The sequence below is a fragment of the Cupressus sempervirens genome, chromosome 4, assembly GCF_028749045.1.
Source record: "Cupressus sempervirens isolate cs-2001-9-10 chromosome 4, ASM2874904v1, whole genome shotgun sequence".
Lineage (NCBI taxonomy): Eukaryota > Viridiplantae > Streptophyta > Pinopsida > Cupressales > Cupressaceae > Cupressus > Cupressus sempervirens.
The window spans coordinates 492,334,931-492,479,109 of NC_143121.1; the positions used below are offsets into that span (position 1 = coordinate 492,334,931).

The following is a 144,179-nucleotide window of genomic DNA, read 5'->3' on the forward strand; positions in this document are numbered from 1 at the left end:
AGTTGACTTTGTTCTTTACTCTTTTTTACTATAGGTGTATTTTTAGTTTGTGTCCTTTGGTCAAAAAATTTCCTTTCATCTAGTTTTTCTATCTTCTTATTTTTGTCCTTATTAATTGCCTTAATCTTTTGGTCCCTCGTCTTTATTCTAATACTTCTAAATGATTCCTCTATGGTTGACAAATTATGATCAATTTCTAGATTTGTTTTTATAATGCCTTTAATTTCCCCTTCATATTTCTTAAATTCAATCTCATAAATGGATCTATTTGTTATAATCTTTTTTCTCCTAATCATTTTTTGATTTGGTTCCTCATCTATTATAAATTTAACATTACTAGTTTTGTCATAGTTTGAGTCTATACCTATAAGTTTACCAATTGATTTACCTATTCTGAATAATGTATATAAATGTTTAATTTCTACTGAAAGGTTACTGCATTCATACCAAGTTGGTATCATATGCTATTTTTCATCATTCCAATTAGGTATCCAAGTTTGAAATTTAACTACATGCCCTTTATAATAGCATTTTGATATCGAAAGTATTTTATTTCTAATTTCTTTATTTTTGCAATGAAGATAAATTGACAATTTTGAGGAAGTACTAATAATTACCTGTTGTTTGCATATCTTCTCTAATTTCTTTGTCAATATTTGATAAATGCTTCTATAGTCTAAGTATTCCTTCCACTTTTTTTCTATGTAGCACTAATGATTAATATATTAGAACAATTAATTATAGCAATTAGTTTCCTTTACCTTGTCTGGTGGCAGGGTTGTCATACTGCTTTTATGTGTTGGCAGCTTTGTATAGTCTAGATTACCATTCTCCCTTTTATGTGGTGGTATATAATTTTTTTGATTTTTCTCAGAAACCCTAAGTACTTTTTTTGAGTCTGCTTGCTATTGTTTCTGCCCTAGTAGAATACAATTAGCTTCATAAATTTTGGGAGGTTTATATATTGCTTGCTTACAATTTTTGTTCGCTTTTGCTGAGAAAGTTACCGATTTTTACATTCGCTTTTCTTCCTCTACTGGTTTGATAATTTGGGTGGGCTATTATTGGTGATTTTTATTTTGTTCCATCATTGGCCTCTATTTTTGTTGCAATGTGTTTCTTCTCTAATTCTTGTTTGAAATTACAACTTGCCACCCATTGTTATTTTTGCATGGATCTTTATTTAGCTTTATCATCTCCCTATCCCTGAATTCATGTTGTTTAACTAGGGCACTAAATGTGTTCAACTTTGAATGATCTTTGTTTAAAACTGCAAATCTATAATAGCTAATCAGAATATAGGGGATTTCCTATTTTCCTTTCAGCTTGTCTTCTTGTTACTTATATGTTGAATGGGAAAAAGTCGAACCCTTATTAAGGAAAAATTTATTTGCCACTGCTTGTTGATGTCGGTGGTTTCCAAAAAAGAAATGATTTACAAATCTGGGAAATGCTGATTTATTTGCTTTATTTGCAACTTCTGTAATTCTCACCATTTAAAAAAAAAATTGCCCTCCTTGTCGTGAAGTTCTTTAAGGTCTAGTGGGTGATGGATATCAATGATTTGGACTTGTGATTGATTGGCGACTAGTAGAATCTCTTCTAAGGGCGCCTTCCAAAATTAGTCCAGTTTCCTCATAATATATATCATTAAAAAGTTGTTGCACTAGGAGCTCTTGATTATAATATTCATATCCTTCAATGCATGTACCCATGAAAAGCTCGACAAAAATATGATCAGGTATCACATTGAGAATGCCAGTGCACTTATTTATTGATTATTAGTGAGTAGGGGAGATAATAGAAGTGAAAGGCAGGTGCTTTGAAAGGATCAAATCGATCTCCTCCATGATCTCTGATACAATGGGTTGTTGAAATTGAAGTTTGCTAGCTTCAAGAATTATCTGTACCTTAAGCATCTATGCAACGACATACTGTGAACGCAAATGTAGGAGATTTTCTTAATGGGTAATTTGTTGCCGGACAACTATTCCCTCCGTATTTCGTTAGCTCTTTCTACTATTTTGCATAGTCTCTTCTACATTTTCTGATATTCAAGATTTAAATTTGTGTGTACTCGTGTATGAATTTTTCTAGTTTAAATTACTTTATTATTATTTAGTATTTACTTTTAAAATTTAGATTTTTTTATAATATGTTTTTTTTAAATAGTAATTATAAATTTAATTTTCAAAATATACTTTTTAATTTTTACAATATGTTTTTTTTAAAATAGTAATTATAGATTTAGTTTTCAAATTATACTTTTAAAGTTATTTTAGTATTTAGTTTTTTTACAATATATTTTCTACAACTCTTACAACATGTTTATAGATATCTTTATTTCTAGATTTATAGATATTCACATTTATAATATTACAAAATTATGGAAACTATAAAGAATATCAAATGTTAAATATCTCAATTAAATAGATAATATATTTATTTATGTGTTTTATTTGTTAGTGAAAGGTCACAAATTCAAATTCCACTACTTTTAAAGTTAACTTATTCACATTTTATAGAATGCCTCGCCCAAGACTAAATTTTGAAAATGAAGAGCAACGAAGACAATATCAAAGAGAATATGCTCGTAATTATATGAGGCAACATTGCAAATAAATGACTAATGCTCAAAGAGAGAAAGTTAGAAGTCCTAGAAATGAAGAGCAACAAATATAACACAGAGAAAATGCATGAAATTATATGAGACAATAACGTCAACAAATGACTAATGTAGTAAGAGAAGAAGAAAGAAATCATCAAAACCAACTTGATAGAGAAAGACATGTCAAGCGTACACAAACATGAGACAACATGTAGATGAGATGAGAGATCTCAGGATAATCAAAATATAGTGAGAAGACAAACAAAAAGAGCTATGAACCTAAACAACTTGAATGAAAGAGAAATACAACAAATACAACTATGTAAACATGAATTTGAATCAAGGACAAGCTAAATCTCATGAAAATTGTGGGTTTAGTTCTAATGGGATGAATTCTATAACAATAGATCGTGTTCTACAAACACTAACTAATAGAGTAGAAGATCCCATGAATGTTGATTTAGGCAATTATAATTTACAAGAGGAGTTGACATCTCGAAAAAGAAGACAAAGACAATTGAAAATAACACAAAATAGGATGGATAAGGGGATAATCAATACTATGAAAATAATGGGATTGACTTGAGGACTTTACAAATAATGTTTCAGAATGGACTAGATAAACTTGTTATGCTGAGTATGTGCTACATTTGTCAAGAAAGTTATCTTGCAATGAAAGTTTTCTGAGTCCCTAAAGGTCCTATTTGCCATCGATGTCAACAAGAAAAGAATGAACATCAATTTTTAGCATCAAACAACATGGATCCCGGTCCACAACCATTAGAACTTTCTAATCTGACACAAATAAAAGAAATGTTGATAGCACATACCAACCCCATTCTTCAAGTTATACATGCAACTGGAGGTCAATTTAAATATAAAGGGCATACCATAAGTTTTCTACAAGAAGTAAGAGAAATAGCCCAAACCTTACCACATTGAATAAAAGATTTACCTATTATCATTGTTCGCAAGAAAGATCAACGTGGAACAAGTTATAATTTTACATTAAATAAAGAGAGGGTATACAAAGCACTTCAATTTAAAATAAATGATAAGTTCTATAGGGATGTTCAAATTGATGAAAATGCACTTAGTGAGCTTACATCCAATTCAGATGATAACATCTTTGATTAGCTGAACTCAGTTCATATGGAATTTGATTCGGATGCAAATGAATATGTATTTACGGGTCCAATAATGGAAATGTGTAATGTCCCCTTTCTAGCATTCATAGCATGATGTTGTCGTTAGCCTATTTCCCCACAGTCCCGTAGGCTAACTAGGACATGAAAGGGGCTTAGAGGCCATTTGGCCTAGACAGTTTCAGTTGCAGGTCTTTCTGAGGGGTTCTGAGGCAACTTTGGGCATACTTACTATTTATAGTAAGTCATCTTGGACATGGCCGGACATTCAGTCACAGTGGTATGTCGATGGTAATTGTTTAAAATCGACAGGAAGACTTATTTATCATTGATAAGATTTGTTATGCATTGATAAAGCCATTTTATAAAGTTAAATTTAAATATTTAACTTTATTAATGCATAGACTATAGTTTGTGGGAAATATTTAAAGAGTTCCCTTTGTTTTTATAACACATTGGAGACATAAGGTACATAAAGGGAGTTATGTTTTATCCCACATTGAGAAAATGAAGGATTGAACTCTTGTGAGAACACTATAAAAGAAATGGAAGAGCTCTTTTTTTTGTATGCTTGGATGAAGATTAATGTTATGTTGTTGGATATCTGATTATCGGGCTTGGAGGACGGAATCCCTCTTTGCTAGCATTCTCTTCGCTGTTGGAAGACACAGTTAGGAGGATCAAGGTTGTTTTCACTTCAGGAAACACACTGGGTTTCATTTGGGGCGTTTGCATAAAGAAATTTACAAGGGTTTGAGGTGCAGATCTGAAGTTAGTTGTTGCTATAGTGCCGCATGAACAGTATTTTGCTACAGTCGGCATGAACAGTATTTTGCTACAGTGCGGCGTGAACAGTGTTGGTATCAAGTTTATTTGTTTTTTCGGCTGATTAGAAGTTTGGAGGGCTGGCCGACTACATCTGCAAAATACTACGGCCACTAATTCCAGGTTTCTTCTGTCAAATTTTGATATTTTGCATAATAATTGTTGAATACAAGTCTGAATAGTTGTTGCAGCCTTTAAGACAGTTGTAAGTGCACATCTACATTTAAAAATCACCATTTATTAGCAGATTGCAAGAGTTTCTAGATTTTTCATATACTATTGAACGTGTGCCAAGTGTTTGTGAAAATGTTATGATGTGTATTATGCATTTTAATGTCACTTCATAGTTGTTCGTAAATCTACTCATTGGAAAGCAATTTATTGAGGAAATCGGCTTTATGAGTTTGCATACAAAGTGTTTGACAATATTCCTTAAGTTAAATTTCTGCAAGTCAAAGTTCAAATCAGGGGAGGATATTACAAAATGGATCAAGGAAGTATTACCAATCATACTACATCAATGGCCTCTAAACCACCAAATGCATGAAGAGAGATGGAAATAATTCATGCATGGATAAATAACCCAAATGTAGATCCTAGATCACTAATTGATTGGCCAGGAATTGGAACATCTCCAATGAATGAGTATGTCCTAGAAGGATTACTTGATATGGCTTTTCCAACACTATTTCCAGATAGACGATGCAAGTAGATTGAACCAAGATTGAGGAGAGTCCATCTTCATGAGTTTGTTAAACATTTACTTCGATATAGAGATTATTGCTTTGGACGACACCCACGACTTAGGTATTATATGATGAATATGATCATGTGACATTGTGCACAAAAATCATTTGTAGTATTTGTCAAAAAGAGCTTGCAAGATATACTGATCACAATCAATGAGTTACAATAACATATAGAAAATGCCCCTCACTCATTCTAGTTGATTTCTTAATGCATTTTGGTACAACTTTAAGGGGTGGTCATATTGGGCAAAATGTTGAGTTGAATTAAGTGATCTCTTGCAACAAATTGGAACACTAACAAATTTCTTTACTTTGAGTGCAACATATATGTATTGGCCTGACTTACATGCATTAATGCCAAGAACAAAACCATCTAATCCACGGGAAGCGCAAAAATGGTGACAACAAAATATTATTGATTACCCACATATTGTTGCATATTATATGCATCTAAGATATACAATGTTTCGAAAGGAAATACTACAAAAGAGAATGAAAGTAAAAGCTTTTTGGTCAAGATATGAATGGCAACACAGAGGATCACCAAATGTGCATGGATTCATATGGTTAGAGGGAGCACCTAACATAGACAACCTTAATTGGAGAAATCATGATGAAGTCAAGATTGTTCAAAAATATTCTGATTCTATTATACATGCATGGAATCCAAGGGGAGATCCACATCAACAAAACATATAGGTATGATACCAATTCTCACTTCTATAATTATTCAACATATATTATGTTTATTTTTTAATTTTACTTAATAAAATATGTTATATCTTCAATAATAGGTCCTACAAAATTTTACACAACATCCATGCCTTCGAAATACACAACAACTAAACCAAGTAGACTTCAAACATGATTATGAAGAGTTGCTCAATTGTGTTGAACACCATACAATATGCAAAGTAGGAGATTTGGGACAACTACCTCCTGTTAGTGACAAACCACCTTATGATAGTAATGTTCGTGCAAAGTTATTATGGGAAGAGTTCAAGACTATTGTTACTTTGCATAAAGTGTTCAGACAAGAAGGTAAAAGTGAAGAACAACAAAGGTTTCACCAATTACTCACTAATATAAGAGATGCAACTCAAATTATAGATGCTTGGGGATTGTTAATGACAAGGACAAATGTTTCATTGCCCCATAATGCTAAGGAGAAATTTGAAAATAATATTCATCTATTTGCAACAAATGATAATGTGCATAACCATAATAGAAATAAATTACATTCACTAAAAAACCAATAGCATTGCATCAGAAGAAGGTAGTATTAATCCGAGGGGAGGTCAAAATGATGAACTAGATGTTGAATTATTACTTGCTAAGGATGCAAGGGTCATGTTAACATCTAATTTATGGATTAAAGTGGGACTTGTCAATGGAGCTTTGGGATACATTTGAAATATCATATACAAACCTAGAAATTCCCCACCAGATCCACCAACATATGTTATGATTGAGTTTGACAATTACTCTGGAATGCCATTTAAAGACGAAGCTCCAAAATTAATTCCCATTTCTCCAATACAAAGAGGGTGCACATGTCAATTGCCCTTACATTTGGCTTAGGCATTAACTATCCATAAATCACAGGGATTAACACTTTCCAAGGCAACAATTGACATTGGACCAGGAGAAAGGATATGACTAACATTTGTTTCTATATCATGAGTTAAGTCTTTGGATGGACTTCAAATTTCACCACCATTTTCTTATGATCGTTATGAAAAGATGAAGACAAAGAAACAACTTGTCAAAAGGAAAGCAAGGGAGGAAAGACTCAAATCTTTGGAAATAGATTATTTGTACGTAATGTAATACTATATTTCAATATCTATAAAACATAATGGATATGACAAGCATCATGCTTTAAAAAACATATTTTAGATTAAAAATTTAATAGATTTAAGTTTCACATGTGCTTAGATATCTTTATATATCTATCTAAAACACGTTGAGAGATATCAATCTCAAGGTGCCTATTTCAGTAAATAGTAATTGAGAATAGATAGGTGCCTCAAGATTGATGTCTCTCGGCATATTTTAGATAGATGTACAAAGATATCTAACCTAGTTATAATAACAACAATATAAAGCTTAAGTTCAATATTATATTGATCCGATGCAAAAAATCTTATTTGTTGGAATATAAATGAATTAGAGAGCTTATAAGATTAGAACTTTAAAGTAGTTAGATAATATAATTATATAGATAGAAGTGCAAAATTTAAGAAATAATTCAATTGTTGATCTTCATTATCAATACTAACAACATTAAAGTTACAATTATAACTCAAAATTGTTTACTGAACAATATATTCCACACCTTCTTAAATGATGCAATATATTTTAGTATTCTTAAAGTTACATTGCACCTTCTTTTGGTGCAAATGCTAGTAAGAAAATTGATTTATGTTTTCCCCACTAGATGCAAATGCCTAGATATACAAATATTGCAAACCCATTCTATGTAATTTAAATTAAGAATAAATATGGAAATATAATAGCTATTAGGAGAGAAGAAGACACCTTAAACAATAAAAAATAGAAATATAATAACTCTTTTGGCAGAGGTAGGCCATGTTCTCGGTGGAGGTCTCAACAATTATTCGACTGCTGAGCTATCTAAAAAAAATGGGTAAAATGGATGTGCACCTCTGACCTAGAATGGTGGTTGACGAGGAGCTAGGTTGTCAAAAGAGGACATGGAAGAAACAAAACAACAAATGGTTCAACAAATGAAACATTGACTACCACCAAGAGTGTTCGAAAACCAACTTAGAAATTAAAAAATGGGTGGTAGAAAAAATCAGGTATGTTATGTGGACAATTTAGATAGGTAGAAAAAGGCTTACTATGTCAAAGAATTTAACCCTGCATGCAAACATGGTGACAAAGAATATTTAGGAGCCGAGAACAAAGGAAAGGCAAAAAATTTTTAACAGCCCAATAGAGCTCTGGATCACACCATTTGAGGTGTGAAACTGGCAGATGGAAGGTTCTTAAAGAAGAGTGAAGGTCAAAATTTGTAGGTTTTGCAATGAGAGAGTGGTAGAAATGGAATGACATTATGTGAAAGAGTGCACCAAAGAATATTTAGGAGCCGAGAACAAAGGAAAGGCAAAAAAATTTTAACTGCCCAATAGAGGTCTGGATCACACCATTTGAGGTGTGAAACTGGCAGATGGAAGGTTCTTAAAGAAGAGTGAAGGTCAAAATTTGTAGGTTTTGTAATGAGAGAGTGGTAGAAATGGAATGACATTATGTGAAAGAGTGCACCGCATACTAATATACGCAACCAATACAAGGACAACTTTTTGAAGAGCCAAGACTTCAAAAGGGACCATCTTACTTACGTTGATCCACATTAGAAAGAACATCATTGAAAAATCGTAACAAACTGATAAATGGATATTCTTTTGGTCCCTTAGACCGTAGTTTGGTAGACATTACTAAAAAAAAAATATAATATTTCATTTCATCTCATTTGAGAATAACAAAATATGGGTATGAAAAAGTGTTCGTGGAGGGCGTATTGATGCAGGTGTATGGAAACCTCGGCGCAGGAAAAGTGAAAGTGAACAAAGGGAGTGACGCAGCGCGTGGGAGGAGGAAGGGGAAGGAGAAAAGGGATTATTATTTGTGAGAGTGCAGGGGAGGGATCGGAGGCGAGAGGGAGGTGTTAAAAGTGGCACTCATTAATGGCGGCTTCTTCGTCCGCAGCAGTGGCGGCGTCGTCGTCGGGGCTTACTCGGGAGACCTCCATCTACTCGTGGTCAATCGATGAGCTCCATAACAATCGGGGCGTGGGAAGCATGAACATGGACGAACTCCTTAAAAACATGTGCAGCGCTGATGAGAGTGGTGATGGGGGCGGAGAACAGTTGCTAGGTCGGCAAGGAAGCCTGACGCTGCCTCCGAGCTTTGTGAACAAGACGGTGGAGGAGGTGTGGAAGGAGATTCATACAAGTGCATGTGGCAGCGCTGTTAGTGCTCCTGTGCAGAGGGATCTCACATTGGGGGAGATGACGCTCGAGGATTTCTTGGCCAAAGCCGGAGTTGTCAAAGAAGACTCGTTGCTCTCTAATCCTCACGAGGATTGGCCCAATTTCCAGTTCAAGGGACCGCAACCGCTCACAATTCAGCATTTTCAACGCCAGCAGCAGCAGCTGCCCATGTTCGGGAAAAGTCCACCTGCTGCTTCCATTCCGGCCCTGCAGTCGAGCTCCACGGGAAGCATCCTGGAAGCCTCCATGGAGTCTGGTGCTACGAGCTCCTTTGCGCCCGCCTATGGCGGATTGTCTCCTACAGGTGGCAGCGCCCGTACCATTGCCAGGGGTAAGAAACGTGCTTTGGATGCGCCAGAGGACAAAGTAGTGGAACAAAGACAGAGGAGGATGATCAAGAATAGGGAGTCTGCAGCACGCTCACGGGAGCGCAAACAGGTTCACTCTTTTGCTTCTTGCTTTTTACTTGAGAAGTGTCGGAGCTATCGGAGCTACAGGATTAAAATGAAATCTTTTCCTATATAATAGGCGTGTCACATGTATAACTATAAGGTCTTAAATAGCTGCCTAGGCAGATCCCCATGCTGCCTGGATTAGCTTATTTTGGTGTCGCCGCTCAACTATTTGAGCAACAATTTGTGGAGCAGGTATCCTGTATATGCCAAAATATGTTGCTTATTTCAAAGTAGTGTTTGTAAATAGTATTTACTGATTTTATATAAATTTTTTTAATTTTGGAGTTAAACTTTAAGCATATAAAATTAAAAAATTAAAATGGTAATGTCAAGTGCCATATTTTTTTTATATTGTTATCAGGATTCAACTGTGTAGCTTTTGAGTCAAACTCATTGACCAATATTTCATGAGTAGTGGTTCATACGAACCCATCTCTCATGAGAATGGATGGAACACTCAACACTTATTACCTATCTTTCTTGAGAATCAACACTCATTGGATCTAGGTGATGTTCACAGGGGCGAAGCACCGAGACTTCCTGGGAGGTCACCCATCCTACTACCACTCCAGCTCAACCACGCTTACTACGTAGTTTCCTCCCTGATTAAACCCACTCTGTTTGCAACTCCATTTACAAAAGCGTCACCTAGTGTTGTGCCTTTAGAACTATTTATTAGAAAGCTCCTTAAGCTCATCATTTGATAAGTAGGGAATATTTTCCACAGCAGTTTATTTTTTTCCAATTTTTCCTCAATAAACAGTGCTGCTTATTTTTGGCCCTATTTTTCTTCTATTAGTAATAGTTTATGAATACATCATAGATTTCCCATGCCTTAACCATCAAGATCTGTCAAACAAAAAAGATCTCAATAAAGTGTTTTAGCTGTGTAACCAAGAACTAGACCATCAGTAACATATTACATTACATAGCAAGTATTTGTTCAAAGTTTATGTAAAAAGCAAAACAAAGAGCTCTGGTCATCAGTCCTATGACCCCACTATATTGTTGCTAACTTCAGCCCGGTCTGTCTCAAATGTGTCTAGAGGTAGATCAATAACCAGTGCTGCCACATGATCCCCTTTCGGTGCATTCTGTTGCTTCGGCTCTTTATTCTTTGCCTTGACATCAGCTCTAGTGATCTGGTTATCTTGTAATACCTTCTGAAGGGCTTTAAGTTCCTCTTGGTTCAGCATACCTATATATGCATGAAAGAAGTGGGCAGATCTGACATCTGACTTGTACAGCAGCATTACACCTTGTTGTGCTAGAATCATAAATCTGCTCTTTGGTATCTGGATGACTACAGAGACCTGTGATTTGATAGAAAGATGGGTGAGTTTATCGTTAAACTCAGTAAGCCTTCTACGCTTATGCTGGGAAATCTCGTCATTTGTTTTGGTCCACAAAAACCATAGAATTTCACAAAATAGGACAGACCATAATTCATTAAGCTTGTTATCCAAAATCGCTACAAAAAAAACCAGCTAACACTTCAATCCAAGACATAGTGGGAGAGGTATTCCAAATCACAGGCTGAGCAGAGAAGAGTGACCACACCAAGGAGGCAAAAGAACATTCAAAAGAGATATGACTCACAGTTTCAGTAACATTACACATTGGACAACACACCAGTTCATGCCCCAAGGTAGCAAGAACATCCCCTACAACAACCTTCTTAAAGAGCAGTTGCCATCTAAGACAAGTCTTCTTTGGTTCAGACAGACTTTTTCACATCCTAATAAAGACAAAAGACCACCTAGACTCAGCCCTGTGACACCCCAAGACTCATTAATCCAATCAATGATATGTACTTCATTCTTTAACATCTGATGTATCTGTCTCAATTTTAATCTTGGAAAACGGTGTTCCATTTTTCCATTTCAGCAGATCCATGAACTGGTTAAAGGTAAAAATCTTCCCCTGGAAAAAGGAGCCAACAATCTTGCTGATCAAGGAAAACGTTTTCTTGTGAGATGATGGAATGCCGGATGTACAACTTAACTCCTCCGAAGAACACAGCTGCTTGTTTACCATGATATCCTTAATGGTTTTGATGCCAAAAGAAAACCATACTTTTGCAAAACAACATTGAGTAAGTGCAAGAGGCTTATAATTTATAACATTACCCCACCAAATATGTCTGTCCATCACTGAGTATGTGGTATAGTGTCCAATGGCCCCTTTATGATTCAAAAGGTTCCTTACATTAGCCCTAGCCTTCCATATTGAAGCAAAAATAGTAGACCGAAAGGTCCTGATCTCAATACTATCAAAAAGCGCATCATGAAAGCCAATCTCTTTCCAAAATTTACCTTTTTTTTTTGTTGACAGGTAGACGTTATTTCTAATCAGTATTTTCCATGGTTCACTGCCATTTAGAGCCTTATAGATCCACATACAAGCCAGGACCTTAGTCATAGGATACATCAAATTTCATCCATGATATTATAATTTCAGCGAATTTTCAGTCTTTCTGAACTTCATCCGAATTTTATGATATTTTATATAATACTGTTATTTAATATAATACTGTTTTTTAATATAATATTATTTTATTTTAAAATGATATTAAGTTATTTAGTTAAATTATTTGCAACGTTAAACTATGTTGGCAATTTTGTGGATATATTACTAATATTTAAAAATACAAATATATGCAACTTAAATTTAATGTCGATTTTTTTCTTTCGAATTTTTACTCTTCCCGAATTTCATTTGAATTTTATGACCAAAGAACTCCAACTCGAATTTGAACCTTGTGACTTAGGCCAGGACCATGCTAGGAGCCTTTAAGTCCCTCAAGCCAACCCCAAATGTTTTGGAACACAACTCCACTCCCACGAGACATTGTGTATCATGTGTTTCCCTTGCCTATTTGACCACAAAAAGTCCTTGAGATTCCCTTTTAATTTATTCACAGTGATAGTTACAGAATAGCCAGGTGGAAGTGAAATAAATAGCATGTGAAGAGAGAACATTTTGAACCATTTGAACCCTCCCTACTAATATAAGATAAATTATTGATGTCCAACAAGAGACCACAAATGGGCCTAAGGAGAGTAAATGTGTCTGCCATTTTTGATGTTTTCTCTCAGTTTTATCAGATAACTATTCCCACATATCCTTAGTAGAGGGGCTGAGTACAAAGGGAATCCCCAAATACCTATTTATACAATGAGGCCCAGTCCAACCCAACCTTTAGAAGCCAGTCTTGAAGGAGGAGCTTCAGACCACCCAGTCACCATTGACTTGTGAGGGGCAATTTTTGCATCGGAGGCTTTGCAAAAAAGTAAACGTCAGTCCACAACCACATCAAAATCCATTTCATTAAGTTCTATGAACAATGCAGTGGCATCGACAAATTGCTAATTTAATATTTTATCATTGTTGGGAAGTTTGATACCATTGAATGGAAGATTAAGACTGTGATCTCTCAAATTATAATACAATGCATCTGCTGCAAGGACCAATAATGTAGGGGCAATGGGACAACCTTGACAGATTGATCTCTATAGTATGATTGGTTAAAAAAACACGCCATTGATATCTATGACAGTAGAGGAATCTTTATACAAAATTTCTTAGTTGCCGATTCAGAATTAGAATTTGATTTGGGCACGAGAATCAGATCAGTGGATTTGTGATTTTTTTCCATTATGAATCATAAGGATTTGTGTGTATATATGCACAATATATTTTAAAAAAAAGAGAAATATACATAATTCTAAAACCAAATCATTTCATAGTATGAATCAATGAATCTAATATACTCGATCATTGATTTATTTTCTTGATTATATAGTAAATCAACACATTCACATTGAATTATTGAATTATGAACTGAAATTATGAAAATACAAAATATAGATCATTAGGCTTTAACATTTGTAACACAATTCACTAATAAAAGACTCAAGACTAAAGTTTTCAATATCAATCATCAAATCCAAGCACTCACTTCAAACTTGCAACAATGAGAGAGCAACATAGAGAGCAAATGTGAGGTAAAATGTATTTGGAGGTTGAATAATGTTAAATTCTAAGATCTCTACAAATGTACTAATATTGTCGTTACAATTGATATTTTCCAAATGCTGATCCCAAACTCTTATAAATAGTCTAAGAGTAGGAGACGTGTCTTTATGATTAATCATTATTAGTTATTATATATTAACAATATAAATCAATATAACATATGATTTATATATATGTATAATATACTATATATATGTATATATAATATAATATAATATATATATTTCTAATATTATATATACACGTTGTATAATTTTAATATTATATCTAACAACATTGCATCTTAAGATTAAATCAATTTGATTGTAGCTATAATCTTAACACTCCCTCTTAGCTAGGGAGGATTTGTTATGGAATACAATATGCTCTCAAGCATATGGAGATATATAATCTCAATGTGATATTAACTTATATTACATAAGGAATTTGCTTCAATTTACTATGAGGCTAAATTTCTTAACACTCCCTTTTTAACAAAGAGAGAATTAAAGCAATTTGATTATAGATTTGAATGCCACCTTAAGTGTGATCTATTGATAGATTTAAGTTATGGTGTCCGACAAAAACCGGCCCAAAGAACCATAACAACTTTCATGGTGTTCAGCAAAATCCGGCCCGAAGAACCATGATAACACTTGCTCCAACACATTTTGGTGTTAGGAGATAGGTCTACTATTGATAAGATCGTCACTTTTCAATAGTCACCTTCTATTCGTTATCATAACCTCTGGCACTCCAGGACAACAACTTAATTTAGTTTGTTATGATAACAGGTCCAACTAATGATAAGATCGCCACCTTTTAGTAACTCCCTTCTAAATATATACATCAATGAAAAATCGTCACCTTTCATGACATAATCACAACAACATCATGTAGTAATTCACATGATATCCACCATAAACCAAGTTAGAGGGTAGACCCACCATAGCTGTTACTAGAGGGTGGAACAAGGGTTTTCACCTCAAACTTCTGTCATAGAGGAGAGCACATTACAAAGAATTTCACTTAGAACTTCTCCTAATAGAAGGATATCATCCACAAAGGTTTTCATCTCAAAATTTCTCCCTCTGAACAATGATCCTGGGAAGTCAGGTCTTCTAGTTACTTCGTTTGAGACTCTCTTCACCCAAGGATGCCTCTCAAACTCTCTCTGAATCTGATATTAATCTTTCAACCTTCAATGATAAGTCGTTATTCCTTATGATGTATATAGGGGTAGGCCCATCAAAATCATGCAACCACATATATGTAATTTTAGACTCCCTCTAAGTATCAATTTTCTGAGCTCCTTGTATAAGGCTGTCTTTGATGAAGTATCAAACTCCCTCTAGATATGAAAGGATACTCATAATCTCAATCATTTAGTATATTCGCTTCATGAGCTTCACTTTATCCAAACAAATCATCAGATGACTAATGAATTGTAGATCACAACTTCTTTTGAGCTACTATCACAAGATAGAATCTGCACAATATTTTGGTAGCATGTGTAAAGTACCAACCTTCTTTTCCTACAAGAACATCCTCAAACAAAAAGGAAAAGATCAAGGAAAATAACTCTTTTAGTACATACAATTAGGAGAGAGAATATAGGGAATAAATGTAATACTCAAAACTAGTGAATACTTATCTGTGCATCCTTGATATAAGTTTCTTTGATGAAGGTCCATATCCATCAAGTCAAAAATGCCTCCATATAAGTATTTGTCAAATGGGAATGAAACATTGGTTATTATTCCCTGTTGCAATGTAAAATTCCCACTCTTATATCATTGAACAATTTTGCATCAACCTTCTTTTTGCTTAATAGATCTCAAAATCTTAGTCTATTTGTACTATGAGAGGGAAATGATAAGAGAAAATCTTGTAAATCTTTAGCAATGGCCAAGAGGCTCAATACTATGGCGATCTCCACGCAAGGTTTGACAATTTTGAATCTTCTTTCAACCCTTATCCATTCTCCCTAGGGATAGGTGTTTGTTGTTTTGTATATCGATTTTACACCCATTTCTAAAATAGAATATCATCTATTTTTGTAAAGTCTTTGCTAGGTATAAGATTCGGCGCCAATTTGAATAGAGTTCCTTTGTATAGTTGCAACTCTAAGTGTAGAGACACTTAAATTTCAAGCAGGACCCATCGTCCAAGTGGTGTTTAGAAGCCATCTGCACAAATATTGTCTTCCCATAATTCCAAAACAAAGAACTTTACAATTTTCTTGGAGAGATACCCAAAATTGCTGCAAACTTTCATTAAGATCAAACCACAATCTTTATGCTAAACTTAGGCTTAGACTAAGATCAAACATCACATGTCATAGGATGTCTTGAAAAAATCTTGTAATTATTGTTCTCTTCTAGATTGACTTTATAATTTCCTTAATTAATTAAATTTTCTTCATATAGTGATTTAGTTTACACAACCGCACCAGTACAAAATCATTCACCTCGATGATATTATCATAAGGAATGATGCTTAAGCTTCAAACCCACTAAATATAACCCATCATGTCCTCAAAGGGCGTATGTAGATATTCTCTTGGGTTACATCATGCCACTTTGAATCACGTTGGTCAAATCACTGTCCCTTTTCATATCCTCAAAGAGCTTATCTCCATTTTGTAGATGCACTTTGCTTGACGTCTTTGATAATACCTCATTTTTTTATTTGGTCAAATACCAATCTTATATTTTGTGCACATAGTGGAATTGCATTCCATGGTGTTGGATGTAAGGTGGCACTGATTTTAATTTTTTTTAATGATAATATAAGCATCATCGATGCATCTCCAAATCCTATAATGAATCAAGGTATTTAATGCACAGAGCCACTCATCTACATCCTCACAAAGAAACTATGATCCATCCATCTTGCTCAAGTAACACGCTATAAGTCTATAGTACTTTTGCACTCTTTTGAAGTTCATCTCAAAGTAAAATTGATTGCTAAGATGGGACTCTTGTGATGAGGTAAATTGAAATTTGCTTGTTGGTTAATGACAACTGTTGATTCATACTTCTTTTCCTCGTCATTGTAAAAATGGATTTGTTCCACATTCTTTGCATTAGAATGTCCTGTAGAATCAAATGCTAGCAATGCTATACATCTATCGGTGAAATCTCTTTCTCAAACATTTGCAACTTTCATGAGTTAGAATCACTTAGAAAGTAAATCTCTTAGTTGAATTGCTTCCTTGAAGATTTATTTGGATATCATTGAAACCTTTGGTACTCTTCTATTTTTCTCAATCATCCCCATGGAAACATTAGAGAATGCCCCTTTAATCATGGTTTGGCAATTTAGAGTTATATTATTGAGTTTCTCTCTATTAATCTCCAATTACTTTTACCCTCTCTACTCGCGACCTACATTAATGGGACTCCATTTTTCTTCACATTCCTTGATTTATGTGCCTGTGAGATTCAACAATCGCGACGTAAGAGAGAAAAGAGTCGAACCCCTATGACCGAATACATGATATCATAGACTTTGTAGATGTCGACTTCTATAAGGAAATAGGCTTGTTCCACCTTATTGCATGATGCGGTTGTGACCCCTTTAAATGTGTGGTGGAGTGAATACAAATCAATTAGTCCATCTTCGATTAGAAATGAGAAGCAAGGATCATTCCGTTTATAATGAAAGACGAAGATAGAACATTCGACAAAGGCATTACCGTAAATTCCATGCCATTGACCAAGATTGCTATAAACTGCATGATATAGCCCATGATCACCGTAAATTCCATGATGCTCTAAAGTGTTGATTGCGGTGCTTCTTTTCAATGACTCCCTGTCAAAAAGTTTTTAAAAATATATCGGGAAGGCTCATTTCATAATGTCCGACTAGGTAATGGTGAAGAATGTGAAGTTGTAGCTGAAACGGATGTGGTGTTAAAAATAAACATGTATTACAGCTTAAGAAAGTGGGTCATATTCCCAACTATTTAAAAATCTGATCTCTGTGGGAATGTTGACTGATCAAGGATATAAAATTGATCATCAATTGAGTGTTATTCACAAAACTTAGTAATGCTTTGTAGTTTGCATTCCATGTCATTGTTTTACTTTCTTATCACTCCGTATTGTACAACACATCATCCTGCAGCTTCCTTCCTTTTATTGGAGGCCTTTCCATGTTGTGAACATTAATTTTCTATCGTCAACACATGAGCGTTGATTTGATGCCTAATTTTAATCATAACAGATGCCCAAAGTCATCACCTAAATTTCTCTGCCTTTCATTGTAATATCGCTTGTACTTATCCTTTGTTCATTGTCTACTTTGTCTCCTATGTGTGGCTTTGATACCATGTTAAATTCTAGGATCTCTGCAAATGTAATAATATTGCTGTTACAACTTACAATTGATATTTTCGAAATGTAGATCCCAAACTCTTATAAATAGAAGAGTAGGAGACATGTCTCATGAAGAGACATGTGTTTATGATTAATCATTATTAGTTATTATATATTTACAATATAAATCAATATAACTTATGATTTATATATATATGTACAATATATTATATATATAATATAATATATATATGTATATATAATATAGTATAGTATATATTTATAGTATTATATATACATTTAGAATAATTATAATATTATATGTAACAACATTGCATCGTAAGATTAAATCAATCCGACTGTAGCTATAATCTTAACAAATAAAAGGGTTGTTTCAGGGCTAGGAGGAAAAAAACATTAATTTTTTTTTTTTAATGAAGTTGGACACACTTGAAAACCTTTTGGCTTGTGGATCCTTGTAGATTTGTGCAGATCTGCGCTGGATGCTCAAGGATTCATGCAGATCCTCACAGAATTTGTGCTGATCCGGGCAGGATTGGTGTTTTTACCTTGTGGATCCGGACGGTTTCGCTGGCTGGATCGGCAGTTGGACACACTTGAAAACCTTTTGGCTTGTGGATCCTTGTAGATTTGTGCAGATCTGTGCTGGATGCTCAAGGATTCATGCAGATCCTCACAGGATTTGTGCCGATCCGGGCAGGATCGGTGTTTTTACCTTGTGGATCCGGACGGTTTCGCTGGCTGGATCGGCACGAATCTGAATCCGAATTGGATGCGAATACAGATCCAGCCTCTAGGGTATGAATCTGGCAATTAAGCAAAAATTTTATCCATTGAAAGGAGGGGGAGCCCCTTTAACATGCCCATGACAAAGGGCTATTCTACCCTGTCATATGCCTTTTCAAAGTCCAACAAAACCATAGCAATGTGCTGACCATCTACTTTGGCCCAATGCATAGATTCCCAGCTTTTGATTAGGTTTTCTAGAATGTATCTGCCTTGAATGAAGCCTGTTTGAATGACAAAGGTTCCTAGGAGGCTAGAGATTCTGTTAGCCAATAACTTGGCAATAATCTTATAAGACAGATTAGCAATGGTATAGGTCTCCAGTTTTTAAGTTGTTTCTTGTCTCCTTCTTTGGGCAGTAGTTTGATCACACCCCTGTTAATGTGTTCCCCCAAGAAACCATTTAAAATGGCCTCCTGATAAAGATCAAACAATTCCACAGCCACCCACTCTATATTAGCTTTATAGAGGTCTATATGGAGTCCATCAGGCCTGAATGATTTATCATTTGCCAGAGATTTGATGGTGGATTCAATCTCACTGACCGAAATCTCTTGGGGCAGTTGGATAGCATCAATCTCCTCAATTTTCTTAGGAATTAACGTCAATCTCTTTTGCAGAATTTCATCATTTTCTTGTGCAAAATCTGATGTGAAGAGATTAGAGTAAAAATAAAAGAAGGCTTTGCTTATAACCTCCGGTTCCTTGAATATGTCATTATCTACTGATATTTCTTCAATCTGAATTCTTTTCTGCTTATGTCTGATGATATTAGAGAAGTATTTTGTGCCTTTGTCCTCATCTTTGATCCAATTCATCTTAGCCCTGATGCTCTGCCCCTTGAATATATAATTCTGTATCTTCCTGAGCCCTGCCTCAGTGTTTATCAATTCCCCTTCAGCCTCCTTATTTAGAGTCCCTTTGGAGGATCTCTTCGGCACTGCTCAATTTAGTTTGCAAGGCTTCTTTTAACTTATTTTTGTCTTTGGCTTCCTTTTCACCAATGAATTGGAACATCTTTCTCCAAAGATTAGTAGGGGCTTCCCATTTTTCCACACAAGTCATACTGCTACTGCCAAATTTGACAAGACATGTAGCCATTTTAACAACAGTATTATCCTCAACTTTTAACGGGGAAGCATTAAGTTTGAACACTTTGTTGCCTATCCTCTTAATCTGTGCTTGATTTTCAATGATAATCTTGGTAGAAATCAGGGAGTGGTCTGAGATGGTGGCCGGGTCACGACCACTGGGTTACAATCATTAGTCACACCAAATGAAAACAATGACCTATCCACATACACCCTGTCCAGCTACAATATATTCTCTGTTGTTGGGATTGATTATTACACCAAGTGAACCATATACCCTTGGAAGATTCTTTCAATTTTTCTAAGGGAGCTACACTATTTAAACATCCCTTGCATTTGGCCCAGTAAAACTGCTCATTCCTTTCCATTCTGCTCTATACTCAATCATGTTGAAATCATCGACAAGGATCCAGTGAGCCTTCGGGAGTGAGGAAGTCAGCTATCCCCATAATTTAGCTCTGCCCCTATAGTTGTTGGGGGCATAGATATTGCAAATGCCAAAATTATTGCCATGGTAGTTAATAGTGATCAAACAAGCTTTGTTGCAGGGAGAGGTACAAGAGTCAATCAACATATCAGCCCTCATGAGTAGACACAAAGTGTCTTGCCTCTTTCCTGATAAAGTTAAGAGCATTGTATGCTTGATAACCAGTGGCCTTAATATCTGGCAGACGAATCACATCCTTGTGTTTAAATTTGTTGCACCAGTCCCTTGCAACAATTTCTCTATTTCTCGTCTCCAAGCCCCTTAAATTCCAACTAGCAAGCTGTAGTATCATTGGTTATTATGAGAAGAATTTTTGGGTTTTTTGAATAATTGGTTGAAACATTCTAGGATTTCACCATCCTTTTTTGCTGCTGGCTTACCACCACCTGAGATGGATGGTCTATCAGAGATCTTCCTATTTTTTTCTTTAATACTTCTGTGAAAGGTAGGGATTCATCATTGCGATGGGCACACATCTCAGTTAGAGAGTCAACTATAGCCACCTTGTTTCCAACCACCTATGTAACCATGTCATTAATATTTGTATCTAGGGTTTTCTTATAGACTAAAGCCCTTACTTTAATTGTGGCAAGGGCAAGCTGCTGGGCATTGGGTTTCTTTGGGTACATTAGTCCCATTTAGGGTATCATGTTGATCTGCTGTAAGCACCCCATTCTCAGAGGACTTTGCTGGAATAAGTTCCAGTTCTTCAAACAAAAGGTTACTCAGTGATATTGTAAAATTACCAGGGTCGTCCACCATTTCACAGAGCAACCACTTTTTCTGTAGTAAGATTATTGCTCTCCTTCCCAGTTTCTTGGCCAGTTTTCTTCAAGACAGTTGCTACTATTTTTTTCGCTATTATTCTGAGAATGCTTTTCATTAACCACATTAAAAGATTCATTACTTGGTTTCTTAAGAACAGGGCAATCTCTCTGACTGTGACCATATGCTTGCAGTGGAAGCAAGCATTGGGGTTCCCTAAGAGCTTAATATCCCAACAAAAGGACTCAGCGTCAAACTTCCTGTTATATCAGTTTTGGGCAAAAGGGCAATCAAAACCCGAGTTTTCAAATGTGGCAGGGTAACTCTAGATTCCTCCACTTGCAGCCCACTGCCAAACTTTGAGGAAGGAATGGCCAAAATTTGGCTGAGAGATTCTTGATCTCTAACCAGTCAGGGGCTGACCTGGCTATGGCTTGGCTGAGGGTGTAGACCACGGAAATTACCTGAAAAGGGTTTGCCCTACACTCCAAAATCCTTTCTTCAAAACTCTTTACTGCATTCCATTAGACTTGAACACAACAACAAAAAGATCCTTGTGCATCATTTGACAAAAAATAACATAAATGGGCAATTCCCGTGACTGTGACCATACGCTTGCAGTGGAAGCAAGCATTGGGGTTCCCTAAGAGCTAAAATATACCAACAAATGGAGTCAGTGTCAAACTTTCTGGTATATTAGTTTTGGGCAAAAGGGCAATCAAAACCTGAGTTTTCAAATGTGTCCGGGTAACCCTAGACTCGACCACTTGCAGCACACTGCCGAAATTCGAGGGAGGAATGGCGAAATTTTGGCAGGGAGATTCTTGACCTCTAACCAGTCAGGGGCTGACCTGGCTAGGGCTTGGCTCATGTCCTTGTAGGAGACCACGGAAATGACCTGAAAAGGGTTTGCCCTACATTCCAAAATCCTTTCGTAAAAACTCTTTCCTGCATTCCATGAGACTTGAACACAACAAAAAGACCCTTGTGCATCATTTGACAAAAATTAACATAAATGGCCAATGTTTTACCCCACACATTAGCAAATCCATTCATCAAAGAATCTCCTCAACGACATAGTCAATGAGTCCATACATGCAAAAATAGCCAGATTTTTCAGTCTACTCTGTTCGCTCTTTATGGCTTTCACCATGTCCACATTAGGAGACACAGGATTTTCAGCACTGGAGGTGAAGGCTTACCATTTTCTCTCCCTCTGGAGTCTTCATTACAGACAAGGCTTCCATCTCCACCTCCATATCTGTTGGTTATTAGTAATCGCTCTGATTCCATTCCACTGACGCTTAGGACTCCATTAACAACTGCAGTCAGTAGACACACCATAGCTTCCTATTATGCTAATAAAACGGCTTTGTATGATGACTTTGATGGCTGAACTTCTCCTTCCTCAACAGTTTCTTCACAACCTTTTTGCACACAATTTGCATCCCCATCTTTAATGGGCTCGTTACCATCCTGCATTAATGCCGGCATGCTTCGATTAATGGTGCCTGAAGGCAAAGTGAAACTAAGGGCTATGGTTGGGAGATACAAACAAACTTATACAGGGGTATACAACAAACACAAACCAAAAAGACACTAAACCAAACAACAGGCAGCCAAAAGTGTATACGGAGGCAAACGACATAGGCAACCAAGCATGTGACCAAGAAACACAAAAGCTGAGGGTGATGGCGCAGGTGCAGCCTCAGGGATGACATGATTCCTAAGGCAGCACTTGCAGAGCTCATTAGAAAAAATCTTCTAATCTCAATAACCCTTTTTTTCCCAAAGCTTAATTTTAAGTTATAAGCAGCAGCTGTTTCAAAAAAACAAGGAAAGGTTCCGTTTTATCATTTTTGCCAAATTAAAAATTGACAGGAACACTCTAACTGGTTAATTTAAGCAGAAACTGTATATAAGAAGCTGCATGGAGACATGGGGTTATCTAAGTTTAATGGCACACACTCTTTGAAATTTAGGAGATTTTAAAGGTGTCTATTGCTCTAAATGTTTTTTCCTGCATATATTAAATAATCGTAAAATTGAGATCCTTTTGTAATCACAATATTATGTAGACAAATTTTAAATAGAAAAGTAGAAAGAGGGGGAGATTAAAATGCACAGCACATGGTTTTTTTGTGGTTAACGAGTGGTTTTCTGATTTCAAACTCCTCTCTTTAGCTTGCAACGGAACTTTCAAATCTTATATTATACATATACCATTATTTTAGGAAAAGGTTCCAATTTTCTTATTACAGATTAAAAAATTACATGAGATACATCAATGTTATTAAACAAGTAGCTAAATCTAAGAGCTTTATAGCAGCAATATAACAGCAGTATAATATTGCCAATCCCAGAAACTGTCCCTACTGTCTTACCTGAAAGTTTGAAACACATCCCTGCCATCCCACCAGCCTTGTCTGTGAAACATTGTGGAAAATAGTAATTATTTTGGTTTGAAAACCCCTAAAGGAAAATGGTTCCATGCCCTCCAATCTTCTTCATGAAATATAATGTTGGAACAACAATATATAATATTGAGGAATAAGATCTCCCCTTGAACTGTCTTGTAATGAACTAATAGCTAGATTATCATCCAATGAATCCTAGTGCACAGCCCCAGCTCTAAGAATTTGGTATCATAATGAACACTCCATTAGAACATCATGTGAAACCAAACTGCATGTGTAATCATTGTTCATTGTTTCCAAATGTACAACTCACAGGAACTGACACCATGCATGGGAATATTCACAACCCGTCTTTATTTTGCCACTATACTTGAGTGCACCTTGCATCTTGTCCTAATTCTTCCACTACTCTCAAGCACATCCTGTCCTGATTCCATCACTCATTGCCAGTGATCTCTGCTTGCATATCAGTGAACATGGATAACCAATATGGAATATTTGTGCTAATACTTCTACATCCACTCTGCTCTCATTTAAAACCAATTTAACTCAACTTTATCACAGGGTCATCCTTAGCCATTCCTCAATTAGCATAGGTCTCAATCAGCGGCTACAACTAAATCGCTAGGTACCATAATTTTGTACAGATTAGTTTAAAATTTCGGCCCATCAACTTCTTGCTGTGAGCCTAAAACTTGATTTTTATCGTTTGTTCTGTTAGGAAAGCTGCAATGCCTTAGCTTTATTTCTCTGCTTCATGGATTCTGAATATCCTTACGAACTGAATCTAGTATGTTGAACTTAAATTGCTGCAATTAGGAATTTGTAAGCATCCCTTCTTCCACCTGTCATACTAAATAACAATCTCAAGCTTTTTGGAGGATGGTGGTACTAGCTGCTTGCTAATACCATCTACTGACAAAAGTCTTTTTGCAGGCTGGCAGCCATATAAAAATTGTTGTCATTTATGTGTGCTTGCAGTCATCGTTGCACAGCTGTCTTAAGTCCTCTTCAGTAGATATGTGTCTTTGAAGTCAGCTCCACAGTCATCTTGTTCAATATCTATCAAAAAATAAAATTTATAATGTATAGCTGAAAATTACCTACATTACAGATTTCAGTCTGCATTTGTGTACTAAATTTAGTGGTCAATTCCTTAGGTTATTTTCTAGGATTAATTGCCTTTTTTTCTAGTCTTTTCCCGAGTATTGGACTAATTTCTAGTTACTCCCAAACTTCTTTTTCCATCCAAAATCTACTTGGGAAGTATCAAGATAAAATAAAATTCTTGGATATATGGACATCAAAACATGGTGTCTACATGGCTAATCTGTGTTCAAATGATCGAATTAACAGACTCGAGATTAAACTACCAGGCAATTATTTCAAATATAGCACATCTTATCATACTATGTTTTTCATTCTCTCCATTCACAGGCATATTAATTTTTCTCTCAATGCATTCACACACATTAAATTTGGTTCAATTTATGGTTGCTACAAGGTTTTGGGATTGAACACTGAAGATTTGTTGCAGATGCTCATCTCTTGTGGCATTCTCCATTCCCTCCATCGCAAACTCTCCTTTACATTTACCCATTTTTCTTTCCCAATTTCTTTGTATTCTCTCCCATAATTCCCTAATCCTTCTCCTTTCCATTTCCCATTGTTCTAGATAATTTATCCTTCCCTAATTAGTCATTCTCGCTCATTTTCTTTCAACTTTTTATTCACCATACTCACAGCTCTCTCGATAGGAGTTTGAAATCTGCATGCAGCACACCACCTTTTTCTGTAGAGTTACACACACTTTAAATATTTCCTAAACTTTGTTGAGTTTGAAATAGATCAACAAAATCTTTTAGACCTTTATGTCAAGAGAGTATTTTCTTCACCCTTTAATTTCTTCTGTTATGGACCTAAGTGAAACTTAATCATAATTTAATAGGAAAATTTTGAAAATGAAATGATTTAAATTTGGAATTGGAACTTTAAGTGGGGGATGGGTGTGTGCTGTTGATCTATTAAGTGCTCCTTGACTGTAATTAGAGGAAGGCACCCTCTACAACTTTTGAACTGAACATTTTGTTTTTCTAGAAAATGAAAATATTGCTAGAAAATATTAAGATGATACATAAATAGAGAACTCTATTACTAACCTCTTTTCGGTTTAACTCTTAAATCCCTTTGCATGTGGAATATGTAGTATTCTTACAAAAAATGCATCTAATAGAAAATCCCAACAGGACTTCAACACTAGGTCACATGTTTCGACAAAAAGATGAAACCACTTTAAGGAAATAAATCAACCCTATGGTTAATTAAGAGGCTCTAAATGTATGATAAGCAATAATAGAGGTCCACAGCCTATATTAATTTAGATAGTTCAGAGACCGAAAAAAAACGTGTGCTGAAATATTTTAATGGGTTATTGCTATAGTAAATGTTCCAGTAGTTGTAATAAACAAAGGAGATGGAAGCTCCTTATATAGATTTACAAAGACGATGTTTCTAAAAGAAACAATTGAGAACTAAAGATGAAAATAGAAACTACCAAATAAACTTAGACTAACTAAGATGACCGTTAAAGAAACATTATAATATTCTAATACCCTCCTTTCATGGTCATTGTCTAATTTCTGTCTTTTGGTCTCAGATTCTTCAAAACATATTGCTGTGACCGAGACCCTCCTTGGATCTACTAAATGTTAATGACCAAGAAGCCAAATTTTGTCCATAAAAGAATGTTCTTGCAACAAGAGACAAGAGCCTACCATTGACTCTACCACCGAGATAACTTTTCCTCTAACCCTCTTAGAAGCAAACCATTTGACCATAAATCATCACAAAAGAATCCAACCCGATGTTGGATAACGAAGTTGCTCTTCCTTGGAGACAGAGACAAACATTGAGAACAATTGGCACGATTTTGAGAAAAAATTGTCAAACCCTCTAAACTTAGTAGGCAAGCATGATGCCCGAAAACAAACTGCAACAAGCCACAATTTTTTAGGTGAAAAATTGGAAAAATTAGACATGTTTTTTGAGGTGAAAAATCGATCAAAACCACACATCAAGATTCGAGACACGGATCAGAGAATACAAGACTTTGTTTTTGAGGAAAAACAGTAAAAACCCAACAAATAATTTGTGAGGAAAAAATTATAAACCCTCTATAGACAATTTTTCTAAATTTTGAGGAAAAATTATAAACCCACTAGATAATTTTTTAGGAAAACATTATAAACCCAAAAGAGGATTTTGTAAGGGAAAAAATTGTGAAAAAACCATAAAAAGTTTTTAATGGGAAAACATTATGAAAACCCATCAGAAATATTGGAAGAGAAAAAATTATGAAAATTTATTTGAAAAATCGTCATGCGCCAAAGCACAAGACTTCACATGGTAAAAAAACACATGTAAGGGCATGCAGGTAACAAAATGCATAGATGTACTACTGGCAGAGTACTCTCCAAGTTGCAAAAATTGGCCAAGTTTTTTGGCCTGGCGAGTTTCTATGACTTTTATTGGCACCAAAAACTTACCAATTTTTTTGGCAAAAACTCGCCAAATGCTTAGCGAAAAGGCAAAAAAGGCCCAAAATAATTGCATTTCTCATTCTTCACTTGTACAAATTGAGGGGCAAAATAGTCTTCCAAACACTTGCAAACTGATTTCTATCGATTTGAAGCCGATTTGAGGCACATTTGAAGTAGAGTTTCTGAAGAGGATGACATTAATGATTTGGAAAGGTAGGCTATGGAGGAATGGAGTCGATTTGGTTTCCCACTAGATAACATTGAGTTGAAAGAGTAGTCATTTCTAGTGCCAGGAGAAGCAAGAGTCAGAGCTACATTCAAGATCAGGATGAGCCACAAACTAAGTCATACATATCAAGCAATGAGGTGCAGTCATGCCTAGTGCTAAGAAGAGGAAGATGTAATTTGAATGATGTATTTACTTCTAGTTTTACATAAATTATTTAACATTTTGCTTCCAGCCATCAGCATTCCTCATGAGAATGCAATTTTATACCCACTACATGTTTAAGTATATCTAGATTAAGCTTGTTTCTTTTGTTTTCTCATTTATCGACTCATTGGATGCATCTTCTCATTTAATTTTGCAAATACAAAGCATTTCTAATTAAATTTAAGCAATTTTTTAAGTTCCTGAGTTTTTGCTGAAAACTAGCCAAGTTTTTCCCAAATTTATTTTTCAGGCCTTGGGCGAGTTTTTGGCTTTGGTGAACTTTTCAGCTATGACAAAATGCACATGCAATGCAACCTTCAAAAATCAAACTTTTGCCCAAAGCAACAAATCGCATAATCAAAACCCTCGACCAAGGTTGCAATTTTCAGCAAAAATCTTCAAAGACAAACCACACATTTCATAAAATACCTCTAATGATTTATATTTCAAAATATTAAAAAAGCAATTTCTGGAAAAAAAAATCCGGATCAAAAGAGGCTCAATTTTTTTTTTTTAAAAATCATCAAATTTTATGAAATCCCATTGACCCGCTCTGATACCATGTTATGGTAAATCGATGTTGCAGTAGTTGTATTAAACAAAGGATATGGAAGCTCCTTATATAGGTTTACAAAGACGATGTTTCAAATAGAAACAATCATAAACTAAAGACGAAAATAAAAACTACTTAATAAACTAAAGACTAACTAAGATGACTAATGAAGAAACATTATAATATTCTAATAGTTATGGCATACCTGGAATTTAGTGTATTATGGATGTCATCTTCTGTTATGCTGTGGTAGAGATCTAGAACTTGACATGTAGAATGATAATGATCAGAGCTTGTGGTGATTGGATCTTGAGCTTTGTTACTTAAGTTGCTATGCTTGTATTCATCCTATATTTTTCTGAAGTCATAAATACCAAGTTTATTTAGGATCCAAAACAGTGTAAGGAGAGTTCCTTGGTTGTGCAAATGAGCGGTTTTGACAGGTTATTTCAGACATTTATTCGTGACTTTTTCATTTATTTTTAATTTATTTTTCCATGGAATGCAACCTGAATCTAGTGAACATATGATTTGCATGGCTGTCTATTTTTTTTGCATTCTTTTGTCTAATATGGAGCTTTATGCGTTTTTTTGAGTAGATAATGTGCTTGGCCTGTATCTTATTATTTAGGCTAAAAACAACTTGCATGTTCTTATTGTTGTCATTTTCGTGAAGGCATACACTGTGGAGCTAGAGGCTCAGGTAACTCAATTGAAGGAAGAGAATGCAGAATTAAGCAGACTAGAGGTATGCCTCTTCAAATGCTTATGATTGCAATTCTGTGGCCAAAGATTTCTAGTTACTTGAATTTGAAACTAATCATAGAATTTGATAAGCCCTCATCGAAATCCAAGGAAATGTGTATATTTCTTTAGGACTGAATTCCAAGTAATTCATGGATTCTAGAATATTTGAGAAACAAGAATGATATAAAATTATTATAAGAGATCTAAAGATTTTTATTCAATATGGTTGATGTAGCTATCCTAGATAATACCCAAGAAATTGGACTGTCATGAGAAGCTAGGGGCTCAAAATGAGGATTCAGTGGCAAAAGAGCTGTACAAGTTATACATAGTCAACTCTAGACTCTTAATAGACTGCCGGTACTAAATCCCTCAACCAAAAATCATCTTTGCATCTGATTTCTTTTTAAATTAGTTAGCCCTGTTTCTAATGATTTTAGGATAATTAAAATCACTGCTTTTCCGGCTATATAACACCCTTGTAAAATTTGAGATACCTAAGTGACGATTTTTAAAACAGCCTATTTTAAGAAGAATAAACTTCCTAAAATAGAAAACCTTAAATGTATTAGTAAGATTAGAATGTAATTTGAAAGTAAAGTGGTTCCAAAATGGTTTACCAAAAGAAATTTTATATTTATGCCACATTCTTGAATTGCTTTGACTCTAATGCAGTTGAAATGCCTGGTATTGTAATATATTCTTTGCCTTGTGGCAGCCTATAGGATAGGTATATAATTACATCTGGAAAGTTCAACAAGTGACTCCACTTCCTGCCATTTAGCTAATGCTTGCATAATCACTTAGTTTGTTGGCCACTCCTGGCCGTACAGTGAAAAATTAAATGTGGCTTCTCCTTGCATTTTGTGGATAGAGGGACAGCTGGGGGGTGGCAAATATTTACAACTTATTGATTGTATGATTTAAATATCAGACATCTTTAAACATTCTCAAAAATTGAAATTTAAATAACATTAGCATCAATGGCATTGGACAACAAATATTCATCATTGACCGCAAAAATTGAACTAAAAATTTGAGCAGAATGTTGGAATATGAATATGAAATTGTAATCACGAATATCTTATTGCTATATTATCAACACGATCATGTAAAAAGATGATTGAAAACCCTCCCACTTCTATTTAGTTATTTTTTTTTTGGGCCAAAATAAAACTTTATTCAATAAGACTTGAATGTAGATAGAGTAGAAGGATTCTCAAGATGACTATTGTAATAAAAAAATACAACTGAAGAAGAACCCACCATGGGAATCTACAAAACCACAAGTGAGTATCTAGAGAAAAGTGACAACTTCTTCCGATCCTCTTTGAACTCAAACTGAGTGATGTACCATTACTCTCATTGATCACCATTGGTAAAATTGAGGGTTTGAAGAAATTTTTACTATCTAAATCATCCCAATCAGGGGCATTCTGTGGAATGCCCTGCCAAGAAACCCTCAGAATACAGGGTTAAACATGCACTTATTGTTTTTCTTGAAAACACAGATAGAGGAACATGGATAGAGTAACACAGGGTTAAATGTGGCTTCTCCTTGGGTGTTACTTTAGCATTTTGTGGATAGAGTGATAGCTAAAGTAGTCACATTTAAATGTGGCCAGAAATATAAGAGCTTAAAAGGCACAAAACAACTAAATTGCCTTGAGCAAAATCGAGGGAAATAACCTGGCTTGCAAAACCTGTGTATTTTATCTCAAATGAAGGATTACAATATTCTGAAAAGAGTCGTTTACAGAGATTCAAATCTTACAACAATCTTTAACAAAGATTCAAATCTTAAGATTACAGAGCATACAATGATAACTGCTGCTTACGATCATGCCAAGAAAAAACACTAAGAATAATGTCTCCAGTCGAACATAATACAAAAGCAATCAGTACTGTCTTCAAAGTCTCCTACTTGACCCGAGATGATAATAATAATCTGAAGACATAGCTTCAATCCTAAACAAGTCGGCGGAAACGGTAAACATGACACCTGCCTTCTTCATGCTTATGTCCATGTAAGACAAAGATGATCTGTTTCTTTTAACCTGTACGATTTCTTTTTTGTCGATAGACCGTTTTAAGGAAGCCAAGGGACAAGTCATATGCTGGAGTAGAACGGATGCCACGACAACAGTCTATGCTTGCTTGTCAAGGGTAAAGGAAGAGGCATCATTTCTTCCGCTAAAAATGAATACCATCAAAACCACAAATAATGAAGTCTTCCATCCAAATAGAAAAAGGCATGTAATAATAATTCTTCTGCCAAGTGGAAACAACAGCACCAAGTTTGCAATCACATTCATTTATAAACATAATATGAAGACATTCGCTAGCTTTAAAGAGATATAGCAATTAATTTGCTCAACCTATTAGCTTGGTTGATAATGAGCACAATAATATAAATCCAACATAGCAGAGCCTTAAAAGCTAGATAAGAAGCTAGGATTTAATTTGAAGCTATAAATTTAACACGCCATTTTTTTTTGATTGGTAACATTATTATTTTTATTGAAACGTTGGGATCACATCTGGGGGACCCCATCCCCTTGGTAGAACATTACATTTTTTATAATCCAATGAGCAGACATTAACGCCTCATTACATTGTATATCCCGCACAACACATCACATCTTACCGAGAAATTTCCTGTAGTCAGTCAACGATCCCATATCACTCCAATCCTTATCTCTCAATAGCTTCTCTTTATCACTCGAAAGCAATGAACTGCCACCACCTTATATCTCCCAACGCTAATGACCAATACTCTACCTCAACAAGGCGCGAAAGAGTGCGGAACAATCCAATGAAGCGGCTCAAATGGCAGATAGAGGCAACCTCCACGAATCACATGAGTGGATAGGTAGGCAACAGGTCCACCACACAACGATGAGGCTACCAATGCACGAATAGTGGGTACACCTGGCGAAGCACACCAATTGACATCATTGGTGGAAGGAAACACGGGCATGAACACCCTCAAATAACCCATGAAACAGGCAAACCGCCAGGAATCGAACCAAAGACCTCTTACTACCGAGGCTCGTGACATAACCGTTACGCTGCGGGGTCATCCCCAATTTAACACGCCCTCTTAGAAAATATGAAACTTACTGATTTTATCAATCATGGACTCTCTTAATATGACAATAAAAACAAGTAACTCATATATATCATAGAATCACTCAACACGATAGACTTGCAAGAATCACAACCAACTTACATTACTGACTCTCTTAACGTGATGTTGTCATGGAATCTCTCAACATGACATCCAACTCCCATCATGAACTCTCTCAATGTGACAACGTCATAGACTCACTATATATGATGTTCACTATTATTTGCCTCACAAGTGAATGAGTTATCAAAGTTGTCCTTACAGCTTATTAATTTCACATGAATACAAAACTCATAATCAATAAGAAGAAAAATCACAACTGAGACTCATTCTCAACAAGAGTCTCAAGTTCTACAGCACCTAACTTGTCTTTGAAGTAAGAGAACTTCACCTCGAGTAGAGGTTTGGTACGGATATCATCAGTTTGCTCATTAGTGCTGACATATTGCAGCTCTACTGATTTTCTGAGAACAATGTCTCTTATATAATAATGCTTAATTTCCACATGCTTGGATTTATCATGAAAGACAGGATTGATTGAAAGCTTTACACAACTTTGATTATCATAAAAGATAATGGTAGGCTCAAGAGAATCTCCAAATAATCTAGCAAGAAGTTAAATCCATACGACTTTTCAAGCTGCTGTACAAGCTGCAACTTATTGAGCTTCAGCTGTACTTGGAGCAACACATCCTTTTTTCCTGCTGCACCAGGAAACCATAGCAGTTTTGAGGCTGAAACAGAAACCCGAAGTGCTATTCCTATCTGATACACACCTTGCCCAATCAGAATTAGAGAAACCATGAAGATGAAGATCACTAGAATTAAAAAATCTCAGACCATAGTTTATTGTACCACGAATGTAGCTCAGAATATGTTTGGCAGCTATAAGATGAAACCTTCTAGGCTCGCACATAAACTAACTTAAAGTGTTAACTGCATAGCAAATGTCAGGTCTAGTATTAAGTAGATACATCAGTGAACCAATCAGCTGTCTATATAAAGTGCAATCAATTAAATCTGAAATAGCAACAACTTGTTGAAGTGTCTTCAAATTAGCCTCATGCCAAATCTCTTAAGGATGCATACTGCTTACTTCCCTTGACTAAGTAGAATCTCATTAGGCCTTTGCCATATTTCCAACCAAAGAAAATAGTGCATTAAACCAAAGTCCTTCACTTCAAATTTAGAGCTCAACTCTTCCTTACATTAGCCTAAGGTGCTAGTTTAGATTCTGATATGGATGTGGGCTCGGATTTGTTTTGTGTTTGTCTATACAAAAACATGTGTGTGTGTGTGCAACAACAAATAAAGTCCATACACCACTCTCTCATGGTAAAGCAACATAGCGAAATAAACCACCATATTTATGTTTCAGCTCAATAAGATATTAATGCATCATTTAGCCATACATATTGTTGGTTCCCAAAACCACAGATTGGAAATCCAAGAGCCTGCCACTTCTCTGATAGGATTCCGCAATCAGTTCTGGCCAACGAACGAGAATCGCCTTGATTCCGTTGCACTTTAGGCTCGACTACACCTAGGCGGGTATACCTTCTCCTTGAACCTGATCACTTGGTTCAGAGTTTTTCTAAAGCGAATTTTAGCTTTGGAGTTCTTCGGCTGGCAAAGTCCTCGAACTCAATTAAAATGAAAACTAGATACTGAGTGTTTGAATTGAATGAATTGTATAAGGTTTTAATATTGGATCTGATGCTTGTAGAAGGAATCTATAGATTTTTTGACTTCAATAATAGAAAGACCAGTGCCTTTGCTCATCTGGGCAATAGAGTCAACTTCAGTGAATTTTCACGTACAACTTTATAATGTTTTACACATTTTATTGCCAACAATTAAATAATCAAGATGCGACAGATCAAATATATACGCAATCTTAAATTAGTTCGTATTGAACTTTAACTCCTCTGGTAGGGAGACAAATTGGACACAAATACGGAAACAACTATATATTTCACAATATGTGTGATGATCCAATTTAAAATGCTAAATGACCATGTCCACTTATTTGATATTTAAATTTTATACAGAATTCCAAAAAATAATTACAAAGGACGATTCATCTCTAGTTTAAATCTCCATGCCTTTAATAATAAACGAAAGACATTTTTTTATTATTATAAAAAATAAAATAATAGAATTTATATTACAAAGGAATAATGTTGCTCCTTATCCCTCCATACAAAATAATATAAAATGCTTCTTCTTTGAGAATATGAATTTGAATGTTTTCGAATATTGGATTGCTTACAAATACATCTTCTATTTATATTCCTCATATTCAAATGACGTGACTTTTAGTCAAAACCTGTCTTTCAAAGTTTTGCACTTCTTCAATTATTTAATCGCAGGTTTTCTTGATCAAAACCATCTTTAAGATATTTTAACAAAGTAAGCTGCTTTCAGGAGGCTTCGATTAACTCAGGCACACCATGCTTTATATTTAATGTGTGTTATTTCATAGAACATTCTTCAAACTCCCCGATGCCAGTATTTCCAAACTGTTCTGACATCGTCTGAGGGCTAAGTATTGATTATTGGGCCTTTCAAAATAATATGTTTACTTTAAAATATTTTTCCACTGCTGCTCATGTGTAAGATGAGTCAATCTTTTAATGATTGATGGCAACACTGTTTCATTGAATTTGTCTGTAGCCGTATGTTGACTCCTCTGTATTGGATGAACCTTTCTTTAGACAGGTTCGATTCTCAACCACATTCAACCCTTTTATCATTTTTTATTTCCCCTCAAATCAGGTAAGACAAAACTCATTTGACTCTGCTGTCTGCAATATACGCTATGCTGTCAAATATGGACTGAATCTGTCTTCTTTTATTTATCATTGTCTTCAAACAAATCACATATAAATTTGTTTCTTTGCATGATGTGGCGTTTTTAGCCTCTTATTTATTTCTGTTTATTATCACTTAGCTGTCTATTTACTGATATTAAATCACAGTAGACACAGTTTGTCTTTACCTGATATTTTGTCTTTAATATTCATTCTAATTTGTCTTATGTGATTTTATTTCCGATACAAACTAGTATCTTTATCACTCATGGGACTTTCCTTTATTTTTAAATAGGACAAACTAAATTTGTCTTTTCTAATTTTGTCTTATCCAGGGCTCATATTATTGCTGCAGTCCATTCGATACCTGTATCTTTTGAGTATATGTTTAAGTATTCCTTTGTTTAGTATGCATCGTGCTACTGTCTTTGCTTTCCATTAATACTTTGAAGTTACTGTTTGGAAACTCTTTTATCATTGAGTCTGATTTATATTTTTCTTTTATTGCTTCAAGCTGAATCATTTTACTTGGCATTATGTTCTATGTGGGCCATCAAAGAATTTGACCATCAGGATTGCTGCTATCTGAAACAGTTACTGCTATTATAACACATAGTCAATCTGCTACCACACATTGTTGTCTATTTACTCTTACAGAAAAGAAGTTGCATTTATTATTGGTTTTTCGTAAACTCTCAACATCAACGACAATGTTTTATGAAAACTCCAACATCAAATCTCAAATGGAGGCTCAAGTTTTTGCAAAAAATCAGAGCTCCATCACATACAACATGATGCACTTGCTTGGTCACATGCATAGGGCATATTTGCATATGAAGGGGACAGTTTGAGAATGAAAGAAATCGTCAAAAGTTAAGTGCAGTTATCTGAATTTTTATTTTGTATTGGTTATAGGATTTTTAACTAGGCCAGATCAAAAGTTGAGACGCAAATCTTTAAGCTCTGTATTCAAAGATATCATTGTTTTTTAAAAGAAATTCCTTTATAATTGTCAATTTCTATTTCACCTACTGTCAATTTGGATTTCCTCTATAAGCAAGTTTTCATTATTTTCATTCACAAATGCATAAATATTAAATAACACTTTTTTGACCTTTTTAGTGGTCACTTTTAAGGTTGGAAGGATTGAATAGACCAAATTAGGTAAAAAATTGGCCTAGGTTCGGCTGCTGGGCAGCAAATTCTTCAAAATTTGTTCCAAATTCTGCCCAGATTCCTCTGACAGAATTTGCAGCGAATCTGTGGCTTTATAGGCGAATTTGGGGAGAATTTGATAATGACCAGACTTGGTACAGAATTGAAACAAACTTTGAAGGTTGTTGGAGAGAATTTGGTAACTTAGCATTTAAACAAGATCCAAAAATAAGGCTGATCCAAATCATCACCGATTATAAAGAGATCATCAACATAGACTACTAGAACCAGCATAGGATCATTATATCTTTTGAAATAAAGATTTGGATCAGCTTTATTTTTCATGAAACCCAAAATTAAAAGTTAACCATCAATACGTTCATACCATGCCTGAGGAGCTTGTTTAAGACCATATAAAGCCTATTTCAGCTTGCACACGTGTGATTCTCTGTCATGAATCACGAACCCTTCAGGGTTTTCGGCATAAACTTCGTCTTCAATGACACCATTTAGGAAAGCAGTGTTGACATGCATTTGATGAAGCTTCCATCTTTTAGCAGTTGCAATTGCAACTGCAATGATAGGTCTGATTGAAGTGTATCTGGCTACACGAGCAAAAGTTCCCTCATAATCTATCCCTTCCTTTTGTGAGAAACCTCTTGCAACAAATCTGGGTTTAAATTTTTCCACTATACCATCAGCAACATACTTAATTTTATACAACCATTTAGAAGAGAACTGAATTTTTTTAGGACGAGGAACAAATTTTCAAACATCATTTTTCATAATGGATTCATATTCCTTCAAACATAGCATCTTTTCGTACTTGCTGTCCTATAGCTGCGTCGAAACAACAGGGTTCAGAATCAATAATATTACATATCAATGCAACATAACCAACAAATTTCTGAGGCCTTTTACTTTCCCGAAAAAGTCCCAAGAGGAGCTGAAATTTTTTCAGCCTCTTGCATAGTATGCCTTGCCCAAAGAGGTCTCTTCTTTTCATTCAAACTGGCATTGGGACCAGCAGCATAAACAATCTGATTTTGAGAAAGATTCAGACAAACTGAAATAGGAGATTCCCTCTGTAAGTTACAAGGAGAATTGGAGCAGCAAGAGACAAAGTCTTGAGGATCTTAAGAATCTTCCATTTTTAATTGTAAAGAAGGTTCATTAGATTTAACACCATCAACATTTTCTTCAAAAGATACATCCTTCTTAATTCAATCAACTTTTACCCTGGAACACAGATTCTATAAGCTTTGGAAGATTCTATAACCAACAAAAATTTCCTTCTTCGCAGAGGGTTCTAATTTGGATCTTTTGTCTTTAGGAACATGAATGTAAACTGAATAACCAAAAACTTTTGGATGACTTACATCAGGTCTATAGCCAGTGAAAGCTTCTTTTGGAGTCATGTCATTTAGAATCTCATGAGGGCATCTATTTTGAATATATACAGCTGTCTTGAGAGCCTCAGCCCAAAGAAAAATTTGCAACCCTTGATCATGAATCATGATCTTTTCTGCCTCAACAATAGCCCTATTTTTCTTTTAGCAACACCATTCTGTTGCGGGTTGTAGGGAACACAAAACTCCTGCTTAATCCTTGCTTCAACACAAAAAGATTGAAATGCACTTGAGGTGAATTCACCTCCATTATTAGATCTAATAATCTTGATTTTCTTATCTGAAAGATTTTTGATTAAGGCCTTGAACTCCTTAAACTCAGATAGAACTCATCTGATTCTTTGGATTTAAGAAAGTAGATCCATCTCTTACGAGAGAAATCATCAATAAAAGTTACATAGTACCAAAAATCACTTAAAGAGGTAGATGACATAGGCCCACATAAATCAGAATGAATCAGCTCTAAAATGTGCTTGGCCCTATCATTCACTAGAATGGAAAAGACTTTTAGTATTTTTGGTCAATGCCCAACCTTTGCAAATACCTTCATGTGCGGCACTGACATAGGCCCACATAAATCAGAATGAATCAGCTCTAAAATGTGCTTGGCCCTATCATTCACTAGAATGGAAAAAGACTTTTAGTATTTTTGGTCAATGCCCAACCTTTGCAGATACCTTCATGTGCGGCACTGACATAGGCCCACATAAATCAGAATGAATCAGCTCTAAAATGTGCTTGGCCCTATCATTCACTAGAATGGAAAAGACTTTTAGTATTTTTGGTCAATGCACAACCTTTGCAAATACCTTCATGTGTGACACTGAGTTTAAGGAAGTCCTACAACCAACTTACTCATTGAAGAGAGAGATTTGAAATTAAGGTGACCAAACCTTTTATGCCATAGAAAATTGTTGTTAGAAGCATCATGACTTAAAACTTAAACTTGATTTGTTGAAAGTTTGTATAGGCTTTCATGACATACTCCAATAACTTGAGCTGAATTAAAGTCAGAAACTTTCTTCTAAGCAAACACTTTACCATCAGCAAAAGCAACATTATAACCTTTTTCCTCTAAGGCTGAAATAGAAATTAAATTCCTCTTGATACCTGAAACAAACCAGAATTGCTAAGATGCAAAGGAATACCAGAATTCAGTTTGAATGAAGTGTCACCAGCCCCTTTGATGGAGTAAGAAGCGTTGTCACCAATGATGACATGCAAATGAGAAGAGTAATTGAATTTGAAAGATGTTGCTTGTAGCCTGAAATATGGTGAGAGGCGCCACTATCAATAAGCCATTTATTGCAATTAGCTGGTATATTACTGGACAAAGCTGAAATGAATAAGAACCCTTATGATTATCTAGAGTCTCTAGATGGAGGCAAATCCTTGACATTTGAGATTGCTGGTTGATGTTAAAGTTTCGTTGTGCAATTTGTAGCAAAATGACCATACTTCTCACACCTAAAGCATTTCACTTTTGATAGATATGTAAAGAAGAAGATAAGTTCTTGTCATCGAACTTCTTGAAATTTCTTTTTCTCCCTCTTTTGCTTGAAGTATGAGCAACAAGAACTTGATCTTCTTCATTGTGAGATTTACGAGAGTTCCCTCTAGCTTCCGACCTTCATTCCTCTTGATTGCAATCTACCCTTAGTCTATCAAAATTTGACAATTCATCTCTATCATTGATGTCTTGAATAAATGATTCCCATGAATTTGAATAGAAAGAAAATAGGATTTGTCCTCAACCCTAATTTCCAATAGGAATGATCCAAATTGATTAAGCACAAACTACTTGAAATCTGAAATAAATAGAAGACAAATACTTACCTTAAAGTAGGGTAAATTTGGAAAATGCTGATTTTTGGTGTTTGTGTACAGTTTTGGGGATCTTTGCAACTTGTTTTTTGACTGGAAATGTCGAGACGAAGAAAACCCAAAATTTTTTTGTCTTTTTGAAGGGAGGTCGACCTTGATCTTGATAGCAGGGCACAATCTTACCCTGAGGCACAATTGTACCCCAAAAAGTTGACCTTGACCTGCATTGCTCTGATGAAATTTCTGTTCACAGATCCCGCAAGTTCGACGAAAAAGGTATCCAAATCTGCTCTTCAATTCGCTGTTCCACTACTATATCTGCAAGAAAATTGATTTGTTTGTTTGCATGGGGGGTTTACCTTGGTCAAACCCCAGTGTGGAATCAACCTTGAAATGTAATTGAAATTGCAATATGCATAAACAAAGTAAATGGAACTATTCACCTTTCTTATATTGAAATCCTTGTGGAGGATTCAAATCATTGAATCCACAAGTACAGATGCTCCAAATGAATGTAGGATGTCTCAAATCAATGGCATTAGATCGTCAACACCAATCTTGAATGTATCTTTGCATAGAAGAAGGCCTGAATGAATGCGAATGGAGAAATCTTCAACAAGGGGGCTCCATAGAGATTGAATCCTTCAATGACTAACAATAGATCTCCTTGATGAATTAGATGCTTGAACACTTGAATGCTTGAATGCTAGTATATCTTCACTTCGTAGAATAATGGATGTAGAAAGGTAATAGTTCGTCCGATATTGCCATGCATCTTTGAGAAAAATGAGAGGAGGCTTCCTTATATAGAGATCTAGGGCACTAACTCTTAGAGAAGGCCGACATGGGAGCATTAAATCCCCTTTAACCTTAACCCCTAGAAATGGACCTAGATTAAATGTAATTTAAGAGTCTACCATTCTGAAACCCGAAGCAACCAACCTGGAAGTGGGAAAAAGAAACTTTCTAAAGCTCAATGTCCCGAAAGTTTTGGAAATTGAAAATGGACCTAGGGTTAGGGACGAGGTCAACCCTGCTCTAGGTCAGGGTCGAGATCGTCCTTGACTTAGGTCAGGGTCAAGGTCGACCTTGATCTAAAAGGTCGCCCTTGACCCAGAATGTCAAAGTCCTTCGTTTCACAGAGAAAGTTGTCAGAAATAGGTTAGAAATAGAGAGAGAGAAGCAAAACAGGGGGAAAATTCAAGGCGCTTGACACGACCCTAGACCATTTACTCAGACGGCTAAACACTCTTAACATAGAAGTGCTTCCATTTTAAGACGATACATTTATCCCCTACTTTAGCAAGAGTATGGACTCGATACAAACTCTTGGTAAAGTAGATCGTAATGAAAAGATAATCTTATTAAAATCAAAGGGACAAAGAGATCCTCAAGCCCCTAGAGACTCAAGTCTTCGTCAACTCTAAGAGCACAATAAGAGAGACATCTCTAGAAAAAAGAGAAAAAGAAAAAGAGTGTGATTATCTTGCCCAATGAAGAAAACTATGCAACTGGAAAGATGGAATTGAACCGCCTAGTGAATGTGGCTACTCACTAGTCAACCGATCAAGAATTTATTCTTAAGGATATTTTATTCTATAGATAAGATATGATAAGATAATAATATTAATGTCCAACAAGAGACCAACAAAGGTCTAAGGGACTGAAAGATACAACAATACGTACAAGTAAAGTAACCAGTAGGAGCACCAAACGATGATCGGGAAAAAGAGCGTAGCAAAAGGGAAAAGAGACAAACAGGAGGGAAGAAAGACCATTAGTCCTTTCTCGATACAAAGAAATCTTGTATGGAGGGATAAGGGCCAAGACGAGCAAGGGTCAGTGTCTGGCACCGTCTTTGTTTGTGGTGCTGCGAAATTGTAGGGGTAGGGTGTTGTTGTCTAAGAAACCCAAGTTGAGGTCTAACCAATCTGGTATTGCCGGAGAAAGATTGGCGGGTCGTTTCCTACACTCGAAAGTGGGCGTGGAAGGAAAGAAGTTCGTGATGAGCTGATCCATGGTCTAGTGCTGAGAGAATGTGAGCTGTATGATGTGATCTCTGAGCTAGGAGGCCTCCCAGAGCTAGAGCGACAGGCACCTTTAGTCGGAATAATTGAAAAAGGCCGAGAGGGATTTGCAGTCTTTGGATACGTCCATTTTATCTTCAGATGTCCCATATACTATGAGATCAGAGGTAGATTCTACTGGTTTCCATTTCCATTTCTGATAATGTGAAAAGGCGGCACACCCATTCCTCTCTAGATAGGTGGTGATCGGTCTGGCAAAGAAGTTGGTGGGTTGCGACTTTGAACGATCCTAAAGTGATGCGAAGGGATAAGAGGGGCAAACAATAGTACCATCTCGGATCTCAACAAAGTGCTTTGAGTAGAATGCCATCTGAGGGTGTAACTCGCTAGGGGGGCTGATCCAAGTCTAGGAGATGTATCGCCTGTAAATGTCGAGTCTAACATGACTGTTTAGCTTCTGTTGAGAGGGGAGGAGGTGGGCAGGAGCATCCAACGAGAACTGGTATGGTGGGAGATGGTCAATGTCAATCTCGATTGAGCTCAGTAAGATAGTAGCCTGGGTGTACGAAGAGCGAGCCCTAGTCGTCCTTGACGAGCTGGCTATGTCTTGTGAGGAGCAGTAAGCAAGGTATGAGTATCTATGTCGGCCCTCTGACGAATTTGCGAAGCCTCTAAGGCGGTGAATCAACTAAATCAAGTCGAAAATGGCATTGAGCTTGAATAGATTAGCACCAAACTCGGCCAAAACAATGCTGTGTGGGGTGAAACGGGAGCAGCAAGTGATCCGTTGGAGAATCTTCTGCACCTGCTTGATCGAGGCCCAATCGGAGTCAAGAAGAGACAGAGCCCGTAAAGAACTGTAGGTCTGATCAGAGAGTCCATGAGAGAGAGCTTGGACTTAGTGTCTTGGAAGTGGTGTTGAAAGCACTGTCTCTCAAGGAGGGCAAGGGAGCCCATGCCCTTAGCCACTCTAGGAAGGTGGGCCGATCTCATGCTGAAACGGGGGCCAAAAAACTTGACCCCCAGATAAGTGTATGAAGAGACAATCTCAAGCTACTGACCTTGGAAGTTGAAATGGAGATGAGAAGTCTTCAAACAGTTGAAGACCATGATTTGAGTCTTGCTCAGGTTCACCGTCAGCTGGCGCAGATCACAGAACAAAACAAGTCTATCCATAATCCTCTGGAGCCCCTCTAGAGATGAGGCTAGGAGGACCACATCATTTGCGAACAAGAGAATGGAGATCAGGTTTTGGTGCAAGTAACAACCGTCCTTGGGGAGGAAGGACTCTAGCTCATCAATATAGATGCCGAAAAGTGTAGCGGAAAGTGGACAGCCTTGCTTCACACCAATGGTGCTGTGTATTGGGTCCGAAAATCCCTCTGAAGTCCTGAATGTGCCAATCACCGTCTCATAGAGTCATGTCGCAGTCACAAGAATATCAGGAGTGCCAATTTCTTTGAGTCTCTGAAAGAGAGCCCCTCTAGGTACTAAGTTGAATGCCTTACGGAAGTCTACAAAGCAACAATAAATTTTTGCAGAACAGTGTCGAGCTTCCTCAATGATAGCCCGTAAAGTTAGGATATGATCCATGGTTTGGTAGTCTGTATGGGATCCAACCTGTCCACTAGCACGACATTGATACTTGTCAATCTGTCTAGTAAGGATAATGTTCAACATCGTGGCATAAAGCTTGGCAAAGGAATGCCCAATCATGATGGTCCTGTAGTTATCGGGGTTGGAAGCCATCCTGGATTTATGAATCGAGTAAATCACATGGCTCGACCAAGAAGCAGGGAAACTAGTACAAACCTCCATGTTGAAGAGCACCGGTAGAATGTGGCATAGGATTTGAGTACCAAGCTTGAGAAGCTCCGCTTGAAAACCATCTTCATCGACCGCTCTACTTCATCTCATGAGTCTAATGGCCTCACCATCCAGGGAGGGAGAGGAAAGGTGGTAGCGAGCAGGGGAGGTGGGGTGGGTAGAAGGTTGGCCAGGGATATCATAGAGGACGGAAGCATGTGAAACCAAGGCATGCTAGTCAAGGGTGGAAGGCGGGGGAACAAGGTATGCCAGAAGGACTTAGGATCACTGGCTATAGTATCATAGAGGGATCGACACTGAGAAGCCACATACATACGCTTCTTGTAGCGGATAAGGCGTTGATATGAAGAGTGCAACTGTGTGTAAGAGGGGGAGTGGGCAACGAATGAAGCACGCAAGGAATGGTGGAAAGACTTATACTCAGTGTCAAACTAGAGATTCATCTGACAGGATTTACGACTAGTATGGTTGAGGGGGGAGGAGCTGCGATGGGGGATGGAGAGGAGGGGCAGATTCCCATATACTACCCACAACTAGGTCGAAAAGTGGGGAGACCTAAGAGGGATTAGTGAAGCGAGTCGGGGGGAGCAATCGTCTGAGGTGGAGGGTGAAGAGGTAGTCATCGCCATCAGCGAAGCTGAAGGTGGTACGGGGGCCCTAGGATAAGGGTGGCGGGGGGGGCGGGGGGGGGGGGAGGTGAAGCTAACACAAAGGCTGAGGATAGAGTGACTCGCTAGGGGGGGACAAATAATAGTGAAGCTGGCAATGGAAGGAATGATAGAGGCAGGTGCAAGAATGTAGTCAACCACACTCGCACCACCACAATGGGGCCAACATGTGAAGGACCCTGAGCCCAGAAAGTAAGAGTGTACATTCACGATCAACAGGTCAGAAGATTCACAAAATTGTAGGAGATGGCAGGACCATAGCTTGAGAGAGGTCCCTGACTGTCAGAAGAGTGGCGCTGATAACCCATGTTGGTCTGATCTGACTCTCTCGTACAAATCAAGTCAGTAACATGGTCATGTTGAGGGGTTTGAAGGTCTCTAGTCTAGGCATTAAAGTCCCCTGTAATGATGATGTCTCCCAAGCAAGAGAATTTCAAGATGCGCTCAGAAAGGTCTGAAAAGGGATCACCATTAACAGGGCTATGGATAGTGTAAGGTGAGGTGATTGGTGGGAAGTAACATACTGCAATGAAGATATCTCTAGGACGCCTCACGACATGGCTAACCTGGATCCGGATCCACATGAAATGAGCCGAGGTATCAGAGTGGACAATCGAGGTAACACTGAAGAGGTAGTCTTTGATCAAACAAGCAACACCACTCGAACCACGAACACCCCCCGAAGCACGAACTTCCTCCCTACAAACGGAGAGCCACCTAAATCCGTCAAACCCTGGGAGAGGGTGAACTAGACTCTCATGAGTCCGTGTGACAAACTAGAATATCCGTTGAAACCACAGCATCAACAAACAAACCTGGGTAATGACCAAAGGGTGCCATTACTATTCCAACAATTGACATGGAGGGTGCCGGAGGAGGTAATCCTCCATGTGATTATTGGCGTGAACATCATTTGGCCTGAAGAGCCGATTTCTAGTCCCACTCGATGGGTGGGGAGTCATGAATTATAGCTCTAAGGTTACGGATCACCGCCCATTTACCAACACGCCTTGCCTCTGCAACCAGGGTCCTTGAATGTTGCAATTCAACCATCTATGCTCTCGTGAGGTCCTCGTCCAAGAAGATCTTCTCCAGGAGAGGGAATACCTTCCTCTTCGACTGGAGGGCCCGCAATCTTTCCAAAGGTGAAGAGAATCTCAAAAAGAGTGTACCATCTAGTCCCACCCAACACCTATCCAACGAAATATTAGAGATACCGAGCTGGTCGCTGAGAAAGGTTTGTAGTAATCTTAGGGAGGCCTCGTACTCTGAGGTTAAGTTCACGGGCCCTCCTCCAATGTTCCTGGATAATGTGACCCTGGATGATCTTTTCAACACCCACTAGAGGATCTAGTATGTGATTCGCATAGACAGAGGCCCACGATTTAGCCTTCTCTTCTATTTCTGAAAGAAGAGTAGTATGTTTGTTCATAATATCATACTGCTGTTTTTTGAAGGAGTCCAGGTCTCCTAGCTGATCGATGACCGTGTCAAAGTGTTTCGTGATGTTTGTAGTATCAGAAAGAAGAGTAGCTGAGCAATTGGAGATGGTAGATGAATTGGATTCGACTTGAAGTTTGACTGCTGCCATAGTCTAGGTGAGTTCAAGGACAGTTTCGCGCAAGCTTCAGTTATCTGCCCTAGCCTTCAATAACATGTCATAGAACCTCTAGTATGTAAGCGGTGGTGTTGAGGTATTCACTAGTCTGAAAACTGAGGAAGGCTCTGTAGACCCCATTGGATGTAAGGTATCGAAAGAGAACTGCAGAGGCAACAGGAGCCAAAAACAACGATCGACCAGGGAGCTCTGGGTTGCAGGAAGCTATCGAGCTAGATAAAGAGCCTGGGTGATGGTAGAGTATTTGTGCAGAAGGGAGACCAGGCACAAAGTCTAGAAAATGTAAGAAGGGGAGCCAATGGATGATCAGGGTTGACACATAGAGGTAGAAGCAGGAGCAATGGTAATGGCTGCAGAGAAGTACAATAGCAGTATCGTGGTAGTAGAGGGCTGTCATGGAGGGAGAGAACACGGTTGCACGATGACCGTTGCTTGTAGAGAAACATTGTCGATAGGTGCAAGCAAGGACTGGACACAAGAGGCGTGTAGGGAGAGACAGGCAAGCAGGGAGAGAGCGGTTGAGGAATAAGCCCAAACTAGTGGAAGACGATGGTCTTGGCAAGACAAACACTAGGAGGAAACACCAGCGGAAGGGTGCCACTAATTCCGACCAGTTGCAGATGCATCACACGGAAGCCAAGCCAGAGGTATTGCGGGCCGAGTATAAGCAGTCATCGCGGGAGGCAGTCATCGCAGGTTAAGAGATCATGAAAACTATTCATGCTTTTGACAATATTCTTCGAATGACCAAAAAGCAAAAGAGATCCATTCGTAAGGACACCTTCGACCTTAAGGGATCAAAAATATTTGAAAACTGGAGGGATCAAGAAATCCTAAAATTTAAATCCATGCTTTAAGGATTAGTCACTAATCCAAAAGGGAGAAAAAGTATCTTGAAAAATAATATATATATATATATTGAAAAGTGCTTGTGTGCAGTAAGTGAGCAGAGCGTATGCCCGCACGTCAAAGTTATTGCTAACACTTTAACAAGAGCAATGGCTTTGACAGAAACATAAACAATTCTATTGATTAAGTTTCCACTACGAGATGCTCCAAACAAAGACAAATCAAGGGAAATCTTGCATAAACATACATACAACACAGAAGGGATCTACCTACTGTGGGGCTAGTATGATCATAAGATTATATATATATATATATATATATATATATATATATATATATATATATATATATATATATATATATATATTATTGCAAATGAATTGACATCATTCCCCAAGGAAAGTAGAACTACAGTCACAAAGGAAGAAAGATCACATAAGAGATATAAGGAGAATCTTTTTGGACCATGACCTAGAGACTAAAAAGAATCAGTGCTACCAAGTCGTGAATCCAAGCATATTACACAAGGAAATATGTACGAACAATAACACAGGTACAACATAACATGAAACAACATATGAAAGAATAGAGATACATATAGAGGAATAGTACAACAGGTTCGATTCTTTTATCACCTTGCACCAACATAGCAACAAAGATCGTATAAAAGAATCTAACAACATTTAGCAAACACATCACGAGAGAAGCACAATACAACAGACAATCACACAAAAGAAGCTACCATAAAGGTTGTACAAGCCAATCAAGTGTGCCGCCTACTCTCCTCATCTCGCTGTATATCATTTAGGGAAGGTGGGTAACTCGTAAGAGGGACTATATCTAACATAGTAGGAATGATAGCCAATTCCAAACAAGGATCCTCTTGAGAATCACAATGTTCGATACTAGGTGTAAGTGTCAATTGTGAGGAAAACATATTAGGTAAATCAATGTTAATGAGTAGTTTCATTTTCATCATTAACATCATCAACATCATTAAGAGTATCTTCTTCATCTAAATTAATCGAAATAGGATCTAAGATATGAATAGAATCGTTAGAATCATGCAGCTTAACATCATTATTAGCAACAACTTCTAACACATCATGTATAGTTGTATCCAAAGAAGGTAAAGATTTCTGAAGAATAGAATTATGAGCTTTAGCTTGAGCACGACGCTTTTTATGACGTTCGTCAGTAGATCAATTACATTTTGCCTTACTTGAAATGTGTTGAGAACTATGGGATCCTTCACAAGTTCTATAGGAGGATTAATAGGATTATCAACAAATTGACAAACAACAGGAGCTTGATTAACAGATGTAGAAGCCATAGATAAAGGAGGTATGGAAGGTGTAGGCAAAAGACCACGGTTAAGATCCATAGGAGGTAAACTTAACTCAAGAATCTTATGATGCTTATGGGCTTGATATGAGCGGAAGATGATCAAGTCGACAAGGACATGACTTAGGTAATGAAGGCCAAAAGAAGTCAATGGTAGCAGAAACCTTGGGCCTAGAAGTACGATATAAACCATGATTAACCGTCTTCACTTCGTCATCATAAACAAACTTAAGACATTTATGAATAGTTGAAGCAACAACATGCAACAACATGCATGGCATTTAACCGTGGTAAACCAAGCTTAACTTGAATGTAATTAGAAGTAGGAACAACAACAAAGGTAGTGTTCACAATTTTTCCGCAAAGTTCAACCGGTAAATCAATAGAACCAAATGATGGATAAAGACAACCATTACAAGTTTGAATCTACACATCTGATGTATTATAAAAATCATGTTGCAAACCTTTCATAAAAAGATTTTCTTCTGTAATCACATTAACTAAGGAGGCAGGATCAACAAGACAACCACGAGTGGGTATCTTAGCAATCTTAGCGTAAATATAAAGTTACTATCAGGAGCTTTAATATTCTCAAAATCATCAAAGGTAATCAAAAGTTCCCGAGGTCATTTCTTCTTAGGTTGTTGTCGAGGTTTAGGTTGAGGCTTCAATTTAGGCTTAGGTTTCATTTGAGGTAAAGCTGAAACTTGAGATTGAAGCGGAGGTTGAGACTTAGGTGGAGATACAGAGTGAACCACATGCTCCGCTTGATTAACAACATGGTTAAGATCATCCATCTTTGAATCATAGATAATATCCATAGGAGATGGTTGAGCAATAGTATTAGTATCATGTGCAGGTAAAGGATTCATATAGCTTTGCAGATTTTGAGTAGGAGGAGAAACAAATTTATTCCCACTACCATCAAAATTATCAACAGATAAATCATTAGAATCAATTAAGTCTTGAACTTTATGTTTTAAAGAATAACATTTCTCAATATCATGACTATTCTGGCGATGATATTGACAAAAAGCTTTCAGATCAAAAGATTTAGACGCCATTGTAGCAGGTAAAAGAGGTCGAATAAGAGGTAAAGTAATCATATTAGCAGTTAACAATCTATTCACAATAGAATGTAAAGATTTTTTTGAAAGAGGAGTAAATGTACGATTCAATCGAAAAGCAGTAGCTGCAGAATTTGCATTATGCGATGTAACAACTTGATCAGCAACAACTGCATTTGTTTGTTTATTTATCTCGACATAGTTGTTGAATTTTTGAACTTTATTTGGATTAGGAGCAGCATCACTTTTATCAACAGGAATAGGCGCCATTGGAGTGGTGCTTTCAAATTGACTCACTTGTAATTGATAATAATGAAGCGCTGCACAAAGTTGTTGAAAATAAGTAAAATTCAGTAAGCAAAATCTTATCTCTAATATCCTTTTGCAAATTTGAAATAAACATACGTTGAATATCAATATCAGGAATGTGATAGGAAATCTGAGCATGCAAATGGTTAAATCTACCTATAAATTCAATCAATTTTTTTTTAGGATTCTGTTTACAATGCATCAAATCAGTAAGAGACACTTGTGGGCCAATGTTGTTTTGAAATTGTTGAATAAAAGCATTAGCAAGTTGAGGAAATGAAGTAATAGAATAAGGTGTCAAGGAACAAAACCATTGTAATGCCTTGTCACGAAAAGTTTGAGCAAATAACTTAGCTAAAATCCTATGATCATGAGCATAATCGCTACAAAGAATTTGAAATGTTTTGACAGGATGAACAGGGACCCCCTTACCATTATAATTCTCAAGACGAGGCATAGGCTTGTTGAGGAATAGGAGTACGAATGATATCTTGAGACAAAGGACTTCCCATGTCATAAGTAGGAATACTAAACTTGTTTCGAGTCAAGGATGCAAGTTGTTGTAAAGATGGCATAGTTTGAGCCAAACTGATAATTGTAGAATCATTAGAAGAAATAGGAGAACTAGCAACATTAGAAACAATAGGAAAAGTGTACGAAGCTACATGAATAGAAGACACAACTGGAGGAACACTAGGAACTACAGTTGGCAAAGGAGTAGAATAAGTAAAAGAAATAGTATGATAAGGAGGTTGTGATATAGGAAGGGACACAGGAGGAACACTCATAGGGATAGAGGGAACCATCGCAGTCACCAAAGGAGTATAAATAGGAACACTAGGAAGAGGAACAAAAGGAGGTTCTACACTACTGACAGGAGGAAACAACCCTAAATCTTGAGCCTCTTGAGCTAAAGGTTTAACATTGGAATGCACAAGGTGAGTAATACCATACAAGAGATTAACATCTTTGTCACTATCACAAAGAACTTTCTTAAGAGCCTTGATAGCTTGAATAGAATCTTGATAATGGTTTTCTTGAAGAAGCCAATTACCCATTTTATCAAGTTCATTTGAAAGTTTTTGGACTTGTTCAGGAGGAACTCTTAAAGCATCATCCTCATCATGAGATGAGTGAGGAGTTTTGCTCCATAAGAGGATTAGAATCAGGAAGAATCAGAGTCTCATCTAGAATCCAAAGGAAAGGAGAAGAAGACTCAGGCTCAAAGGTACCCATAAATCTATGGCTGCGTCTAACCCTAAGATTAGAAGTAGGACTAGAAGTAATAAAGCTCATAAACCAATGCAATGTAAATGAACTAAACTAAGAAAACAAAAAACATAAATATTTTTGTATTTCGAAAGAAATTTTGCAACTTTTTTATTTTTATTTTATTTTTTGAAGTAAAATGTAAGAGCATAAACGAAATCTAATCTTAATGTAAGAAAAGACCTAACAAATATGAATTGAAATATAACACTGCAAATCACAATAGGGCATCTAATTCCACAAAAGAAAAGAGGGTAAGCGTGTCGAGTTCACCAAAATGAATAGAAAGAAAATAAGATTTGTCCTCAACCCTAATTTCTAATAGGAATGATCTAAATGATCCAATAGGACTAGAAGTAATAAAGCTCATAAACCAATGCAATGTAAATGAACTAAACTAAGAAAACAAAAAACATAAATATTTTTGTATTTCGAAAGAAATTTTGCAATTTTTTTATTTTTATTTTATTTTTTGAAGTAAAATGTAAGAGCATAAACGAAATCTAATCTTAATGTAAGAAAAGACCTAACAAATATGAATTGAAATATAACACTGCAAATCACAATAGGGCATCTAATTCCACAAAAGAAAAGAGGGTAAGCGTGTCGAGTTCACCAAAATGAATAGAAAGAAAATAAGATTTGTCCTCAACCCTAATTTCCAATAGGAATGATCCAAATTGATTAAGCGCAAGAAAGTGATCAATGCACAAACGGATCATGTAATGGAGAATAGGGAGAAAGGATGTCACATGGTCTTTCTATTTGAAAAACATGTGCTTAAATTTTAAAATAGATAAAAGACAAATACTTACCTTAAAGGAGGGTAAATCTGGAAAATGCCAATTTTTGATGTTTGTGTACCAGTTTCGGGGATCTCTGCAACCTGTTTTGGACAAGAAATGTCGAGACGAAGAAAAACCATAAAATTTTTGTCCTTTTGAAGGGAGGTCGACCTTGACCCTAATAGCGGGGCACAGTTGTACCCCGAAAAGTCGATCTTTTCCTACACTGCTCCGATGAAATTTCTATGTGCGGATTTCTCAAGTTCGATGAAAAGGGTATCCAAATCTGCTCTTCAATTCGCTGTTCCACACTTGTATCTGCAAGAAAAATGGTTTGTTTGTTTGGATGGGGCCAAACCCCAGTTTGAAAATAAACCTTGAAATGTAATTGAAATTGCAATATGCATAAACAAAGTAAATGGAACTATTCACCTTGCTTATGTTCAAGCATAGTATATTATGATCTCTACCTTTTATTCACCTCTGGTAGACTCTATAGTGGTTATTTGTTGTCTCTCTGTTTATAGATTGACTTTGATTCTCTTATGGTTGGCATTGTGTATCACCACTTTATCGGGTCTGATATTTTCCTTTTGCTCTATGTATTCTGAGTGCCTTTTTAAACTTGTGTTCTGGTCTGCCGTATCCCCCAATATGATTAAGAAAGTCATTTTCTGATTCTACGTGGAACGGTTTGATTATAGTCTTGTACTTGTGGGTGCTATGAACTGTTGAATATCCAAGTCTCGCTTTCTCGTATTTCTGTTCGTTGCTTTCTTGTCTATATTTGTATCATGTTGGTAAGTCTTTAGAGAGGTGTAACTTTCCATAAAAACCTCTTTATAATAGATTGGTTTATTTTAATCAGTCCACTTAGTCAATTATTTTCTCTTAATTTTCTTCAAGTGCTTATTAGTTGAAGTGGTTGATGATAGCGCTCCTAACGATGATTGCATGAAATTAAAAATTATGATGACCTACGCCTTCCTTTACTTTTGCCCAGATCATCAATAGATTTATTCGCTTCTTAGAGGGGCCATCGTTCTAATGATATCTTTGTCGTCTCCTCTTATTTAGGATATCTATTCATCTCTTGACTTGCAGATGCTCCTGTCCAATTATATATTCTCTAAGGTCATGGTGATCACCTATTGCACCCCATGTTCTTTTTGGGCCATAGCTTCCTTACTTCCGTTGTGGATGGCTTCTGGTCTTTTCTTCTGCTTACTTGGACGAACCTTCAATGACTTAGGAGACTGTTCATTCCACTCACCACTGTGGTCAGTTGCTAGCTCAGTTTGACTGTTTGAAGGAAGATTGGAGTTTGTTTGCTGGGCTATTGTTGTATTGGGGCATATCTTGTCTGTTGTGATGATGTTTAAAAGAATAATGTTTCTGACTGTCCGAATAATCACTCTATCGAGTTTTTTCTAACATTACTTCGTTTTACCGCAAATGACTTGGTTGTCTCTTCTTTTTTCCGTCTCCAACAATGACCAATTTCGATCTCTTTGTTTGCGAGGACTTGGTGCAAATGTATCCACTGACTCAATTACTCAGCCGTTGATTGCTTATTGGCTGATGTGATCATTTTACCATTTCTTCCTCTTAATGTTTATTTATTTATTATATATATATTGATAGCTGTTAAATGTTATTAATCACATTGTTTATAAAAATTATTAAAACTATTATAAATTATTGATATTATATCAAATATATTGACTATATTCAAAATGGTTTAGTAATAGTATTAATGATAAACTCTTCCCTATATGTATTGATCAATTGATTAATTACATATATTAGCTATTAAATGAATATTTATGATATTCGTAATAATTAAATTATATATATGTATTGTTGTTCTGATTATAATCTCAATTATTATTTTATTCATTATTATTATTGTTTAATCAAAATTTATTATTTAATTATTTATTATTATTAAATTTCATTTGAGAAAAAAGGGGGATATTACAGTACACTTGACTGTATAGTTAGATACTTTTGTAAAATAATCACATCATGTACATGGTCAACATAAATGTTCAATATGCCTGTGTAAATTGCATGATCTAAGAATAAGTAAAGAATAGAAGAATAGAAGAACAAGTAAACACAAGAGCACATCTGGTGCTTGGGGATTACCTAAGTGCAGTTGCCACCAGCTTCTCCAGTCAATGTTTGAAGGGAACTCTATTAATGTTGCATTTGCTAGTTCCCTTAAGATTGCTCGCCACCAGGGTTCTGGCTATATATATATTATTTCCTTAAGAAACGTTTCAGGCTCTAGTTTTAATGATATAACCAAATGTTGGAAATCTTCTGTCCTTAATCCCTTTGTTGAAGACATATTTAAGAGACTTGATCTCAATCATCCTTTTTGCTGTGCTCCTTAGATACCCATTATTGTTGAGGGGGTTGGGCAGTACATCTCCTTAGCAGGCCCTCCAGAGACTCCATTTGGTCTCTGGATCACATTCCCAACATGGGAGGTTTTGTGTCCATGTTATTTATTGCTATGCAATTATTCTACTGCTTTTACTGAGACCTTGACCGTGGCTCTTAGATGCACCTCTTCCCTTGAGAACAGCATCACATTCCCAGCAGGTTTTATTGGAGATGGTGGTGATCATGCTTAACCTGGGAATTGCCTCTGATGCCTTCCAATGACTTGAAGGCTTGAAGCATTCCTTTGGCACATGACAATCTTTGTCTTCCTTACTGCTCTCCACAATGATTCAGCAAGTTATTTACTACACCATTGTGCTTTTGAGAGTGCTCTGAGAAAGCTTCTGATATTATGGGAGTACTAGAAGTACGACCAACCTCAGTAGTAATGATTTGAGTTGAAGATGAAGGGGAGGGGGGTTAAGTGCAGTGATGGGCTTTGTTCAATCCTTTTAGTCAGTTCATCTTTTTTGGCAAGATCTGAGACTCATGCCCTCTTTCCTTAATCTAATAACTTCCTCTTCCAATGTTTCAAAATCTGTTGCTTTCTATTAGACAATTTAGCAGCTCGACTTTAGATGATTGGTCAACTTCTACCCAACTGTCATTTGAAATCAGCTGGAGTCAAGCCACACATAGGTTTGTTGTCTGGAGGAGCTACTGCCCAAGTTACTTTTGAATTTTTCCTTCTGACGTTAAATTCCATTCCATGAAAGTACCTGCAGTAGCTGTAGAATCAGTGCTTTGGCAAAAAACCTTACTAGTGTTGAACGCTGCATCATTTCATGCTGAATCACCTCTTGGGCAATGTCCCACCTTGGTAATAATGTGTTCGATTCCTTACAATTTCCCTTCTCTGCTCTTGTGTTAGGTTCTCAACATTAATTTTGGTGCTGAAGGAAGCAGGTCAGAAACTTGTGCCAACAGAGCCCAGCTCTTCTTCATCAACTTCTTCAAATCTATAACACCTATTGTTTCTTTTGTAAATCACATGTGACAAATTTTTTGAATTTGCTTGATGAACTTGTTATCATTTAAGAATTCTTGATGATCCAAAAGTCTTTGATGATCCCTGAGTTTGTTTATCTCAGGTATGATAAGCATTTCTATCCTTTTCTACTTCTCCAAGGTATACTTTGCCCTTGGGCTTTGAGGTAGAGTTCCTCATCTTTATCATTGATTTCTGCAACATCTTCCCCAATCTCTGTTTTTCCTCGTACCTCAGTCATTGCAATGGCAACAATCTGCATTGCATTTTGCACTGTATGTTTTTTTACTTTTGTATACTTCTCCTTTCTTGGTCATCTGTTCATTGTCCTTCATAGTGAGTTTGATATAAGGGTCACTGAGGATAATGTTCATTTGAGCTTGTTGTGAATGTCATGAGTGGCTTTGGATAGGTGCCCCCTCCGAGGCATTGCAATGGCAACAATCTGCCTTGCATTTTGCACTGTATTTTGTTTACTTTTGTAATCTTCTCCTTTGTTGGTCATCTGTTCTTTGTCCTTCTAGTGAGTCTTGTATAGTCCCCCCCTCCTCATTCTTGGCTTTAGGATCTCTAAAGCTTGCTCATATGTTTCTCCTTTCTAGGAATTTGGCAAATTTCTTGCCTTTCATTTTTTCAGATTTTCCATCTCATCCACAGTTAGCCGTTTAGCACCTTTTTAGCATTTTAGGAGCCTTTCAAAATCAGAATTTCTTCCACTCCTTCACGCTAGTTTTCTGCCGGATGGATTTTATTATCTGAAGGGCACACTGATGATAAAAAAATTCCCCCTGCCACCACTAGTAAGGTTAAAAATTATTTCTTTCCAGTTTCACCAAATCTTCACTATAAGATCCCATTCAGCTTATGAGTTACAGGTAATTAAGTCATAGGAGAACATGCAAGAGCAGTTCATATGGAACAACCTTTAGCTTCATACACCTGGATTAACGTGCAGTCCAAATGTAATGACCAACCTGCCAAATTGTCGGCCAGATCGAACGTGGTATAATAGAATTACTTGGGGCTCAGTTTTTGACAGTTTGATAAACTCTTTCTTTTCCCTTTCTTATCAGAACACAATCTTATATGGAGAAGTGACATAGTAAGCCCCGAAGTAGCAAGACTCTGCATATTTGAAGTGCCCATCCATGTGTTTGCACTGCAGTTAAAGGGCCTTTTCCTCTCATTGGCTCAGTGGAATACCTACAATCTTCAAGTTTCTTGGTCCATGCCTTCTTATGCATACAAGTGTAATAGACAGATTATTCAATGGTGCTCTAAATGCTTAAGTGCTTTTCCAGCTTTATATTGTTTTTAACTCCTTATCGAGATCCTGAGATACATAGCACCCAAATCCATTGTGATGAGGCTGTAAGCATGTAGCTCAGATAGAAGTTTTGTAGATAACCCTATCATATTTTAATCCTACAACTCAACAAAAGGTTGATCAGGTCTTCTGTCAATACTTGTTGAAGATCTCTACATTGAAATTCTAGCACATCACCAGGCATGCTCCTCCAAGCAAGCAACCTTTTGGCTTCCTCTTATATGTTCTTTTATAGCTCGATATATCTGTAAATTGTCCTATTGCAATGTCTTCTCTTAAATAGCTTGTAATTCAAAAGCATTAAATATTCTATCTTCACGCTCTTCTAGTTTAGGGCCATTTAAATCGATAATCTCTTGTCTATTATGATTCTGCGTAACATGTTCTTCTTAATCTGCGGAGTGAGAATACCTTTACTTCAATATGCATTCTTGTTCAGAAAGGTTTTCTGTATTATTGATTTTAAACTCTTATTAGTTTTAATCTTTTTGTGTGAATTACTCCACTATCATCTGAGTGTCAAAGTGATGTCTAAAAATTATGTTTTGAATTTGTTTGAAAGTTAATCTCATAGAAATACTCACTTATGAAATGCGTCTTGCTATTGGACTTTAATGTGAGTTTTGTTGCTTATGAAGTATGTACTCATAGGGCTTTTCTTGATTTATCACAGGAGGCGGCAAAAAAGAAAAGGTTCAAACAGGTACAAACAATTGTTTATAATTGTATTTTTGATTATTGGATTTGTGTATGTGCACCATTTCCTGTGTTTTCTGATTTGAAGAAATCTCTGTCAAAATATACCAAAAGATGCAACTAATTAGCATTCACCGAGTTTCGAAAGTGAACTAGATCTAGATGCTTAAACATAAGGGTAATTTTGTTCTGAATTAGGTTATGTACAAAAAAAACCTTATGGTGGCAATTAATTTGGTGCTGTTATCTTTGAAGTTTTTTAATGCCTATTTTAAATAAAGTTTGATATTTGTGCTAGATTTAAATGGATCTGGCCAACTATGTCTTGCAAATTATATGCCTGTAGGGTATTCCCTGTACAAATCATTTTTAACTAAGTTGAATAAAATTGTGCCAAAATATACTGAAATATGCAACTGATTAGCATGCGCTGAGATTTGCAAGTGAACTAGATCTAGATGCTTAAACTTAATAATGAGTATTTTTACTCATGAATTAGGCCATGTACAAAGAGAAGAATTGGGTGGCAGTTAATCCGGCACTGTTATCTTTCAAGTTCTTTTATTGTTAATATAAATAGAGTCTGATATCTATGCTAGGATTAAATAAATTCGGTCAATTATGTCTTGCAAATTTCATGCCCATAGGATATTTCTTGTACAAATTATTTTTAACTATTTAGTTTCTCTACATGTGAAGCAACAGCTTTTCTTTTGGTGTGAATGGGAAATTTACGCTCCCTCCATGGGGTGGCGTCCACCATGGCAAAATCATTTTCTTCTGATGCTTGATTTGGCATAAATAGAGACACCTTTTTTACATGCCCTGGTTCACTACAAAGAAGAATTTTGATTGTTGTGGAATATGCACCATGCTAGTTCCATTAATGGCTCTTAAGAACTCAACATCCAATTGCCTTTCTTGGTTGCTCCGACTCAAACAACAATGATAGCTGGTGGTATTGCAGCAATAGGTGGGCTGCTTCATTTTTGTGCTTAATGTGATCCCAAGGTAGAATTTTTCGAAGACAAAATTTTGAAAGACACCCAAATATCCTCTTGAAAGACCCACCAAGACTTTATAATCGAAGTTTGAATAGAACACGAATATCAAAGGGCTTCGAAAAAACCCTAGTTGGTTGTCTGTAATCACTCCAAAAATGGCAGAAAAATGAGGAATCACAACTTGCAAGTGGTGTTTACAAAAAAGCTTAGTTGTTTTGAGCAGAAAATACCATGAGGATGGAGTTAGCAAAGAAAAATGCAACGAAGGGAGAAGTCAACGCCTGTAGTTTGGTGTGAACCAAAAAACGACCTTGATACAAAAGCTTGATGTTGAAACCCTAGGTCAAGTCTAAATATGAGAGAAGGCCAAAATCAGTAAGCCCAACTGTAGGAAATTGTGGTTAGAAAGTTGCGACACAAAATGTAGATAACAACCATTGTTTGCAAGAATAAACCCTTCAAAAAAACGGTGGCAAAGAGAAATAATCAGGGATATGGTCGGTCAAACCAGTAGCCTGCAAAAACAAGAAGAAAAAAGGACAAAGACACACGACTAGTAAGAAAAAAAGCAATCGTTGAAGATGCTTAGGAAAAAACGACATCATTTTTTCATCAAAAAATGACCAAGACTATAGTTGGCTGTGCAAACTTTTGAGACATCTAGGGACTGGAAACTTCTAGACATCCCCAAAACACTCAAGGGACTCCTGGGTATCCCTAAGATGTCCTAGACGTTGATGTGGCAAAATGGTGAGGAGATTTCGACCCGAAGGGAATCTCGACCAAAAGGTGATCTTGGCCTCAAGGGGATCTCAGCCCAAAGGCAATCTCGGCCCAAAGGTGAATTCAGGCTAAGTCTACTCTCACACAGTCTTGTGTTATACAACAGTTTATGGTTTGGTGTCCATATGGTGTTACTACTCCCTACAACCACTATGCCCACTCTCGCCTACACATACTTTTATGCAATGGAATTGTCTTACAAATACTCTCTTGACCAAATATTGGGAAGATATTGATGTACACCAGATTTGTTGATGCAAAGATAAATCGGATTACAAACATCAAATTACTTCAAAGAGATCTTCAATACAACGATCTTGGACCAAAGGGTAGAATACAAATTTGCCTTCAAATGAAGAGACTTTCACTAACTTGATGCTCAATGTGAAATATTGGAATGATATTTCCAATTGCAGGCTAGGGTGAACCACCGAACCTGTGATCACAAATAGAGAGGATCTTCCACCTCCAAAACTGCTTACAAACCACCCTTAGCCTTTAACTTCCGAAAATACAAAGAAAATATTAACTCCACGATGATCATTTAAAATGCCCAACCATCTCCTTATGGCCTTCAAGCGGCATCTAAAGATTTACAACTGCCCGACATTATTTTATTAATTCTGCCCCCCTTTTTAAAATAAATTAACTAACTAAAGGTTCTTTATAATATTATTTAATTAGTTTATTTAACTGATTAAAGAAATTTGGAGACATCACAATTCTCGCATCCTAGCAACATCATTGTCTCATAAACATGGGATTCTAGGAGAAAGTGTCCTTATATTTCACAACTTGATTTCATACACATTATTTTTCTTCATTTTAAGAGATCTTATTTTCTTTGGATTTGTTGTCGGATTTTTTTTTATAGAAAAACAAAAAGCAATACATATCTCTATTTTCTAGACCATGGAATGGTAAGAGATTTGATCAATTAGCTAAGTCCAATATTTTTCAGTTTCTATCTCCATATTTAGAAAAGAGAATCATTTGATGCATTATATGCCCAAAAATCTCATGTTCATTCTCAAAATTAGTGCCTATTTTCTACCCATCTTATTCAAACCATGATTTTCATGTGTTGAACACACTCTACCTTGATAGTCATGCTGCCATTCGGTCAACCACCATTGACCTCAGTTTTATACAATGACATTTGACAAATATTCTGCTTGAGGGGAGTAAAAAATTCAACGAGAAAAACTATAATACCTGGAATCAGCGTATGATGACAATTTTTTAATACAAATGCAAAATTGTTTTGGACAAGCCTAATTGTTACGAGGAAGAAGGCAAAATGAAGTATAAATTAGATAAGCATAATGGAGAAGTTGCTATGCTCATCAAACTTTTTGTCACTGATGATCAGCCACAGTAGATTCCTTCTTAGAAAACAACTGCTGAAATCTGGATGCATCTCAAAGGTTTGCATGGAACCTTTGATAGTAGTCGTTCATTCGTCTTGAAGAACATGCTTTTCACAATCATGATGGATGAACAAGTGTCTCTATAGGATCATCTTAATCAAGTCAAGGACATCCGAGACCAATTAGAAGCCACATTGGATACAAAATGGAAGAACACATGGTAGTGATCACCTTGAAGAGTCTATCGTCTTCCTATGAGCACTTTGTTGAAATCTCAACATTGCTTCTACTCATTCTGATGTTTCGTTTTCTGATCTTTGCATTATGCTTCTACAACAAGATTGTTGGAAATAACAATTTGGTAGTGCTTCCATCTCATCTTCAAACATTCTCAATATTTTTTAGCGAACTCGTTCATAAAGATACAAACAATTATAGGTTTTCTCACTCTTGTCAACAAAATCTCTCTACTCAGTAAACATATTCTGTGAACTACTACAATAAGTTTGGTCATATGGAAGTTGCAGTGCAGTAAACATTTAGTTGCTCAAGCCAAGCAATCTAGTTGGCTAAAAGTGCATGTTGCGGAGGGGCACTCTGCATACACAGTTCCCTCCTGTTTTCTTGCCCATTAAAATAGTAGGGGCTCCAAAAAATTTAGAATAAGGGCTGGGCAAAGTTCGTTACTGTTACCGGCGCTGGGGTTAGTAATAGTTGGGCTGGCACATTGATCAGGGTGAGTCTGCTTTAATGCATGATGGTTAGAAGACTTGCAAATCATGTAAAATCCTTCGTGTTATATTGATTCAGGTGCCTCCCATCACTTCACTCATTATCGAGATAGATTCATTTTTCAACCATTCTTAGATTCAATTGTTTTTGGAGGGGAAGAATACACTATTGTCGGAAAAAACAATATACAAATTTAGTCTAGAGGAAGGAAACAAATTTTCCTCAATGTCTAGTATGTTCCAGGAATGGAACTCGACCTTATCCCAGTCAATCAAATTTACAGACATTTCCCTTGGCTAGAGGTGACCTTCAGTTCACATCAGTACAATATCATTGATTGGGAGACACAGTCTTTATCAGTGTAGTATCATTGATCTTGTCTCGAAATGTCTTATTTATTATTCTTTTAATGGTCAATTTGTGTATCTTGTAAATATTAGAATGTTCCTCATATTCTTTTATTCTTTTGTTATTAGAATGTTATTAATAACAGCGATTGTTTTTTAATAGAAACATTGTCTTTGTAAAATATATATAATCATCTTGCTCATTCATTAATTCATTGAATATTTTATTATCACTGTAATAGATATCGCTGCCCATAGACATGTTCAAAAATCTCAACACGCACAGCACTGATGTGACCTTCAGTTCACATCAGTGCAATATCATTGATAGGATCTGCTGTTGGTACGGGCACTTAAAATGTTCACTATCTTTCTCAGTTTGTTCATGAAGATCTTGTCTTAGGAGAGCCAATGATTGCTTGTATCAGTGATTAAGAGGCAGTCTTTATCTCTCTGAATATCTTATTTATTATTTTTTAATGGTCAACATTTTGTATCCTGTAAATATTAGAATGTTTCTAATATTCTTTTATTCTTTCGTTATTAGAATGTTTCTAATAACAACAATTGTTTTGTAACATACCATTTACTAAGATTAAAAGAAACGTCTAGTTTTGATATTTAAAAAAGCAAGAATGGAACATATCTAACATGCTAATATTTTATTTTAAAAAGGAAATCATCACTGCAACATTACATAAAGTAGTTTCAAGTAGAATCTAGATCTAAGTCTAAATTTAAATTTCAGCATCCATCATATTCAAAGTACAGAGAATGAAAACAATCTTACTTTACATCCAGCAACTGACTGTCACTGGAGCATCTTTAATATCTTTCTGCATTAAGGGGAAAAGATATCACTGGGGAGTTTATCCACCCAACCATGGATTTTAATCTCAATCCTTATCTTCTATTGATGTGGGCTCGGCCCTCTGCAAGGGAAAGGTATATAGTAAGGTCAAGTCATCTGGAATTGGTGTAAGACCCTACATCCTTAGTCGGTCACACCCTTTAGCTACTGCTAACTTGTTATAACTTCTGACTAAGTCTGTATTCAGAAGCTTAAGAACTGACCTTGGCCAAGGATTCACTCTACATGATTATCATGTTGTCAAGTTCTCACCCTATCCAATTTGCAGTCTTAAGAGACACAATATGGGTCAGTGTAAATTCAAAGGTAGGATTTTAATTCTTGATTGTTCTTTATATGTTCTGACACGCATGTCTTAACACATGAAAATTGGAATGACGATACTGGTTCCTTATTTATATTTGTTATTTTATTCGTCAATTACAGACATGTAAACCCTTCCAGCACGTAGTGTGCTTTGTTATATCTCAAGCCCTTGTACACTTGCAGGTTCCTCAATTGAACCAGACACAGTGCATGTGCTTGAGCTATTTGTACAGTTGATGTTTATCTATTCTCATTGAGGCATGGAGAACTTTTAAAATGAAAACATCAGCTCATAAATGTAACCAATAATTGAGTCTCTTATCAATCTTTTCAGTTTAAACTTTTTCTGGTAATTGACAGCTTGAGCATATAGGTTCACATTAAGCAGTTGCAAGGTTACTATGTTTTTCTTACAATGCACAATCAATCCCATCAGAAATACCATGAAAATTAAATAAACTGTTCTAAAAAGAAGCTATAGCATCTACAGCGTTAAGTCTGAAAACATGCATCTATGTTGCAGGAGTTTGTAAAGGTGCCATCATAGATCTTGCTACTTGAAGAAAAAAGATAGCTGAGAGTAAAGAGAACTTTTTTTCCTTAAAGTTTAGCAAAGCCTAGTAATTGTACAGCTGTTGTAAGTCTGATATGGTCTTCCTATAACAAAGGACAGTAATGTAGTTCTTTGCCGAAACAGTTGTAGTTAGCTACATTATTGAGTTGACTTGTCTCGCGAACTGTGTTACTCCCAGCACTCATGTTTTACCTCCACAGTCAACTATCACTTTCTTGTAAGACATGCAGGTCTAAAGAAAAATATGATTGACCTTTCTTTCATGAGGTTTAGCAAAATAGAGAATGTTTTCTCACTATGCTAAGAAACTTCCTTTAATTTTTACAAATTCAAGCTTGCAGCTGAATGTCATAAAGAAAAAAATAAACATAATTTCTTTTTAGAAAACAAAAAAAAGAAAAAAAAGAAACAGTTTGCAACTATGCTTCCTTGCAATCGAAAAAAGAAGAGGTTGGAGACTCTACATGTGCCTGTAGGTATTAAGAATGTTGAAGTTAGAACCAGCTGTTAAAATCGCTTGACTTCAGCTGTCCACACTGACAGAGAATTCTCACCTACAGTGCATCTAACTAAGCTCCAATCTGAAGTCTCCAAAAGAAATACAAACAATCTATTTTACCCAAACATTTCCAACGCACCAAGCTTCCAAGATGATGAAGGCTACCATGTGAATGAATAATAGAACTGTTCTCATATCCCTAAAATCGAAGACCATTTATAATCTCTGCCCGTTCATATGAATGACACGACACTACAATTGCACCACCCTCCATCATGGGTGATGGGAACGGTTTGACAATGTTAAATAGCTTCTTGAAAATCAATTAGTCCATGCAGCTTCCTTGCCCAGTATAAATCAAATTAATTTGATTTCCAAAGTATATATGTCAAGAGTTCTAATGGCGACACAAAAATAATTTAAACTTCAAAGTCTTGAGCATAAACCTGACCAAATGCTAAGGAAGACCATTGTTTTTAAATTCAAATTGATAAGGAGATACCATTTATGCAGGGGAATAATCTGATGATAGGGCCACCTGGGAAACTATAGTTCCGGTGCAGTGGGTGGAAGATAAAGGCCTCAGCTGCTTCAATAATATGGGCATGTTACGTCTAGAATATGGCATACTGGCCCCCTGCATCCGGCGCAGAGGTAGATAACTATTCTTTGGGGTGGGGGGATATTGGCTAAGTTGCGAATAGGCCTACAGGGGTATAACAATGTTCGAATGACCAAAGATAAGGAATTCCATTGAGTTCACCAAGTCGTGAGTTCACCAGTCAGTGTTCTCAATATTGAACAATTCTAAAGTTTATTGCCTTGATAAAATTAAACTTGAACAAGAGGTAGATAGGCAGCTAAGCCTTAAATTAACAACCAACTCAATAGCCACAATTTTTTTGATAATATATATATATATATAAATTGTTTAAAGGACAATGAATGAATAAGTGTTTAAGATATCCAACTTCCTATCAAGTAATAATATATGGACATGTACATGTAGTCATAATATACACATGTACGACTATATATACATATTTATATTTATATTATCACTTGATAAAATTATTATTTAAAGTATTAACAAGGAAATATCGACACAAAACTGCAACAGGCCAAGGATTACAAAATTCCATAGGGTGCAAGTCGGTGGCATTGGCATCAATGACTGTATGTTTGTCGCCATATTGACTTAAGGTGTTAGTGGACACTTCCTTTCCCACAATCCCATTAGGTCCCTAGGTCGACAAGGTAACACTAGTTGGTGGTAGTACTTACCAGTCCTCTACAATTTAGTGCATCATCGACTTCAACCATATTCTTTTCCCCCTTTCCTCAAGGGCCAAGTCGACTATCCACTTGCCAAAACAAAAGTAGTGAATCTGATATCATGACATTATAATAATAATTTGCATAATGCAACATAAATATTACATCTAGTCTGGATACAAATAAAATTCATCATGACATCCACACATGCTATTTGAATTAAAGCATTGTGAACAAGAATAAAAGCAGTTACTATTTAGGGTGTTGATATATAATAGCTTCGATCAAGTACAAGGATAACTAATTGTGGTAACTGTATTCATATGTATAGTGTCTTTGAGTTATATTCAATAAAGAGTGGATGAAACAAGTTTTTAATTGTAAAAAATCTATAATTTTCAAGGGGTTTTTCAGTTTGCCAAGTCGTAGATGAGTTGTTGGCGAGTTTGAGCTGAGTCACGAGTTGAGTCAGCTTTGCTGAGTCTGAGCTGAGTCCGAGTCTGGGAAATCTGCTGAACACACTGGAGGAATGATACGCAATGTCCTCTTTAGAAAAGTATTCTCTGATAAGCAGATGTCCTTTTTACTTAATACACAACAATCGTTCTCTAATAACTTCTTGCCAAACATCTAAAATAAATGACAACTCTTGCAGTTGCAAGAATAACTGTCTTATTCCGAAAAATGCGCACATGCAGCATCTGATACTCTTCAATTTGTTGAACCATTCATACACAAGTAGAAGACTCTTTGCAGTCTTAAGTCACTTGACCTAAATGAAAGAAGAAGAGTTAGATGACAGGAGAGTCTACATAGACATTAACTTTGCATAGAAAATATCACAGAGAACACTGATTTTTAAAACCTCTGATTTTTGCTGATATATTACCAACAAATCTTACCTTACCTCCCTTAGTGCACTGAGAGTGAGAAGCTTGCTCTTCTCCAGTCATGCATAGTAACAACCACTGCCAATCTACACATGTCTTTTCTATTTTGTGTAAGAGAGGCTATTTGCACAATAGAGTTTCCACTACCACTTTTCTATTTCTTCCTCCAAATTCTAGCAACCTCGTTAGCTTTGTCCTCTTTCTCAAACTTCTTGTTTGTCTAGGAGAAATCAGCCATACCACTTTCATGAACTTTTGTGTTGTGACAAAAAAATACAACATAATAAATTCTCGGAAGAGCAAATAACTCTTACTACCAAGTTCGAAATCATTTCAAACGTTCTACAACTGATTGCCTTGTGTCTAAAATAATTGCAAGAGAAAATCTAAACATGAAAGAAAGAATTGTTAAACTTGCTCCTACGTGCTTGTCTTGAGATAGGAGGATTCTTGAAAGCATCATTTCTGATTTTTGATGTTGAATCCTTTGAGCTATAAATGCTGATCTTCTGTTCGTTTGTGACTCAAAGCTTCGACTTTCTCCAAGACCAACTCCCACAGGGTGTACAGACCGCATTCTTTGCAATGATTCCAGAGGCTGTTAGAATATGGATTGCTAGTGATAAGGATGTTCAAATCAGAATGTGGATTTGGCGAATGTGCGGCTGAAATCCTTGCATGTGCTGATCTTTGTGTGGATAGATGCAGAGGGTTCGGTTTAAGAGCCCTTAACGGTGCTGCTCCGAGAGGAGTATTGTTAGGCCGAGAAGCAAAACAGGGGATTTTGTCTGAGGGACGAGAGCTGTAAGAATTTTTGTGGTTCTCTATTTGTCCCCAGCCTTGATTTCCATTGATGCCATGCTTTGAATTAACAGGGATGTGAGGGCTCCAATTTCGGCTGGAGTTGTTTACTTTTGTAGCAGTGCTAGGGTTTGTTCCCCTTAAAGCATCGAATGAGTTACGGATGCAAACAGCATACTTGGTTTTATTAAATATTTTTTCCTGCTTTATTAACCTTTATTCCTGCTTTCTGGGTGTATTCGCATATAGCTGTTGTTTTTGCGAGCCATTTAATTCTGAAATCCGGTTTTTCGATGTGCTTTTTCTACTCTGATATCTACAGCTCTTAGGGTGTATTTCTGGGATTCACATTTGAATATGCTCTTCTGCTGGTCTTATTTGCTACTGATTTTCATTCGATGATATTTTCATGAATAATTGCACTTGCTTGCTTTCAAATCTGGAGATTTTGCTCCTTGAATCCAATTCTCTTGATGAAAATATCTTGTGAAGTTTGCACTTCTGCTCCTTAATTCACTTTTAATCTTCTTTTCGTTCTGATTGAAATTCCAATATTAAGGTTGATCTGCTTGTAATTCTGGAATTTGCATTTCAGGACTTAGGTTCCGATTTATCCCTGCTTTAGTTTCATCTGCAATTCTGATTTCTAATTTGTTTCCTCTCTGCAAATTTGCTAGTCCACAGGTAGTCTTTTAGATTTTATGGATCTATAGATTTCTTGCAGAATGCTTTGCTTTTGTGCTCAAAAAAGAAATGAAATAAGCATAGTGCTGGCACAATAGTGTGATCCGAGTTCTGATATAATGGTGCCTCTAAACATAAATATCTTACTTGCTCAATATTCTAACTGAGAAATTCTTTCCTCTTGGCACACAATTGCTGCCAGGTCTGGAGATTACTTGCCATGAACTGATAATGTTTCACTGCTCGGATTTGGGGTATAATTCGCTCAAACACAATGCCCCCCTGCCAAATGGATTGCTGCCAAGTTGGATTGAGAGACACGGCGCCTAATTTAGAAAGCTCGTAGTCGATGAGATGATTGCTGCTCTGAGATCGCTTATTTACAAGGATCTTTTTCCTTGTGTGTCTGGGCCACCGATAAATTCTCAGAAAAAAGCACTGAATGTGATTTGAACCAGATCAACACCATGATTTCTTGAAAAATATACTAAAAACAAATTAACACTACCATCATTATGTTGAAGGCATGTATTAATTTGAGAACGGCATAGCTTACCTTACATATCCATGGTGTACACTACCCTTCCAAGCATGTAAGTTGATCATTTAGGTTGTCACTGTCCCCTCTTTTTCTGTTGCCATTCTTTTCCACACATATATAAAAGGATTATTATTTTTTATTAGTTATTTCAAATTAAATGTTAATCACTAATAAGATAATTATTTACTGTTTTTAGTAGAATGATGTATATAAATTTGCTAAATAATTTATAAAATATATATATACTTCTGAAGTCTTCAAATAAAAGTATATGTTTGATATATTATATATAATTAATTTTTTTCTCCACAATTTTAATTTTATCGTTGCAGTATTATAAACTCTAATTAATATATCTTATAACATAAATAACAAGGAATTTTTTTTTTGTTGTATAATTGTTAAAACTAATATAGGGAGTATGAGTTTTATTTGATACCTCTTTTACTAAGACCCAATGACTAAAGGTTACCCATTCCACAAAATCACTTAGAGTTAGATCTCAACTCCACCGATTCTATATTGCACCTTTGGAAGTTTGATCTTTGGTGGATGGTATTATCAAGAAACATACGAACACCCTCTTCAATTGTGCTCACCTAGTCAAACTAAAACCATAAAGATATTACTATGTCTAAACATCTGAAACAATTCTGAAGAGATTAATCATTTTATCTGTTGGCAAACCACATAGTTGATAGTGTTGGGTTCTACTAATTACTACCAACTCTAGACTCACATGCACCCTCCTCTTCTTGAAGGAAGCTTTCTTAATGGAGTGTTGAACCACACAATACCTTATATCACTATTAAACACAGAGCTTTTGATCAAGTACCAACCACATTTCTTCTTGTCTCCATCACCTCAACGAAGTCCAATAATACAAAAATGAATATGGAAGATATATCTAAAGTTACACTATATTGAGACTTTGCAGCTATGAAATCTTTACCCAACACTCGGTATATAATATGTAGTAGTATATGTGTTACATTTTAATCTCTTCTCCAAACTGTTCCTTAGGAAAGACATTACATGTGATTCCCACAAGCCTCACATTGTACCCAATGTTTTCTTGTCAGCCTTCATTTGATTTTCCCTTGTATGTATTTCATGAAGACCTCACTCGGTATGGTTTAATCATCAAACAAGATTATGGATTATATCACCACCTACTCAATCTCAACCTTGACATTAATCATCATTTATAAATAAAATACTAATGCTTATTGCAGGAGCTATGCCAAAAAAACATGACTATAACAACTCTAAAATTTGTGAGACTTGTAAACCGACCCTATTCTCATACTTGCTCCAAATTTTCTTCCCCTAAAAGCGATGTTTGATTACTCCATGCATTGAAGTTGAGACAGAACATGCTCTATCAAAATATAAATTACTTTTCTTTACTCACACATCATCCAAAGCCAAAGGGCCTATCTGTGCAACTACAACCTTTTGGTTGGATAATCACGATTCATAACATCAACCATAAATTCAACATTTTGATGCTTAGCATTCTGTTATTGTCTTTCATGCTTTTTTTGGCTCAGTAAATAGATCTATTTTTCATTTTTGACTAAGGACTCGAGCTCCATCAGAACCTTTTTTTTTCAATTTTCAATTTTCTGTTCTCCAGCTGGGGATGGCTGGCCAGTGCAAATGTTTTCAGATGTTTCAGGGTGCTTTCCATTGGCTCGAGGGATAAGGGATGTCCTGGGGATGTAACCATCATGTCCTGTGCCCTTGACAGGCCTCAGGAACACAGATGGCTGGAAATGCCACAGGACGTGTACCCATTTAACATAGCACACCACATTTACCGTTCAATCAATGAAACCCTAAATCTGAGGTCCCTGCTGTGCCTCTTCATGTATGTGATTTGCACTCATATCCACATTTTTTACTTATTAGGAAATGGAGGACAGGGCAACAGCTGATTATGTCTTCTGTGTTAGGGCAATCGTGTTTCTCAAGTTCTTGAATACAAAGCCTGGTTACTATATCGGTTGTGTTGGAAAAACAAATTCTGACTGGTTATCATACTAATTAGTTCTCAATATCAGGAGTACCTCTAATTATGGACATGTGTGTATAAATGAACATCTAACATGTTTTCCCTTGGTCTACTGCAAAGGAAGGAAAGCAGATTAAAAGTATTATGTTTTTCTGAAATAAATTTATGAGCAGTTATAAATGTAACAGTTGACTAGTTATTGTATCTGTAAAGGGGACGGGCTGACAGGAAGAGCATGCCACTTAACAAGTCCTTGACTGCTATGATGACACTTTAGTTTTCTTATCCACCCTATCAATAAAGGGTTTCTACTTGGAATGAAACCATTTATCCCATGCTTTTGGGTAAATGACAGCTAAGACAGGTTGGAACTATTAGGAGAGCGTGTGTATGGGGAAAATTTAATATGCATATTCTGATAGATCTGATCAAAGCATGGAAGCATTTTCTTGTCCACGACAGTGTAACTGAACTAATTCTGCGTACCCAATTCCTGTATTTATGTCCTCTTCTGGATCAAGATTTTTTCTCACCACATCTTGCATTTAGGGATTTTATTAGGACTTTGCTCTGTTAAATTTTATTTATAACCATAGCTTCCTCTGTGGATTTGGGCTCTTGTAGCCAAAGTGTATTCTCGTATAAAATTCTAAACACATGTTACCTAGGAAAAGAATAAGTGTCATTGTTTGCATTTTGAGGAACTATTCAATTTGGAATCCTATTCGCAGCTGAACAGACTGATTTTTCTGGGTGAATCATCATTTGTCATAAATATAGTAAGATTTGATATGCATAGCACATGAGATATGGGATATATTAGACACTAATTCATTGGAATTCTGTTGCAGCTAATGGAAATTCGTATTCCAGTGGAAGAGATGCGAACACCACCTCGGGTTCTTCGAAGAACCCGTACAGCTCATTGGTAGATAGTGCTATTTTGTACAGTCATTGATACATACTAGACACGGAACAGTATAATGTATACCTGTATTACAATAATGAGAAGCTGGTGAGGTGGAGAACTCATGGCTGCATTTTATATATGTTTCAATATTGCAAATTCCTGCAGTATTTGATATTAATGAACTCTTCTGGTAGATTACCTTCAACAAATTGGCAGGGGTGGAGCATATGCAGTTATTATGTCTTTGATGAAAACTCTTAGGGTGTACATCGTGCCTTATTAGTGGGGAGCTGTTGTCAGAAGATCCGATAAAGCAAGCAAACCCATATCACTGTTTGATGTTCTGGAGCAGATGGTGTGAATGGAGATTTGCAAATTCACCGTAGAAACTATCTTTTAATCACCGCAGATTCTGATTTAGCATAAAGGGCGGCTTTAGTTTTCCATCATGTTCCTCTTTTTTTGAGGGTTGACAATTTGGAAGTCCGATTTCATATCTGACACTTGATAGTGTCACTGTCAGAAGACTGTAAGTTCAGAGGTTTTTGTGCATAGCTGTTCTTGCGGACCAATTTGACTAGTATACAGATCTAATCAACAGTGTTACTTTTGCCTATTTCTTTACCCCTAAATCTTACATTGTACTATGATAATAAAATTAATAAGCAATCATTTTCTTCTTGAGATTGCATCAAGCCAAGAGGTGTTTTACAAGCTCGTCAAACAAAAATATTATAGGGAACTAATCACTAATTAATTACGTATTATTTTGCAGCTTTTTTTCCATTGTTCTTACCTTTCGAATTTCTTCTTCTCAAATCTCTAAGTCTTACAGATATGTTTGAGACGGCAATGGAATAAGCAGTCAAAAGGTAGGAAGCTTTACTTTTTGTAAATTCAAGGCCTGTTTGCTTTTGATAAATACCTTCAGTGGAGGATGCAAGTAGAAATGGGTGCGAATAAAACAACAATTAAACTGATGAATTCAGAGTTCATCTGTAACATGTAAACTTAAAGTTCTTTCGGATTTATTTCTCATGCAACGGATGTCTTGCTTTTAATGGTACGGAAAGTAATATGCGTGCACATGGTCGGAAGAGATCTAAAAAACCTATTAGGAGATTATTTAAAGGAATTTCCTTTTCAGCTGAGGCTTGGCATCATTAATCATTATATAAATTCAAAAAACTTGGAGGAAATGCCACTTTGCCTCTTACCATTAGGCGAGAGGACCCAGTAGTTGTGCACCCTAACTTCGTGCTTCGCAAAATCTTATGTGGAAATTTCAAATCACTCTCATTTTTTGATAGTAGCTTACTTGGCAAGTCCCCTACTTATAACTAAAGTTTCAGAGCCACATCATCAAATATGATGCCACATCAGCATGCTTTTTGTCAAAGTGTCCAAAACAGCCCAAAAAAAAAAGTGAGACCAATCATAGTGCATTGGAGACCCCCATACTTGTGCAGCTGACGCGGCATCACACTATTGGTTATTTTTTTGGGAAAATGGACACTTTTCATTCACTTGTGGGTAATCATCATTAACAAAAACAACTTTCAAGTCACATCCATTGATACAATCTTGTCAAAAATGTTGGATATTAAATCAACAAGTATGGGTATTAAGTTAACAACTATTGTCACAATTATTGGAACGTGCTCAAGTATCCTCTCCCTTAATTTAACAACATTCCATATCTTTTCTTGGACGGAAATCGTACTTCCCATGACATGCCATAGCATTTGTAGTCCCTATGATCCGAAGTTGTCAGATAGATATATGTGGTCGTAACAATTTGCCAGCGATGTTCTTTTACAAGTCTCAGGATTCTATAATTTAACAACTGTCCATATTACCACGACAAAAGACTTGATTTTTTATTTCAAATCATTTAAACTAGGGTGATAGGGTGATGTTTTTGTTGATTGGATGAAAAATTAATTGATTAATAAAAGTATTCAATAGTCCTGCCTATATAGGCGGAGACTAATGTTCTCGGTGAATCTATTTGCTATTGAAAACTGTGAATCCCTCAAAACTAAATTGTGTTTAGTAATGTTTGGAGATGTTTTATTTTTATATTGATTTTTCTAATACATATTTCCTTTTTTGATTGGTTCAATTTTTTAGCTCGGGTTTTAATTATTTTTTCATTGACAACTTAAAATAAATAATCCAATCAATTGATTAAAAAGAGAACTAGGAAATATTTTAAAAGCTTCTAGTTTCTGCTACATGTAAATGGTGAATTAGATTGAGCTGTCAGCAGTGTCATTGATTTCATTGAGTTGTTATAGGGTTTTTTCAAGTAAAAGCTTCAACAAAGAGAATGGTTACTTTTTTGCTTTGTAAAAAGAGTTTACTTACGTGAGGAGTTTGTTTTGTGGTAATGAATTTCTGTCTTTAGATTATTTGTCAAAGAATGTGATTCTCAAACAGGGGCTGTGCATTTTGAAGTGCATTTAAATTATTTTTTTTGCTGTTCATGATTATGGAAACATCCAAGTTTGTGGAAAACAGGCCAAACAAGTGAATTTCAGTTATTATTGTATCGGTGAGTATTTTTTGCCTACGATTTTTCTTAAGTCATACAACTAAGCACATGTCCACAAGATATGGGTTATCTTCCATTAAGCGCGGGAGTAAGTGCAATGATGAGAGGATAAACCTACAATAGTGTAGCACACAAAATAATTTTGTATACAACATGTGTTAAAATAGAAGTGAATAATTGTGTTGCTTACATGACAATTCAATGAATGATGCAAACTCTAGTGTTGCAGACACTGTGTTGAATTAGAGTTGCTTACTCCAGTATTGTCAACATGACAACTCATGAGAGTGCGCAAACTCCTAAGTGTCTCACCTAAATAAATATTAAAATAATGTATTAATTTAAGTAAACTTAAGTAAAGTGTAAATAGTAAATATTTATTTACACCAATAATAACATTTTAGTTGATTCCAAGTGAAGGGTCGATCAATTCGATGATATGTAACCTCTAAATGACTTGTTATGAGATTGTATTTCATTCTGGGCAAAGGGTTGATCGATTTAGTGATTTGTAACCTCAAAATCACTTGTTATAAAATTTTGGGCAACTCTAATTGAATATTGATCAGTTTAGCAATCTAAATGTGCCCAAATCCGATGGTCAGATTTAAGAACAAAATTCTAATTGAAAAGTTATGAGTCTGTGTAGAAGTCTGTACAAAAATGACAAAGTTTAAGATCGTGTTTTCTTTCTAACCTTAGAATGGCATGTTACGAGATTCTAGTTGGTTATGAGTTTAGAGTTGACTGATTTGGTGATCTGTAACTCTAGAATGACTTGTTATGAGATTTGAGCAAATTGTGAGTGAAGAGTTTAGTTGTTTGGTGATCTGTAACCTAAGAATGGTCTGTTAAGAGATCTTACCTAATTCTAATTGAACACTTGACCCGTTCAATGATCTGTAGCTTCAAAATGACTTCTGATGATCGTAGCTACTTCATAGTAAAAGTTTGACCTATTTGGAAACTTGTAACCTCAAAATGACTTATAATAACATTTTTGCACATTCAGAGTGAAAGCTTGATCGATTCGATGATATGTAACATCAGATTGGCTTGTTATGAGGTTGTAGTTCATTCTAAGTGAAGGGTTGACCAATTCGATGATCTACAACTTTAGAATGACTTGCTATGAAATTTTAGCCATCTTTGATTGAATAGTTGATTAGTTTAGTGATCTGTAATGGAGTCACATAAAAATGGGTCTTGGTTTAGAGACCATAACTTTTGATTCCACTATTAGATTTTCTTAAGTTTTAGATAACTTGTTGGGGGTAAAATGCGTCCAAATTGGATTGTCAGATTTAAGAACCAAGTTATGAGTCTCTGTGAACAAGACTATACAAGAATGGTAGAGTTCAAGACAATGTTTTCTTTGAAACTTTAGAATGGCCTATTATGAGATTCTAGTTGGTTACGATAGTAGAGTTGATTGATTTGGTGATTTGTAATTCAACAATAATGAGATTTGAATGAATTGTGAGTGAATGGTTGAGTTTTTAGGTGAGCTATAACCTAATAATGGTTTGTTATGAGATTGTACCTAATTTCTATTGATTGCTTGACCAATTCTATGATCTGCTTCAAAATTACTTGTGATGAGATTTTAGCTAATTCATAGTGAAAGTTTGATCGATTTGGATAGTTCTAGCCTCATAATTTCTTGTAATAACATTTATGCACATTTAGAGTGAAGTGTTGATCGATTCGATGATATGAAACTTCAGAATGACTTGATATGAGATTGTAGCTCATTTTGAGTAAATTTTTGATAGATTCGGTGATCTGCAACCACAGATTGATTTGCTATGAAATTTTGGTTGGCTTTGAATGAATGGTTGATCAGTTCAATGATCTACAATGCAATCACAAAAAAAAGGTATCAATGTAGAGATCATAACTTTTGATTCCACCATTGGATTTTCCTAAGTTTTGGATATGTTGTTGGGTGCAAAATTTTGCTCAAATTTGATTGTTAAATTTAAGAGTCAAGATCTTATTCAAAAGTTATGAGTTTTCATGTACAAGTTTATACAAAAAAAGATAGAGTTTAAGATCATGTTTTCTTTCTAACCTTAGAATGGTTTGCTATGATATTCTACTTGGTTATGAGTATAGAGTTGACTGATTTAGTGATTTACAATTCTATAATAATTTATTATGCAATTTGAGAGAATTATGAGTGGTTGAGTTGTGTGGTGATCTGTAACTTTAGCATGGGTTGTTATGAGATCGTACATGATTCCAATTGAAACTTTGACTACTTTAGTGATTTGCAGCTTCAAAATGACTTGTCATGAGATTGTGGGTGATTTATAGTCAAAGTTTGACCAATTTGGATACTTCTAAACTTAGAAAGACTTGTAATAACATTTATGTACATTCAGAGTGAAGGGTTGACCGATTCGATGATATGTAATAGAAAAATGACTTGTTATGAGATTGTAGCTCATTCTGATTGAAGAATTGATTGATTCAGTGATTTGCAGCCTTAGATGACTTGTTATGAAATTTTGATCAACTCTGATTGAACAGTTCATCAATTTAGTGATCTATAATGGAGCCATGGAAAATGGGTCTCAGTCTAGAGACTATAACTTTTGATTCCACCATTGGATTTTCCTAAGTTTCGGATATGTTGTTAAGGAGCGAGATTTAGCCAAATTCAACTATCATATTTAAGAACCAAGCTCTAATTCAAAAGTTATGAGTCTTTGTATACAAGTCTATGCAAAAATGATAGAGTTTAAAATCGTGTTTTCTTTCTAACCTTAGAGTGACCTATTATCAGGTTCTAGTTGGTTATGAGTGTAGATTTGACTGATTCGGTGATTTGTAACTCTAGAATCACTTGTTATGAGATTTGAGCAAATTGTAAGTGAAGGGTTGAGTTGTTCTGTGATCTATAACCTAAGAATGACTTGTTATGACATCGTACCTAATTCTGATTGAACGCTTGAATAATTCAGTGATCTACAGCTTTAAAATGACCTATGGTGAGATTGTAGTTGATTCATAGTTAAAGTATGACCGATTTCAATACTTTGAACCTCAAAATCGCTCGTAATAACATTTTAGATGATTCTGAGTGAAGCATTGACCAATTTGATGATATGTAACTTCAGAATGGCTTGTTATGAGATTGTAGCTCACTCTGGGCAAATAGTTGACTAATTCAGTCGTCTGCGACCTTATAATGACTTGCTATGAAATTTTGGTGAGCTTTAATTAAACGACTGATTAGTTTAGCAATCTATAATGGATTCATAGAAAAATGGGTCTCAGTCTATCAAGATCATAACTTTTGATTTCACAATTGGATTTTCCTAAGTTTCAAATATATTATTAGGGTACAAAATGTGCCCAAATTTGATGTTCATAACTAAGAAACAAGTTCTTATTAAAAAGTTATGAGTCTCCATGTAAAGGTCTTTACAAAAATGACAAAGTTGAAGATCGTGTTTTTTTGTTGGCCTTAATATGGCCTATTATTAAATTATGGTTTGATATGAGTGTAGAATTGACTGATTCAAAGATTTATAACTCTAGAATCACTTATTATGAGATTTGACCAAACTGTGAGTGAAGGGTCGAATGTTTCAGTGATATGTAACCTTAGAATGGTTTGTTATGAAATTTTACCTAATTTTGATTAATCAATTTAGTGATTTGCAGCTTCAAAATGACTTGTAATGAGATTATAGTCCATTTATAGTCAAAGTTTGAATGATTTGAATACATCTAACTTCAAAATGGCCTGTAATAGCATTTCTACACATTTAGAGTGAAGAGTTGATCGAACCAATGATATGTAACCATAGAATTTCTTGTTATGAGATTGTAGCTCATTCTGAGAAAAGGGTTGACCGATTTGGTGATCGACAACCTTAGAAAACTTACTATGAAATTTTGGTCGTCTAATTCAACAGGGTTGATCAGTTCAACAATCTATAATCGAGTCACGGAAATATGGGTCTCGGTGTAGAGAACATAACTTTTGATTCCATAGTTGGATTTTCCTAATTTTTGGATATGTTTTTGAGGGGTGAAATGTGCCCAAATCCAGTAATCAAATTTAATAACCTTATTCAAAAGTTATGAGTCTCTATGTTGTGTCTATACAAAAATGGTAGAGTTTAAGATTGTGTTTTCTTTCTAATCTTATAATGGCCTATTATGAGATTCTAGGTTGTTATGAGTATGGAGTTGATGATTCGATAGTTTGTAACTCTAGAACAAGTTATGAGATTTGAGTGAATTATGAGTAAATGAGTTATTTGGCGATCGCTAATTTCTAAATGACTTGTGATGAGATTGTAGTCAATTCATAGTTCTTAAGTTTGATCAATTTGTATACTTCTAACTTCAAAATGGCTTGTAATGACATTTATGGGCATTGAGAGTGAAGGGTTGACTGATTCAATGATATGTAACCTCATAATAGCTTGTTAAGAGATTGTAGCTCATTCTGGGTGAAGATTTGATCGATTCAGTGATCCGCAACCTCAGAATGACTAGCTATAAAATTTTGGTTGGCTTTGATTGAACAGTTGATTAGTTCAACAATCTATAACGGAGTTACATAAAAATGGGTCAAGTGTACAGACCATAACTTTTGATTCCACTGTTGGATTTTCCTAAGTTTTAAATATGTTGTTGGGGGCTGAAATGTGTTCAAATCTGATGGTCAGGTTGAAGAATTAAGTTTTGAGTCAAAATTTATGAGTCTCCATGTGCATATATACAATAATGACAGAGTTTAAGATCATTATTATTTTTTAACCTTACAATGACCTATTATGAGATTCTAGGTGGTTATGAGTGTAGAGTTGACTAATTTGGTGATTTGTAACTTTAGAATGACTTGTTATGATGTTTGAGAGAATTGTGAGTGAATGGATGAGTTGTTTAGTGATCTATAACTTTAGAATGGTTTTTTATGAGATCGTATCTAATTCACATTGAACTCTTGACCAGTTCAATGAATAGTGATGAGATTGTAGCTGATCCATAGTCAAAGTTTGACTGATTTGGATACTTTTAACCTCTGAATGGCTTGTAATAACATTTTAGTTGATTTGGGGTGAAGGGTTCATCGATTCGATGATATGTGATCTCAAAATGGCTTGTTTTGAAATTGTAGCTCATTCTGAGTGAAGGGTTGACTGATTCAGTGATCTGCAACAACAGAATGACTTGCTATGAAATTTTAATTGGCTTTGATTGAACAGTTGATCAGTTTAGTGATCTCTAATGGACTCACATAAAAATGGGTCTGAGTGTGGAGACTATAACTTTTGATTTCACCAGTGGATTTTCTTAAGTTTCAGATATGTTTATGGGGGTCGAAAAATGCCAAATCCAACAGTCAAATTTAAGAACCAAAGTTCTGATTTAAAAGTTATGAGTCTCTGTATACACGTCTATGCAAAAATGGCAAAGTTTAAGATTTTGTTTTCTTTCTAACCTTAGCATGCCTATTATGTGATTCTAGTTGGTTATTAGTGTAGAGTTGACTGATTTAGTGATTTGGAACTGTAGAATGACTTGTTATGAGATTTGACTGAGTTGTTAGTTAAGGGTACAATTCATTGTCAGAGTTTGACCAATTTGGAACCAAGTCTAAGAAATGTGCCCAAATCTGAGAGTCAAGTTTAAGAACCAAGTTTTGATTCAAATGTTACAAGTCTCTATGTACAAGTCTATATAAGAATGGTATAGTTTAAAATCATATTTTCTTTCTAAGCTTAGAATGCTTTGTTATGAGATTTTAGGTGGTTATGACTATAGATTTGACTAATTGAATGATTTGTAACTCTAGATTTGTTCAGTGATCTGTAACCTTAGAATGGTTTGCTATGAGACCATACTAAATTCTAATTGAACGCTTGACCATTTCAGTGATCTGTAGCTTTAAAATGACTTGTGATGAGATTGTAGCCAATTCATAGTCAAAGTTTGACCAATTTGGATAGTTCTAACCTCAGAATGGCTTGTAATAACATTTATACACATTCAAAGTGAAGGGTTGACCAATTCGATCATATTAACCTCAAAATGGTTTGTTATGAGATTGTAGCTCATTCTGATTGAAGGGTTGATCGATTTGGTGATCTGTAAACTTAGATGACTTGTTATGATATTTTCATTGACTTTGATTGAACGGTTGATCATTTCATCAATCTATATTGAAGTCACAGGAAAAAAGGGTCACAGTTTAGAGACCATAACTTTTGATTCCACTATTGAACTTTCCTAAATTTTAGATATGTTGTTGGGGGGGCAAAATCTACTCAAATTCAATGGTCAAATTTAAGAACCAAATTTTGATTAAAATGTTATGAATCTTCATGTACAGTATACAAAAATGACAGATTTTAAGATCGTGTTTTCTTTTTGACCTTAAAATGGCCTACTATGAGATTCTAGTTGGTTACAAGTGTAGAGTTGACTAATTCAGTGATTTGTAACTATAAAATGACTTGTTATGAGGTTGTAACTGATTCATAGTCAAAGTTTGACCAATTTGGATACTTCTAACCTCAAAATTTATAATAACATTTTAGTTGATTCAGAGTAAAGGGTTGATCGACTCGATCGTATGTAACTTTAGAATGACTTGTTATGAGATTGTAACTCATTATGAGCAAAATGTTGACCAATTCGGTGACTCAACCTCATTACATGCTGTGAAATTTTGGTTGACTCTGATTGAATAGTTGATTAGTGTAGAGTTAAAATGTCCTATTAAGAGTGTAGAGTTGTTGACTAATTCAATGATTGGTAACTCTAGAATCACTTGTTATGAGATTTGAGAAAGTTGTGACTAAAGGATTGAGTCCTTAGTGAAGGATTAGTCAAAGTTTGACCAATTTGGATACTTCTAACCTCATAATTTGTAATAACATTTTAGTTGATTCTAAGTGAAAGGTTGATCGACTCAATGATATGTAACCATAGAATGGCTTGTTATGAGATTGTAACTCATTCTGAGTAAAAGGTTGATCAATTCAGTGATCTCAACCTTATAATGACATGCTATAAAATTTTGGTTGGCTTTAATTAAACAGTTGATCAGTGTAGAGTTAGAATGTCTTATTTTGAGTGTAGAGTTGATTGATTTGGTGATTGGTAACCTCAAAATTGTTTGTTATGAGATCATACATTATTCTGATTGAATAGATGACTTAGTGTTTGGTGATTTGCAGCTTTAAAATGACTTCTGATGAGATTGTAGCTGATTCATAATCAAAGTTTGACTGATTTGGATATGTCTAACCTCAAAATGGCTTGTAATAACATTTTTATGCAGTTAGAGTGAAGGGTTGACCTATTTGTTGATATGTAACCTCAGAATGACTTATTATGAGATTGTAGCTAATTTTGAGTGAAGGGTTGAATGATTTGGTGATCTATAACCTCAGAATGACTTGCTATGAATTTTGGTCAACTCTGATTGAACAGTTGATTAGTTCATCGATATATAATGGAGTCACAGAAAAATGGGTCTCGGTGTAGAGACCATAACTTTTAATTACACCATTGAATTTTTCTACATTTCAAATATGTTGTTGGGGGCAAAAAAAAATGCTCAAATTCGATGGTCAGATTTCATAACCAAGTTTAGATTCAAAAATTATGATTCTCTGTGTACAAGTCTATCAAAAAATGATAGAGTTTAAGATCTTGTTCTCTTTAGAACGTTAGAATGACTTGTTATGAGTGTAGAGTTGACTAGTTCAATGATTTGTAACTCTAGAATCACTTGTTACGAGATTTGAGAGAATTGTTAGTGAAGAGTTGAGTTGTTTGGTGATCTATAATGTCAGAATGGTTTTTTATGAGATCGTACCTGATTCTAATTGAATGCTTGATCAGTTCTGTGATCTGCAACTTCAAAATGACTTGTGATGAGATTATAGCTAATTCATAATCAAAATTTCACCAATTTGGATACTTCTAATCTCAAACTAGCTTGTAATAGCATTTATGCACATTCAGAGTGAAGGGTTAACAAATTCGATGATATGTAACCTCAAAATGGCTTGTTATGAGATTGTAGCTCATTTTAAGCAAAGGGTTGACTAATTTGGTGATCTATATAACATCAAAATGACTTGTCATGACATTTTGGTCATCTCTAATTGAATGGTTGATCAATTCAACGATCTATAATAAAGTCACATAAAAATGGGACTTGGTTTATAAATCATAACATTTGATTTGACTGTTGGATTTTCCTAAGTTTTGGAGGTGAAATGTGCCCAAATTTGATGGTCAGAGTTAATAACCAAGTTTTGATTCAAAAGTTATGATTCTCTCTATACAATTTTATACAAAAATGGCTTAAGATTTTGTTTTCTTTCTAATATTAGAATGGCGCATTATGAGATTTTAGTTGGTTATGAGTGTAGAGTTGATTGATTTGGTGATTTGTAACTCTAAAATGACTTGTTATGAGATTTCAACGAATTGTGAGTGAAGGGTTCACTTGTTCAATGATTCTTAATCTCATAATGGCTTGTTATGAGATCATACCTAATTTTAGTTGAATGCTTGACCTGTTCGGTGATCTGCAACTTCAAAATGACTTATGATGAGATTGTAGCCGATTAATAGTCATAGTTTGATAGATTTGGATACTTCTAACCTCTGAATAACTTGCAATAACATTTTTACACATTTAGAGTGAAGGGTAAATTGATTTGATGATATGTAGCCTCAAAATGGTTTGTTATGAGATTGTAATTCATTCTAAGTGAAGGGTTGACCGATTCGGTCATCTACAACCTCGTAATGATGTGCTATGAAATTTTGGTTGGCATTGATTGAATGATTGATCAGCTCATCGATCTATAATGGAATAACAGAAAAAGGGTCTCAGTGTAGAGACCTCGTAACTTTTGATTCTATTACTGGATTTTCCTAAGTTTTGGATATGTTGTTGGGAGGCAAAATGTGCCCAAATCCAATTGCTAGATTTAAAAACTAAGTTTTGATTCAAAAGTTATGAGTCTTCATGTACGAGTGTATGCAAAAATGCCAGAGTTTAAGATCGTGTTTTCTTTCTAACCTTAGAATGGCCTTTTATAAGATTCTAGTTGGTTATGAGAGTATAGTTGACTAATTCGATGATTTCTAACTCTAAAATGACTTCTTGTTATATTTGAGGGAATTGTGAGTGTAGGGTTGAGTTGTTTAGTGATCTATAACCTCATAATGGGCTTTATGAGATTGTAGCTAATTTTGATTGACCGCTTGACTGGTTCGGTGATCTGCAACTTCAAAATGACTTGTGATGAGTTTGTCACTGATTTATAGTCAAAGTTTGACTGATTTGAAAACTTCTAACCTCAAGATAGTTTGTAATAATATTTTATTTGATTTGTAGTCAAGGGTTGACCGATTTGGTGATATATAACCTCATAATAGCTTGTTACGAGATTGTAGCTCATTTTAAGCGAAGAATTGACCAATTCGGTGATCTACAACCTCAGAATGACTTGCTATGAAATTTTGCTCAGCTCTAATAGAATGGTTTATCAATTTAGTGATCTATAATGGAGTCACATAAAAATGGGTCTCAGTGTCGAAACCATAACTTTTTTTTTAGCCGTTGGATTTTCCTATGTTTTAGATATGTTGTTGGGGGGCAAATGTGCCCAAATCTGATGGTCAGATTTAAGAACAAAGTTTTGATTGAAAATTTGAGAGTCTACATGCACAAATCTATGCAACAATGGAAGAGTTGATTGATTTGGTGATTTGTAACTCTAGAATGACATGTTATGAGATTTGAGCGAATCGTGAGCGAAGGGTTGAGTTTTGCGGTGTTCTCTAACCTCAAAATAGTTTGTTATGAGATCGTACCTAATTTTGGTGAAGGGTTGAGTTGTTCAATGATCTTTAACACTTGTAATAATATTTTTGTGCATTTGGAGTGAAAGGTTGACTATTTTGATGATATGTAACCCCATAATGGTTTGTTATGAGATTGTAACTCATTATGAGTGAAGGTTTGACCAATTAAATGATCTACAATCTTAGAATGACTTTTTATGAAATTTTGGTTGGCTCTAATTGAATGGTTGATTAGTTCAACAGTCTATGGGTCTTGATGTAGACACTATAACTTTGTATTACACCATTGGATTTTTCTAAGTTTCAAGTATGTTGTTTGGGGATGAAATGTACCTAAATTCAATGGTCAGATTTAACAATGAAGTTTTGATTCAAAAGTTATGACTCTCTATATACAAGTGTATACAAAAAAGATAGATTTTTAGATCATGTTGTTTTCTAAAGTTAGAATGGCCTGTTATGAGATTCTAGTGGGTTATGAGTGTAGAGTTGATTGATTCAGTGGTTTGTAACTCTAGAATGACTTGTTATAAGATTTGAGTGAAGGGTTGAAATGTTCAGTGATCTATAACCTCTGAATGGTTTTTTATGAGATCATACCAAATTTTGATTGAACGCTTGACTGGTTCAATGATCTGCAACTTCAAAATAACTTGTGGTGAGATTGTAGCCGAGTTATAGTCAAAGTTTGAAATATTTGGATACTTCAAACCTTAGAATGGCTTGTAATAACATTTTAATTGATTCCAAGTGAAGGATTGACCAATTTGGTGATATGTAAAGTCAGAATGTCTTGATATTAGATTGTAACTCATTCTAGATAAAGGGTTGACTGATTCAATGATTTGTAACCTTAGAATGTGCTATGAAATTTGGCCAGCTCTAATTGAACGGTTGATTAGTTTAGTGATTTATAATAAAGTCGCTAAAAAATGGGTCTTGATATAGAGACCATAACTTTTGATTCCATTGTTGGATTTTGCTAAGTTTCAGATATGTTGTCGGGGGACAAAATTTGCCCAATTTCGATGATCGGATTTTACAACCAAGTTCTGATTCAAAATTTTTGTGTCTTTGTGTTGAAGTCTATAGAATTCTTTGTAACCTTAGAATGGCTTGTTATGATACTCTACTTGCTTATGAGTATAGAGTTGATTGATTCGGTGATATGTAAGTCTAGAATGACTTGTTATGAGATTTAAGTGAGTTGTGAGTGAAGGGTTGAGTTGTTTACTGATCTGTTACCTTATAATGGTTTGTTATGAAATTGTACCTTATTTTGATTGAACACTTGACCTGTTCGGTGATCTCCAACTTCAAATAACTTGTGATGAGATTGTAGTAGATTCATTGTCAAGTTTGACCAATTTAGATACTTCTAACCTCAAAATGGCTTGTAATAACATTTCTTGGCATTTAGAGTGAAGGGTTGATTGATTCGACGATATGTAACCTCAGAATGGCTTGTAATGCTAGTGTAGGTTAGTTTGAGAAAAAGGTTGACCGATTCAGTGATCTAAAACCTTGGAATGACTTGCTATGAAATTTTTGTCAACTCTAATTGAACACTTGATCAGTTTATCAATCTATAATGAAGTCACAGAAAAATGGGTCTCGGTTTAGAGATAAAAACTTTTGACTCCACCATTGGATTTTCATAAGTTTAAGATATGTTGTTGGGGAGCAAAATGTGGCCAAATTTGATGGTTAGATTTATGAAGAAAGTTCTGATTCAAAAGTTGTGAATCTCTAATATGTTTTTATATAATTGTACCTAATTCTAATTGAACAATTGACCGGATCAATGATCTATAGCTTCAAAATAATTTGTGATCAGATTCTAGCTGATTCATAGTCAATTTGACCGATTTAGATACTTCTAACCTCAGGTAATAATATTTTAGTTGATTAGAAGTGAAAGGTTGACCAATTTGATAATATGAAACTTGAGAATGGCTTGTTATGAGATTGTAGCTCATTATGAGTGAAGGGTTGACTAATCCATTGATCTGCAACCTCAGAATGACTTGTATGAAATTCTAGCTGGTTCTGATTGAATTATTGATAACTTCAGCAATCTATAATTCAGTCACACAAAAATGGGTCTTGGTATAGACACCATAACTTTTGATTCCATCGTATAAAATCATGTTTTCTTTCTAACCTTAGATTGGCCTATTATAAGATTAATGTTGGTTATTAGTGTAGAGTTGATTGATTCGGTGATTTGTAACTCTACAATGACTTTTTATTAGATTTGACTAAATTATGAGTCTTGGTTGAGTTTTTTGGTGATCTAACCTTAGAATGATTTGTTATAATATTGTACTTAATTTCGATTGAACAATTAACTAGTTCAGTGACCCATAGCTTCAAAATTACTTTGGATGAGATTGTGGCTGATTCATAGTCAACTTTTGACTGATTAGGATACTTCTAACCTCAAAATGGCTTGTAATAATATTTTAGTTTATTCATAGTGAAGGGTTGACCAATTCGGTGATATGTATCCTCATAATGGCTTGTTATAAGATTGTAGATCATTCTAAGCAAAGGGTTGACCAATTTGGTGATTTGCAACCTCAAAATGACTTGATATGAACTTTTGGACAACTTTGATTGAATGGTTGATCAATTGAACAATCTATAATGGAATCACTAGAAAGTGGTTCTCAATGTTTACCATAACTTTTGATTCCACTATTGAACTTTCTAAGTTTTGGATGTATTGTTGGGTTGGCAAAATATACCCAAATCTGACAGTCAGATTTAAGAAGCAAGTTTGGATTCAAAATTTATGAGTCATTGTGTACAAGTCTATAAAAAAATGGAAGATTTTAAGATCAAGTTTTCTTTCTAAATTTAGAATGGCCTATTATGAGATTCTAGATGGTTGACTATAGAGTTGATTAATTCAATGATTTATAACTCTAGAATGACTTGTTATGAGATTTGAGGGAATAGTGAATAAAGGGTTGAGTTGTTCGGTGATTTGTAACCTCATAATAGTTTGTTATGAGATTGCACCTAATTTTGATTTAACGATTGAGCAGTTCGATGATCTGCAGCTTCATGATGACTTGTGATGAGATTGTAGCCAATTCATAATCAAATTTTGATTGATTTGGATACTTCTAACCTCAACATGACTTGTAATCATAGTTTTGTGCATTCGGAGCGAAGGATTGACCGATTCGATGATATGTAACCTCAGGTGCCTTTTTATGAGATTGTAGCTCATTCTAAGTGAAGGGTTGACAGGTTCAATGATCAACAACCTCAAAATGAGTTGCTATTAAATTTTGGTCAGCTCTAATTGAATAGTTGATAGAGTCACAGAAAAATGGGTCTCGATGTAGAGACCATAACTTTATATTCAACTTTTGGATTTTCTTAAAATTTGAATATGTTGTTAGAGGGCAAAATGTGCCCAAATGTGCCTAAATCTAACAATAGGATTTAAGAACCAAGTTGAGTTGTATAGCTTTAGGATGGTTTGTTATGAGATCGAACCTAATTCTTATTGAACGCTTAACTGGTTTGGTGAGCTATAACTTCAAAATGACTTGTGATGAGATTTTAGCTGATTCATTAGCAAAGTTTGACCGATTTGGATACTTCTAACCTCACAATAGATAGTAACATTTTAGTTGATTCAAAGTTGATCAATCGATGATATGTAACATTAGAATGGCTTTTTATGAGATCGCAACTCATTTTAAGCGAAGGGTTGACCAATTTGTTTATTTGTAACCTCCAAATGACGTGTTATGAATTTTTTGTTGGCTTTGATTGAATGGTTGATCGGTTTACACAAAAAAAAGGGTCTCGATGTAGAGACCATAAATTTTGATTCCACTTTTGAATTTTCTTAAGTATCAGATGGATTATTGAGGGGCGAAATGTGCCCAAATCCGACTGTCAATTTTAAGATCCAAGATTCGATTCAAAAGTTATGACTCTCCTTGTACAAGTCAATACAAAAATGGTAGAGTTTAAGATCATGTTTTCTTTCTAACCTTATAACGGCTTGTTATGAGATTTGAGCAAATTATGAGTGAAGGTTGAGTTGTTTCAAGATCTCTAACCTCACAATGGTTTGTTATGAGATTGTACCTAATTTTGATTGAATGCTTGACCAATTCAGTGATTTGTAGCCTCAAAATGACTTGTGATGAGAGGTAGCTACTTCATAGTCAAAGTTTGATCTGTTTGGATACTTCTAATCTCATAATGGGTTGTAATAACATTACTATGCATTTAGAGTCAAGGGTTGACTGATTTGATGATATATATAACATTAGAAACCTCAGAATGGTTTGATATGAGATTGTAGCTCATTCTGAGAGATAGGTTTAACTTATTCTATGATCTATAACCTCAAAATGACTTGCTTTCAAATTTTGGTCAGCTCAAATTGGACGATTGATCAATTCAGCCATCTATAATGGAGTCACAGAAAGATGAATCTCAGTAGAGAGATCATAACTTGAGATTCCACCATTGAATTTTCTTAAGTTTCACATATGTTGTTGCGGGGCAAAATGTGCCCAAATTCAATGGTCAAATTTAAGAACCAAGATCTGATTCAAAAGTTATGAGTATCCTTGTACAAGTTTATATAAAAATAACAGAGTTTAAGATCATGTTTTCTTTGTAACCTTAGAAGCGTCTATTATGAGATTATAGTTGGCTATGAGTCTATAGTTGACTGATTCAATTATTTGTAACTCTAGAATGACTTTTAATGAGATTTAAAAAAATTGTGAGTCAGGTTCAGTTGTTCGATGATCTATAACCTCAGAATGGTTTGTTATGAGATCATACCTAATTCTGATTGAAAGCTTGACTGGTTTGATTACTTGCTTCTTCAAAATGACTTGTGATGAGATTGTAGTCAATTCATAGTCTAAATTTGACTGATTTGAATAACATTTTTGCACATTTGGAGTGAAGGGTTGACTGATTCAATGATATGTAACCTCAGAATGCTTTGTTCTGAGATTGTATCTCATTCTAAGGAAAGGATTGACCAATTCAGTGCTATGCAACCTCAGAATGATTCCACCGTTGAATTTTCCCAAGTTCAAGAAATGTTGTTAGGGGGATAAAATGTGCCAAAATTTTGATTGAAAAGTTATTAGTCTCTGTGTAAAAGTCTAAACAAACCTAGCAGAGATTAAGATTGTGTTTTCTTTCTAAATTTAGAATGGCCTGTTATGAGATTCTAGTTAGTTATGAGTGTAGAGTTGATTGATTCAGTGATTTTTTTACTCTAGAATGACTTATAATGAGATTTTAATGAATTGCGAGTGAAGGGTTGAGTTGTTCGATGATCTGTAACTTTTCAATGGTTTGTTATAACACCATACCTAGTTTTGATTGAACACTTGATTGGTTCGGTGATCCACAACTTCAAAATGACTTGTGATAAGATTGTAGTAGATTCTTAGTCAAATTTTTTCCAATTTGGATACTTCTAACCTCAAAATGACCTGTAACAACATTTTAGTTAATTTAGAGTGCAAAGTTGACTGATTCAATGATATGTAACTTCATAATGGCTTATTATCAGATTAAGATCATTCTAAGAAAATGGTTGACTGATTCGGTGATCTGTAGCCTTAAAATGACTTGCTATGAAATTTTGCTTAGCTCTAATTGAATAACCATTAGTTCAGCGATCTATAATGGAGTAATAGGAAAATATTTCTTAGTGTAGAGACCCTAACTTTTGATTCCATCGTAGGATTGTCCTAAGTTTTAGATATGTTGTTGGGGGGACAAATATTTTAGATTTAAGAACCACATTTTGATTCAAAAGTTATAAAAATGGTAGAGTTTAAGATCATGTTTTCTTTCTAACCTTAGAATGCTAGGATGAGATTCTAGTTAGTTATGAGTGTAGAGTTGACTGGTTCGGTAATTTATAACTCTAGAATGAGTTGTTATGAGATTTGAGCAAATTATGAGTGAAAAATTGAGTTGTTCAATGATTTGTAACTTCAGAATGACTTGAAATAATATTTGTGTGCATTCAGAGTGAACAGTTGATTGATTTGATGATATGTAACCTTAGAATGGTTTGTTATGAGATTGTCACTCATTTTATGCGAAGGGTAAATTGATTTGGTGATCTACAATCTCAAAATCAGTTGTTATGAAATTTTGGTAAGCTCTGATTGAATAGTTGATCAATTCAACAATCTATAATGGAATCACAAAAAAAGGGGTCTTAGTCTAGAGGCCATAACTTTAGATTCAGCTGATGGATTTTCTAAGTTTTGAATATGTTGTTGGGGGATGTAATGTGCCCAAATCCAACAATCAAATTCAAGAATTAAGTCTAACTCAAAAGTTACGAGTCTTTGAGTAAAAGTCTATACAAAAATGATAGATTTTAAGATCGTGTTTTCTTTCTAAAATTAGAGTGGTCTATTGTGATATTCTAGTTGGTTATAAGAGTAGAGTTGAATGATTTGATAATTTTTAACTTTAAAATGACTTGTTATGAGATTTGATTGAATTATTATTGAAGGTTGAGTTTTTTGGTGATCTATAACCTCATAATGGTTTATTATGATATCATACCTAATTTTGATTGAATGCTTGATCAATTCGGTTATTTACAGCTTCAAAATGACTTGTCGTATGAGATTGTAGCCGATTATATTCAAAGCTTGATAATTTGGATACTTCTAACCTCAAAATAGATTGTAATAATATTTTAGTATATTCAAAGTGAAGGATTGACCGATTCGGTGACATGTAATCTCAAAATGGCTTGTTATGAGATTGTAGCTCATCTTGAGTGAAGGGTTGATAGATTCAGTGATCTACAACCTTAGAATCACTTGCTATGAAATTTTGGGTAGCTTTGATTGAATCGTTCATCAAGTCAGCGATCTATAATTGAGTCACAGAAAAATGAATCATAACTTTTGATTCCACTATTGGATTTTATTTAGTTTTTTATTGAATGCTTGATCGGTTCAAATGACTTGTGAAGAGATTGTAGCCAATTTATTGTCAAAGTTTGACTGATTTCGATACTTCTAACTTCAGAATGGCTTGTAATAACATTTATGTACATTCAGAATGTGTTGACTAATTCAATGATATATAACCTTAGAATGGCTTATTATGAGATTGTAGCTCATTTTGAGTGAAAGGGTTACAATTTAGTTGATCAATTCAGTGATCTATAATGGAGTCATAAATAAATGGGTCTTGGTGTAGAAACCGTAACTTTTGAGTCCATTGTTTGATTTTTTGAAGTTTTGGATATGTTGTTGGGGGGAAAAATGTGCCTAAATTTAATTGTTAGATTTAAGAACCAATTTCTAATTCAAAAATTATGAGTCTCTGTGTACAAGTCTATACAAAAATGGTAGAGTTTAAGATCATGTTTTCTTTCTGATCTTAGAATTGCCTGTTATGAGATTCTAGTGTAGAGTTGACTGATTCTGTGAGTTATAAGTCTAGAATGACTTTCTATGATATCTAAGAAAATAATGAGTGTAGAGTTGATTGACTCTGTGATTTATAAGTCTAGAATGACTTTCTATAATATCTAAGAAAATAATGAGTGTAGCATTGACTGATTCTGTGATTTATAAGTCTAGAATGACTTTCTATGATATCTAAGAAAATAATGAGTGAAGCGTTGATTTTTTTGGTGATATGTAACCTCAGAGTGGTTTGTTATGACATCATATCTAATTCTGGTTGATCTCTTGACCTGTTTAGTGATCTATAGCATCAAAATGACTTGTGATGAGATTGTAGCCAATTCATAGTCAAAGTTTGACCAATTTGGATACTTTGAACCTTAGAGTGGCTTGGAATAACATTCCTATATATTCAAAGTGATCGGTTGACCAATTTGATGATATCAATCTCAAAATGGCTTGTTATGAGAGTGTTGATCGATTCAGTGATCTACAACCTCAGAATGCCTTGCAATGAAATTTCTTTTGGCTTCAACTAAATGGTTGATCAATTTGGCAATCTATAATTGAGTCACAGCAAAATGGGTCTTGGTGTAGAGCCATAACTTTTGATTCCACTATTGGATTTTCCTATGTTTCAGATGTGATTTTGAGGGGTAAAATTTGCACAAATCTGACGATCAGATTTAAGAACCAAGTTGTGATTCAAAAGTTATGAGTCACAAAAAAATGGGTCTCAGTGTAGAGACCATAACTTTTGATGACAACGTTGGATTTTCCTAAGTTTAGGTATGTTGTTAGGGGCTGAATATTTGATTGAGACAAACATTAATGAAATTTTTTTTTTACAAAAAAAAGAGATACTCTATGAGATCAAATCTCGAGTTATTTTAAAACGAAGCGAAAATCAATCATGGAAGTAAATAACCTTGCATTTATTGCTATTCTATTATTCATTGCAGTGCCCACTGCTTTTCTAATCGTCATTTACGCGCAAACGAAGCCTCAAAGTGAACTAGAGTGATTACTTAGAATCTAGAATTAGTCTAAATCGTCACTATAAAAAAGTTAAGATGTGCCCAAATTGGATGGTCAAAAGTTATGAGTCTCTATGTACAACTCTATAAAAAAAAAATTGCAGAGTTTAAGTTTGTTTTTTTCTTTCTAACCTTAGAATGGCCTTTTATGATATTTTAGTTGCTTATGAGTGTAGAGTTGACTAACTCAGTGATTTATAACTCTAGAATGACTTGTTATTAGATTTGACCAAATTGTGAATGAAGGGTTGATTTGTTCGATAATCTGTAATCCCATAATAGTTCAAAATGACTTTTAATGAGATTGTAGTTGATTCATATTCAAAGTTTGATTGATTTGGATACTTCTAACCTCAGAACGACTTATAATAACATTTTAGTTGATTTTAAGTGAAGGTTTAACTGATTCGATGATTTGAACCTCAAAATGGCTTGTTATGAGACATAGCTCATTCTGAGTGAAGTGTTGATTGATTTAGTTCATGAATTGCAGCCTTAGAATGACTTGACATGAAATTTTGGTCTTGGTGTAGAGACCATAACTTTTGATTCCAATGTTAGATTTACCTAAGTTTTAGATATGTTGGTGAGGAGCAAAATATGCCCAAATCAGATAGTCAGATTTAAGAACCAAGTTTTGAATAAAAATTTATGACTCTCCATGTAAAGGTGTAATACAAAAGTGACAGAATTTAAGATCGTATTTTCTTTCTGACCTTAAAATGACTTGTTATGAGATTCTAGTTGGTTATGAGTGTAGAGTTGACTAATTCTATGATTTATAACTCCAAAATGACTTTTTATTAGATTCAAGCAAATTGTTAGTGGAGGGTTAAGTTGTTCTACAATTTATAACCTTAGGATGTTTTATTATGAGATCATACCTAATTCTGATATGCAGCTTCAAAATGACTTGTGATGAGATTGCAATTGACTCATAGTCAAAGTTTGACTGATTTGGATACTTCTTACCGTAGAATGGGTTGTAATAACATTTATGTGCATTAGGAGTGAAGGGTTGATTGATTCAATGATTTGAACCTCAAAATGGCTTGTTATGAGATCATAGTTCATTCTAAGTGAAGTGTTGACTAATTTTGTGATTTATAACTCCAAAATGACTTTTTATTAGATTCAAGCAAATTGTTAGTGGAGGGTTAAGTTGTTCTACAATTTATAACCTTAGCATGTTTTATTATGAGATCATACCTAATTTTGATATGCAGCTTCAAAATGACTTGTGATGAGATTGCAATTGACTCATAGTCAAAGTATGACTGATTTGGATACTTCTTACCTCAGAATGGGTTGTAATAACATTTATGTGCATTAGGAGTGAAGGGTTGATTGATTCGATGATTTGAACCTTAGAATGGCTTATTATGAGATCATAGCTCATTCTAAGTGAAGTGTTGACCAATTCAGTCAACTACAACCTTAGAATGACTTGAAATAAAATTTTGGTGGACTTTAATTGAATGATTGATAAGTTTAGCTATCTATAATGGAGTCACAGAAAAATGGGTCTCAATGTAGAGACCATAACTTTTGTTTCCACTGTTGGATTTTCTAAGTTTCAAATATGTTGTTGGGGGATTAAATGTGCCCAAATTTGAAGCTCAGATTTAAGAATGAAGTTATAATTCAAATGTTATGATTCTTTGTGTACAAGTCTATAGAAAAATGATGGAGTTTAAGATCATATTTTCTTTCAAACCTTAGAATGACTTGTTATGAGATTCCAGTTGGTTATGATAGTTGACAGATTTGGTGATTTGTAACTCTAGAATGACTTGTTATGAGACTTGAATAAATTGTGAGTGAAGGGTTGAGTTGTTCGGTGATCTATAACCTCATAATGGTTTGTTATGAGATTGTACCTAATTTTGATTGAATGCTTGACTTGTTCGGTGACTTGCAAATTCAAAATTACTTGTGATGAGATTATAGTTGATTCATAGTCAAAGTGGCTATGACTGATTCAAGTAATAACATTTATGAACAGTCAGAGTGAAGTGTTGACTGATTCAAGTAATAACATTTATCCACAGTCAGAGTGAAGCATTGACTGATTACAAAGATCTAAAATGGAGTCAAAGAAAAATGGGTGTCGATTTAGAAACCATAATTTTTAATTCCACCATTGGATTTTCTTAAGTTTAGGATATGTTGTTGGTGGTCTTAAGTTTTTACTCTAACCTTAAACTTTATCATTTTTGTATAGAATGAGCTACAATCTCATAATAAGCCATTCTAAGGTTACACACTGAATCAGTCAACCCTTCAGTCAGAATCAATGACTATGTTATTACAAGCTATTCTAAGATAAGAAGCATCCAAATCGGTCAAACTTTGACTATGAATCGACTACAGTCTTGTCACAAGTCATTTTAAAGTTACAGATCACTAAACAAGTCAAGCATTCAATCAAAATTAGGTACGATCTCATAATAAACCATTTTAAGGTTACAAATCACCAAACAACTCAACCCTTCACTTACAATTCACTCAAACCTCATATCAAGCCATTCTAGAGATAAAAATCACTTAATCAGTCAACTCTATTCTCATAACCAACAAGAATCTCATAGCAGGCTATTTTAAGGTTAGAAAAAAATACAAGACTTGTACACAAAGACTCATACGTTTGAATCACATCTTGGTTCTTAAATCTGACTTTCATATTTGGGCACATTTTTCCCCCTAACAACATATCTAAAACTTAGAAAAATTCAATGGTGGAATCAAAAGTTATGGTCTCTACACTGAGACCCATTATTTTGTGACTCCATTATAGATCATTGAACTTATCATCAAAGCCAACCAAAATTTTATAGCAAATCTTTTGAGGTTGCAGTTCACGGTCAACACTTCACTCAAAATAAGCTACAATCACAAATCAAGCCATTCTAAGGTTACATATCACCAAATTGATCAACTCTTCACTCTGAATGTGTGGAAATATTATTACAATTCATTTTAAGGTTAGAAGTATCCAAATTAGTCAAACATTAAGAATTGGCTAGAATCTCATTACACTTAGTCATTTTGAAGTAACACATCAACAATCCAGTCAAGTGTTCAATCAGAATTAGATACAATCTCATAACAAACTATTTTGAGGTTAAAAATTACTGAACAACTCAACTCTTCACTCATAATTGGCTCAAATCTCATAACAAGTCATTCTAGAATTAGTTACAAATCACCGAATCAGTCAATTCTACACTCATAACCAACTAGAATATCATAATAGGCCATTCTAAGGTTAGAAAGAGAACACGATATTAAACTCTGGTATTTTTGTATAGATTTGTAGATGAAGATGCATATTATTTGAATAAGAACTTGGTTCTTAAATATGATAGTTGATTTTGGGCACATTTCGGCCCCCAATTAGAAAAATCCAATGGTCGAATCAAAAGTTATGGTCTCTACACGAAGACTCACTTTTTGTGACTCCATTTTAGATCGTTGAAATTCTCAACCATTCAGTTAAAGCCCACTAAAATTTCATAGAAAGTCATTATGAGGTTACAGATAATAAAAAAGGTCAATCTTTCAAATGGAATGAGTAACAATCTCATAAGAAGCCATTCTAAGGTTAGATATCATCACATCGATCAACTCTTCACTCAGAATCAACTAAAATTTTATTATAAACCATTCTAAAGTCAGAAATTTGACTATGAATCGGTTATAATTTCATCATAAGTCATTTTGAAGCTACAAATCACTTAATTGGTTAAGCATTTTATCAGAATTAAGTACAATCTCATAACAAACTATTTTGAGGTTATAGATCATAGAACAACTCAACCTTTCACTCATAATTTGCTCAAATGTTTATAACAAGTCCTTCTCAACTTACAAATCATAGAATTAGTCAACTCTACACTCATAACCAACTAGAATCTCATAACAACCCATTATAAGGTCAAAAAGAAAAGACGATCTTAAACTCTGTCATTTTTGTATAGACTTGTAGATAGAGACTCATAACTTTTGAATTAGAAATTGGTTCTTAAATTTGACCATCACATTCAGGCACATTTTGCTCCCCAACACCATATCCTAAACTTCAAAAAATCCAATGGTGAAATCAAAAGTTATGGTTTCTACACTAAGACCCATTTTTTTGTGACTACATTATAGATCATTGAACTAATCAAGCAAATCAGTCAACCCTTCACTTAGAATGAGCCACAATCTCATAATAAGCCATTCTGAAGTTACATATTATCATAACCAACTAGAATATCATAACAAGCCAATTAGAAAGAAAACACAATCTTAAACTCTTCCATTTTTGTACAGACTTGTACATGGAGACTCATAACTGTTGAATTAGAACTTGGTTCTTAAATCTGACTGTTGATTTTGGGCATATTTCACCACCCAACAACATATCTAAAATTAGGAAAATAAAATGGTCGAATCAAAAGTTAACATCTTTACATTGAGATCCATTTTTCTGTGACTCCATTATAGATTATTGAAATGGTTAACTATTCAATTGTAGGCCAAAATTTCACAACAAGTCATTACAGATCACCGAATCTATTTGCCCTTCACCTAGAATGTACTACAATTTCATAACAAGTCATTAGGAGGTTAGAAGTATCCAAATTGGTCAAACTTTAACTATGAATCCACTAAAATCTCATCAAAAGTGAAGTGTTCAATTAGAATTAGTTACAATCTCATGACAGACCATTCTAAAGTTATCATCAAACAACTCAATCCTTCACTCACAATTTTCTCAAATCTCATAACATGTCATGTTACAAATCACCAAATCAGTCAACTCTACAATCATAACCAACTAGAATCTCATAACAAGCCATTCTAAGGTTAGAAATAAAATACAATCTTAAATTCTGCCAATGTTTTATAGACTTGTACATGGAGACTAATAACTTTTAAATCAAAACTTTTTTCTTAAATCTGATCATCAATTTAAGGCACATTTTGCCCCCAAACAAAATATACAAAACTTAGGAAAATCCAACTATGCAATCAAAAGTTACGATCTCTATCTTGAAATGCTTGTTTCTATGAGTTCATTATAGATTGGTAAACTGATCAACCATATAATCAGAGCTAGCCAAAATTTCATACCAAGTCATTTTGAAGTTACAAATAACTGAATTGATCAACCCTTCAGTCAGAATTAACTAAATGTTATTAGAAGCCATTCCGAGGTTAGAAGTATCCAAATCGATTAAATTTTGACTATGAATCAGATACAATCTCATCACAAGTCATTTTTGAAGCTGCAGATCACTAAACCATTCTTGCACTTAATTGAAATTAGGCACGATCTCATAACAACAAACCATTATGAGGTTACATATCACCAAACAGCTAAACACTTCACTCACAATTTGCTCAAATCTCATAACAATTTATTCTAGACTTAAAAATTGATGAATCAATCAATTCTACACTCATAAGAGGTCATTCTAAGGTTAGAAAGAAAACATGATCTTAAATTTGAACATTTTTGTATAAACTTGTACACAAAGTCGCATAACTTTTGAATCAGAAGTTGGTTATTAAATCTGATCGTTGATTTTTGGCACATTTCAATTCCCAACAACATATCTAAAACTTTGGAAAATCTAACGGTGGAATAAATGTTATGGTCTCTATACAAAGACCCATTTTTCTATGACTCCATTATAGATCATTGAGCTAATCAATTGTTTAATCAGAGCCAGCCAAAATTTCATACCATGTCATTATGAGGTTGTAGATCACTGAATCAGTCAACCCTTTGCCTAGAATGAGCTACAATTTTGTAACAAGCCATTCTAAAGTTACATATCATCGAATAGTTCAACCCTTCACTCAGAATCAACTAAAATGTTATTACATGTCATTCTGAGGTTAGAAGTATCCAAATCATTGAAACTTTGACTATGAGTCGGCTACAATCTCACACAACAAGTCATTTTGAAGCTATAGCTCACTGAAACTGTCAAGCATGCAATTAAAATTATATATGATCTCATCAAAAACCATTATGAGATTACAAATTACTGAACAACTCAACCCTTCACTCACAATTCACTCAAATGTAACAAGTCATTTTAAAGTTGCAAATGATCGAATTAGTCAACTCTACACTCATAACTAACTAGAATCTCATAATAGGCCATTCTAAGGTTACAAACAATAGATGATCTAAAACTCTACCATTTTTTAATATACTTGTACATAGAGACTCATAATTTGCTCAAATCTCATAACAAGTCATTCTAGAGTTACAAATCACCAAATTAGTCAACTCTACACTTATTAGTGGTTATAATACAATAATAGGCTATTTTAAAGTTAGACAGAAAACACGATCTTCAACTCTGCCATACATGGAGTCACATAATTTTTGATTCAAAACTTGGTTATTAAATTTGACTGTCAATTTTGGGCATATTTCACCCCGCAATAAAATGTCCAAAACATAGAAAAATTTAATGATATAATCAAAAGTTATGGTCTCTACACTGAGACTCTTCATTCTGAATCAACTAAAATGTTAGTACAATTCATTATGCCATTAGAAGGATTCAGATGAGTCAAGTTATGACTATGAATTGACTACAATCTCAACATGAGTTAGTTTGAAGCTATAGATCATTGAACTACTCAAGCCTTCAATCAAAATTAGGGATGATCTCATACCAAACCATTCTGAGACTATAGATCATGAAACAACTCAACCCTTCATTCACATTTTGCTCAAATCTCATAACCCTTGTGAATGAATTTGATTGTTCTTCATTTTGATAAACCTCTATAAGCAATTTGATGATTTGAAAACTTTGTTTTATAAGTAGAGATTTGTATTTTGATTTTGATAAGATTTGATAAAAAAAATCATAATTTGATACGGTTTAAATTTGATTGATAGTTCATATTATTCCTATAAGATCGGATCTAGTATCTAATTATTCTTGTGTGTGTGTGTGTGTGTGTGTGTGTGTGTGTGTGTGTGTGTGTGTGTGTGCACATTGTGTTATTTTTATAATGTTTTCAAGAAAAATGTTTTATTTTATATTCTTAAATAATTTTAAAATAATTTTATTATATTATTAAATTTAGTAAGTCTACAATTTTTACATAGACTTGTACATAGAGACTTGTAACTTTTGAATCAAAACTTGGTTCTTAAATCTAATGATTGGATTGGGGTATTTTGGCCCATATTTGAAACTTAAGAAAATCCAATGATGGAAGTAAAAGTTATGGTCCCTACATTGATAACTATTTTACGGTGATTCCATTATAGTTCGATGAACCGATCAATCATTTAATCAAAGCCAACCAAAATTTCATAACACATCAATCTAAGGTTGTAGATTATCAAATTGGTCAACCCTTGCTTAGAATGAGTTGCAATCTCATAACAAGTCATTTTGATGTTACATATTATCAAATCGGTCAACCCTTCAATCTGAATGTGTAAAAATGTTATTAGAAGTTATTCAAAACTCATAACAAACTATTTTGAGGTTATAAGATCATCGAACAACTCAATCCTTCACTCACAATTCACTCAAATCTCATAACAAGTCATTTTAGAGTTACAAATCATTGAGTAAGTCAACTCTACACTCATAAGAAACTAGAATCTCATAATAGGTCATTAAGATTAGAAAGAAAACATGATGTTAAACTCTGCCATTTTTTTATAGACTTGTGCACCCGAGGGACACATAACTTTTGAATCAAAACATGGTTCTTAAATTTGACCCTCGAATTTGGGGACATTTCACCCACCAAAAACATATTCAAAACTTAGAAAAGTCCAATGGTGGAATCAAATGTTATGGTCTTTACACCGAGTTCCATTTTTATGTGACTTTATTATAGATTGCGAAACTAATCAACTATTCAATTAGAGGTGACCAAAATTCCATAGGAAGTCACTTTGAGGTTATAGATCATCGAATCAGTCAAACCTTCACTCAGAATGAGCTACAATCTCATAACAAGCCATTTTGAGGTTACATTTCATTGAATCGTTTAACCCTTCACTACAAATGAACAAAAATGCTATTACAAGCCATTTTGAGGTTAGAAGTATTTAAATTGGTCAACCTTTAACTATGAATCATCTACAATCTCATTACAAGTTATTTTAAAGTTGTAGATCACCAAACTGGTCATGCGTTCAATTAGAATTAGGTACGATCTCATAACAAACTATTCTAGAGTTCAGATCATCAAATAACTCATTGTTTCACTCACAATTCTTCCAAATACCATAACAAGTCATTCTAGGGTTACAAATAATTGAATCACTCAACTCTACACTCATAACCACCTAGAATCTCATAACAGGCCATTCTAAGGTTGGAAAGAAAACATGATCTTAAATTCTATCATTTTTGTATAGACTTGTACATGGAGACTCATAACTTTTGAATTTGAACTTGATTCTTCAATCTGACCATTGGACTTGGCCATATTTCACCCCCCAACAACATATCTAAAAGTTAGAAAAATCAAATGGTGGAATCAAAAGTTATGGTTTGTAAACCAAGATCCTTTTTTCTGTGACTTAATTATAAATCATTGAAGTGATCAATCATTTAATCAGAGCAAACCAAAATTTCATGGCAAGTCGTTCTCTTATAATGAGCTACAATCTCACAAAAATCCCACTTTGAGATTACATATCATTGAATCGGTCAACCCTCACTTCAAATCAACTAAAATGATATAACAAGCCATTCTCTAGTTAGAAGTATCCAAATTGGTCAAACTTTGAGTATGATTTGACTACAATCTAAACACAAGTTATTTTTGAAGCTATAGATCACCGAACTAGATTTGTAACTAAAATGATATTACAAGCCATTCTAATGTTAGAAGCATCCAAATCGGTCAAACTTTGACTATGAATTAACTATAATCTAAACACACTTACATTTTGAAGTTATAGATCACCGAACTGGTCAAGCGTTTAATCAGAATTAGGTATGATCTCATAACAAACCATTTTGAGGTAATAGATCATTGAACAACTCAACCCTTCACTCACAATTCACTCAAATCTAAAACAAGTCATTCTAGAGGTACAATCACCAAATCAATCAACTCTACACTGATAACCAACTAGAATCTCATAACAACCCATTCCAAAGTTAGAATGAAAACATGATCTTAAACTCTATCATTTTTTATAGACTTGTACATGGAGATTCATAACTTTTGAGTCACAACTTGGTTCTTAAATCTGACTGTCAGATTTGGGCACATTTTGCCCCCCAAAAAAATATCTAAAACTTAGAAAAAATTGAACGGTGGAATCTAAAGTTATGTTTTCTACACTAAGACATTTTTCTTTGACTCCATAGAGCTTGCCAAATTTCATAACAAGTCATTTTGAGGTTCTAGATCATTGAATCAGTCAACCCTTCACTCAGAATGAGATACAACCTTATAACAAGCCATTCTAATGTTATATATCATCGAATTAGTCAACCTTTCACTCTGAATTTGTCGAAATGTTATTACAAGCCATTATGAGGTTAGAAGTATCCAAATTAGTCAAACTTTGACTATGAAGTGGCTATAATATTATCACAAGTCATTTTGAGGTTGTAGATCAATGAACTGGTCAAGTGTTCAATCAGAATTAGGTAAGATCTCATAACAAATTATTGTGAGGTTACATATCATTGAACAACTCAACCATTCACTCACAATTCGCTAAAATCTCATAACAAGTCATTCTAGAGTTGAAATTCACTGAATCAGTCAACTACACACTCATAACCAACTAAAATCTGATAGTAGGCCATTTTAAGGTTACAATAAAAACATGATATTAAACTTTGTCATTTTTCTATAGACTTGTACACAGACATTCATAGCATTTTTATTAGAATTTGGTTCTTAAATCTGACAGTCGGATTTGAGCACATTTCTCCCCCCAACAACATATCTAAAACTTAGGAAAATTCAAGGTTGGAATTAAAAGATCGAGACCCATTTTTTTTGTCTCCATTATAGATCATTGAATTGATCAACTGTTCAATCAGAGTTGACCAAAATTATATAGCAAGTCATTCTAAGGTTACAGATCACCAAATTGGTTAACTCTTCAATCAGAATGAGCTACAATCCTTTAATAAGCCAATCTAAGGTTACATGTCATTGAAATTGTCAACCCTTCACTCTGAATGTGATAAAATGTTATTACAAGCCATTCTAAAGTTAGACATATTGAAATCGATCAAAATTTAACAAAGAATTGGCTACAATCTCATCACAAGTCATTTTGAAGTTGCATATCTTTGAACTGGTCAAGCGTTCAATCATAATTAGGTACGATCTCATAACAAACTATTATGAGGTTACAGATCACCAAACAACTAAACCCTAGAGACTCTCTATTCACCCAAATCTCAAAACAAGTCATTCTAGAGTTACAAATCACTGAATTAGTCAACTCTACACTCATAACAACCTACAATCTCATAACAGGCCATTATAAGTTTAGAAAGAAAACATGATGACTCATAACTTTTTAATTAGAATATAATTTTTTTATAGACTTGTAGATGATGACTCATAACTTTTTAATTAGAATATGGTTGTTAAATTTGACCATCGGATTGGGGCACATTTCACTTCTAAACAACATATTCAAAACTTATATCCAAAGGTGGCATCATAAGTTATGGTCTCTAAGCTGAGATGCATCTTTATGTGACTCTGTTATAAATTGTTGGACTGATCAACTATTGAATCAAAGTTTACCAAAATTTCATACCAAGTCATAATAAACCATTCTAACAACTCAACCCTTCACTCACAATTCACTCAAATCTCATAACATGTCATTCTAGAGTTTCAAATCACCAAGTCACTCAACTCTACACTCATAACCAACTAGAATCTCATAAAGTCAAAAAGAAAATATGATCTTGAAATCTATCATTTTTTTATAGATTTGTACATGAAGACTCATAACTTTTTAATCAGACCTTGGTTCTTAAATTTGATCATCAAATTTTGGCAAATTTTGCCACCCAATAACATATTTGAAACATAAAAAATCCAATAGTGGAATCAAAAGTTATGGTCTATAAAATGAGACCCATTACTCTATGACTTCATTAAAGATCGATGAACTAATCCACCATTCAATCAGAGCTGACCAAAATTTTATAGCAAGTCATTCTGAGATTACAAATCAACCCTTTGCTTAGAATGAGCTAAAATATCATAGCAAAATATTATGAGGTATATATCGAATGGGTCAAGCCTTCATTCTGAACGTGTAGAAAAGTTATTTCAAGCCATTCTAGGGTTAGACATATTCTATTTGGTCAAACTTTGACTATGAATTGGGTAAAATTTAATTATAATTCATTTTGAAGATGTAGATCATCGAACCAGTCAAGTGTTCCATTAGAATTAGGTACGGTCTCATAGCAAATGTTTCTAATGTTACACATCATCAAACAACTCAACCCTTCTCTCACAATTTGCTCAAATCTCATAACAAGTCATTCTAAAGTTAAAATCATCAAATCAATCAACTCTACACTCATAACCAACTAAAAACTCATAACAGGCCAAGCTAAGGTTAGAAAGAAAACACGATCTTAAACTTTGTTATTTTTGTATGGACTTGTACATAGAGACTCATAACTTTTGAATCAAAACTTGATTCTTAAATTTGATAGTTGGATTTGAGCACATTTTACCCCCCAAAAACATGTTTAAAACTTAGGAAAATCTAATGTTGTAATCAAAAGTTATGGTCTCTACACCAAGACCCTTTTTTTTATGACTGCATTATATATCACTAAACTGATCAACCATTCAATTAGAGTCGACCAAAATTTCATAGCAAGTCATTCTTAGGTTGTAAATCACTAAATCAATCAACCCTTCGCTCACAATGAGCTACAATCTCATAACAAGCCATTCTGAGTTTACATATCATTAAATTGGTCAACCCTTCACTCTGAATGTGCATAAATGTTAATACAAGCCATTTAGAGATTAGAAGTATCCAAATTTGTGAAACTCTGACAATGAATTGGTTACAATCTCATGAGAAGATCTTTTGAAGCTATAAATCATCGAACCGATAAAACATTTAATCAAAATCAAAGACAATATAATAAAAAACCATTCTAAGGTTATAGATCATCAAACAACTCAACCATTAACTCACAATTCACTCAAATCTCATAACAAGTCACTGAATCAATCAACTTTATACTAATAAACAACTAGAATCTCATAACAAGCCATTATAAGGTTAGAAAGAAAACAAAATTTTTAACTCTACCATTTTATATAGATTTTTAAATGGAGACTCATAACATTTGATTTATAACTTAATTCTTAAATCTGACCATGTGATTTGGGTACATTTCACCCCTGAACAACATATCTAAAACTTAAGAGAATCCACGAGAGGAATCAAAAGTTATGGTCTCTACACATAGACTCATTTTTCTTTAACTCCATTATAGATTGCTAAATTGATCAACCATTCAATCAAAGATGACAAAAATTTCATCAAAAGTCAATATGAGGTTACAATTTACCAAATCAGTCAACCCTGTGCTCAGAATGACCTACAATTTCATAGCAAGCCATTATGAGATCACATATCATCAATTTCATAGCAAGCCATTTTGAGATCACATATCAACTACAATGTTACTAACAAGCCATTCTAATGTTAAAAGTATCCAAATAGGTCAAACTGTAAGTATAAATTAGCTATGATCTCATCACTATTTATTTTGAATCTGTAGATCACAGAATTGGTCAAGCATTCAATGGGAATTAGGTATGATCTCATAACAAACAAATTACCAAACAACTCATTCCTTCACTCACAATTCTCTCAAATATCATAAAAAATCTTTCTAGAGTTACAAATCATTGAATAAATCAACTCTAGTGCATAACTATCTAGAATCTCATAATAGGCCATCCTAAGGTTAGAAAGAAAACACGATCTTAAACTTTATCATTATTGTATATACTTGTAGCCAAAGACTCATAACTTTTCAATCAAAATTTGGTTTTTCAACCGGACCATTAGATTTTGGCACATTTCACACCCCAACAATATATCTAAAACTTAGGAAAATCCTACAATCGAATCAAAAGTTTTGGTCTCGATGCTAAGACCCTTTTTCTGTGACCCCATTATAATCTCATAATAGGCCATTATAAGGTTAGAAAGAAAATATGATCTTAAACGCTGCCATTTTTTATAGTCTTGTACATGCTAACTCATAAATTTTGATTCACAAAATGGTTGCTAAATCTGACCATCAAATTTGGGCACATTTTGTCCCCCAACAATATATCCAAAACTTAGGTAAATCCAAAGGTGGCATCAGAAGGTATGGTCTCTACACTTGACCAATTTTTATGTAACTCAATTATAGATCACTGTATTGATCAACCATTCAACCAAAGCTGACAAAAATTTTATAGCAAGTCATTCTGAAGTTGCAGATCACTGAATTAGTCAATCTTTTGCTCAGAATGAACTACAATCTCATAACAAGTTATTCATATGTTACATATGAATGAATAGGTCAACCCTTCACTTTGTATATCCATAAATGTCATTACAAGCCATTTTGATGTTAGAAAAATATAAATCGGTTATACTTTAACTATGAATCAGCTACAATCTCATAACAAGTCATTTTGAAATAGGAGATCACAAAACTGATCAAGAGCTTAATCAAAATTAGGTATGATCTTATAAATAACCATTATGATGTTATAAATCATTGAACAACTCAACCTTTCACTCACAATTCACTTCAAATCTTAGAACAAGTCATTCTAGAGTTACAAATCACCGAATCAGTCAAATCTCCACTCATAAGCAACTAGAATCTCATTACAGGCCATTCTAAAGTTAGAAAGAAAACACGATCATAAACTCTACCATTTTTGTTTAGACTTGTACAGGGAGACACATAACTTATGAATTAGAACTTGATTCTTAAATTTGACCATCAAATTTGGGCACATTTCACCCCCCCACAATATATTCAAAACTTAAGAAATTTCAATTGTGGAATCAAAAGTTATGGTCTCTACACCGAGACCCATTGTTCTGTGACTCCATTATAGACCGATGAACTTATGAACTATTCAATCAAAGCTAACCAAAATTTCATAGCAAGTCGTTCTAAGGTTACAGATCATTGAATCAATCAACCGTTCATTTAGCATGAGTTGCAATCTAATAATAATCCATTCTAAGGTTACATATCATCAAATTGGTGAACCGTTCACTTTGAATGCATTGAAAGGTTATTACAAGAGATTCTTAGGTTGGAAGTATCCAAATCAGGTAACTTTTTATATAGACTTGAGACTCTTAAACTCTATCATTTTTGTATAGACTTGTATACAGAGACTCATAACTTTTGAATAAGAACTAGGTGCATAAATCTGACCATCAAATTTGGACACATTTTGCCCCCTAAAAATATATCCGAATCTTAGGAAAATTCAATTGTGGAATCAAACGTTATGGTTTCTATACTGAGACACATTTTTTTGTGACTCCATTATAGATTGCTGAATTGATCAACCATTCAATCAAAGCCAACCAAAATTTCATACCAAGTCATTATGAGGTCACACATCACTCAATCGGTTAACCCTTTTCTTAGAATGAGCTTAAATCTCATAACAAACCATTTTTAGGTTACATATCATTGAATCAATAAACCCTTCACATCAAATCAACTAAAATTTTATTACAAACCATTTTAAAGATAGAAGTATCCAAATCTATCAAACATTGATATGAATTGGTTACAATCTCAGCACAAGTCATTTTGAAGTTGCAAATGACCAAATTGATCAAGCATTCAATCAGACTTAGGTATGATCTCCTAACAAATCATCCTGAGGTAATAGATCACTGAACAACTCAAACCTTCACTAGTAATTTGTTTAAATCTAATATTAAGCCATTTTAGAGTTACAAATTATTGAATTAGTAACCTCTACACTCATAACCAACTAGAATCTCATAATAATCCACTCTAAGGTTAGAAAGAAAACATAATCATAAACTCTACCATTTTTCTATAGAATCGTACATGGAGACTCCTAACTTTTGAATCAAAATTTTGTTCTCAAATATGATCATCATATTTGGGCACTTTTCACCTCCCAACAACATATCTGAAACTTAGAAAAATCGAACAGTGGAATCAAATGTTATGATCTCTACACCGAGACCTATTTTTCTGTGACTCTATTATAGATCGTTGAACTAATCAACTGGTCAATCAAAGCTGACCAAAATTTTATAGCAAATCATTATGAGGTTGTAGATCACCGAATCGATCAACCCTTTAATTATAATGAGCTACAATCTCATAAAAAGTCATTATGAGGATATATATCATCGAGTCAGTCAACTCTTCACTCTGAATGCAAATAAATATTATTACAAGCCACTCAGAGGAGATAAGTATCCAAATTGGTCAAACTTTGACTAAGAATCAGCTACAATCTCATAACAAGTCATTTTGAAGTTGTAAATCATTGAACCAGTCAAGTGTTCAATCAAAATTAGGTGCAATTTCATAGCAAAACATTCTAAGTTTATAGATTACAGTAAAACTTGATCAACCCTTCACTATTAATTTGCTTAAATCTAATAGAAAGACATTCTAGAGTTACAAATCATTAAATCAGTAAAGTCTACACTCATAACCAACGTAATCTCATAACAGACCATTCTAAGGTTAGAAAGAAAATACAATCTTAAACTCTATCATTTTTATATACATTACATGAAGATTTATAAGTTTTTAATCACAACTTGGTTTTAAAATATGACCATCCAAATTGGGCACATTTTACCCCCTAACAATATATTCAAAACTTAGGATAATTTGACAGTGGAATCAAAAGTTATGTTCTCTACACCAAGACCCATTTTTTTGTGACTCCATTATAGATTGTTCAATCGATTAACTATTCAATTAGACTCAACCAAAATTTTATAACAAGTCATTTTGAGGTTGCAAGTCACCAAATCAATCAACCATTTATCAAAATACGTTACAATCTCATAACAAACTATTTTAAGGTCATATATATCATCTAATCATTCAACCCTTCACTCTAAATGTGCATAAATGCTATTACAAGCCATTCTAAGGTTAGACATATCCAAATTGGTCAAACTTTGACTATGAATCGGCCATAATCTCATCACAAGTCATTTTGAAGCTACAGATCATTGCATCGATCAAATATTCCATCAAAATCATGTACAATCTCATAACAACCCATCAGAGGTTACAAATCATTGAAAAACTCAAAACTTCACTCAAAATTTGCTCAAATCTCATAAAAAGTCATTCTAGAGCTACAAATTATTGAATTAGTCAACTCTATACTCATAACCAACTAGAATTTCATAATAGGCCATTCTAAGGTCATAAAGAAAACATGATTTTAAAATGTATCATTTTTGTATAGACTTGTACATGGAGACTCATAAGTTTTGAATAACTTAGTTCTTAAATTTGACTATTAAATTTGGGCACATCTCGCTCCTTAACAACATATCTAAAACTTAAGAAAATCTAATAGTGGAATCAAAAGTTATGGTCTCTACACCTCGACCCATTTTTATGTGATTGTATTGTAGATCATTGAATTGATCAACCATTTAATCAAAGTCGACCAAAATTATATAACAAGTCATCTAAGGTTCAAGATCACTGAATCGATCAACCCTTTACTTAGAATGAGTTACAATCTCATAACAAGCCATTTTGAGGTTACATATTGTCAAATCTGCCAACCTTTCACTCTAAATGTGCAAAAATGCTATTGCAAGCTATTCTAAGGTTAGAAATATCTTAATCAGTCAAACTTTGACTATGAATCGACAATAATCCCGTTAAAAGTCATTTTGAAGCTATAGATCACTAAACCAATCAAATGTTCAATTAAAATCATGTCATAACAACCCATTCTAAGGTTATAGATCACCGAACATCTCAACCCTTCACTTACAATTTACTCAAATCTCATAAAAATTTGTTCTCGTGTTATAAATCACTAAATAAGTCATCTCTACACATAACCAACTAGAATCTCATGGCCATTTTAAGATTAGAAAGAAAGCATGATCTTAAAGTATGCCATTTTTGTTTAGACTCAACCTTTTGAATCAAAGCTTGGTTCTTAAATTTGATCATCAAATTTGGACACATTTTACTCCCCAACAACAAATCTGAAACTTGGAATAAAAAATTATGGTCTTTAAACCGAGACCCATTTATGACTCCATTATCGATCGTTGAACTGATCAACCATTCAATTAGAGCTAACCAAAATTTATTAGCAAATCATTATGAGATTATAGATCACCGAACCAATCAAGCATTCAATAAGAATTAGATATAATCTCATAACAAACCATTATGAGGTTACAGATCACCTAACAACTTGTCCCTTCACCTATACTTCACTCAAATCTCATAAAACGTCATTCTAGAGTTACAAATCACAAAATTAGTCAACTCTACACTCATAACCAACTAGAATCTCATAATAGGCCATTCTAAGGTCAGAAAGAAAATATGATCTTAAACTCTATCATTTTTGTATACACCTTTACTTGGAGACTCATAAATTTTTAATCTCTTGGTTCTTAAATCTAAGCATCTGATTTGGGCACATTTTGCCCCCCAACAACATATTAGAAACTTAGGATAATCCAACAGTGAAATAAAAAGTTATGGTCTCTACATCGAGTCTTTTTTTTCTATGCCTCCATTATAGATTGCTAAACTAATCAATCATTCAATCAAAGTTGACCAAAATTTTATAGCAAGTTATTTTGAGGTTGTAGATCATTGTGTCAGTCAACCCTTCATTCAAAATGAGCTACAATCTCATAATAAGCCATTTTGAGGTTACATATTATTGATTCAGTCAACCCTTCATTCTAAATTCCTAAAAATATTATTACAAGCCATTTTAAAGTTAGAAGTATACAAATCAACCACAATCTCATTACAATTAATTTTGAAGCTGCAAATCACCAAACTGGTCAAGCATTCAATCATAATTAGGTATCATCTCATAACAAACCCTTCTAAGGTTATAGATCACTGAACAACTCAACATAACAAGTCGTTCTAGGATTACAAGTTAGTCAACTTTACACTCATAATCAATTAGAGTCTCATAACAGGCCATTCTAAGATTAGAAAGAAAACATTATCTTAAACTCTTGCATTTTTGGATAGTCCTTTACATGGGTACTCATAACTTTTGAATAAGAACTTGGTTCTTTAATTTGACCGTCGAATTTGGGCACATTTCACTCCTCAAAATCTTATCTAAAACTTGAAAAATTGAAAAATCCAACAGTGGAATCAAATGTTGTGGCTCTACACTGAGACCCATTTTCTTGTGACTCTGTTATAGATCATTAGACTGATCAACCGTTCAATCAAAGCCAATCAAAATTTCATTGCAAGTAATCCTGAGATTGTCAATCATGGAATCAGTCAATGATTCTCTCAAAATGAGCTACAATCTCATAACAAGCCATTTGTAGGTTACATATCATCAAATTGGTCAACCCATTACTCTAAATACACATAAATGTTATTCCAAGCCATTTTGAGATTTGAAGTATCCAAATAGTTCAAACTTTAGCTATGAATTAGCTACAATCTCATCACAAGTCATTTTTGAAGCTGCAGATATCATAACATTCAATTAGAATAATGTATCATCTCATAACAAACCATTCTAAGGTTAAAAATCACCTAACAACTCAACCTTCACTCGTAATTCACTAAAATCTCATAAAAATTAATTCTAGAGTTACAAATAACAGAATAAGTCAACTCTAGAGTCATAACAAACTATTCTAGGGTTCGAAAGAAAACACGATCTTAAACTCTACCATTTTTTTTATGGACTTGTACATAGGGACATAACTTTTGAATAAAAAATTGGTTCTTAAATCTGATAGTCATGTTCACATATCAAAAACTTAGGAAAATTCAACAGTGGAATCAAAAGTTATAGTTTCTATACTAAGACCAATTTTTCTATGACTCCATTATATATCGCTAAAATGATCAAACGAATTGGTCAACCCTTCACTCAAAATGAGATACAATCTCATAACAAATGATTCTAATCTTACATATCATCGAATTGGTCAATGCTTCACTCTAAATGCACATAAATGTTATTACAAGTCATTTTGAAGCTGTAGATCACCAAACTAGTCAAGCGTTCAATCAGAATTAGGTACAATATCATAAAAAATCATAATGAGGTTACATATCACAAAATAACTCAACCTTTCACTCACAATATGGTCAAATGTCATAACAAGTCATTCTAGAGTTATAAATAATCGAGTCAGTCAACTCGACACTCATCATCTAAGATCAAAAAGAAAACACCATCACATGGAGACTCATAACCAAATCAATCAACTCTGCTATTTTTGTATACACTTTCACATGGAGACTCATAGATTTTGAATAAAAAATTGGTTCCAGTTGCCTGAGCTGATGCAATAATATGAAGGGGGGCCCCTACAACAATAGGCGAAGGGAACCAAATGTACTATTCTAAGGTGCAGTTTGAGAGCCATAAGAACCAAAGGACACATAGGCGTAGGCCATAGGTAGCAGTACGCATCGCTAGTTACAGTCCCAGGTTCGCCGCTTTGCACGAACAATTTCGAACCACTAGCATCATCATATATAGATATGGAGAAAGCCTATAGATAGTAAGGCACGTAGTAAGGTTCTTAAATTTGACCGTCATATTTAGGCACATTTCACCCTCCAATAACATATCCTAGACTTAAGAAAATCCAACAATGGAATCAAAAGTTATGGTTTCTACCACAAGACCCATTTTTCTGTGACTCCATTTTAGATCCTTGAATTGAATAACTATTCGATTAGAGCTTACCAAAATTTTATAACAAGTTATTTTAAGGTTACAAATTGCTGAATTGGTCAACCCTTCATTCAAAAAAAGCCACAATCTCATAACAAGCCATTTTGAGGTTACATATCATCGAATCAATCACCCCTTCACTCTAAATGCATAAAAATATGATTACGAGCTATTATAAGGTTATAAGTATCCAAATTGGTCAAACTTTAACTATGAATTGGCTACAATCTTGTCACAAATAATATTGAATTTGCAGATCATCAAACAAGTCGAGTGTTCAATTAGAATTAGTTACGATCTCATTAAAAACTATTTTGAGGTTATAGATCACCAAACAACTCAACCCTCCTCACAATTCCCTCAAATCTCATAATAAGTCATTCCAGAGTTACAATTCACCAAATCAATCAACTCTACTCTCATAACCAACTAGAATCTCATAAAAAGTTATTCTAAGGTTAGAAAGAAAATATGATCTTAAACTCTATCATTTTTATATTGACTTGAGGTTGCAAATCACTGAATCGATCACGACCCTTTATTTAGAATGAGCTACAATCTCATAACAAGCCATTTTGACATTCATTACATATCATCAAATTGGACAACCCTTCACTCTAAATGCGTAGAACTATTATTACAAGCCATTCTAAGGTTAGAAGCATCCAAATAGGTCAAACTTTGGCATTGAAGTAGCTACAATCTCATCACAAGTCAAGCATTCTATCAGAATTAGGTACTATCTCATAAAAAACCATGGTGAAGTTATAGATCATCAAATAACTCAACCCTTCACTCACAATTCACTCAAATCTCATAACAGGTCATTCTAGAGTTACAAATAACTGAATCGGTCAACTCTACACTTATAATCAACTAAAATCTTAAACTATCACATTTTTGTATAGACACACAAAGACTCATAACTTTTGAATCATAACTTGGTTCTTAAATCTGATAGTCAGATTTGGGCACATTTTGCCCGCCAAAAAACATATATAAAACTTAGGAAAAGCCAATGTTGGAATCAAAAGTTATGGTCTCTACATTGAGAATCATTTTTCTGTGACTCCATCTTAGATCACTGAATTGATCAACCCTTTAATCAGAGCTAACCAAAATTTCAAATCAAGTCAATTTGAGGTTGCAGATCACCAAATTGACCAACTCATCACTCAAAATGGGTACAATTAACAAACCATCTTGAGGTTACATATCATCGAGTTGGTCAACCCTTCACTTCTTATTAACTAAAATGTTATTACAAGCCATTTTGAGGTTGGAAGAATCCAAATTGGTTAAACTTTGACTATGAATCGACTACAATCTCGTCACTAGTCATTTTGAAGTTGTAGATCACTAGATCGACCAAGCGTTCAATCAAAGCGACTCCATTATATGTCAATCGTTAATAAGAGCTGACAAAAATTTAATAAAAAGTCATTCTGAGGTTGTAGATCACTGAATTGGTCGGTATGAGCTACAATCTCATAATAATCCATTCAGAGTTTACATTTTATCGAATTGGTCAACCCTTCACTTTAAATCAACTAAAATGTTATTACAATACATTCTAATGTTAGAAGTATCCAAATCAGTCAAAGTTTGATTATGACTCGACTACAATATCATGACAAGTCAGTTTGAAGCTGTTGGTCATTGAACCGGTCAAGTGTTCAATAAGAATTAGGTATGATCTCATAACAAACCATTCTGAGGTTATAGATCGCCGAACAACTTAGCTGTTCACTCAAAATTCACTAAAATCACTTAACAAGTCATTCTAGAGTTACAAAACATCGAATTAGTAAACTCTACTCTCTTAAACCAACTAGAATCTCATAATAGGAACATTCTAAGGTTACAAATAAAACATGAACTTAAACTCTGAGGTTAGAAGTACCCAAATTAGTCAAACATTGATAATGAATTTGCTACCATCTCATCACAAGTCATTTTGTACCAGTCGAGCATTCAAACAAAATCTTCTAAAATTACAAAGAAAATAGGATCTTAAACTCTGAGGTTAGAAGTACCCAAATTAGTCAAACATTGATAATGAATTGGCTACTATCTCATCAAAAGTCATTTTGTACCAGTCGAGCGTTCAAACAAATCATTTTGTACAATCTCATAACAAACCATTCTGAGGTTACAAATCATTGAACAACTCAACCCTTCACTCACAACTCGCTCAAATCTTATAACAAGTCATTCTAGAGTTACAAATCATTAAACCAGTAAACTCTACATTCATAACCAACTAGAATCTCATAATAGGCCATTTTAAGGCCAATGAGTTTGACTCCAAATCACATAGTTAAATCTTGATAGCAATATCACAAAGGCCATTCTAAGCTTAGAAAGAAAACACGATCTTAAATTCTTTAATTTTTGTATAGACTTGTACACGAAGACTTATAACTTTTGAATTAGAACTTGGTTCAATCATAATTAAGTATGATCTCATTAAAAAAATACTCTACAGTTAACAACTCAACCCTTCACTTACAATTTGCTCAAATCTCATAACAATTCATTCTACAGTTAGAAATCACCAAATTAGTCAACTCTACACTCTTAACCAACTAGAATCTTATAAGATGCCATTCTAAGTTAAGAAAGAAAACACAATATTAAACTCTACCATTTTTGTATAGACGTGTACATAGAGAGTCATAACTTTTGAATCAGAACTTTGTTCTTAAATTTGACTATTGGATTTGGGCACATTTCACCCCTTAACAACATATCTAAAACACAGAAAATCTAACTGTGGAATCAACATTAATCATCTCTACACCGAGACCCATTAATCAACATTAAACATTCAATCAAAGATGATGAAAATTTCATGGCAAGTCATTCTAAGATTGCAGATCACTAAATCGATTGGTCTTTCACTAAGAATGTGCTACAATCTCATACAAGCCATCCTGAACAATCTCATAACTTAGTTTTTAAATAAGAAACTTATGAAAATCAGACTTGGGCACATTTTATCCCACCCCACAACATATCTAAAACTTAAGAAAAATCCAACGGTGGAATCAAAAGTTATGGTCTCTACACTCAGACCCATTTTTCTATGACTCCATTATAGATCAATCGTTCAATCAGAGTCGACCAAAATTTTATTTTGAGGTTGCAGATCACCAAATTGATCAATGTTTCACTTAGAATGAGCTACAATCTCATAATAAGCCATTTTGAGGTTACATGTCATCGAATTGGTCAACCCTTTACTCTAAATCAACTAACATGTTATTACAAGCCATTTTGAGGTTTGAAGTATCCAAATTGATCAAATTTTGACTATGAATTGGCAACAATCTCATCATAATTTATTTTGAAGCTGTAGATCACCAAAGTGATCAAGCATTCAATTGGAATTAGGTACGATCTCATAACAAACTATTCTCAAGTTACAGATCACCAAACAACTCAACCCTTTACTAATAATTTACTTAAATCTAATAACAAGTCATTCTAGAGTTACAAATCACTGAATCAGTCAACTCTACATTCATAACCAACTAGAATCTCATAACAAGCTTTTCTAATGTTTCAAAGTAAACACGATATTAAACTCTGTCATTTTTGTATAGACATGTCATACATGAAGACTCATAACTTTTGAATCAGAACTTGGTTCTTAAATTTGATCCTTCATATTTTAGAACATTTCACCCACCAACAACATATCATAAGCTTAGGAAAATCTAACAATGGAATCAAAAGATATGGTACAGAGACCCATTTTTCTATGACTCCATTATAGATCACTAAATTGATGAGTCATTAAATTAGAGTTGACCAAAATTTCATAGCAAGTCATTCTGAGGTTGCACATTACCGAATCAGTCAACCCTTCACTCAGAATAAGCTACAATCTCATAATAAGCCATTCTGAGGTTACATTTTATTGAATTAGTCATTTCTTCACTCTAAATCAACTAAAATGTTATTACAATCAATTATAACTTAGAAGTATCTAAATTAGTCAAACTTTGACTATGAATCATCTACAATCTCATCACAATTCATTTTAAAGTTGCAGATCACTAAACCGGTCAAACATTCAATTAGAATTAGGTACGATCTCATTACAAACCATTCTCAAGTTACAAATCATTGAACAACTCAATCCTTCACTAATAATTTACTCAAATCTAATAACAAGTCATTCTAGAGTTACAAATCACTGAATTAGTCAACTCTACATTCATAACCAACTAGAATCTCATAGCAAGTCAATCTAAGGTTAGAAATAAAATATGAGTCATTATATATCACTGAACTTTTCAACCATTCAATTCGAGTTGGCCAAAATTTTATTGAAAGTCATTCTGAGGTTGTAGATCATCGAATCAGTCAACCTTTTGCTTAGAATGAGCTATAATTCTTATAACAAGCCATTCTAAGATTATATATCATTGAATAGGTCAACCTTTCACTTCAAATACATAGAAATGTTATTATAAGCCATTATGAGTTTAGAAATATCCAAATCGGTCAAACATTGATAATGATAGCTATAATCTCATCACAACTCATTTTGGAGCTCTAGATCACCAAATCAATCAATCATTCAATGGAAATTAGGGATGATCTCATAACAAACTATTCTGAGGTTATAGATTATCGAATAACTCAACTCTTCACTCACATAGCAAATCATTCTAGAGCTACAAATCACCAAATCAGTCAACACACTCATAACCAACTAGAATCTCAAAACTGGCCATTTTAAGGTTAGAAAGAAAACATGATATTAAACTCTATCATTTTTGTATAGACTTGTACATGGAGATTCATAACTTTTGAATCACAACTTAATTCTTTAATCTAACCATTGGGCACATTTTTCTGTGACTCCATAATAGATGGCTAAACTAATCAACTGCTCAATCACAGCTCTTCATAACAAGCCATACTAAGGTTACATATATTGAATCCGTCAACCCTTCACTCCAAATGCATAGAAATATTATTACAAGCCACTATGAGGTTAGAAGTATCCAAATTGGTCAACCCTTCACTCTACATTTTCAAAAATGTTATTACATATCACTAAAGTGGTAAACCCTTCACTCTGAATCAATTTAAAATGTTATTGCAAGTCATTTTGAGGTTAGAAATATTCAAATTGATCAAAATTTTACCATGAATCAGCTACAATCTAATCACAAGTCATTTTAAAGTTGCAAATGACTGAACTAGTCAAGCATTCTATTAGAATTAGGGCACATATGCCCACCAAAAAAAAATCTGAAACTTAAGAAAATCTAATAGTGGAAATCAAAAGTTATGGTCTCTACAGTGAGACCCATTTATCTGTGACCCATTATAGATCAATTGTTCAATGAGAGTTGACCAAAACTTCATAGAAAATTATTTCAAGGTTGTCATTTTTGTATAGATTTGTACATGATGACTCATAACTTTTGACTCAAAACTTTCTTTTAAAATCTCACCATCAGATTTGGGTACATTTTACCCCCCAACAACATAGTGAAAATTTAGGAAAATCCAATAGAAGAATCAAAAGTTTACATACACCAAAAACTATTTTCCTGTGACTCCATTATATATAGTTGAACTAATCAACAATTACATAGCAAGTCATTCTGAGGTTAGAAAGAAAACACAAAGACTCATAACTTTTGAATGAGAACTTGGTTCTTAAATCTCATCATCTGATTTGGGCGTATTTTGCCCCCCAACAACATATCTTAAAAGTAGAAAAATCCAGTGGTGGAATCAAATCTTATAATCTCTACACCAAGACCCATTCTTTTGTGACTCAATTATAGATTACAGAAGTGATCAACCAAAATTTCATCTTGTTATTCTAAGGTTTCAAATCAACAAATCAGTGAATCCTTTGCTTAGAATGAGCTACAATCTCATAACAACCCAATTTGAAGATACATATCATCAAATTGGTCAATCCTTCACTCCTAATGCACATAAATGTTGGACCTTGGCGATATTCCCCATCCAATTGCTCATCACTTGTCCATTGGCATGAATCTATTAAAAGTCATTCTATGGTAAGAAGTATCCAAATTTGTAAAACTTTGACTATAGATACACTAAAATCTCATCATAAGTTATTTTGAAGTTGCGGATCACTGAACCAATCAAGCATTCAATCAGAATTAGGTACGATCTCATAACAAACAATTATGAGATTATAAATCATGGAACAACTCAATCTTTCACTCACAATTCACTTGAATCTCATAACAATTCACCAAATCAATCAACTCTACACTCATAACCAACTAGAATCTCACAATAGGCCATTCTAAGGTTAGAAAGAAAACACGATCTTGAACTTTGCCAATTTTATACATATTTGTACATAGAGACTTGTATATTTTGAAATAGAACTTGGATCTTAAATCTAACCTCTAGATTTGGGCAAATTTTGCCTCTCAACAACATATCGAAAACTTAAGAAAATCAAATTGTAGAATCAAAAGTTATGGTCTCCATTATAGATAGTTGAACTGATCAACTGTTCAAACAAGCCGACAAAAATTTTATAACAAGAAATTATGAGGTTTCAGATCATAGAGTCAGTAAACCTTTCACTCTAAGTGTGCATAAATACTATTACAAGTTATTCTAAGGTTTGAAGTATAGGAATCAGTCAAACTTTGACTATGAAGCGGCTACAATTTCGTAAGAGTCATTTTAAAATTGTAGATCACCAAACTGGTCAAGCATTCAATTAGCATTACGTACGATCTCATAACAATCCATTCTAAAGTTACAGATTATTGAACAACTTGATCGTTCATTGAAAATTCCCTCAAATCTCATAACAAGTCATTCTAGAGTTACATATCACTGAATCAGTCAACTCTACACTCATAACCATCTAAAATATCATAACAGGCCATTCTAATGTTAAAAAGAAAACATGATCTTAAACTCTATAACATTTGAATTAGAACTTGGTTCTTAAATTTGACCATAAGATTTGGACACATTTTGCTCCCCAACAACATATCCAAAACTTAAGAAAATCCAAAGTTGGAATCAAAAGTTATGGTCTCTACACTAAGAATCATTTTTCTATGACTCCATTATAGATCGTTGAACTGATCAACTATTCAATCAGAGCCAACTAAAATTTCATATCAAGTCATTCTGAAGTTGCAAATCACTAAATTGGTCAACCCTTCACCTAGAGTGAGCTACAATCTCATAACAAGCAATAATGATGTTACATATACAAAAATTGGTTAACCCTTCACTCTAAATCAACTAAAATGTTATTACAAGTCATTCTATAGTTAGAATTATCCAAATCAGTCATACTCTGACTATAAATTGGCTACAATCTCATCACAACTCATTTTGAAGTTGCAAATCACCAGACTGTTCAAGAGATCTATTAGAATTAGGGCACATTTCCCCCCAACAAAATATCCCAAACTTAAGAAAATTCAATAGTGAAATCAAAAGTTACAATCTCTACACCGAGACCCATTTTTGTGCGACTCCATTATAGATCAATAATTTAATCACAGCTGACCAAAATTTAATAGCAAGTCATTCTAAAGCTCCAGTTCATCAAATCAGTCAACCCTTCACTTAGAATGAGTTACAATCTCATAAAAAGCCATTCTAAGTTTACATATCATTGACTCACTCAACACTTCACTCTGAATCAACTAAAATGTTATTACAAGCCATTCTAAGGTTAGAAGTATCCAAATCATTCAAAATTTGATTATGAATTAGCTATAATCTCATCACAACTCATTTTGAAGTTGCAAATCAACGAATTGGTCAAGCAATTAATCAAAATTAGGTAAGATCTCATAACAAACCATTCTAAGGTTATAGATCTCTGAACAACTCAACCTTTCACTGATAATTCACTCAAATCTCATAACATATCATTCTAGAGTTACAAATCACCAAATTAATCAACTCTACACTTATAATCTACTAGAATGTCATAAAAAGTCATTCTGAGGTTAGAAATAAAAGGTGATCGTAAAATTCTATGAAAGGTTATGGTCTCTATAACAAGACCCATTTTTTATGACTCAATTATAGATCAATCATTCAATCAAAGTCTTCCAAAATTTAATAGCAAGTCATTCTAGAGTTATAAATCACTGAATCAATCAATTTTACATTCATAACCAACTAGAATCTCATAACATACTATTCTAAGGTTAGAAAGAAAATACGATCTTAAAATATGTCATTTTAGACTCATAACTTTTGAATCAGAATTTGGTTCTTAAAGCTGACAGCAAAATTTAGGCACATTTCACACCCAAACAAAACATCTCAAACTTAGAAAAATCCAACAGCGGAATAAAAAGTTATAGTCTCTACACCAAGACCTATTTTTCTGTAACTCCATTATAGATTGACAAAGTGATCAACTATTCAATCAAAGTCAACAAAATTTTTACAACAAGTCACTCTGGCTTACAAATAACTGAATCAGTCAATTTTTTACATAGAATAAGTTGCAATCTCATAACAACTCATTCTAAGGTTACCCTTCACTCTAAATGTGAAAAAATGTTATTAAAGCCATTTTAAGGTTAGAAGTATTTAAATCGATCAAACTTTGGCTATGAATTGCTAGAATCTCATCATAAGTCAATTTGAAGCTATAGATCACCAAGCCAGTCAAACGCTGAATCAAATTTAGGTAAAATCTCATAACAAACCATTCTAAGGTTACAAATGACTAAACAAATCAACCCTTCACTCACAATTAGTTCAAATCTCATAACAAGTCATTCTATAGTTACAAATTACTGAATCAATCAAAGTTTGACTTATTTGAATACTTCAAATCTCAGAATGGCTTGGAATAACATTTTTGTGCTGCGATATGTAACCTCATAATGGCTTGTTATAGGATTGTAGCTTATTTTGAGAGAAGTGTTGACTAATTTGGTGATCTACAACTTCAAAACGACTTGCATTAAAATTTTGGTTGGCTTTGATTGAATGGTTGATCAGTTTAGCAATCTATAATGGAGTCACAGAAAAATGGGTCTCGATGTAGAGAGTATAACTTTTGATTCCACTATTGCATTTTTCTAAGTTTTAGATATGATTTTGAGGGTCAAAATGTGCACAAATTCAATGGTTAGATTAAAGAACCAAGTTCTTATTCTAAGTGAGGATTGACCAATTCATTGATTTTGTAACCTCCAAATGACTTGCTATAAAATTTTGGCAAACTCTAATTGAATGGTTTATTGGTTCAACAATTTATAATGGAGTCACAGAAAAATAGGTCTCAGTGTATAGACACTTCTCATTCCAAGATTTGAATTTCAAAGTTTGGAATATGTTTATGGAGGGTGTAATGTGCCCAAATCTATTAGTTAGATTTAAGAACCAAGTTCTGATTCAAATGTTATGAGTTTTTGTGTACAAGTAGTCTATAGAAAAATGGCAGAGTTTAAGATCGTGTTTTTTTCTAACTTTAGAATGGGTTGTTATGAGTCTAGCTAGTCTGTTATGAATATAGAGTTTACTAATTCAGTGATTTGTAACCTCAAAATGACTTGCTATAAAATTTTAGACGATTCTTATTGAACAATTCATCAGTTTTATCTATAATAGAGTTACAAAAAAATGGGTTTCAATGTAGAGACCATAACTTTTGATTCCACTATTTAATTTTTTTAAGTTTTGGATATGTTGTTGGACTGTGAAATGTACCCAAATCTAATGGTTAGATTTAAGAACCAAATTCTGATTGAAAAGTTATGAGTCTCTATGTAGAATTCTATATAAAAATGGTAGAGTTTAAGATCACATTTTCTTTCTAACCATAGAATGGCTTGTTACAAGATTTTAGTTGGTTATGAGTTTAGAGTTGACTAATTTGGTGATTTGTAACTCTAGAATGATTTGTTATGTGATTTGAGTGTATTGTGAGTGGATTGAGTTGTTCGATGATCTTTAATCTCAAAATGGTTTGTTATGAGATTGTAACTAATTCTTGTTGAACGCTTGATGGTTCACTGATCTCCAACTTCAAAATGATTTGTAATGAGATTTTAGCTAATTCATAGTCAAAGTTTGACCAATTTGATACTTCTAACCTCAAAATGGTTTGTAATAATATTTATGTACATTCAAAGTGAATGGTTGACTGATTCAATGATATGTAACCTCAGAATGACTTGTTATGACATTATAGCTCATTCTGAGTGAAGGGTTGATTGATTTGGTGACTTGCAACCTCAAAATGACTTGCTCAAAAATTTTGGCCACCTCTTATTGAATGGTTGAATAGTTCAACAATCTATAATGGAGTCAAAGAAAAATGGGTCTCAGTGTAGAAACCATAACTTTTGATTCCACTATTAGATTTTCTTAAGTTTTAGATATGTTGTTAGGGAGCAAAATAATATTTCCAAATCTAATGGTTTGATTTAAGAACCAAGTTTTGATTCAAAATTTATGAGTCTTTGTGTATAAATCTATACAAAAATGGTAAAGTTTAAGATCATATTTTTTTTCTAACCTTAGAATGGCCTGTTATGAGATTCTAGTGGGTTATGAGTGTAGATTTGATTGATTTAGTGATTTGTAACTCTAGAATGACATGTTATGAAATTTGAGCAAATTGTTAGTGAAGAGTTGAGTAGTTTAGTGATGTATAACCTTAAAATGGTTTTTTATGTAATTGTACCTAATTTTGATTGAACGCTTCACCCATTCAGTGATATGTAGCTTCAAAATGACTTATGATTGGATTATAGCTTTTTCATAGTCAAAGTTTGACCTATTTGTAAACTTCTAACCTCACAATGGCTTGCAATAACATTTTTGCACATGCAGAGTGAAGTATTTACCAATTTGGTGATATGTAACCTTAGAATGGCTTGTTATGAGATTGTAGCTCATTCTGAGCAAAGGGTTGACCAACTCAATGATATGCAACCTCATAATGACTTGCTATGAAATTTTGATTGGCTCTAATGGAATGGTTGATCAGTTCAGCGATCTATAATGGAGTCATAAAAAAATGGGTCTTGGTATAGAGACCATAACATTTGATTCCAAAGTTGGATTTTTTTAAGTTCTAGGTATGTTGTTGGGGGGCAAAATTTGCCTGAATCTGATAGTCAAATTTAAAAACCAAGCTCTAATTAAATATTTATGAGTCTTCATGTAGAAGTGTATACAAAAATGACAGAGTTTAAGATCATGTTTTCTTTCTAACCTTAGCAATGGCACGTTATGAGATTCTAGTTGGTTATGAGTTTAGAGTTGACTGATTTGATGATTTGTAACTTAGAATGAGCTACAATCTCTTAACAAGCCATTCTAAGGTTACATATTATCATGGTTCAAAAATTATGGTCTCTGAATCGAGGTCCATTTTTCTATGACTCCATTATAGATTGTTAAAATGATCAAAAGTTCAATCAGAGCCAACCAAAATTTTATATCAAGTCATTCTGACATTGTAGATCATCGAATTGGTCAACTCTTTGTTCATAATGAGCTACAATCTTATAACAAGCCATTCTTAGATTACATATCATCGAATCAGTAAACCCTTCACTCCAAATACACACAAATGTTGTTACAAGCTAATCTGAGGTTAGAAGTATCCACATCGGTCAAATTTTGACTATGATTCGACTATAATCTCATCATAAGTTATTTTGATGTTGTAGATCATGAAATAGCTCAAGCATTCAATCAAAATTAGGTACGATCTCATAATACTGAACAACTCAACCCTTCACTCAGAATTTGTTGAAATCTCATAACCAATCATTTTAGAGTTACACTCATAACCAACTAGAATCTCATAATAGACCACTCTAAGGTTAGAAAGAAAACATGATCTTAAACTCTATCATTTTTTTATAGACTTATACATGAAGACTCATAACTTTTGAATCGAAACTTGGTTCTTAAATTTGACCATAAGCTTTGGGCATATTTTGGTCCCCAACATCTTATTCAAAACTTAAAAAATCCAACAATTGAAAAAAAATTATGGTCTCTGCACTATGACCTTATTATAGATCGCTAAACTAATCAACTGTTCAATCAGAGCTGACCAAAATTTAGTAGCAAGTTATTCTAAGGTTGCAAATCAATGAATCATTCAACCCTTTGCTCAAAATGAGTTACAATCTCATCCTAAGTCATTTTGAAGTTGTAGATCACCAAACCAGTTAAGCGTTCAATAAGAATTAGGTAAGATTCAATAAGAATTAGGTAAGATTTCATATCAAACCATTCTAAGGTAACAAATCACCGAATAACTCAACCCTCGACTCACAACTCAATCAAACCTCATAACAAGTGATTTATAAATAATCAACTCTACACTCATAACTAACTAGAATCTCATAATCGATCATTCTAAGGTTAGAAAGAAGAGACAATCTTAAACTCTGCATAAACTTGTACATGGAGACTCATAACCTTTGAATAAGAACTTGGTTCTTAAATGCGACCATTAATTTTGGGCACATTTTGTCCCTCACATATCTGAAACTTAGGAAAATTTAAATAGTGGAATCAAAAGTTATGGTCTCTACACGAAAACCCATTTTACTGTGACTCAATTGTAGCTGACCAAAAATTCATAGAAAATCATTCTAAGGTTGTAGTTCACCAAATTAGTCAACCATTTGCTTAGAATGAGCTATAATCCCATAACAAGCCATTTTGATGTTAGACATCAACAAATATGTCAATCCTTCAGTCCAAATCAACTAAAATGTTATTGCAAGCCATTATGAGAGATTATTGAACAACTCAACCCTTCACTCACAATTTGCTCAAATCATGTAACAAGTCATTCTAGAGTTACAAATCATCGAATCAATCAACTACTTAGAACAACCAAGAATCTAATAACAGAACATTATAAGGTTAGAAAGAAAACACCATCTTAAGCTCTACAATTTTGTGTACACAAAGACTCATAACTTTTGAATCAAAACTTGGTTCTGATATTTGACTGTCAAATTTGGGCACATTTTGCCCCTAAACAACATAGCCAAAACTTAGGTAAATCCAAAGGTGGGATCACAAGTTATGGTCTCTACACTAAGACCCATCTTTATATGACTCCATTATAGATTGCTAAGCTAGTCAACCATTCAATTAAACTCATTCAAAATTTCATAAGAAGTCATATTGAGGTTGTAGATCATCAAATCAGTCAAACATTCACTCTAAATGTGCAAAAATATTATTACAAGCCATTTTAAGGTTATAATTATTCAAATCGATCAAACTTTGACTTTGAATTAGCTACAATCTCATCTCAAGTCATTTTGAAGCTTTGATCATTGAATTGGTCAAGCGTTTAATTGAAATTAGGTATAATCTCATAACAAACTATTCTAAGTTTACATATCATCAAACAACTCAACTCTTAACTCACAATTCACTCAAATCTCATAACAAGTCATTCTTAAGTAACAAATCATTGAATCAATGAACTCTACAGTAATAACCAACTAGAATCTCATAGTAGGCCATTTTAAGGTTAGAAGTATCCAAATCAGTCAAACTTTGATTATGAATTAGCTACAATCTCATCACAAGTCATTTTGAAGTTGCAAATCACCAAGCCGGTCAAGTGTTCAATCAGAATTATGTAAAATCTCGTAACAAAACATTTTGAGGTTATAGATCAGAGAACAACTTGCTCAAATCTAATAAAAAGTCATTCTAGAGTTATAAATCACTGATTCAGTCAACTATAATCTCGTAGCCAACTAAAATCTCATAAGAGGCCATTCTAAGGTTAGAAAGAAACACAAACTTAAACTCTGTCATTTTTTTATAGACTTGTACATGGAGACTCATAACTTTTGAATCAAATTTTGGTTTTTGAATATGACTTCTGATTTGGGCACATCTCACCCAATAACAACATATCTAAAACGTAAAAAAATTCAACAGTGTCTTTGAAAGTTACATATTATCAAATTGATCAACCCTTCACTTTGAATGCGTACAAATATTATTACAAGCCATTTTGAGGTTAGAAGTATACAAATTGATCAAACTTTAGCTATGAGTTGAATACAATCTCATCACAAGTCATTTTGAAGTTGTAGATCACTGGTAATTGGTGAACCCTTCACTCAGAATGAGTTACAATCTCATAACAAGCCATTATGGGGTTACATATAATTAAATCGGTCAACCCTTTACTCTGAATCAACTAAAATGTAATTACAAGCCATTTAAGGGTTAAATGTATTCAAATTGGCTAAACATTGACTATGAATCAGCTACAATCTCATCTTAAGTTAGTTTGAGGCTGTAAATCATTGAACCGGTTAAATGTTCAATCAAAATTAGCTACAATCTTTTAACAAACCATTCTAAGGTTATAGGATTACTAAATAACTCAACCCTTCACTCACAATTTGCTCAAATCTCATAACAAGTCATTCTAGAGTTACAAATCACCAAATCAGTCAACTCTACACTCATACGAAATCAGAATCTAATAACAGGCCATTTTAAGGCAAAAAGAAAACACGATCTTAAACTCTATCTTTTTTATATAGACCTTTACATGGAGACTCAAAACATTTTAATACGAACTTGTGTCTTAAATTTGACCATCAAGTTTGGGTATATTTTGCACCCTAACAAAATATCTGAAACTTAGGAAAATTCAAAAGTGAAATCAAAAGTTATGATCTCAGTTTTTGCTAAGACCCATTTTTCAATGACTCCATTATAGATTGCTAAACTAATCAACCGTTCAATTAGAGTCAACCAAAATTTTATAACAAGTCATTCTGAGGTTGCAAACCACTGAATCATTTAATTCCTTATCTGGAATGAGCTACAATCTCATAACAAGCCATTCTAAGGTTACATATCATTGAATTGGTCAACCTTTCACTCAAAATCAACTAAAATGTTAACAAGCTATTTTAAGGTTAGAAGTATCCAAATCAGTCAAACTTTGAGTATGAATTGCCTATAATCTCATCACAAGTCATTTTGAAGCTACAAATTACTGAACTATTCGAGTGTTCAATCAAAATTAAATACAATCTCATAACAAACCATTCTGAGGTTATAGATCACTGAACAACTCAACCCCCTCATTCACAATACACTCAAATCTCATAACAAGTCACTCTAGAGTTACAAATTACCAAATTAGTTAACTCTACAATCATAACCACCTAAAATCTCATAACAGGACATTCTAAGGTTAGAAAGTAAAAATGATTTTAAACTCTGCCATTTTTGTAGACTTGTACACATCTACTCATAACTTTTGAGTAGTTCATAACCACCTAAAATTTCATAACAAGCCATTCTAAGGTTAGAAAGTAATAATGATTTTAAACTCTGTCATTTTTGTATAGACTTGTACACATCTACTCATAATTATAGATTTGATTGAATGGTTGATTAGTTCAACGATCTATAATGGAGTCATAGAAAAATGAAATTTTCTTAAGTTTCAGATATGTTGTTGGAGGGCAAAATAAGCCCAAATCTAATAGTTAGATTTATTTAATAACCAAATTTTGATTCAAAATTTATGAGTCTCCATGTACAATTCTGTACAAAAATGGAAGAGTTTAAGATTCTATTTTATTTCTAACCTTAGAATGGCTTGTTATGATATTCTAATTGGTTATAAGTACACAATTGATTGATTTAATGATTTGTAACTCTAGAATGACTTGTCATGTGATTTGATCGAATTGTGAGTGAAGGGTTGAGTTGTTTGGTGATTTGTAACCTCAAAATGGTTTGTTATAAGATCATACCTAATTTTGATTAAACATTTGATTGGTTCGGTTATCTACGATTTAAAAATGACTTGCGATAAAATTGTAGCCAATTAATAGTCAAAGTTTGATCGATTTGGATACTTCTAACCTTGAAATTACTTATAATAACATTTTAGTTTATTCTAAGTGAAAGGTTGACTAATTCAATGATATGTAATCTCAGAATAGTTTTTTATGAGATTTTACCTCATTCTAAGTGAGGATTGACCAATTCATTGATCGGTAACCTCCAAATGACTTGCTATAAAATTTTGGCAAACTCTAATTGAATGGTTTATTAGTTGAACAGTTTATAATGGAGTCACAGAAAAATGGGTCTCAGTGTATAGACCATTACTTTTCATTCCAGCATTTGAATTTCCAAAGTTTTGGATATGTTTATGGAGGGTGTAATGTGCCAAATCTATTGGTTAGATTTAAGAACCAAGTTCTGATTCAAATGTTATAATTTTTTGTGTACAAGTCAATAGGAAAATGGCAAAGTTTAAGGTCGTGTTTTTTTTCTAACTTTAGAATGGTTTGTTATGAGTCTGGCTAGTCTGTTATGAATATAGAGTTTACTGATTCGGTGATTTGTAACCTTAAACTGACTTGCTATAAAAATGGTTCTTATTGAAAAATTCATCAGTTTTATCTATAATGGAGTCACAGAAAAATGGATTTCAATGTAGAGACCATAACTTTTGATTTCACTATTTAATTTTTCTAAGTTTTGGATATGTTGTTGGATTGTGAAATGTACCCAAATCTAATGGTCAGATTTAAGAACCAAATTCTGATTGAAAAGTTATGAGTCTCTATGTAGAATTCTATATAAAAATGGTAGAGTTTAAGATCACATTTTCTTTCTAACCATAGAATGGCTTGTTATGAGATTCTAGTTGGTTATAAATTTAGAGTTGACTAATTTGGTGATTTGTAACTCTAAAATGACTTGTTATGAGATTTGAGTGCATTGTGAATGGATTGAGTTGTTCGATGATCTTTAATCTCAACATGGTTTGTTATGAGATTGTACTTAATTCTTGTTCAACGCTTGATGGTTCACTGATCTCCAACTTCAAAATGATTTGTAATGAGATTTTAGCTAATTCATAGTCAAAGATTGACCAATTTGGATACTTTTAACCTCAAAATGGTTTGTAATAACATTTATGTGCATTCAAAGTGAATGGTTGACCGATTCAATGATATGTAAATTTAGAATGACTTGCTATAACATTATAGCTCATTCTGAGTGAAGGGTTGATCGATTTGGTGACTTGCAACCTCAAAATGACTTGCTCAAATATTTTGGCCACCTCTTATTGAATGGTTGAATAGTTCAACAATCTATAATGGAGTCATAGAAAAATGGGTCTCAATGTAGAGACTATAACTTTTGATTCCACTATTAGATTTTCTTAAGTTTTAGATATGTTGTTGGGGAGAAAAATATGTCCAAATCCGATGGTTTGATTTAAGAACCAAGTTTTGATCCAAAATTTATGATTCTTTGTGTAAGATCATATTTTCTTTCTAACCTTAGAATGGCCTGTTATGAGATTCTAGTGGGTTATGAGTGTAGATTTGACTGATTTAGTAATTTGTAACTTTAGAATCACACGTTATGAAATTTGAGCAAATTGTTAGTGAAGGGTTGAGTAGTTCAGTGATCTATAACCTTAAAATGGTTTGTTATGTAATCGTACCTAATTTTGATTGAATGCTTCACCCATTCAGTTATATGTAGCTTCAAAATGACTTGTGATGAGATTATAGTTTCTTCATAGTCAAAGTTTGACCTATTTGAAAACTTCTAACCTCACAATAGATTACAATAACATTTTTGCACATGTAGAGTGAAGTATTTACTAATTTGATGATATGTAACCTTAGAATGGCTTGTTATGAGATTGTAGCTCATTTTGAGCAAAGGGTTGACCAACTCAGTGATATGCAACCTCATTAATGACTTGTTATGAAATTTTGATTAGCTCTAATGGAATGGTTGATCAGTTCAGCGATCTATAATGGAGTCATAAAAAAATGGGTCTTGGTATAGAGACCATAACATTTGATTATAGGTAAGTTGTTGGGGGGCAAAATTTGCTTGAATCTAATAGTCGAATTTAAAAACCAAATTCTAATTCAATATTTATGAGTCTTCATGTAGAAGTCTATACAAAAATGACAAAGTTTAAGATCATGTTTTCTTTATAACTTTAGCGATGGCATGTTATGAGATTCTAGTTGGTTGTGAGTTTGGAGTTGACTGATTCGATGATTTCTAACTCTAAGATGACTTGTTATGAGATGTGAGCGAATTGTGAATTGTTCAGTGATTTATAACTTCATAATATTATGAGATCATACCTAATTCCAATTGAACGCTTGACAATTCAATGATCTCTAGCTTCAAAATGACTTGTAATGAGATTGTAGCTGATTTATAGTCAATGTTTGACTGAGTTGCATACTTCTAATCTCAGAATGGCTTGTAATAATATTTATGTGCATTCAGAGTGAAGGGTTGACCAATTCGATAATATGTAACCTTAGAATGGCTTGTTAAGAGATTGTCGTTCATTCTGAGTGAAGAGTTGATTGATTCAATGATATGCAACCTTAGAATGACTTGCTATAAAATTTTGGCTGCCTGTGCTTCAAAATGACTTGTGATGAGATTATAGATGATTTGTAGTTAAAGTTTGATTGATTTGGATACTTCTAACCTCAAAATTGCTCTTAATAACATATATGCACATTCAGAATGAAAGGTTGATTGATTCGATGACATGGAACCTCAAAATGGCTTGATATAAAATTGTAGCTTATTCTGAGTAAATTTTTGTTAGATTCAATGAATTGCAACCATAGAATGACTTGCTATGAAATTTTTGTCAGCTCTGATTGAATGGTTGATCAGTTTAGTGATCTTATAAAAGAGTCACAAAAAAGTGGGTCTCAATGGATTTTTCTAAATTTTAGATATGTTGTTGTTGGGAAAAACTATACCAAAATCTGACGGTCATGTTTATGAACCAAGTTTTGATTTAAAAGGTATGAGTCTCTTTGTACAACTCTATACAAAAAAGATAGAGTTTAATATTGTGTTTTCTTTCTGACCTTAGAATGGCTTGCTATGATATTCTAATTGGTTATGAGTATAGAGTTGATTGATTTGGTGATTTGTAACTCTAGAATGACTTTTATTATGAGATTTGAGAGAATTGTGAGTGAAGAGTTGAGTTGTTTAGTGATCTGTAACCTCAAAATTCTTTTTATAATATCGTACCAAATTTTGATTGAATGCTTGACCAGTTTAGTGATCTGTAACTTCAAAATGATTTGTAATGAGATTGTACCCAATTCATTGTCAAAGTTTGACCAATTTGGATACATTTGTGAATAGTCATAGTCAAGGGTTGACGATTCAGTGACATGTAACCTCAAAATGGCTTATAAGATTGTAGCTCATTTTGAGCAAAGGGTTGACCAATTCAGTGACCTACAATCTTAGAATGAGTTGCTATAAAATTTTGGTTGACTCTTTTTGAATGCTTGATCAGTTCATCGATCTATAATGGAGAAATAGGAATATGGGTCTCGATTTAGAGATGCTAACTTTTGATTCCACCATTGGATTTTCGTAAGTTTCAGATATGTTGTTGGGGGGAAAATGTGCCCAAATTCAATGGTTAGATTTATGAACCAAGTTTTGATTCAAAAGTTGTGAGTCTCTGTGTAGAGTTGACTAATTTGGTGATTTGTAAACACTAGAATGACTTGTTATGAGATTTGAGCAAATTGTGAGTGAAGGGATGAGTTGTTCGTTGATATGTAACCTCATCATTGTTTGTTATGAGATCGTACCTAATTTGGTTGAACGCTTGACCTGTTTGGTGATCTATAATTTTAAAATGACTTATGATGAGATTGTAGCCAATTCATAGTCAAAGTTTGATCTATTTAGATACTTCTAATCTTAGAATGGTTTGTAATAACATTTTAGTTGAATCTGAGTGAAGTGTTGATCGGGTATTCAATAATATTTAAACTCAGAATGACTTGTTATGAGATTTTATCTCATTTTGAGTGAAGGATTGATAGATTTGATGATTTGCAACCACAAAATGAATTTCTATGATATTTTGGTTGGTGTTGATTGAACGATTCATCCATTTAGCAATCCATAATGCAGTTATAGAAAAAATGGTTCTTGGTGTAGAAACCATTACTTTTAATTGCACTTTTAGATTTTCATAAGTTTTAGATATGTTGTTGGGGGGTGAAATGTGTCAAAATCTGATTGCCAAATTGAAGAACCAATTTTTTATTCAAAAGTTTTGACTCTCAGTGTAAAAGTCTATACAAAAATGATAGAGTTGATATCGTGTTTTCTTTCTAACCTTGGAATGACTTGTTATGACATTCTAGTTGGTTATGAGTGTAGAGTTGACTGATTCATTGATTTTTAACTTTAGAATTACTTGTTGTGAGATTTGAGCAAATTGTGAGTGAAGGGTTGATTTTTCGGTGAGATGTAACCTCAGAACAGTTTGTTATGAAGTTGTACCTAATTTTGATTGAATGCTTGATCATTTTGGTGATCTGTAGCTTCAAAATTACTTGTGATGAGTTTGGTCTCGATTCATTGTCAACGTTTACCCAATTCAATGATCTATAACCTCAAAATGGTTTGTTATGAGATCGTACCTTATTCTGATTGAACGCTTGATCAATTTGGTAATCTATAGCTTAAAATGACTTGTGATGAGAGTGTAGCTAATTCATAGTCAAAGTTTGACTTATTTGGATACTTCTAAGCTTAGAAAGGATTTTAATAACATTTTAATTAATTTTGAGTGAAGGGTTGACCAATTTGATGATATGCAACCTAAGAATGACTTGTTATGAGGTTGTTGTTGATTCTAGGCGATGGGTTGACCGATTTGGTGATCTATAACCTCAGAATGACTTGTTATAAAAAATTTCCTAGCTCTAATTGAATGTTTGAGGAGTTCAATGATGTATAATAGAGTCATAGAAAAATAGGTCTCGATGCAAAGACCATAACTTTTGATTCCATAGTTGATTGGCCTAAGTTTCAAATATGTTGCTGGGGGTGAAATGTGCCCAAAATTGACAATTAGATTTAAGAATCAACTTTTGATTCAAAAGTTATGCATCTCCTTTGAGAAGTCTATAAAAGAATGGAAGAGTTTAATATTGTATTTTCTTTCTAAACTTAGAATAGTCTGTTATGAAATTATAGTTGGTTATGAGAGTAGAATAGTCAAAGTTTGATTTATTTGGATACTGCTAACCTTAGAATGGATTGTAATAACATTTTAGTTAATACTGAGTGATGACCAATTCGATGATATATAACCTCATAATGACTTTTTATGAGATTGTTGCTCATTCTAGGTGAAGGGTTGACCGATTCAATGATCTGTAACCTCAAAATGACTTGTTATAAAAAATTTCTCAGCTCTAATTGAATGGTTAATGAGTTCATTGATCTATAGTGGAGTCACAGAAAAATGGGTCTTGGTGTAGAGACCATAACTTTTGATTCCATTGTTGATTTTTCTAAGTTTTGGATATGTTGTTGGGGGGAAAAATGTGCCTAGAATCAACAATTAGATTTAAGAATCAAGTTATAATCCAAAAGTTATGCATCTCCATTGAGAATTCTATAAGAGAATGGCAGAGTTTAATATTGTGTTTTCTTTCTAAACTTAGAATAGTCTGTTATGAAATTCTAGTTGGTTATGAGAGTAGAATTGACTAATTCAGTAATTTGTAAATTGAGAATGACTTGTGATGAGATTGTAGCTAATTTATACTCAAATTTTGACCAATTTGAATACTTTAACCTCATAATGGCTTGTTATGAGATTGTAGATCATTCTAGGTGAAAGGTTGACAGATTCAGTCATTTACAACCTCCAAAAGACTTGCTATTAGATTTTGGCCCACTTTGATTGAACAGTTGACGAGTTCAGTGATATATATTGGAGTCACACAAAATTTAGTCTAGGTATAGAGACCATAAGTTTGTTGAGAATAGATTGAAAATAGTAAAAGAGGGAGATTATTGGGAATGGATTGAAGAAGTTTGTTGAAAAAGAGGATTGAGGGAGATTTAATATATTTCAATCATTATTTTGTCACTGATGTCAAACTTGCTATTTGCTAGTAAGATAACTACTTATATGGTTTAAGTACTATCACTTATTTGATTGATGAAGAGGATTTGATCAAAAGATTTATAGCACATAGAGGAAAGATTGAGTTATAATTATTCAAAAAAATACAAGAATCAGTCGAGATAGTGATAACATGATATATGGATAATCTACTTAAGGTTACAAAGGTTGGTTACACTAAAAAAGTTTAGAAGTACAAGTTAAATAAATTTTGTTTGCAAAGCTTGACTGAGTGGATTGGTGGTGAGAAAAGTCAATACAAGTTGAGCAAAAAATTAGTTGGAGCTAAGTAAAATTTTATTCTAGTGTATGTCGAACAAAACAGTGGATGTCGAGTAAAGTTTAGATGATGCTGAGCACCAATAAACTTTAGTTCTTGTTGAATAATTTCATAGAGGATGCAGATCAATGTAGTATGTGTCAAGCATCGAAAGATAGATAATGTTGAGTGGCTGCATTATTTAAAAGATCATAAATCGATGGAACTAGGTGGAAGATAAGACTGATGAGCTAGTGGCACAAAATTCAAGGTAAACTATTTTTAGAAAAATTAAAAGAGGATTCAAAGAGAAGTTTCTAGAAGAGATATGAGATATTGGGTAGATTCATTTTATACCACCTAATTTGTCCTAACTCTAAATTGGGCGATGGAGAATGAGTTTCCTATTTATAGGAACAACTAGTTAGGAGCAAGGGTTTTCATGTGCGAGAACCTAAGAAAGATAAGGAGTCAAGGGTTTTGATTCATCAAGTGAACTAAGAGAAGAGTTTGCATTGGCATGTTAAGCAAGAAGGCTTAAGAATGCTTGAAGTGTGAACTAAGATCATAAAGTTTGTTTTCTTAGATTATGTGAACTAGGTGGAAGATAAGACTGATGAGCTAGTGGCACAAAATTCAAGGTAAACTATTTTTAGAAAAACTAAAAGAGGATTCAAAGAGAAGTTTCTAGAAGAGATATGAGATATTGGGTAGATTCATTTTATACCACCTAATTTGTCCTAACTCTAAATTGGGCGATGGAGAATGAGTTTCCTATTTATAGGAACAACTAGTTAGGAGCAAGGGTTGTCATGTGCAAGAACCTAAGAAAGATAAGGAATCAAGGGTTTTGATTCATCAAGTGAACTAAGAGAAGAGTTTGCATTGGCATGTTAAGCAAGAAGGCTTAAGAATGCTTGAAGTGTGAACAAGCTATCAGAGCTAAAATGTGTAAAGGCCAAGTAGAATGGAGGACTGAAACAAAGATCTATAATTTGCAAATGGAGTTATAAGTTGTTATCAGACCAATCTTTAATCCATGAATATTTAGGACATTTGAGTCTTTGACACTACAATAATAGTATGTTTATTACTTTATACTTCTTTAATAATTATATTAGTCCAAGATAAATCCTTTGGATTAAGGTTGACCTAACAGTCATTTGTAAATCTTTTTAACTAGGTGTCATTCCAAGTGAATGGTCTAAAGTCTTCTAACAAGACTCACTCCTAATAGGGTGATTGAAATTCTTTAACAAGGTCACATTTAACAGTGTGTGTTGTAACCTTTAACAGGGTTGACCTTTCACAGGGCATCACTTCAGAAGAGTGAAAAAGAGAAGCATGTTATAGTATTTTTTTCCAAATTGAATTTTCACATAAATCATTAGGTAAAGTGTGTTCATGAATCTATTATGTTTTCATATTTACATTTTTGCAAGTTGATTTAATAGTAACCTACAAGGTTTAAGTGATTGCATAATCTTATGGATGTATGCATGAAAAGTTTTATGAAATCACTAAGCTGTGAAAAGTTTTATTTATACATATGGACCTTAGATAACTAACTCACCACCCTCCACTTAGTTATTCTAAAGTATTTCAATAATTGGTATTAGAGCCATTTGCTTAAGAGGACTAGTTTGAAGGTACTAGAAGCACAAAAATCAAAATGTCAAAAAGAGAAGTACCCAAGCTTAATAGAGATAATTTTCCTACATGGAAAAGTTTGATGAAGTTACACTTTAGAGGACTTGGAGATCATGCACAATTTACCATTACCACTAAGCATGTTGATGTTGGTGGTGCCCCAACTGTTGAGGATATGAAAAAGAAGAAAGAACATAACCAGGGAATGCTTGAGATTGCCTCTGCCCTAAGCTATGCCAAATTTGATGATATCAAAGGTCTTGACAGTGCAAAGAAAATGTGGGATGCCTTAACCACCATTTATGGAGCAGACAATAATATTTTGAGAGCCAAAGCTAAAAGTCTCAAAGGTAAGTTTGATGATATGAGAATGGAAGAAGGCAAAAATATTGTTCAATATGTTGCAAGGATAAAAGAAGTTGTTAATACAATAAGAGGAGCTAATGGTAAAAATAGATGATGCAATTCAAGAACTGAGATGTATATTAAGGATCACTCAAAGGTCTGGTAGGTAGACTCATTGCTTTTGAGCTATCTAACTTTGATAATTACAAACTTAAAAATATTGAATTTGCTTTCAAAGCTAAGGTGTCATTGAAGGAACTTGATGAGAAGAAAAAGAAGAAAAAGATAAAATATGTGTCCAGTGACAGTGATACAAATGAGGAGAATGTAGAACAACTTGAAGCACTACTGGCAAGGAGATTCCACAAAGTTAAAGGCAACTTCAAATGTAAATTACTTATCATTTGTTTCAATTGTAATGAGGTTGGTCATATCGCTACTAGATGTCTAAAGAAGAAGAACTACAAATGTGGTGACAAGTACAAAATAGGAGAGATGAAGACCACAAACACTACAAAGATAAAAGCAAAATGTTTTGCTATATTGTTGAAGAGAAAATAAATGATGAATTTGATGAATATGATGATGAAGTTGTGTATGTTACAATGAAGGATGAATCTGATGAAGATGAAGCAACTACACTAGTGACTTGTTTGAACAAGAATGATAGGTGGATCATTGACAGTGGCTGTTCACATCACATGATTGGAGACAAAAGTAAGTTCATTACCCTAAATTGTTATGATAGAAATAGTGTACGATTCAACAATGATACACCATGTTTGATAAAAGGAAAAGGTTCGATCAAAATCACAAATAAGATTCTATGTGACAATATTTACTATGTTGAAGGACTTAACTATATTCTCTTGAGTATGTCACAATTAAATAATTTGGGATGTAAGGTTGAGTTGGAAAATAAGATTGCTAAGATATATGACACAAATGGAAAACTGATTGGAAAGGGTGATCAAACTAGGAGTAATCTATTTTATATAGAGGATGCTACTTGTCTAGCTGTAAAATTTGATGATGTGTGGTTGTGGCACAAAGGTTTATATCATGTTAATTTTGATAACTTGGTTAGTATCAGTAAGATGAGAAAAAGTTAGAGGTTTACCTAAGTTGAAGAAGCTTGATAAAATAATGTGCAAACAATGTTAGTTAGAGAAAATGACAAAGTCAAGTTTTAAGAGTAGAACTCATACCTCTGAAAGTATACTAGAGATTGTTCATACAGAATTGTGTGGACCAATTGAAGTTCAAAGCTACAAAGAAAATAAGTACATTATGTTGTTTGTTGATGACTATTCTAGAATTATGATAGTTACGTTTTTGAAATAAAAATTTGATGCTTTCCAAATGTTTAAGTGGTACTTAGCAAGAGAGTTGAGAAAGAAATAGGTAAAAGTTTAAAATGTTTGAGATTTGATAGAGGAGGAGAATTTACACAAAATGGAATTGTTGAAAGAAGGAACAAGTCTATAATGGACTGTGCTAGAACACTTATGATGGAGAAAAATATTGCATTGAAATACTAGAAAGAAGTTGTAAGTATAGACATACCTTGAATTGTATACAAGTTAAGAAAGGTACAACACCTTTTGAACTATGGTATGGATACTCACACAATTTAAAATACTTTAAGGTATTTAGAAGAAAATGTTATATTCTTAAAAACTTTAGAAATGGTAAACTAGATGCAAAAAGTGAAGAAGGTATATTCGTAGGATATTTCACAAGAAATAAAGCTTATAAGTGTTTAAATACTAATACTAACAAAGTTGTGGAAAGTACAAATGTAAATTTTGATAAATATACAAAAGTACATGAGGTTGAACCTATGAAAGAACTAGAAGAATATAAATTATTTGTATACTTTTATGAAGGTATACCTACTGAAGTCCTAGGATGCTACAAACCAATAGCAAGTTTCAATGACTACTATGTCATAAACTATAAATGTCGAGTTGCATTCAGCAATTGAGCTACATTCAGATGCTCAGTTATAAAATGAAGTTGAAGCACATTCTAATTTTGAGATAGTGTACGTGAAAGAGATGATGAGCTACATGATAGAGATGTACACAATAATTAAAAATTTGAAAGAAAAAATGAAGAAACTAGAGCTGAACCAAGATTGTCTAAATATGTCAAAAGACATCATCCTGCTACACAAATTATTGAAGATAAAGGTGCTAGACCAATGAAAAGAAATAGTTTGAGAAGTGATACATGTTTACTGAGCATGAAAGAATCTAAATCAGTGAGAAATGCATTAGAAAATGTAGATTGGAGTAAAGCAATGGAAGACGAGATCGAACAAATAGAGAAAAATAAAACATGGACTCTAGATCCTAAATTAGAAGACAAAAATGTGATTGGCACCAGGTGGGTTTTCAAAAACAAGCTAGATGAAAATGGTGAAATCATGAGGAACAAGGCAAGATTAGATTGCAAAGGATATGTACAAGAAAAAAGAATTGACTATGGAGAGACATTTGATCGTATTGCTGGATTAGAAAGAGTAAGAACTTTACTTGTTTATTCTACATACAAAGGTTTCAAAGTTTATCAAATGGATGTTAAATCTACATTTTTTAATGGTATATTAGATGAAGATGTTTACATAGTAGCTAGAAGGATTTGTTGATGTTAACAATAAAAACATGGTATGTAGATTATACAAAACTCTATATGGTTTGAAACAAGTACCAAGAGCATGGTATGAGATATTTCATAAGTATCTTGTGAAGATTAGATTTGAAAGGACTAATGATAACAACAATCTGTATATGAAAAAAAAGAAAAGCAAAGGTATCTTATTATCTGAAATTTTTGTTGATGATATCATATTTGGAGGTCAAGATGCTTTATGTAAGGCTTTTGCAAATGAGATGAAGCAAGAATTTGAAATGTCTATGTTTGGAGAGATCAAGTTCTTTATGGGTTTGCATGTATATCAGATGAAATATGGCCTATGGTGACAAGACACAAGTTGTCAAAGAATGATTATTCAACTGAGGTGAATCAAACATAATACAAGTCTATGATTGGCAAATTACAATATGTAGTACATAATAGACCTAATATTGCATTATTTATAGGGATAGTTGCAAGATTCTTTGCTAATTCTAGGGAGAATCATTTGATGGTTGTAAAGAGAGTAATGAGATATCTAAAAGGAACAAAGGAGTTTGGTCTATACTATAAGAAAAATAAAAAAATTTGAATTAAGAGCCTATACTGATCTTGATTGGGTTGGAAACATTGATGACAGGAAGAGCACCAATGAAGGGGAATTTTTCTTAGGCAAGAGGTTGGTTACATGGACTAGCAAGAAACAAAACTGCACCTCACATACTACTAAAGTTGAAAATGTTGCTACTACTATAAATTGTACAAATATTGTATGGATGAAACTACTCAAAGGTATAAAGGAAGAGATCACAGAACTAGTAACACTTTATTGTGATAATACGAGTGCTATAATTATATTAGAAAATCTTGTGATGCACACTGATGCACACAAAGACTAAACACATTACAATCAAGTATCATTACTTGAGAGAATTAGTTCAAAATAAAGAGGTGAAGATGGAATGTGTTAACACAAAAGAGCAAATTGCTTATTACCTAAGGATGCTCATGAGTAAGAGATAAACTAGGGGTGCCATCTAAGTAATAAAATGAGTGCCCTAAATCAAACAAGCTAATTTTTATATGTTATAAATTGATGTAATGGATCTTACTTTAAGAGCTACTTAAGTAGTCAAAGAACTGACACTTCAAATCAATCACAAGCAAAGTGACAAAGGAAGAAACTAAAGAAGCTCATATTTGCATGTTAAGATGACAAGTCTTTGGCATTGTTGTCGAAGAGGGAGAAAGTTACTAATCAAGGCAAATATAAGAAAGATGGAGAAATACAAGAATGAATAAAATTGTTGATCCTAAAGGGAGAAAGTTACTGATCAAGAGAAATACAAGAAATTGGAGAATGAATAAAGAGGGAGAAATCCTAAACATCTATCTAGTAAGAGGGAGATATGAGAAAAAATTCAGAGGGAGTTATAAGCAAGAGTTTTAAAAGTAACCTATTCAGAAGATGGAAGTTGCTGATAGCAGGAGAGATTTCAATACAAGGAATTATATTTTGGTATTTTGTTGGTCTTACTATTTTAACCTAGTTAGTTTGGTTTGCCATCAATGCCAAAGAGGGAGATTGTTGAGAATAAATTGAAAATAGTAAAAGAGGGAGATTATTGGGAATGGATTAAAGAAATTTGTTGAAGAAGTATGATCAATATGTTTCAATTATTATTTTATCTTTCATGTCAAATCTGCTATTTGTTGCTTAGATGATTTAAGTACTATAATTTATTTGATTGACGAAGAGGATTCGATCAAAAGATATAACAATAGCACCTAGAGGAAAGGTTGAGTTATGATTATCTAAAGAAGTACAAGAATCAGTTAAGACAATGATAACATGGTCTATCGATAATCTACTTAAAGTTAGTTACACTAAGAAAGTTTAGAAGAACAAGTTAAATAAAAATTTTCTGCCAAGTTTGTCGATAGTAGGTGTCGAGCAAAGTCAATACAAGCCAAGCAAAAAATTAGTTGGAGCCAAGCAAAAGTTTATTCTAGTGTATGCCTAGCAAAATAGTAGATGGCGAGTAAAGTTTAGTTGATGTTGAGCACCAATAAACTTTAGTTCGTGCTAAATAATTTTATAGAAGATGCCGAGCAACATAGTATGTGTTGAGCATCAGAAGTTAGATAATGTTGAGTGGCTACATTATTTAAAAGATCATGAAATTGATGGATTTGAGTTGACAAGTTTATTTTCTTGGATTATATGAACTAGGTGGAAGATAAAATTGATGAGCTCATGACAAAAAATTCAAGGTAAACCATTTTGAGAAAAATTCAAAAAGGATTCAAGGAGAAGTTTCTAGAAGACATATGAGATATTGGTTAGATTCATTTTATACCACCTAATTTGTCCTAACCCTAAATTGGATGATGGAGAATGAGCGGCAAAATATCTTAATTTCCTATTTATAAGAATAGCTAGTCAAAGTAAGGGTTGTCATGTGTGAGAACCTAAGAAAGATAAGGAGTCAAGAGTTTTGCTTCATCAAGTGACCTAAGAGAAGAGTCTACATTGGTTAGTTGAGCAAGAAGGCTTAAGGATATGAATTGAGGGTGAACAAGCTATTAGAGCTGAAATGTGTGAAGGCCAAGCAGAATGAAGGACTAAAACAAAGATTTGTAATTTGCAAATAGAGTTGTAAGTTGTTATTAGATCAAGTCTTTCTATTACTCTCTAATAATTATATCAGTCTAAGTAATTTGTAAATCTTTTAACCGGATGAATGTTCTAAAGTCCTCTAGCAAGGCTCACTCCTAATAGAGTGATTGAAATCATTTAACAAGGTCACATTTAACAGTGTGTATTGTAACCCTTGACAGGGTTGGCCTTTTACAAAGCATCACTTCAAAAGAGTGAAAAAGAGTAGCATGTTACAGTGGTTTTTTCCAAATTGAGTTTCCACGTAAATCATTGTGTCAAGTGTGTTGATGAATCTGTTATGTTTTCATATTTACATTTTTGCAAGTTGATTTAATAGTAACCTAAAAGATTTAAGTGATTGCATAATCTTATGGATGCATGCATAAAGATAAATATTTTATAGGTTCACTAAGTTGTGAAATTTTTTATTTATAGATCTAGATCTTGGATAACTAATTCACCCATTCTTTTAGTTATTCTAAAGTATTCTAACAAACTTTTGATTCCACTATTGAATTTTCTTAAGTTTTGATATGTTGTTAGAGGGCAAAATGTACCCAAAATCAACGGTCATATTTAAGAACCAAGTTATGATTCAAAATTTGTGTCTTCTTGTATAAGTCTATACAAAAATGATAGGGTTTAACATCATATTTTCTTTCTAAACATAAAATGGCCTGTTATGAAATTCTAGTTGGTTATGAGTATAGAGTTGACTGATTCAGTTATTTGTAACTCTAGAATGACTTGTTATGAGATTTGAGTGAATTGTGAGTGAGGAATTGAGTTGTTCGATGATTTTTAACCTCATAATGGTTTGTTATGAGATCATACATAATTTTGATAACAAACCATTGTGAGGGTTACAAATCACTGAACAACTCAACCTTTCACTCACAATGCCCTCAAATATCATAACAAGTCATTCTAGAGTTATAAATCACTGAATTAGTCAACTCAATCTAGAATCTCATAATAGGCCATTCTAAATTTTATAGCAAGTCATTTTGAGGTTGTAGATCACTGAATTGGTCAACCCTTTTTCTTAGAATAATCTACAATCTCATAATAAACCATTATGAGCATACATATCATTGAATTGGTCAACCCTTCACCCTGAATCAACTAAAATTTTATTACAAGCCATTCTAAGGTTAGCTATATTCAAATCAATCAAATGTCGAGTATGAATTGGCTACAATCTCATCACAAGTTATAACTTAGATCTCATAACAAACCACTCTGAGGTTACAAATCACTAAACAACTCAACCCTTCACTCACAATTCCCTCAACTTTCATAATAAGTCATTCTAGTATTATATAAATCATTGAATCAGTCAACTCTACACTCATAACTATCTAAAATCTAATAACAAGCCATTCTAAATTTCATAGCAAGTCATTTTGAGGTTGCAAATCATAGAATTGGTCAACCCTTCACTCAAAATCTACAATCTCATAACAAGCCATTATGAGGATACATATCATTGAATTAGTCAACCCTTCACTCTGAATCAGCTAAAATTGTATTGCAAGCCAATCTAAGGTTAGTAGTATCCAAATCAGTTAAACATTGACTATGAATCAACTACAATCTCATCACAACTCATTTTGAAGATGCAAATCACTAAACCAGTCAAGCGTTCAATCAAAATTAGGTATGATAATATAACAAATCATTCTAAGGAGGAACTCAACTCTTCACTCACAATTCAGTCAAATATAATAAAAAGTCATTCTAGAGTTACAAATCACTGAATCAATGAACTCTACACTCATAACCAACAAAAATCTCATAATAGGCCATTCTAAGATTAGAAAGAAAATAACATCTTAAACTTTGTCATTTTTGTATAGACTTGTACATAGAAAAATTCAATGATGGAATCAAAAGTTATGGTGTCTATACCAAGACCCATTTTTCTATGACTCAATTTTAGATTGTTGAAGTTATCAATTGTTTAATCGAAGCCAACCAAAATTTTATGAAATGTCATTCTAAGGTCACAGATCAATGAATCAGTCAACCCTTTGTTCATAATGAGCTATAATCTCATAATAGTTGGTCTATGCAAACAATACTGACATAATTAATTTACTTTCTAACATAACCCTGTAAATTAATTATCAAAATAACTTATAATTAACTAAAATGTTATTCCAAGCCATTCTGAGTTTAGAATTATCCAAATTAGTCAAATTGACTATAAATTAGCTACAATCTCATCACAAGTCATTTTAATGTTGTAGATCATCAATCCATTCAATCGGTCAACCCTTTGCTCAAAAATAGTTACAATCTCATAAAAAGTTATTTTAAGGTTACATATCATCGAATTAGTCAACCTTTCACTCTAAATACGCATAAATGTTATTACAAGTAATTTGAGATTAGAAGTATTCAAATCAGTCAACCCTTCACTCTAAATGTGCATAAATGTTATTACAAGCCATTCAACTCAACTCTTCACTCACAATTCACTCAAATCTCAGAACAAGTCATTGTAGAGTTACCAATCACTAAATCAATTAACTTCTACACTCACAACTAAAAAGAATCTCATAAAAGGCCATTATAAAATTATAAAGAAAACACGATTCTTAAACTCTACTATTTTAGTATAGACTTGTACACAAAGATTCATATCTTTTAAATCACAACTTGGTTCTTAAATCTGATCGTCAAATTTGGGCACATTTAGCTCTCCAACAACATATCTAGAACTTAGAAAAATTCAATGTTGGAATCTAAAATTATGGTCTCTACACTGAAACCTTTTTTTTTTGTGACTCCATTATAGATAAATTATTCAATCAGAGCTTACCAAAATTTCATAGTAAATCATTCTAAGGTTACAAATCACCGAATTGGTCAACCCTTCACTAAGAATGAGTTACAATCTCAAGAAAAAGCCATTCTGATGTTACATTTTATCAAACTTCACTCTGAATCAAATAATATGTTATTAGAATCCATTCTGAGGTTACAAGTATCCAAATTGATCAAACTTTGATTATGAATCAGCTACAATATCATCACAAGTCATTTTGAAGCTATAAATCACCAAATTGGTCAAGTGTTCAATCAAAATTAGGTATAATCTCATAACAAACCATTCTAAAGTTATAAATCATGAAGCATTCACTCACAATTTGTTCAAATCTCATAACAAGTCATTCTAGAGTTATAAACCAGCAACTCTTATAACCAACTAGAATCTCATAATAGAACATTCTAAGGTTACAAAAAAAACACAATCTTAAACTTTGCAACTTTTGTATAGACTTGTACATGGCGACTCATAACTTGGTTCTTAAATTTAAAAAATCATTGAATTAGTCAACCCTTCATTCTAAATGCATGAAATTATTATTAAAAGCCATTTCAAGGTTAGAAGTATCCAAATCAGTTAAAATTTGATAATGAATTGACTACTATCTCATCACAAGTCATTTTGAAGCTGTAGATCATCGAACTAGTCAAGTGTTCAAAAGAAATTAGGTATAGTCTCATAAGAAACCATTCTGAGGTTACAGATCACTGAACAACTCAATT

At 34.0% G+C, this 144,179-nt stretch overlaps 1 protein-coding gene across 3 annotated transcripts; it reads left to right on the plus strand.

Annotated features, from left to right (window-relative positions):
- The first annotated feature begins 8,819 nt into the window (after nucleotides 1-8,819).
- Nucleotides 8,820-70,843, plus strand: LOC149562096 (ABSCISIC ACID-INSENSITIVE 5-like protein 3). Of its 3 annotated transcripts, none has more exons than XR_016363894.1 (5): nucleotides 8,820-9,784; nucleotides 28,909-28,980; nucleotides 29,215-29,339; nucleotides 56,516-56,545; nucleotides 70,085-70,843. XR_016363894.1 is itself a non-coding variant. In XM_089825637.1 (4 exons), the coding sequence occupies exons 1-4, from the start codon at nucleotides 9,041-9,043 to the stop codon at nucleotides 70,163-70,165; spliced, it is 927 nt and encodes a 308-aa protein (XP_089681763.1). In that variant the 5' UTR covers nucleotides 8,820-9,040; the 3' UTR covers nucleotides 70,166-70,843. The 3 variants fall into 3 exon arrangements, 1 of the variants encoding a protein (XP_089681763.1); XR_016363893.1 differs by lacking the exon at nucleotides 29,215-29,339 and having other exon boundaries at nucleotides 70,085-70,248; nucleotides 70,338-70,843; XM_089825637.1 differs by lacking the exon at nucleotides 29,215-29,339.
- The last annotated feature ends 73,336 nt before the right edge of the window (nucleotides 70,844-144,179 follow it).

Excerpts from the sequence above, each read along its gene's own strand:
- LOC149562096 (XM_089825637.1), top strand. The coding sequence starts at position 9,041 with ATGGCGGCTTCTTCGTCCGCAGCAGTGGCGGCGTCGTCGTCGGGGCTT. Across the intron at positions 9,785-28,908 it reads GCTCACGGGAGCGCAAACAG|GCATACACTGTGGAGCTAGA; the intron begins GTTCACTCTTTT and ends ATTTTCGTGAAG. Across the intron at positions 28,981-56,515 it reads CAGAATTAAGCAGACTAGAG|GAGGCGGCAAAAAAGAAAAG; the intron begins GTATGCCTCTTC and ends GATTTATCACAG.